General features: G+C 35.2%; 3 protein-coding genes across 5 annotated transcripts; 1 reads left to right on the forward strand and 2 right to left on the reverse strand.

Annotated features, from left to right (window-relative positions):
* Positions 1-257: 257 nt before the first annotated feature.
* Positions 258-61,512, reverse strand: LOC138305064 (cadherin-23-like). The gene is made up of 70 exons (XM_069245468.1): positions 61,146-61,512; positions 41,380-41,605; positions 40,614-40,741; positions 39,870-40,180; positions 38,392-38,488; positions 36,542-36,783; positions 36,307-36,427; positions 35,803-36,048; positions 35,214-35,347; positions 34,723-34,833; positions 34,351-34,471; positions 33,953-34,198; positions 33,623-33,756; positions 32,521-32,625; positions 32,262-32,391; positions 31,620-31,865; positions 31,191-31,324; positions 30,915-31,025; positions 30,491-30,611; positions 30,086-30,331; positions 29,756-29,889; positions 28,650-28,754; positions 28,391-28,520; positions 27,722-27,967; positions 27,293-27,426; positions 27,017-27,127; positions 26,593-26,713; positions 26,189-26,434; positions 25,859-25,992; positions 24,759-24,863; positions 24,500-24,629; positions 23,832-24,077; positions 23,403-23,536; positions 23,127-23,237; positions 22,702-22,822; positions 22,298-22,543; positions 21,968-22,101; positions 20,868-20,972; positions 20,608-20,737; positions 19,940-20,185; positions 19,511-19,644; positions 19,235-19,345; positions 18,811-18,931; positions 18,407-18,652; positions 18,077-18,210; positions 17,383-17,487; positions 17,123-17,252; positions 16,455-16,700; positions 15,984-16,117; positions 15,624-15,734; positions 15,063-15,183; positions 14,517-14,762; positions 13,931-14,064; positions 13,474-13,588; positions 13,266-13,382; positions 12,832-13,077; positions 12,514-12,647; positions 11,476-11,572; positions 11,084-11,224; positions 10,822-10,965; positions 10,126-10,429; positions 9,422-9,922; positions 7,966-9,191; positions 7,417-7,699; positions 6,835-6,983; positions 5,804-5,987; positions 5,206-5,336; positions 4,589-4,629; positions 4,242-4,374; positions 258-4,074 (listed from the first exon to the last, which is right to left on the reverse strand). Exons 1-70 carry the CDS (start codon positions 61,225-61,227, stop codon positions 3,956-3,958), a joined length of 12,399 nt encoding a protein of 4,132 aa, XP_069101569.1. The 5' UTR covers positions 61,228-61,512; the 3' UTR covers positions 258-3,955.
* Positions 61,513-79,231: 17,719 nt separating this feature from the next.
* LOC138304632 (protocadherin Fat 4-like) lies at positions 79,232-109,978 on the forward strand. Of its 2 annotated transcripts, none has more exons than XM_069244803.1 (26): positions 79,232-79,460; positions 89,564-89,792; positions 90,361-90,491; positions 91,414-91,733; positions 92,054-92,150; positions 92,537-92,778; positions 92,945-93,065; positions 93,449-93,694; positions 94,667-94,800; positions 95,464-95,574; positions 95,783-95,903; positions 96,081-96,326; positions 96,893-97,026; positions 97,389-97,485; positions 97,874-98,014; positions 98,275-98,418; positions 98,926-99,229; positions 99,563-100,063; positions 100,516-101,744; positions 102,204-102,483; positions 102,835-102,983; positions 103,582-103,765; positions 104,448-104,539; positions 105,089-105,132; positions 106,400-106,543; positions 106,892-109,978. In XM_069244803.1, the coding sequence occupies exons 1-26, from the start codon at positions 79,370-79,372 to the stop codon at positions 106,979-106,981; spliced, it is 5,622 nt and encodes a 1,873-aa protein (XP_069100904.1). In that variant the 5' UTR covers positions 79,232-79,369; the 3' UTR covers positions 106,982-109,978. The 2 variants fall into 2 exon arrangements, with proteins under 2 accessions (XP_069100904.1, XP_069100903.1); XM_069244802.1 differs by having other exon boundaries at positions 106,400-106,529.
* A 329-nt stretch (positions 109,979-110,307) lies between these two features.
* Positions 110,308-128,443, reverse strand: LOC138304633 (1-aminocyclopropane-1-carboxylate synthase-like protein 1). 2 transcript variants are annotated; one of them, XR_011205612.1, is made up of 14 exons: positions 128,182-128,443; positions 124,845-124,904; positions 124,035-124,105; positions 120,971-121,040; positions 120,137-120,203; positions 119,622-119,716; positions 119,179-119,253; positions 118,748-118,848; positions 118,299-118,428; positions 115,747-115,888; positions 115,207-115,349; positions 112,540-112,693; positions 111,564-112,121; positions 110,308-111,510 (listed from the first exon to the last, which is right to left on the reverse strand). XR_011205612.1 is itself a non-coding variant. In XM_069244804.1 (13 exons), the coding sequence occupies exons 1-13, from the start codon at positions 128,293-128,295 to the stop codon at positions 112,069-112,071; spliced, it is 1,275 nt and encodes a 424-aa protein (XP_069100905.1). In that variant the 5' UTR covers positions 128,296-128,443; the 3' UTR covers positions 110,308-112,068. The 2 variants fall into 2 exon arrangements, 1 of the variants encoding a protein (XP_069100905.1); XM_069244804.1 differs by having other exon boundaries at positions 110,308-112,121.
* Between the last annotated feature and the right edge of the window lie 6,648 nt (positions 128,444-135,091).

Here is a 135,091-nt window from a genome sequence, read left to right on the forward strand (position 1 = left end):
AAATGTTTTCCTGGTCAGGATTCCTGGCACAGCAACCGTTTTGAATATCAAATTTCCTTTCCAAACTCGAAGAATGTCCAAAATGAGTCCTAATTAATTAATACATTGTTCATAAACAGATATCGCCATTAGGAAATTAATTCATTTAGTATGAGCAAAACTATTTGGTATTTTTTTACAATAGGAATATTCACAAAAACATAACGCGGTTTTAATATGAACAAATAACATAATGATAAAAAACCCAAAACATCAAACGAAAATATTTTGTTGAGTTTATTTGTCACACACAAGTTATTATCACAGAAACATGATGAAAGACATCCGGTCAGGGTAGAAACAGAGAATCAACAATAAATAGAACAAAAATAACAAAGAAACATATAAACAAAGTTATATAACACTAATTCTCAGTCTCCGACTTCGCCGATCTATTTCAGCACATACTTGCATCGTTTAAGAAATATCTGACTCGCTGATGTCTACAGAGGATTTAATTATCTTTATCTAATCCATAGAAATTCCCTAATTCCTAGAGAAAATGTGTAAGAATATTAACATGGGTGTTAACGTGGTGTTAAAATGGATGAAAGTTAGAACATCTAAAGCTTTACATGGAGATGTGGATGTGGCGCAGTGGTAGAAGGCGCAGGTATGTTTGGCTAGGCGATTGGGTGCCATATATTGTGAGTTCGAGGCCCGGATAGGGCACGAGTCAATAAATTGTCATGCTTTGTTAAATTGTGTTTCTTTGATATTTAAAGCTTTACATCTATATCACTATTAAATACAATAGGCATGGGTACATAATTTATAAAAAAACAAATAAAAAATAATCAGTAATATTTTAAAGAAAACATTACATTTGCACCAAATCCTGATAGAGAACATACAATAAATGAAATAGTTTTTATACTTGACAAGTACATAAAAAGATCTTAAACGAAGTTGTACGGTTTACGCATTAAAATGTTTGGTTTTAAGTGCTTTGTCAATTTTAGTTGTTTGGACTAAAGGAATTATTTTCCCTTAAATGTCTATAATCTTTTTATTATAAATAAATTATCTATCATAAGTTCAATACATGAAAACAATGAAAGACGGTTAAGTAATGAATGGTTTAGTAAAATAGTTATTGCTTTTGTAGATAAGTGAAAACTATGGCACTTACGTTTTAGTTATATTTACAGTATAACTACAGAGAAGGCATAAAGTGGGACATACATATGGATATGACATACTATGTATTCTTCTAAGGTTTCAGTCCCGTTGAAGTCTCGTTTCGACAAAGATAAAAGAAGTTATGAGATTTTCAAATACAATCTATCAATATCTGTAGCAAGTTGCCAGTTGCAAATATTGTCAAAAATTGCATTTCTAAATTTAGTAGATTTTTTATACAGGGATTTTAAGAAATGGCCATTTAGGAATTGTGTCTATTTTCGCTTTGAGTAGAGCCACAGTTTTACCATATTTTTTTTTAAATTGTTTTTACTTAAATCATCACTGCGCCAGCATTTTTAGCTGTATCGAGCTTATTTTTGCTGCAAATCTTTACTAGGTTCGTGGTAATTAAAATATTGAGCATCGATGTGTGAAATGATACATTTTTGTAACTTTATTTTTACATTTAATTGTAATTTGAGCACTTTTATTTTTTACTCTAAAATATTGAAAAATAACAAATATCAAATGGGGCAAAAAAGTAAAAAGTAAGCACACGGACCCCCCTTTTTTGCCTGATTTAGAAAGACCAACCCTTTCCCTGTTGATATGCAAAATATTAACAAAAGTTTAATACCAGAACTTTTTCTGTAAAGGGTTTAATTTGGCAAAAATGGCTGAAAATGGTGTATTTTGTAGCTCAAAATTAAGGGGCAGGGGTAGCATATGTTGTTATTCTGAGAGAAAATATGAGTCTTATTAATCAAAACTGGTATATATTTAAAGAAGACCACTAGGAAGTAAATTCTACAAACATGCATACATATATCAAACACCTCATTAGGAAAATATGTCTTTGGTCTCTTGTGTATATGGCCAAAACGGCAAAATTCCAACATAGAATAATTTGTCAACTGGGTATCGTTGAGTGACAACAGCTCAAAAACGAGCACACGGACATATGCTTTTTCTTCCATTTTCTTTTATGGTATGAACTCCTATTTCCAAAAATCTATATGTTTAATATAAGAAAATTTTGACTTCTCAGAGGAGTACATCATTAATCCAATAAAATGCAGAATTTCAGAGAAGTTATATCTTCTAGCTTTATAAAGAGATTCATAAATTATTTTTCACAAATAATTCGACACCCAAATATAATTATTTCCATCTGTAAAACAACAGTGTATCATATCTAACATTTCTTAAAGTTAAATGAAAAGTTTTCACCATCACAAATACCAAAAAACCCATATATATTGAATGCATTGTTAAGTCATACCAAACGATTTGTCGGAAATATGTTAGTGTAAGAGTGTACTTTTTTAAATGGACATCTTGATAGAAAAATAAAAATATTTTAAGTGGACCTCTTATACAGGAAACTATATAAAGGCAACGTTTTAAGTCATCACCCGAAACGAAACGTGAGTAATTTAAAAAGAAACCTTGATCCGTATTCCTGAAACGATACTCATGCTCGGAAATAAAACTATCCTGGTAATCATCAGGGCAGATCGACGACATCCACAAAATGAAATTGATTTAGGGTAGTGCTTTTAAGACAATCCATTTTTTAGAGAAAATAACCGTTTAATAGTTCAAAGTGTTAGTCTCGGACAAAAGTCAATTTGTTTATATTAAAAAAAAACTAAAAAAACCCAAAACTAATATCTAGGTCTGATTGCCATGATGATTTTCATCGAATGTCAGTTGTAGAGGATCTTTATCAAAAATCATAAGTAAAGCGAACGTAACTATTACCCAATGCATGCAGAGTTAAATACCATGTCATGTACTACGAACATAAATACAATTTTGTATCATTAAAGCTTCAAATAGAATTGTAAATACTTAATATTTCAATACAATTAGATATAGTTCTAACATCAGTAATATATATTGAATTTTTAAATGTTTAATAAGGTAAAACAAACAATCCTGAGTTATTCAAGTTGAGCATCATCAGTCAAATACTTAAGGCCATTTTACATATAGTTGAAACTCTCTGTGATGAAATGAAATAATAACAATCATAAACATTATCAACCTTGATGAAACATACAGTATTTCATCTACAACAATCAATATAAAAAATAAACATTTACCCGCAAAGTGTATTGTAACTCTGAAACACTACACTGCCTTATTGCGTCATTTTACGTTTTAAGATTTATTTTACTATATCACATTTACTTCTCTGCCTAAAATGTATGATTTCAAACCTGAATAAAAAGATCGATATATTTTTAAATCTAGAATTAAGAAATAAAAAAAATCTTGAATACTGATTAGTATTAATATTATGCCATATATCGAAAAATGGATATGGATATGTTATTAGATAAAATATACATGTGTATGCTTCATAGTCCCCATTAATGCTCCTAGATCCCAAAGTATAAAGTGTATCATACATATATTGAAGTACCGTTTTACTAGCATTATAAATATTAATTTCCAATGGAATGGGAAGACGTTTAACTGAGGGTATAACCCTGGAAATGTTAGAACAAAATGAATATTATTATGAAGACACAGGGAAAATATGGAATATCACATAAAGATCAACATTATATAAATACAATTTATTGAAATATAATATATATTTAAGGTATTACAACTAAGATGAATATAATAATAACTAACAATTAATTGATAAATGGGAGGCAATGTAAAAATAAAAATTGAAAAATGTAAAATTATAACTGGATGCAAAAGTCGATTCCGTAAGATATATGTCCGTTCAATATAGATTAGTAGAACTACATATATTTCTACCACTAATGCTTTAGATGTCTAGTCCGTCTGGGCTTTTCCCGATGTCGATTTTCACCGGAGTTCCACCTCGTGTCTTAATCCATTGTCTTTCATTTGTCTTTGTATTGTACTCGTAAACTTGACCGGAAGCTGAAAAAAGGAACAATTGGTATTTTATGATATTTATCATCAAACTTTTGAGATAATGACAACAACACTAATCTAGTGTCGATTATAATTCCGTAGATTTTGTGTGACAGAAACTTTTCTGTGTTAACACTTATCTGTATGTATACAATGCATGTTTATATACATACCCTGATCTACCGCCCTTCCATCAAACTCCCTATTGGTCACTATGAAGTCACTAGATTTCTGCCATGAGTTGATGTCTCCGCCAGGTTCACTCACGAAAGCAGACTTGTTTGGATTTTTGCTTGTTAGTGCCGACTGTAACATAAATTTGTAACATATCTCGTCATCAATGAACTTCAGAAAATCATGTTTATAAATTTACCATTTATCGCCATTTTAATTGTAAGTTATGCTAAATACTAAACTCTTACAACGTTTCTTACACATGATAGTTGATATTAATTCTATGGCTTATTCAGAATTAACATTTGGATATAAGGCCCACGTTTGAACACAAATATCAACTTACGGCTGCGGCAGCTGCCTTTGCTTGCTCCCTCCGTCCTTCACCTTAAATGAAAAGGTTGAAATGAAGAACATGTATCCAAATATCATTACTTTTTTGTTAAAGGCCCACTACCTTTCCGGAGCAAAACATAAAGGTTTCTTAAAGACATAAATAAAATCTGAAAAATATAAACCCATTGCCTGAGATGAGATTACAACACCAAACATATGCAAGATTTCTTGTGAGGTTTTTTTCAGTGAGGAGTCATTTCGCTGTTTTGCCGTCTGGCGCAGTGATAGTCAACTACCGGAGACGGTATTTAGGACGACGACGGAAAACATAAGACGACCCGCGTTATGAAAATTATAATTTATCTTTTTATTTTTTTATTTTAATCAGATTTTCAGAAGGTGATGATATGTATTGTACTAAAGGTAAGTACCTTGTAAGTACTTTACAAAATTTATATTCCCATTTTAAAAATTAAAAGCCGTTTCGGTAGAGTAGTGGGCCTACAAGTATATTTAAACCGAAATAAAACCATCGATTGCAATTTGCCTGAAAGCAGCTTTCGCGAGAAATGTATGGAATGTATGTAAGAATATGATATAAGGAAGAATAATTAAATGTTTACTTACGTGAATACGGAGGTGGACGTGGTTTTTCGGACCAGCTTTTGTTGCTGTTTTTGCTATTGGTATCTTTACTACCGTTGCTGTTGTTAGGTTCCAGTATTTCCGCTCTGGGTGCCTCAGCATTCGTAGCGGTCCTGACAATGTCAAAATATTTTTGTTTTGATATTACTGCTTTATGTTTTAAAAAAAAATCCGTTAACTTCCAAGGCTGAATGTTTTTGGCTTCTTAGAAAGCATGTCATATATTATATGTAGAAAATTTCCTAAAAGTTTCACTAAATTATCATACTGATTAAAAATTTCATTTTCCTGTATCTAAGGTAATTATACAATAAAATCTATATTTCAAGCAACGTTCGCATGCATGATTTTTTCTCCTATTTATGTCATTTTATTCAAATTAGATATATACTAGTTTGAAAACAAAAAGTTAATTTGTATTGGCCTTCAAATCTATACACAAATAACACCAGACTTGCGTAATTTTGGTTTTTCTAATTCTATTCAATTTTGTCTATATTATGCGTAAGTGGTTTATGCAATATAATTTCTAAATCAAAAGTAAAAATCTACATTGTAAATCTTCTCATAAAATATTTACGGTTTTCCTCTGCAGTATTTGACAATCATAATGACGGTCAAGGTGATACAAGCCACTCCTATAACAGCACAGACAGTTGTGACGGCAATTCCTGTGGCTGTCTCTATCCAGGGCGTACTCGATTCAGCCGTGGTCGTCTCGTAAAGCACGATCTTCTCGATAGCATAGGGGTCCCACGAGGTTCCTAAATATACAAAATCATAAGTATTTTGTGTTTGCATATTACAGAGTTATCTGCTCTTGTTGGTAGGTAGCATACAATTGTTTCATGCCTTTTCAGTCAACAGTCAAAACTTTTTCCCGAGGTGTTCGGACCAACCCGACCTACCTGACTGTAGATTGAAAAGACATGAAACAACTGTTTTGTTGCATGAACTGCAATCTTAAACTTATCACTAAGCTTCTGGTGAGAAAGACTTTCGTCAAAAGAATACCGGTATTTGGGTCGATTCGGCCCTGGTGTTTATGACGTCAACAAGTAGTAAACGCATGCAAACGTTCCGCCCGGTCAACAGTCAAACTATTGACCGGTCAATAGGCGAAATTACCACATTTACATATATATAGAGAGTCGGGTGAAAATGATTATTATGTCATTAGTATATGTTGATAACGCCATTTTTTTCAATGAAAGCGACGTAATTTTCCCAAACTAACTTATTGCCGTAACAACAATGCCTATCAGATATTCCCCAAAGCATATAGCTAGGTAGTCAGGCAAGGTGTTACTTTCATGTACAAGAAAGTGAGATAAGTTACTGCTTTAATATTGGTAGATTGTCACGCTGCTCTCGCTCTCCAGAACAACAGAAGGTGACAGTTCATAAATTTCAATTAATCGAAAAGAAGAATCATTTTTAGGAGTTGTTTCTGGAACAATGCTGCAATGAATAGTTCATGTCACAAGTAAATAATTAACAGTAATGATACGTTGAACTGAACGCTAAGTGGTTATTTAAATCAATTTCAGAACTTATTTGATGAAACAAATTCTTAAAAATAAAGTGTAAGAGAAAAATTAAACTCTTTACCAATAACGCTTGATGATGGGGTTCCCGCTGTGTCCGTAGCTACAAATCCCTGTGCTGAAGATGCACTTAGGAATAGTTTTTGTGAGGCAATGTTACTAATTGAATCTGTCGTATTGTCTTGTAGCACATACATATGGACAATAATCGAACTGAAATTAAAAAAATGAATGTGTACTTTAGCATGCATTACATAAGGAAAAAATAAATGTTTTGATAGATAAACATACCTTTTGACGATCTAAAATAAGATAAACAAGTTTTCACAATTTCACGAGACATCTTTGGTCGGCAAATTTGATCGCAGAAATATGAAAAAATGAAATATATTTATGATTATACCCAAATCTCGAAATTGTCAAACCGTTGCAATTCAATTTTCCCGCTTTTAGTCGAAATCGTGAAAACAATTGACGTGCAAAATAACTTGCTATATGGAATAAATGTTCGAGATAACAGAGGTTTGTAAAATATTCATGATAAAAGTACATTTGTGATACGTTAATCAAAACCTTGTCAACGATGATATACGCCGAAAATGTTGGTGACCAAATATGAGACTGGAGAGTTTCATTGCTAACATACCTTCCAGTTGACTCGACAATGCACCACCGTTTCACCGAGGCGGACGAGTACGTAACTTGGTATACAGCGTCAAGTTGGCTGATAAATGTACTCTCTGTAGCCTCATACGTGCTTTTACTGATACCCAGGTAGTACGAAATAACAACAAGAGACGGTGTATAGGCATCGATTCTCATGGTAGCACTCGTACTGGTCTGTAACTGTGGGCTTCCACCGTCGTGAGAATATCCATAGGTTGTGTAGATTTTACCACTGGACAGCGTCGTTGCTCGGGTTACTGCTCCTGATGATTCAAAATGATTTCAAAATGTATAATGGTCTCATACATAATACATATATCAATCAATATACAAATGAGAGGAACCAGTGACGAGATGTAGACGAAACTACAATTAGGTTTCCAACTACATGTATTTAAAATGTTGAACCATTAAAATATCAGAAAGAACATTAGAACAATTTAAAAGCTTTAACTCGATTATTGAAACCATTGAAATAACTATATTGTACATCAACAAAACCATCTGAAACATATTTTACAATGCGTACCCGTGCTGGCATCCATGGTGAAGTCAGAGTTAGAAGTTGTAAAGTAATAATACAACTGGGCGTTGGCACCCTCATCCGCATCTGTGGCAGTCAGCGTTAGTATGGTAGGATTACATGAACCTGTATATGGAACTTCACTGTTGTAATAAGTGGGCGAAAATATCGGTGAGTTGTCGTTTTCGTCTCCAACATTAACGGTGAGAGTTGTAGATCCAGTCCTAGGCGTTGTACCAGTGTCAACAGCAAGTACAACCACAGTAAATGAGGCATCGGTTTCCCGATCAATCGAGGATCTCACTTCCACTAGACCAGTAGATGAGCCAATCGTCAGGTAAATATCCGCTCTAGCTCCGGCTGTTGTAGAGGTGTCAAACGAATAAACAATTACTGCGTTAACACCTGTGTCCGCGTCAGTGGCAGCCATAGTGGTTATAGATGTACCAACAGATGTATTTTCCGTCACTGTGGCTGTGTAGGTGGTACTGGCGAATGTAGGGTCATTATCGTTCAAATCATTTATTGTAATGGTTACATTAGTGTCAGAAGATAACACCGGCGTCCCTGAATCCTGGACACGGCACCAAATAACGTACGTGTCGACACTCTCTCTGTCTAGACTGGCACTTGTCGTTATCACACCTGTTGATGTGTCTATAGTCACAGGATTCGAACCACCAGACCAGTATCCTATAATGCTGTAACTTATCGCCGAGTTCACTCCTGTATCCGCATCCGTTGCTGCTATCGTACCAACATTTGTACCGGTAGCGACATTCTCGTCCACAGCAAACGTGTAAGGTGCTGCAGTCCATGCTGGAGTGTTATCGTTTAAGTCACCAATGGTTACTGTACAGGTTACACTAGCTGTTCTCGGAGTCGCACCATTGTCAACAACATATACCTCTAATGTATAGGACGCTGTTGTTTCTCTGTCGAGGGCATTTGCCGTTTGGATAATACCTGTTCCCACCTCTATCGAAAAGTCTGTATTGGTATTGCCAGAATTAAAGCTATAGCTTAATTGGCTGTTTTCTTGGTAATCTAGATCAGTGGCAGTGATAGTGAAGACGACTGTGTTGACGGTGGTGTCCTCGTCTATCGTCGTATCGTATGTACCAGATATACTCGGGTCGTTGTCGTTTACATCTATCAAGGAGATGGTTACAGTCGATGTCCCGGTGAGAGGAGTGGGGCCTTTGTCAGTCGCAAGAATCACCATTTCATAACTGCAAATCGCAAATAAAAATAAAGGTTAATATATTTTCATATATACAAGTTTCTTTGGCTTTATTAGTCAAAGCCAATGTCATTTCAGGACGTGCCAGGATTGTTGGTGGAGGCCAGCGGTCAGTACCTGACAACTGCCCCACATGGGATTCGAACCCGCAACCAAGAGGTGGAGGGGTTATGGAAAGATTTCGGGACAAAAGGATAATATGATGGCAAATCAACATACCTCGCAGTTGTTTCTCGATCTAGGACAGCATTTGTTGTTATTTCTCCTGTTGTTGTACCGACAGTAAACGGTACTGATGAAGTAGTGGTGTACTCAAACACATTATTGTTGGTGTTCACAGAATCAGCATCAGTTGCAGAAACAGTTGTCACCGTTGTGGTTACTGCTGAATCCTCCGACAGAGTGACGGAGTATGTTGTTGGGTTAAAGGTGGGCGTATTATCATTTTCATCTGTCATGGTGATCTGGACAAGACATTGAGCTGTTAAAGCAGGGACGCCGTCCACAGCTTGAACAATCAGTGAAAAGTACTGATTTGCTTCGTAGTCTATGACGACTGAGGCAGTGATCGCACCTGTGGAAGAGTCAATTGTGAAGTAGGATGCTCCGTCGCCGGAGCTGATTGAGTAAGTGATTGTACCAAATGTACTAGCATCTCCATCGGTGGCTGCTACTTGAACCAATGTAGTACCAATTGCTTGATTTTCGGCAAATGTCGGTCTAAATGACAAACAAAAGAATAGCAAATGTTACAGCTACGCCTGATTATAAATAGAAATGGTTAAAATTATAATTTCCCACACAGTATACTGATAAAGATATCGTGGAACGGAGCAAGGAAAGGGGATGTAACATGTTCATTCTTCATGTTATATATAGTGAACACTGCATGTTGGTATTATACTATTCTCTTTTATACATACGTGTATGTAGAAGATCCAAAAACCGCAACTTCGTTGACATCATTCACAGTAATAGTGACTGTGGCAGTGACGTAATTAGTACCGTCATACGCCGTCACGAGGAGCTGGTGATTGGTCGCCGTCTCGTAGTCCATACTCGTCACGAGTAATATGGTTCCAGCATTTGTATCCAATTCAAACATGGAGTACGTAGCAACGAAAGCGTACGAAATGGGATCTCCGGTATCTACAGAGTCAGTAGCCGTGACGGTCACTAGTGTGGATCCTACAGCCGTATCTTCCGCGGCTGATAAGGCATATGTCCCTATACAACGAAATCAGTAGTCAAACTTTGAAAAGTGAGTCTGTGCTATAAAATATCCCTGTGTACTTTCTTTTGTGGTACTATACTTTTTTATTGCGAATTAAAATCTAAATCTTCGTGACATTAAAATACTTACAGTATTTTATTTCTCCTGACATTAAAATACTTACAGTATTTTAAGTATTTCAATACATCTTAACACCTGTTCTTTAAATGGCATTCAATGGCGTCAAAGTAATAAATGTATAAAAGAATGACTTTTTGAAGTTGCTTTCACTTCATAGAACGTCCCTTAATCCATTATAGTATCTCGATTAAAATACTGTATAATTTATATTGTTTTCCACAACAAAGATGCATTTTTAAACACTTTAGGTTATTTAATGCCGTACCAGAACTTGTAAAAACGGGAGCCCCTTCGTCGACAGCCCCAACGTTAACATCTACAGTTACTGTTGCTGTCAGTTCCGGAGCGCCGCCATCTTTGACTGTCACTTGTAAGTTATAAAATGTCGTCGTTTCGTAGTCTAGAGCAGCTGTAATCAAAGTAGAATAATAATTTTTTACAATAGAGGACAATATATTTGTTTTAAAATAAATTCGTACGGTTTTATGGAAACTGTAAATATTAGACAATAAATGAGGTTAAATTACCATTGACGATAAGGGAAGCTGTAGATCCGGAGACGGACACGGCAAATTTATTATCCGGATTTTGGGTCATGGTGTACGTTAGTGTTGTTCCAGCATCTCCATCGGAACACGACAAGTCGGATATCACAGCTGTGCTAGTAGCTGTTGAAACAAAATAATCGGCGATTTAAACATTTGTTTATACAATTAATATTAGTAATACACAATAGTCAGTAAAATAACAGAATAAAATATTAAAAATAACAAAAACAGTGTATAAAAAGAGAGTACAGACAATCAAGGGAACTAATGTAAAAAAATACACACATGGACAAACATACTGTATTTGATTGCAAATACGACCCCATCATTTTACATTTATCATGAAAATTATATTATGTGTAAATAATTACCTGTACTTTCCGGGACTGTAAGGACATGAGCAAATGGAGTACAGATAGGAGTGTTATCATTAACATTTGTAACGGCGACAGTGACCGTTCCGGTACCCTGTGTGTAGAAAAGGATAAAAGTTTAAATGCACTATGCTTTGATTGTATTTCTAATAATGTGAAATATCATCGTGATTTATATGTACTTTGAATTTGAACTTTTTCAACAATTGTAAACAAGTCACACGATTTACATTGCATTAAACACCAGGTTAAATATTCAACTGAACAATCAAATCGTCTTTTTATGAGTCGTCTGCGAAGTTTTGTGTTAAAAGTATTACATAAAGCTAAATAGAAAGGCAATATATCACACAAAATGGTATATTTACATTCTGAGTGTTTGGTCACTATATGAATCAACCAACTGACGAAAACAAACATTTGCCTATGAAAACACTATGAATACACTATGAATACAACGATTCTCGTGCATCGATCAGCTGATTTCAAGCATTACGCCACTTTCATATCAATAGAAAATAGTTCCCCACAATATTTTAATGTATAATCTTTAATGTGTTATTCCTTGATGTATAATCAACTAAGGTTCACTGTTATAAGTCAATCAAATATGACGTCAACTATATTTCTTGTTTATCGTTTGTCATTTGCAAAAAAATGTCGTCCGGAAGGCGGAACCTTGAAAACGCGACGTTGTGGAACGATGTTGTAATCCAGCTGTTCCATTAATCTCGTTTCTCGTCGTAAATGGGTGTCATAATTTTAAATACAATATAATAAACTTTCAATTTTTTATTTTCATAAATTATATTATAATTCTAATGTAAATATATGGATTGAATGTATTTTTCTAATTTTCATAGCGGCTATGAATAGCAGAAGCTATCTACATATCTTCCGATGAGCGCTAATGCGTTTCACGGGATATGTAGATAGCTTCTGCTATTCAAAGCCGCTGTGAAAATTAGAAAAATACATTAAATCCCTATATGAATGGGGTGACCTTGACATTATAATACGTTCCTTAGAACCTACCGTTGAACCACCTCCATCGGTGGCAACTACAGTCAATTCGTAACTTGTCGTACTTTCGTAGTCAAGAGACTGGGCGAGTTGAATATTTCCTGAAGTTTCGTCAATGGTAAAGTAGTTTGTACCGCCATTTGTAACTGAAATTCAGTATATTGATATACATATTAAAAGTAATTGATGTATGTTTTATTCAAAAACAGAAATATCTCTATTGAGACTAGTGTTAACGATACTCATTAAACAGGAAGCATAATGATATATATTTTTCTTTCTTGAAATGTGCCAAACATTATGATCCTGCATCTATTATTGTGAACCCACCTGCAGTGATGTCGTAATTGACGATATTGTGAGGTGACGCGTCCGCATCTGCAGCGGTATACGTCATCACAGCAGTTCCGGTTCCGGTGTCTTCTGCAAGCGTCGTCGATGGATTTGACGCAAAAGTAGGCGTGGCTTCGTTAGCGGCACCAACAGTCACAGCCACGGTCGCCGTGGAGATCGTGGTGCCGTCAGAAACACCAAATAATATGGTGTATTCCTGAGTTCCAGCGTCATAGTCGAGAGCTGAAATAAAAGAATACTTCTATCAAAATACAACGTACAACTACAGATAAAAACCACATTTTCCTCTTTGATTTGGGAGATCCCAGGTACAGGATACAATAATATTGACGAGCCATTATTGCGACAAAATGCTGTCTTTGAGTTGAGACCCTTTAACGTGTATGAAGAACGATATCAAACAGACATACCATTGGCGAGAGTAACATCTCCTGCAGCAGAAATTGCGAAATCACTCCCGACATTTCCGCTGACAACAGAGTACGTGATAGTATCACCAGTGTCACCGTCACTGCAGGCCAATGTGGCTACCTGAAACGAAGGATACAAATATGAATTACTGGTTCATCTCTGACATTTTTTTTCCTTTCCACATACTAAGATATCCCTAGATAATACCTACCGTCACACCTGTGGCAGATGATTCTGATACGGTTGAACTGTATGCTGATGGACTACATACTGGGATGTTATCATTGACATCGGTGACTGAAACTGTCACAGTCCCAGTTACCTGTAATAAGCATCATATAAAGAGGTTTTAAGTGAACATTGACAAATTAAACATTCATGACATATAGTAGATATCTATTTGATAAAATTTGATGTTAAAATTGGAAATGAAAGATTTCCATAATAGGCATGATTTAAAAATTCATTTTTTTTTTTAATTTTACAACTTAACTGATATTCTATACTCTCAGCTGTTATACAACATCATCTTTAATTTAGTCATATCTTGACTATCTGCTTCTTCCTATATTGTTTCTACGAAGTCAAATTGTCATATTTTGGCAATCATTTTGTCTACGTTTTTAAACTTTTAAACTCAAAAAAACGGAAGGTAAGAATTTACCACAAGTCCTCCTCCGTCAGTGGCGGTCACTGTAATCTCGTAACTCGTTGTGGTTTCGTAGTCAAGGGCTTGTGCAAGAGTAATACTACCAGTACTGGTATCGATGTTGAAATAGGGGCTTCCTGTGTTGGTTACTGAAAGCGATTACCATTGTTAGGATCAGAATGGTTCTCTGCTTCGCATATATAAATTACATTGTATCAAAATATTACATCACATAACGTTTCCCAAAAATGTACGTGCATAAATAAATAAAATATAAACTATAAGAAATCTCATACAGTATTTTCTATTAAGAAAAATATCGATTCGCGTAATTAGATCATACTCATTCACAGATTTTTCCTTTATTTTTCCTTCTTTTTTGCGTTCGTTTTCTTATAACCTCTTTTCATTTTATTACCATAATTCCTCCATTTCTTTAGAGAGTTCGCATCCCACGTGGTACACTTGTTAGGTAATGTCATTTGGTGGTTTTTTTCTACAGACAATCTGGATTACGTACACCTCTACTTAATATTGCATGTTCTTGAATAATATTTGGTGTTAAAACCGTACCATATAATTATGTATTTGATAAACGCACCTGTCGTGATGGCGTAGGTGGTGATGTCGTGTGGAGAGGCGTCCGTATCTGTGGCGGCGTACGTCGTTACTGCGGTACTAACACTGGAACTCTCCGCCAGGGAAACAGTCGGGTTAGAGGCGAAGACTGGCGTCCCCTCGTTTGTACCAGTCACTGTGATCTTAACTGTAGCGGTGGCCGTGTTGGTGGTGTCGTCGGCTTCTACTGTCAGTGTGTAAAACGTCGTCTCCGTGTCGTAGTCAATAGCTGGAATATGTAAAAGTTTATTATCGCAAATGAATAGCTGATAAAAGAAAACACTGTTCGTTTTGTCGAGTCTGAGTGAGCATTTAAAGGCAAAGTCTAAATTATCAAAATAATTAAGGATCAATTCTAAACATACATGTCCATATCATATCACATTTGACACTAAGCTTTTGATACATATGATATATGAAAAATATCAGCGAATAAAGCCAATATATGAGTTGAGTTAAATATACAGAGAACAAAAACGAACGTTCTTATGTTTTGAAACATCACAGCTTAGTATAATGAACAACTCACTTGCAGCAAGGGTTATCTCTCCTGCCGCGGTTACAGAAAATTTCCCACTCGCGTCCCCACTCACAATTGCGTAGGAAATGGTGTCACCCGTATCGGCATCCGAGCATGTCATGGTAACAACCTATCGAAGAAGAGAAACATTGTTTATAAAAGGATAAAAGTTGATTTTATTAGACTGCCAATTAAACAACTTGATGTTAAAAATAATACAATGTCTATATGATAAAATATTACTATGTCTTTATGATAAAATAATACATGTTTTTATGATAAAATAATACTATGTTTTTATGATAAAATAATACTATGTCCTTTTGATAAAATAATACCATGTCTTTATGATAAAATAATGATATGTCTTTATGATAAAATAATACATGTTTTTATGATAAAATAAATAGTAGGTTTTATGATACCATAGTGATAAAATGTAAAGTTAAAGATGGATACTCGCGTATTTGCGCTCAATTTTTGTTCCTTTTTTTAGCATTTTAAACGTTACTTAGCATTGAATTTAGATAGCCTTATAGATAAGTCAAATCATTTTTGAAAACAATTAACCGTTGCCGCAGCTGCTGTGCTTTCCGCCATTTCAACATCGTATGCTGATGGTGAAAATATTGGGGAGTTATCGTTGACATCTGTGACGGAAACTGTGACCGACCCAGTAACCTGAAAGGTAAATACGCATGAAATGATTCGGTGTGTAGTATAGTATGAAAGAGATCATATCTCCATACATTATATCTATATCAAATACATACCATTCTGCTAATATTTATACTGATGACAGCGCTCGTAGATGTTTGAGAAAATCCATGGTATGTACCTTACATTATGTTTACGTAATGTTTTATGTATCAAATTTAACAAATATAGCAATGCGTATGCTTATCCATATTTAATAAGTGTTACTCGTACCGTTGTTCCACCGCCGTCGGTAGCCACCACAGTGATGACGTAATCGGTGGTAGTCTCGTAGTCTAAAGAACTGGACAACGTTATACTGCCCGACGTCGAGTCAATGGAGAATACTGTGCTACCGCTGTTAGTGACTGCAAATAGCATATAGCATATCATGTTCTAATTAATATCTTTTTCACCTCAAATTTCAACTATTGTTATGTCTATCATTTGCCAAAAACCCATGGCAACAAAAAAAACGTTCAACAAGCAATAAAATGTAAATTATGAAGACTATTACATAGCCACATACAAGATCTTAAATATCCGACGAATAAAAAATCGCCAGCAGACAAAGGGTAATTTCATTTCATAAACGTAAAATACCGAAATCAATCCAATTTACAACTGTTTTGATATACTACTGAAGACACGAGAACTGGCTAGTTGTTACAAAGAAATGGAATTCATTGGTAGCAGCACACATACCTGTTGTGATTGAGTAAGATACAATCTCATGAGGTGATAAGTCGCTATCTGAGGCAGCGTACGTCGTGACGGCTGTTCCAATACTAGTACTTTCCGCCAGACTCACGGTAGGATTAGACGCGAACGTTGGATTGTTGTCGTTTTCAGCCGTCAAGACGACGTCAACGGTAGCTGTACTGGACAGAGTCCCATCACTGACCTCCACCGCCAGACTATAGGACTGACTTCCGGTGTCGTAATCCAAGGCTGTAACATGTTTATATGTAGACTAATGCACGGTTCATTACGTATTTTGTACCGCAAGTTGTTTCAAAAACTTAAAAAGAGCCTTTATCAATGAAAGGAATCCTCTTTGATTATTTGCGCGCATCACTTTATTTTCAATGTGATAATTGCAATACGTCAATAAAACATAAAACCTTTGTATGGAGATCATTGATAATAAAAATGTTTCATACATTTTTAATAGTGCCCTATTTATCAAATTAATGAGAAATTTATTATTTCAAATCTGAATGTCTTTTAATTGCCATATAAAATCTTACACTATGATATTTAAATTTAACATTTCATAAGAAATATCATAACAATCTTCCTCTTTTTCACCGAATACTACCAAATCTGTATATGTTAGTTATATAAATGATTACATAACACATAAAACTTACTGCATGCTGTTGTAAGGATCCCTGATGCACTGGCTAGGGCAAAGCATCCGTCACCATTACCGGAAGTGATGGTGTAAGCTAAAGTATCTCCCGTGTCACCATCGGTACAAGCTAGTGTTGTCACGGTGGTCTGGAAAGAACCATATATACATTAGTATCCATCTAATATACCAGTTTTTATTTGTTGTTACATATATAAACAACATAGTTATTAAATCAAACATATAGCTTGTTCACCAATGAGATTATATACTACTTACACCTGATGCCGATGTTTCCGCCAGTGTAAACGTGTAGGAAGATGAAGGACAAGCCGGAGTGTTATCGTTGACGTTTGTTACGGATAAAGTCACTGTTCCAGTGCCCTGCAGAAAAATATCCAACTTTTAGTACGTGTCACGTTCATTTGAGTAGGATTGTTATAATTTTTATATGTACATGTACTTACAGTGGTAATGTAGGCTACCTTTAAGTGGTTAACATCTCGGAATTTAACAATACGTGTATATAATTTCAGTAGTCTGCCTTGTGGTAGAAAATGTTGGAATATTGAGAAATCACTGCAGTATTAAATTTTAACCCACGGGTTGAATAGAAATAAAACAAAAGGGACATGGAATCACAATTGTCATCTCGGAATAATTTGAAATGTTTGAAGCTAAAATTATGTAGATCTATTATAATGAAAAATTCATTTGATTTTTCAAACTCTAATGACCATGGCCATTGAAATTAGCAGGCCGTACGCGACATTGATATAGCGGATGAGACAAATACATTTTTTAGTCTAATCATAGCTTTTGTATGTATCGGTATATTCAAACAGTTAAAGTATTTGGTTGAGTGATATATCATTTTTCTGGTTTCCCTCGAACTTGCCTATTTCCCTCGCCTCCGCCTCGGGAAATATGCTGTATCCCTCAACCCCATACTTTAACTGTATAATATACTTACCACAAGTCCTCCTCCATCGGTAGCCGTCACTGTGATCTCGTAAATCGTTGTGGTATCGTAGTCCAGAGTTTTGGCCAAAGTTATACTGCCAGTAGTTGCATCAATGGTAAAATAGGAACTACCAGAATTGGTTACTGTAACGATAAATACAATATATAGTGTCATTGGATAAATCAAAACTACCCAAGTTTGTCAAGATACAAAACGCTTTTAGTAAACCCGAGGACATCTGTATCATGTATTATAGCGATAAATGATATGGGCAAATATTGAGCCAATAATACGACAGAATACTTGAGAAGTTATTTTCAATTATGTATATCCTCGCACCTGTCGTGATGGCGTAGGTGGTGATGTCGTGTGGAGAGGCGTCCGTATCTGTGGCGGCGTACGTCGTTACTGCGGTACTAACACTGGAACTCTCCGCCAGGGAAACAGTCGGGTTGGAGGCGAAGGCTGGCGTCCCCTCGTTTGTACCAGTCACTGTGATCTTAACTGTAGCGGTGGCCGTGTTGGTGGTGTCGTCGGCTTCTACTGTCAGTGTGTAAAACGTCGTCTCCGTGTCGTAGTCGATAGCTGGGATATATTAAATGGAAACTACTGAAAGATCTTTCGAAAAATTGTTGATATTGGTTATCACAAATCTTTTATTATTTTTTTGCGAATGCTTCTTGGAAGCTGCATGCGCTTATAATGTAAAATCACATAAATAGAAATAAAAAAAGGAATCTTACTTGCAGCAAGACTTATCACTCCTGTTCCAGAAATTGAAAATTTGCTGCCAGAATTCCCGCTTGCTATAGCATAAGAGATCGTATCTCCGGTGTCTGCGTCTGCGCATGTCATTGTTGCGATCTAAAATTAATCAATATAATGTTTAATTACACTGATAAATATCAATTTGGTTTAAACAGTTGTTGATAAGCTATATAATTTGTTGTCATTTGAAATGGTTGGACATTTGTTTTGAAAATTAATGCGATGAATGAAATCATAATTAAAAGCTATCAACAATGAAATACAAATATTGGTAAAACAAAGATTTATTATGAAATACAAATATTAGGAAACAAAGACCTTTTATTAAAAATGACGATGTTCCATTGATAAGATTTAACAAAAGGCTCGGGATTTAGTATTTGAGGAAAACAATATTACCACAGTTGAAGCCGATGTGCTCTCCGCTATTTCCACGGTGTAGGCTGATGGAGAGAATATTGGGGAGTTGTCGTTGACATCGGTAACTGATACTGTGACTGAACCCGTAACCTGCGATGAAAAATAAACACAATTACTTTGAGAACATTAAAGTCTATTGCTAAATGTTTGATGTAAATCCATTCAACTTCATAATTATTGCTGTTGTAAGTTGGAAATCGCTTTATGCAAATAATGGATGTCAAATCAATTAATCTGTTCATTAAGCACTTGTACCGTTGTTCCACCGCCGTCGGTAGCCACCACAGTGATGACGTAATCGGTGGTAGTCTCGTAGTCTAAAGAACTGGACAACGTTATACTGCCGGACGTCGAGTCAATGGAGAATACGCTGGTTCCACTGTTGGTTACTAGAGGTAGAGATTCTTATTTTAAATCGAGTAATCACTTTTATAAATGTTTATTTCGAATTATTTACAAAGTGTATGACGCGAATGGATAACTATTATTTCCAAATTAAACTCGACTTATATGTTAGCATTACAAAGAGATAGTGAAAACCTAAATGCTTCATTTGCTGTTGGTAGTTTTCATACATTTTAGTCAATTTTTCAGCATTTCAATAAAATAAATGAAATAGAAATGTTAATGGTTGATGTTAATTTTAATATTTCTCATTGAATGAAACAATGTTTAATAATATACCTGCTGAAATGGCATAGGATACGACGTCGTGGGGCGATAGATCACTATCCGATGCAGCGTACGTCGTGACGGCTGTTCCAATACTCGTACTTTCCGCCAGACTCACGGTAGGATTAGACGCGAACGTTGGATTGTTGTCGTTTTCAGCCGTCAAGACGACGTCAACGGTAGCTGTACTGGAAAGAGATCCATCACTGACCTCCACCGCCAGACTGTAGGACTGACTTCCGGTGTCGTAATCCAAGGCTGTAACATGTTTATATGTAGACTAATGCACTGTTCATTACGTATTTTGTACCGCAAGTTGTTTCAAAAACTTAAAAAGAGCCTTTATCAATGAAAGGAATCCTCTTTGATTATTTGCGCGCATCACTTTATTTCCAATGTGATAATTGCAATACGTCAATAAAACATAAAACCTTTGTATGGAGATCATTGATAATAAAAATGTTTCATACATTTTTAATAGTGCCCTATTTATCAAATTAATGAGAAATTTATTATTTCAAATCTGAATGTCTTTTAATTGCCATATAAAATCTTACACTATGATATTTAAATTTATCATTTCATAAGAAATATCATAACAATCTTCCTCTTTTTCACCGAATACTACCAAATCTGTATATGTTAGTTATATAAATGATTACATAACACATAAAACTTACTGCATGCTGTTGTAAGGATCCCTGATGCACTGGCTAGGGCAAAGCATCCGTCACCATTACCGGAAGTGATGGTGTAAGCTAAAGTATCTCCCGTGTCACCATCGGTACAAGCTAGTGTTGTCACAGTGGTCTGGAAAGAACCATATATACATAAGTATCCATCTAATATACCAGTTTTTATTTGTTGTTACATATATAAACAACATAGTTATTAAATCAAACATATAGCTTGTTCACCAATGAGATTATATACTACTTACACCTGATGCCGATGTTTCCGCCAGTGTAAACGTGTAGGAAGATGAAGGACAAGCCGGAGTGTTATCGTTGACGTTTGTTACGGATAAAGTCACTGTTCCAGTGCCCTGCAGAAAAATATCCAACTTTTAGTACGTGTCACGTTCATTTGAATGGTTTGATAAGTAGGACTGTTATGGGTTATCATAATCAACTATGATGTGGCAGTCACTTTACAGTATTCCCTGAATCAAACTCCGTCCGACAACAAAATATAAAAGTTACTTGGTTAAAATGACTAGCTCCCTTCTTTTTCCCAAAACCTTGCTCAGCTGTGTGTTAGTCTTTCGAACTAACACACCCCTGGAAGCTAGCCCACACCCGGACTCCGCTATGTCCGTCGAACCAATCAGATTCGAGATGGGCGGGACTTGTTTCCGATAACACCATCAGTTGCCAGGTGACATGGAAACTGGGCGGAGCTATTTGCCGATCACGACATCTCTGTCGACGATTTCAAACGACGTTAGCATCGGTCGGAAACTGTTACCGAATACGTCGTCATGTTTATCTTAAAAGAGTCAGAGGAAAATACTTTTTATATGTTCATGTACTTATAGTTGTAATGTAGGCTACCTGTAAGTGGTTAACGTCTCTGAATTTAACAATACGTGTATATAATTTCAGTAGTGTGCCTTGTGGTAGAAAATGTTGGAATATTGAGAAATCACTGCAGTATCAAATTTTAATCCACGGGTTGAATAGAAATAAAACAAAAGGGACATGAAATCACAATTGTAATCTCGGAATAATTTGAAATGTTTGAAGCTAAAATTACGTACATCTATTATAATGAAAAATTCATTTGATTTTTCAAACTCTAATGACCATGGCCATTTAAATTAGCAGGCCGTACGCGACATTGATATAGCGGATGAGACAAATACATTTTTAGTCTAATCATAGCTTTTGTATGTATCGGTATATTCAAACAGTTAAAGTATTTGGTTGAGTGATATATCATTTTTCTGGTTTCCCTCGAACTTGCCTATTTCCCTCACCTCCGCCTCGGGAAATATGCTGTATCCCTCAACCCCATACTTTAACTGTATAATATACTTACCACAAGTCCTCCTCCATCGGTAGCCGTCACTGTGATCTCGTAAATCGTTGTGGTATCGTAGTCCAGAGTTTTGGCCAAAGTTATACTGCCAGTAGTTGCATCAATGGTAAAATAGGAACTACCAGAATTGGTTACTGTAACGATAAATACAATATATAGTGTCATTGGATAAATCAAAATTACCCAAGTTTGTCAAGATACAAAACGCTTTTAGTAAACCCGAGGACATCTGTATCATGTATTATAGCGATAAATGATATGGGCAAATATTGAGCCAATAATACGACAGAATACTTGAGAAGTTATTTTCAATTATGTATATCCTCGCACCTGTCGTGATGGCGTAGGTGGTGATGTCGTGTGGAGAGGCGTCCGTATCTGTGGCGGCGTACGTCGTTACTGCGGTACTAACACTGGAACTCTCCGCCAGGGAAACAGTCGGGTTGGAGGCGAAGGCTGGCGTCCCCTCGTTTGTACCAGTCACTGTGATCTTAACTGTAGCGGTGGCCGTGTTGGTGGTGTCGTCGGCTTCTACTGTCAGTGTGTAAAACGTCGTCTCCGTGTCGTAGTCGATAGCTGGGATATATTAAATGGAAACTACTGAAAGATCTTTCGAAAAATTGTTGATATTGGTTATCACAAATCTTATATTATTTTTTTGCGAATGCTTCTTGGAAGCTGCATGCGCTTATAATGTAAAATCACATAAATAGAAATAAAAAAAGGAATCTTACTTGCAGCAAGACTTATCACTCCTGTTCCAGAAATTGAAAATTTGCTGCCAGAATTCCCGCTTGCTATAGCATAAGAGATCGTATCTCCGGTGTCTGCGTCTGCGCATGTCATTGTTGCGATCTAAAATTAATCAATATAATGTTTAATTACACTGATAAATATCAATTTGGTTTAAACAGTTGTTGATAAGCTATATAATTTGTTGTCATTTGAAATGGTTGGACATTTGTTTTGTAAATTAATGCGATGAATGAAATCATAATTAAAAGCTATCAAAAATGAAATACAAATATTGGTAAAACAAAGATTTATTTATGAAATACAAATATTAGGAAACAAAGACCTTTTATTAAAAATGACGATGTTCCATTGATAAGATTTAACAAAAGGCTCGGGATTTAGTATTTGAGGAAAACAATATTACCACAGTTGAAGCCGATGTGCTCTCCGCTATTTCCACGGTGTAGGCTGATGGAGAGAATATTGGGGAGTTGTCGTTGACATCGGTAACTGATACTGTGACTGAACCCGTAACCTGCGATGAAAAATAAACACAATTACTTTGAGAACATTAAAGTCTATTGCTAAATGTTTGATGTAAATCCATTCAACTTCATAATTATTGCTGTTGTAAGTTGGAAATCGCTTTATGCAAATAATGGATGTCAAATCAATTAATCTGTTCATAAAGCACTTGTACCGTTGTTCCACCGCCGTCGGTAGCCACCACAGTGATGACGTAATCGGTGGTAGTCTCGTAGTCTAAAGAACTGGACAACGTTATACTGCCCGACGTCGAGTCAATGGAGAATACGCTGGTTCCACTGTTGGTTACTAGAGGTAGAGATTCACATTTTAAATCGAGTAATCACTTTTATAAATGTTTATTTCGAATTATTTACAAAGTGTATGACGCGAATGGATAACTATTATTTCCAAATTAAACTCGACTTATATGTTAGCATTACAAAGAGATAGTGAAAACCTAAATGCTTCATTTGCTGTTGGTAGTTTTCATACATTTTAGTCAATTTTTCAGCATTTCAATAAAATAAATGAAATAGAAATGTTAATGGTTGATGTTAATTTTACTATTTCTCGTTGAATGAAACAATGTTTAATAATATACCTGCTGAAATGGCATAGGATACGACGTCGTGGGGCGATAGATCACTATCCGAGGCAGCGTACGTCGTGACGGCTGTTCCAATACTCGTACTTTCCGCCAGACTCACGGTAGGATTAGACGCGAACGTTGGATTGTTGTCGTTTTCAGCCGTCAAGACGACGTCAACGGTAGCTGTACTGGAAAGAGATCCATCACTGACCTCCACCGCCAGACTGTAGGACTGACTTCCGGTGTCGTAATCCAAGGCTGTAACATGTTTATATGTAGACTAATGCACAGTTCATTACGTATTTTGTACCGCAAGTTGTTTCAAAAACTTAAAAAGAGCCTTTATCAATGAAAGGAATCCTCTTTGATTATTTGCGCGCATCACTTTATTTCCAATGTGATAATTGCAATACGTCAATAAAACATAAAACCTTTGTATGGAGATCATTGATAATAAAAATGTTTCATACATTTTTAATAGTGCCCTATTTATCAAATTAATGAGAAATTTATTATTTCAAATCTGAATGTCTTTTAATTGCCATATAAAATCTTACACTATGATATTTAAATTTAACATTTCATAAGAAATATCATAACAATCTTCCTCTTTTTCACCGAATACTACCAAATCTGTATATGTTAGTTATATAAATGATTACATAACACATAAAACTTACTGCATGCTGTTGTAAGGATCCCTGATGCACTGGCTAGGGCAAAGCATCCGTCACCATTACCGGAAGTGATGGTGTAAGCTAAAGTATCTCCCGTGTCACCATCGGTACAAGCTAGTGTTGTCACAGTGGTCTGGAAAGAACCATATATACATAAGTATCCATCTAATATACCAGTTTTTATTTGTTGTTACATATATAAACAACATAGTTATTAAATCAAACATATAGCTTGTTCACAATGAGATTATATACTACTTACACCTGATGCCGATGTTTCCGCCAGTGTAAACGTGTAGGAAGATGAAGGACAAGCCGGAGTGTTATCGTTGACGTTTGTTACGGATAAAGTCACTGTTCCAGTGCCCTGCAGAAAAATATCCAACTTTTAGTACGTGTCACGTTCATTTGAATGGTTTGATAAGTAGGACTGTTATGGGTTATCATAATCAACTATGATGTGGCAGTCACTTTACAGTATTCCCTGAATCAAACTCCGTCCGACAACAAAATATAAAAGTTACTTGGTTAAAATGACTAGCTCCCTTCTTTTTCCCAAAACCTTGCTCAGCTGTGTGTTAGTCTTTCGAACTAACACACCCCTGGAAGCTAGCCCACACCCGGACTCCGCTATGTCCGTCGAACCAATCAGATTCGAGATGGGCGGGACTTGTTTCCCATAACACCATCAGTTGCCAGGTGTCATGGAAACTGGGCGGAGCTATTTGCCGATCACGACATCTCTGTCGACGATTTTAAACGACGTTAGCATCGGTCGGAAACTGTTACCGAATACGTCGTAATGTTTATCTTAAAAGGGTCAGAGGAAAATACTTTTTATATGTTCATGTACTTATAGTTGTAATGTAGGCTACCTGTAAGTGGTTAACGTCTCTGAATTTAACAATACGTGTATATAATTTCAGTAGTGTGCCTTGTGGTAGAAAATGTTGGAATATTGAGAAATCACTGCAGTATCAAATTTTAATCCACGGGTTCAATAGAAATAAAACAAAAGGGACATGAAATCACAATTGTAATCTCGGAATAATTTGAAATGTTTTAAGCTAAAATTACGTACATCTATTATAATGAAAAATTCATTTGATTTTTCAAACTCTAATGACCATGGCCATTTAAATTAGCAGGCCGTACGCGACATTGATATAGCGGATGAGACAAATACATTTTTAGTCTAATCATAGCTTTTGTATGTATCGGTATATTCAAACAGTTAAAGTATTTGGTTGAGTGATATATCATTTTTCTGGTTTCCCTCGAACTTGCCTATTTCCCTCGCCTCCGCCTCGGGAAATATGCTGTATCCCTCAACCCCATACTTTAACTGTATAATATACTTACCACAAGTCCTCCTCCATCGGTAGCCGTCACTGTGATCTCGTAAATCGTTGTGGTATCGTAGTCCAGAGTTTTGGCCAAAGTTATACTGCCAGTAGTTGCATCAATGGTAAAATAGGAACTACCAGAATTGGTTACTGTAACGATAAATACAATATATAGTGTCATTGGATAAATCAAAATTACCCAAGTTTGTCAAGATACAAAACGCTTTTAGTAAACCCGAGGACATCTGTATCATGTATTATAGCGATAAATGATATGGGCAAATATTGAGCCAATAATACGACAGAATACTTGAGAAGTTATTTTCAATTATGTATATCCTCGCACCTGTCGTGATGGCGTAGGTGGTGATGTCGTGTGGAGAGGCGTCCGTATCTGTGGCGGCGTACGTCGTTACTGCGGTACTAACACTGGAACTCTCCGCCAGGGAAACAGTCGGGTTGGAGGCGAAGGCTGGCGTCCCCTCGTTTGTACCAGTCACTGTGATCTTAACTGTAGCGGTGGCCGTGTTGGTGGTGTCGTCGGCTTCTACTGTCAGTGTGTAAAACGTCGTCTCCGTGTCGTAGTCGATAGCTGGGATATATTAAATGGAAACTACTGAAAGATCTTTCGAAAAATTGTTGATATTGGTTATCACAAATCTTATATTATTTTTTTGCGAATGCTTCTTGGAAGCTGCATGCGCTTATAATGTAAAATCACATAAATAGAAATAAAAAAAGGAATCTTACTTGCAGCAAGACTTATCACTCCTGTTCCAGAAATTGAAAATTTGCTGCCAGAATTCCCGCTTGCTATAGCATAAGAGATCGTATCTCCGGTGTCTGCGTCTGCGCATGTCATTGTTGCGATCTAAAATTAATCAATATAATGTTTAATTACACTGATAAATATCAATTTGGTTTAAACAGTTGTTGATAAGCTATATAATTTGTTGTCATTTGAAATGGTTGGACATTTGTTTTGAAAATTAATGCGATGAATGAAATCATAATTAAAAGCTATCAACAATGAAATACAAATATTGGTAAAACAAAGATTTATTATGAAATACAAATATTAGGAAACAAAGACCTTTTATTAAAAATGACGATGTTCCATTGATAAGATTTAACAAAAGGCTCGGGATTTAGTATTTGAGGAAAACAATATTACCACAGTTGAAGCCGATGTGCTCTCCGCTATTTCCACGGTGTAGGCTGATGGAGAGAATATTGGGGAGTTGTCGTTGACATCGGTAACTGATACTGTGACTGAACCCGTAACCTGCGATGAAAAATAAACACAATTACTTTGAGAACATTAAAGCCTATTGCTAAATGTTTGATGTAAATCCATTCAACTTCATAATTATTGCTGTTGTAAGTTGGAAATCGCTTTATGCAAATAATGGATGTCAAATCAATTAATCTGTTCATAAAGCACTTGTACCGTTGTTCCACCGCCGTCGGTAGCCACCACAGTGATGACGTAATCGGTGGTAGTCTCGTAGTCTAAAGAACTGGACAACGTTATACTGCCCGACGTCGAGTCAATGGAGAATACGCTGGTTCCACTGTTGGTTACTAGAGGTAGAGATTCACATTTTAAATCGAGTAATCACTTTTATAAATGTTTATTTCGAATTATTTACAAAGTGTATGACGCGAATGGATAACTATTATTTCCAAATTAAACTCGACTTATATGTTAGCATTACAAAGAGATAGTGAAAACCTAAATGCTTCATTTGCTGTTGGTAGTTTTCATACATTTTAGTCAATTTTTCAGCATTTCAATAAAATAAATGAAATAGAAATGTTAATGGTTGATGTTAATTTTACTATTTCTCGTTGAATGAAACAATGTTTAATAATATACCTGCTGAAATGGCATAGGATACGACGTCGTGGGGCGATAAATCACTATCCGAGGCAGCGTACGTCGTGACGGCTGTTCCAATACTCGTACTTTCCGCCAGACTCACGGTAGGATTAGACGCGAACGTTGGATTGTTGTCGTTTTCAGCCGTCAAGACGACGTCGACGGTAGCTGTACTGGACAGAGACCCATCACTAACCTCCACCGCCAGACTGTAGGACTGACTTCCGGTGTCGTAATCCAAGGCTGTAACATGTTTATATGTAGACTAATGCACAGTTCATTACGTATTTTGTACCGCAAGTTGTTTCAAAAACTTAAAAAGAGCCTTTATCAATGAAAGGAATCCTCTTTGAATTATTTGCGCGCATCACTTTATTTTCAATGTGATAATTGCAATACGTCAATAAAACATAAAACCTTTGTATGGAGATCATTGATAATAAAAATGTTTCATACATTTTTAAAAGTGCCATATTTATCAAATTAATGAGAAATTTATTATTTCAAATCTGAATGTCTTTTAATTGCCATAAAAAATCTTACACTATGATATTTAAATTTAACATTTCATAAGAAATATCATAACAATCTTCCTCTTTTTCACCGAATACTTCCAAACCTGTATATGTTAGTTATATAAATGATTAAATAACACATAAAACTTACTGCATGCTGTTGTAAGGATCCCTGATGCACTGGCTAGGGCAAAGCATCCGTCACCATTACCGGAAGTGATGGTGTAAGCTAAAGTATCTCCCGTGTCACCATCGGTACAAGCTAGTGTTGTCACGGTGGTCTGGAAAGAACCATATCTACATTAATACCTCTTTAATATATCAGTTTTTATTTGTTGTTACATATATAAACAACATAGTTATTAAATCAAACATATAGCTTGTTCACAATGAGATTATATACTACTTACACCTGATGCCGATGTTTCCGCCAGTGTAAACGTGTAGGAAGATGAAGGACAAGCCGGAGTGTTATCGTTGACGTTTGTTACGGATAAAGTCACTGTTCCAGTGCCCTGCAGAAAAAAAAAAATCCAACTTTTAGTACGTGTCACGTTCATTTGAATGGTTTGATAAGTAGGACTGTTATGGGTTATCATAATCAACTATGATGTGGCAGTCACTTTACAGTATTCCCTGAATCAAACTCCGTCCGACAACAAAATATAAAAGTTACTTGGTTAAAATGACTAGCTCCCTTCTTTTTCCCAAAACCTTGCTCAGCTGTGTGTTAGTCTTTCGAACTAACACACCCCTGGAAGCTAGCCCACACCCGGACTCCGCTATGTCCGTCGAACCAATCAGATTCGAGATGGGCGGGACTTGTTTCCGATCACACCATCAGTTGCCAGGTGACATGGAAACTGGGTGGAGCTATTTGCCGATCACGACATCTCTGTTGACGATTTCAAACGACGTTAGCATCGGTCGGAAACTGTTACCGAATACGTCGTCATGTTTATCTTAAAAGAGTCAGAGGAAAATACTTTTTATAGATACATGTACTTACAGTTGTAATGTAGGCTACCTGTAAGTGGTTAACGTCTCTGAATTTAACAATACGTGTATATAATTTCAGTAGTGTGCCTTGTGGTAGAAAATGTTGGAATATTGAGAAATCACTGCAGTATCAAATTTTAATCCACGGGTTGAATAGAAATAAAACAAAAGGGACATGAAATCACAATTGTAATCTCGGAATAATTTGAAATGTTTGAAGCTAAAATTATGTAGATCTATTATAATGAAAAATTCATTCTGATTTTCCAATCTCTAAAGACCATGGCCATTTAAATTAGCAGGCCGTACGCGACATTGATATAGCGGATGAGACAAATACATTTTTAGTCTAATCATAGCTTTTGTATGTATCGGTATATTCAAACAGTTAAAGTATTTGGTTGAGTGATATATTCATTTTTCTGGTTTCCCTCGAACTTGCCTATTTCCCTCGCCTCCGCCTCGGGAAATATGCTGTATCCCTCAACCCCATACTTTAACTGTATAATATACTTACCACAAGTCCTCCTCCATCGGTAGCCGTCACTGTGATCTCGTAAATCGTTGTGGTATCGTAGTCCAGAGTTTTGGCCAAAGTTATACTGCCAGTAGTTGCATCAATGGTAAAATAGGAACTACCAGAATTGGTTACTGTAACGATAAATACAATATATAGTGTCATTGGATAAATCAAAATTACCCAAGTTTGTCAAGATACAAAACGCTTTTAGTAAACCCGAGGACATCTGTATCATGTATTATAGCGATAAATGATATGGGCAAATATTGAGCCAATAATACGACAGAATACTTGAGAAGTTATTTTCAATTATGTATATCCTCGCACCTGTCGTGATGGCGTAGGTGGTGATGTCGTGTGGAGAGGCGTCCGTATCTGTGGCGGCGTACGTCGTTACTGCGGTACTAACACTGGAACTCTCCGCCAGGGAAACAGTCGGGTTGGAGGCGAAGGCTGGCGTCCCCTCGTTTGTACCAGTCACTGTGATCTTAACTGTAGCGGTGGCCGTGTTGGTGGTGTCGTCGGCTTCTACTGTCAGTGTGTAAAACGTCGTCTCCGTGTCGTAGTCGATAGCTGGGATATATTAAATGGAAACTACTGAAAGATCTTTCGAAAAATTGTTGATATTGGTTATCACAAATCTTTTATTATTTTTTTTGCGAATGCTTCTTGGAAGCTGCATGCGCTTATAATGTAAAATCACAAATCACATAAATAAAAACATAATCTTACTTGCAGCAAGACTTATCACTCCTGTTCCAGAAATTGAAAACTTGCTGCCAGAATTCCCGCTTGCTATAGCATAAGAGATCGTATCTCCGGTGTCTGCGTCTGCGCATGTCATTGTTGCGATCTAAAATTAATCAATATAATGTTTAATTACACTGATAAATATCAATTTGGTTTAAACAGTTGTTGATAAGCTATATAATTTGTTGTCATTTGAAATGGTTGGACATTTGTTTTGAAAATTAATGCGATGAATGAAATCATAATTAAAAGCTATCAACAATGAAATACAAATATTGGTAAAACAAATATTTATTATGAAATACAAATATTAGGAAACAAAGACCTTTTATTAAAAATGACGATGTTCCATTGATAAGATTTAACAAAAGGCTCGGGATTTAGTATTTGAGGAAAACAATATTACCACAGTTGAAGCCGATGTGCTCTCCGCTATTTCCACGGTGTAGGCTGATGGAGAGAATATTGGGGAGTTGTCGTTGACATCGGTAACTGATACTGTGACTGAACCCGTAACCTGCGATGAAAAATAAACACAATTACTTTGAGAACATTAAAGTCTATTGCTAAATGTTTGATGTAAATCCATTCAACTTCATAATTATTGCTGTTGTAAGTTGGAAATCGCTTTATGCAAATAATGGATGTCAAATCAATTAATCTGTTCATAAAGCACTTGTACCGTTGTTCCACCGCCGTCGGTAGCCACCACAGTGATGACGTAATCGGTGGTAGTCTCGTAGTCTAAAGAACTGGACAACGTTATACTGCCCGACGTCGAGTCAATGGAGAATACGCTGGTTCCACTGTTGGTTACTAGAGGTAGAGATTCACATTTTAAATCGAGTAATCACTTTTATAAATGTTTATTTCGAATTATTTACAAAGTGTATGACGCGAATGGATAACTATTATTTCCAAATTAAACTCGACTTATATGTTAGCATTACAAAGAGATAGTGAAAACCTAAATGCTTCATTTGCTGTTGGTAGTTTTCATACATTTTAGTCAATTTTTCAGCATTTCAATAAAATAAATGAAATAGAAATGTTAATGGTTGATGTTAATTTTACTATTTCTCGTTGAATGAAACAATGTTTAATAATATACCTGCTGAAATGGCATAGGATACGACGTCGTGGGGCGATAAATCACTATCCGAGGCAGCGTACGTCGTGACGGCTGTTCCAATACTCGTACTTTCCGCCAGACTCACGGTAGGATTAGATGCGAACGTTGGATTGTTGTCGTTTTCAGCCGTCAAGACGACGTCAACGGTAGCTGTACTGGACAGAGACCCATCACTAACCTCCACCGCCAGACTGTAGGACTGACTTCCGGTGTCGTAATCCAAGGCTGTAACATGTTTATATGTAGACTAATGCACAGTTCATTACGTATTTTGTACCGCAAGTTGTTTCAAAAACTTAAAAAGAGCCTTTATCAATGAAAGGAATCCTCTTTGATTATTTGCGCGCATCACTTTATTTTCAATGTGATGATTGCAATACGTCAATAAAACATAATACCTTTGTATGAAGATCATTGATAATAAAAATATTTCATACATTTTTAAAAGTGCCATATTTATCAAATTAATGGGATATTTATTGCCATAAAAAATCTTACACTATGATATTTAAATTTAATATTTCATAAGAAATATCATAACAATCTTCCTCTTTTTCACCGAATACTTCCAAATCTGTATATGTTAGTTATATAAATGATTAAATAACACATAAAACTTACTGCATGCTGTTGTAAGGATCCCTGATGCACTGGCTAGGGCAAAGCATCCGTCACCATTACCGGAAGTGATGGTGTAAGCTAAAGTATCTCCCGTGTCACCATCGGTACAAGCTAGTGTTGTCACAGTGGTCTGGAAAGAACCATATCTACATTAATACCCCTTTAATATATCAGTTTTTATTTGTTGTTACATATATAAACAACATAGTTATTAAATCAAACATATAGCTTGTTCACAATGAGATTATATACTACTTACACCTGATGCCGATGTTTCCGCCAGTGTAAACGTGTAGGAAGATGAAGGACAAGCCGGAGTGTTATCGTTAACGTTTGTTACGGATAAAGTCACTGTTCCAGTGCCCTGCAGAAAAATATCCAACTTTTAGTACGTGTCACGTTCATTTGAATGGTTTGATAAGTAGGACTGTTATGGGTTATCATAATCAACTATGATGTGGCAGTCACTTTACAGTATTCTCTGAATCAAACTCCGTCCGACAACAAAATATAAAAGTTACTTGGTTAAAATGACTAGCTCCCTTCTTTTTCCCGAAACCTTGCTTAGCTGTGTGTTAGTCTTTCGAACTAACACACCCCTGGAAGCTAGCCCACACCCGGACTCCGCTATGTCCGTCGAACCAATCAGATTCGAGATGGGCGGGACTTGTTTCCGATCACACCATCAGTTGCCAGGTGACATGGAAACTGGTCGGAGCTATTTGTCGATCACGACATCTCTGTCGAAGATTTCAAACGACGTTAGCATCGGTCGGAAACTGTTACCGAATACGTCGTCATGTTTATCTTATAAGAGTCAGAGGAAAATACTTTTTATATGTACATGTACTTATAGTTGTAATGTAGGCTACCTGTAAGTGGTTAACGTCTCTGAATTTAACAATACGTGTATATAATTTCAGTAGTCTGCCTTGTGGTAGAAAATGTTGGAAAATTGAGAAATCACTGCAGTATCAAATTTTAATCCACGGGTTGAATAGAAATAAAACAAAAGGGACATGAAATCACAATTGTAATCTCGGAATAATTTGAAATGTTTGAAGCTAAAATTATGTAGATCTATTATAATGTAAAATGCATTCTGATTTTCCAATCTCTAAAGACCATGGCCATTTAAATTAGCAAGCCGTACGCGACATTGATATAGCGGATGAGACAAATACATTTTTTAGTCTAATCATAGCTTTTATATGTATCGGTATATTACAACAGTTAAAGTATTGGATTGAGTGATATATCGTGTTTCTGGTGTCCCTCGAACTTGCCTATATTCCTCGCCTCCGCCTCGGAAAATATGCTGTATCCCTCAACCCCATACTTTAATTGTATAATATACTTACCACAAGTCCTCCTCCATCGGTAGCCGTCACTGTGATCTCGTAACTCGTTGTGGTATCGTAGTCCAGAGTTTTGGCCAAAGTTATACTGCCAGTAGTTGCATCAATGGTAAAATAGGAACTACCAGCATTGGTTACTGTAACGATAAATACAATATATAGTGTCATTGGATAAATCAAAACTACCCAAGTTTGTCAAGATACAAAACGATTTTAGTAAACCCGAGGACACCTGTATCATGTATTATAGCGATAAATGATATGGGCATATATCGAGCCAATAATACGACAGAATACTTGAGAAGTTATTTTCAATTATGTATATCCTCGCACCTGTCGTGATGGCGTAGGTGGTGATGTCGTGTGGAGAGGCGTCCGTATCTGTGGCGGCGTACGTCGTTACTGCGGTACTAACACTAGAACTCTCCGCCAGGTTAACAGTCGGGTTGGAGGCGAAGGCTGGCGTCCCCTCGTTTGTACCAGTCACTGTGATCTTAACTGTAGCGGTGGCTGTGTTGGTGGTGTCGTCGGCTTCTACTGTCAGTGTGTAAAACGTCGTCTCCGTGTCGTAGTCGATAGCTGGAATAAATATTAAATGGAAACTACTGAAATATCTTTCCAAAGTGTGTTGATATTGGTTATCACAAATCTGATATTTAATTTCGAATGCTACTTAGTGGCTGCGCTTAATATGTAAGTCTCAAATCACATAAATAAAAACATAATCTTACTTGCAGCAAGACTTATCACTCCTGTTCCAGAAATTGAAAACTTGCTGCCAGAATTCCCGCTTGCTATAGCATAAGAGATCGTATCTCCGGTGTCTGCGTCTGCGCATGTCATTGTTGCGATCTAAAATGTTTAATTACACTGATAAATATCAATTTGGTTTAAACAGTTGTGTTGATAAACTATATAATTTGAAATAATTGGACAATGTTTTTGAAAATTAATACGATAAATGAAATCATAATTAAAAGCTATCGACAATGAAACACAAATATTGGAAAGCAAAGACATTTTTTTAACAAAAATGACGATGTTCCATTGATAAGATTTAACAAAAGGCTCGAGATTTAGTATTTGAGAAAAAACAATATTACCACAGTTGAAGCCGATGTGCTCTCCGCTATTTCCACGGTGTAGGCCGATGGAGAGAATATTGGTGAGTTATCGTTGACATCGGTCACCGAAACTGTGACAGAACCTGTCGCCTGTACATAATATAAATACATGTACTTTAAATATATAATATCAATAAATATATGGAATTGTAATGAATCTGGTTTGAATTAGCAATAATTATAAATTTAGTGAAGCCATTGCAATATATGAACAAAATTTGGATGGAGACAGAAGTATAGAAAAAGCAATAGAAACCGTTATTCTGAAAGATAAATAGTCAACATACAAAAGTAGGTAAATCCAGAATAAAAAGTTTACATCTCCACAAACATTCTGGTTGTGGCAATACAGTTATTCTTCCGTCTATAGTAACCTTTCCATCGTGCTGATAATTGAATTAGATAGGCTACACAGTGTGCAGCCTAGCGGAGAGTGGAGAACTAAGGGAGGGACCCAGACTATGCCTTACCGTTGTGCCTCCTCCGTCTACGCCTTCTACAGTGATGACGTAGCTGGTAGTAGCCTCGTAGTCTAACGAACTGGATAACGTTATACTTCCCGACGTCGAGTCAATGGCAAATACAGTGGACCCACTGTTGGTTACTAAATCGTAAGTAAACCAATATCATCAACAGTAATAATACATTAATTGCGGTGATACAGGTGTATCTAATTTGTTTAGCCTTTAATGGATAATTAAATTTTATATTTGTAATGAATGTCCTACAGTAATGGTTTATAATTATGTTTGTACAAAAACAAGATTTGTTTTAACACATAACATTTTATACCCATTTACAAGCTGTACTAAATTCATTTGCAATTTAAGGACATATTTTGCAAAGGAATCTATTTTCAATTTGCAATATCAATACAATACTGTAGGCAACACCGACATTATTTTGTTCTAATCATCTACGTTTTAAAAGAAAAGTACTATAACCTGTATGTCTTATCTGGTATCATTTCTTGATATTGATGGTATCTGAATGAAGCAAAATAAGGTATTATGATTCAACATCAAAGAAAAAGTGCTTAGTTTCTTATCTCAGTGTTACCTCCAGTTATAGAGTACGACACCATATCATGTGGTGAAGCATCGCTATCGGCAGCAGTGTAGGTTGTGACGGCTGTTCCAATACTTGTACTCTCCGCGAGAGTGACGGTAGGGTTGGAGGCAAACGCCGGAGTGTTGTCGTTTTCGGCAGTGAGGCTGATGTACACAGTTATTGATGACGAGGTGGTCCCGTCACTGGCATCAATACCAAGGGTATATGACTGACTTCCGGTGTCGTAATCCAGAGCTGAAATAGTAAGATATCATTAAGGTCTTGTTTTATTGCAAAGATGAAGCGAAGTATCAAGGGTTTTATTCGAGAATAAGTGTTTGGTTGATAGTTTACACTTAATCGACATAAAGTCATAAAGCTAACGAAAACATATACAATGTAGAATTTTATATAACTCACTCTATATCCCGCAATATTCGATTACAGAAGATTTTTAATACACTTGAAGAAATTGAAAATTTTAGAAATATACACTTTAGTGGCTTTACTTACTACAAGCAGTAACCAAATCGGCTGTTGAAATGCTGAAGCAGCTTTCAGAGTTACCGGAGGAGATCGAGTAGGTTATCGTGTCTCCATCAGCGTCAGTACAGGCTAGAGTCGTCACGGTGGTCTGTTGGGTGACAGGATAAAAGTATGTGACGAAAAATATCAAACATTGCAATAATGTATGAATAAATTAATTCAGAAAGTATGGCTATTAAATTGCTGTTATGGTGGTACTAACCCCGGACGCGCTTGTCTCAGCCAAACTGAAGGTATAGGTCGAGGAGGGACATGCGGGTGTATTGTCGTTGACGCCAGTGACGGTAACAGTGACGGCCGCCGTGGCGCTGTCGGTAGGTGTACCGCCGTCGGTCGCCTGTACAGTGAGACTGTACGACGTCGTCGTCTCGTAGTCGAGGGCCTGTGTTAGATATATCTCTCCTGTTGTCGTTCCCACGCCAAACTTTGCCTCAGAATTACCTCCTGGTAAATACATATGGTTATTTGTAATATATGTTCAAGTCTCATTTATCAAAGAAAAAACCCACATACTTCACATGTTCCAATAAAAATATTCTTAATATCTTTAAAATGGGATAAAAACTCAAAACATTAATTTCAAATTAATTTACCATACATAACAATACGTTCTACTATCTATATATATATACATTATACCGTCGGTAACAACGCCCAAACAATGTATTCACTCAGTACCTACCTATGATGCTGTATGTGAGGACGCCGTAGTTACGTATTCACTTAGTACCTACCTATGATGCTGTATGTAAGGACGCCGTAGGTACTATTCACTTAGTACCTACCTATGATGCTGTATGTAAGGACGCCGTAGTTACGTATTCATTTAGTACCTATATACCTATGATGCTGTATGTGAGGACGCCGTAGTTACGTATTCACTTAGTACCTACCTATGATGCTGTATGTGAGGACGCCGTAATGACGTATTCACTTAGTACCTACCTATGATGCTTATGTGAGGACGCCGTAATTACGTATTCACTTAGTACCTACCTATGATGCTGTATGTGAGGACGCCGTTACGTATTCACTTAGTACCTACCTATGATGCTGTATGTGAGGACGCCGTAGTTACGTATTCACTTAGTACCTACCTATGATGCTGTATGTGAGGACGCCGTAGTTACGTATTCACTTAGTACCTACCTATGATGCTGTATGTGAGGACGCCGTAGTTACGTATTCACTTAGTACCTACCTATGATGCTGTATGTGAGGACGCCGTAGTTACGTATTCACTTAGTACCTACCTATGATGCTGTATGTGAGGACGCCGTAATTACGTATTCACTCAGTACCTACCTATGATGCTGTATGTGAGGACGCCGTAATTACGTATTCACTTAGTACTGTACCTACCTATGATGCTGTATGTAAGGACGCCGTAATTACGTATTCACTTAGTACCTACCTATGATGCTGTATGTGAGGACGCCGTAATTACGTATTCACTTAGTACCTACCTATGATGCTGTATGTGAGGACGCCGTAGTTACGTATTCACTGAGTACCTACATGTACCTATGACGCTGTATGTAAGGACGCCGTAGTTACGTATTCACTTAGTACCTACCAATGATGCTGTATGTGAGGACGCCGTAATTACGTATTCACTTAGTACCTACCTATGATGCTGTATGTGAGGACGCCGTAATTACGTATTCACTTAGTACCTACCTATGATGCTGTATGTGAGGACGCCGTAATTACGTATTCACTCAGTACCTACCTATGATGCTGTAAGTGAAGACGCCGTAGTTACGTATTCATTTAGTACCTATATACCTATGATGCTGTATGTGAGGACGCCGTAGTTACGTATTTACTTACTATCTACCTATGATGCTGTATGTGAGGACGCCGTAATTACGTATTCACTTAGTACCTACCTATGATGCTGTATGTGAGGACGCCGTAGTTACGTATTCACTTAGTACCTATATACCTATGATGCTGTATGTGAGGACGCCGTAGTTACGTATTCACTTAGTACCTACCTATGATGCTGTATGTGAGGACGCCGTAATTACGTATTCACTTAGTACCTACCTATAATACTGTATGTGAGGACGCCGTCGTCACCATCATCAGCGTCTGACGCCTGAATAGTAGCGACAGTAGTACCGACCGCACTGTTCTCGACCACCTGGTAAGTATGGTATAGGTTGAATGAGATAATTTATACTGAATACATGTGCTTCTTGTCGTTTTTAAGCGTTAGAAAATTAAATGTAAACCAGACTATTTGGAAAATAGTAATAATGAGAAGTAATAATTGTATTATATAGGTCGATATGGAGGATTATGAAATGTTTTATGCGATAATGGCAAATACAGCATCTGTTTGATTCACACATAATACCAGACTTGTGTCGTTGAAGTCCCAGTTATATTTTTGTTAATGTCCATTGAAATCCATATACTAAAAATAAAGTAACATTTTGGCTCTCGTCATTTATATAGAGGTTACACAATGAGTAGTTGTTGAATATTGAATTTATTCCACACGAGTGAGTTAGTTTTTAAAAGTTACAAGAGAAACGAGCTTTAGCGAGTGTCTTTCGTAACTTTAAAAAAATAACTTACGAGTGTTGAATGAATATTCAACAACCACGAGAAGTGTGACCTGTTTTAGCCGATAGAAATACGCCAGGGATACGGTAACGTGTATTTACCGAAATACGCAAATAAGGTGTAGTACATGTGTAATATTTTCATCAGCAAAATGACACTAATAAGTATTCAAAAGTTTGATAAGAAATCCATCGATATCAAATTCTTCTCATTGGGAACATCTTTTAGGGTTAGATAATACCCATTTAACGTCTTATTGAGTTCAAATCTTCATTGTTGCTCTCAGAAAATAAAACCCAATGTCGGACTACATGTATACATGTAAAAACATTGGCACGACACGGCATCGTCTATTTCCCGCCAGATAATCATCAAGCCAATACCATCAAGATCAAGTTCGTTCATACACGTTAAATCTACGAAACTCATAAACAAAATTCTTGTACGTCAAGATGTATTATTTGTACTTAGGTCAATTTAACATGTATGAAAACGTCACGTATTTTGACACCGCTTTCCAACAGCAGTTTTGGACGTCAAGCCGCGATCACAACATAGAATGACGTCATTTGATTATTGATGACGTTGGCAATGATGACGTGACACTGGGAAATAAGTAGTTCGGCCAAAGTTCACCGTGTCAGCCAATCAGAATGCGTACAGAGTTTATACCACGTCTGATATAAACATATTGTTAATCAACAGCTGTGCAGTGTTTATTCAATGTCCTGAGAGTTGAATAACACCGCTTATTGTGGTAGAAAATACATTTTCGTCTGTCTGTTAGGACAATTTATGACTGAATTTATGAATATATGACAGATTTTAATTTAATGATTTTAACATAGTAACAGTTAATAGACCTTTCTGTTCTAGGTTAAGACAAAAAAGAGTTGCAATACTATGGATAAATGGAAGTATGCACAATTTTGGTGACAGATCAATACACATACCGAGATAGAGGAAGGGGTAGTACCCGATATCGACGGTGTGTTGTCATTTATACCCGTAATGGTGACGTAAACATAGGCAGTTCCGGTTAGATCTGAGCCGGCTGTAGCTGTGTCTGTTGCTATAACGACGAGGCTATAGATGTAATTCTGTGCTGACAAGGATTCGTAGTCAGTGGCGGTTCCGGTTGTCTGTAAAATTGTACCAGAAATAGTAAACATCCCCGAGGTGTCGCCACTCTGGATACTGAGACCACAGTTTCCATTGGTACCGCTATCGGCATCTGTACAGGTCAAGGCCGCGATGGAGGTTCCTGAAATCGAAAGTTATATATTAATAATATAATAAATTGGACACAACCATATCTGCGGTCACAGTTAATTTTCCTTCGTTTTGGCAAACAATGTAATGGCTGCAATAGAATTGTATATTCAGTCAAACCCATCCTTTGTTACCTTCTAAGGAAGACAATAAAATTATCACACATGACAGCTGGTATCTTAATTCAGGTTTGAGTAACCATTATCATTGGTGACTCACGCTTTATATACGATTTCAAATGTTCATATTTTCAAACTACAAATATTCCATGTTTTGTATGTACAAATATCAAAAGATGAATAAAATACTGTTTAAACTAATAAGGATTTCATGTTGTCTTTCATACAGGTTTGACTGTTACTGAAAAATAGATTAAAGGTTTTTAATCAAGTAATTAGAATCAGAACTATTGATAACTAACGTACCTGAAGCCGACCCCTCCGGTATCGAGTTGGAGTAGATGGCGGGACTAAATGTAGGTGTGTTGTCGTTGTAGTCTGTTATCGTCACAGTCAAGGTAGGACTAGTTACGGTATTGACGCCATCGGTAGCACTGGAAAAATAAAGTCATCTTTTTAGATAAAGAAATTTCTGTAACAGTTTCATTAATTATATCTCAAAAATAATAATTACATATATCAACAACGTTATATAAATTTTATGATTCCATGTTCATTTCCTTGAACAACCAATAAAAAATAAGACTTATATATGAAAGAAACAAATATAGAAATGGTCTAAAAGAAAATAAAAGTTCTAAAGTCCTAAAACAGAGTAAAGTGTTAAAAAATGAATTACATAAAAGGAAACAACCAATGCTAATCACTTATGATAACGATATGAAATGGGTATCTTCCGAATTTTATAATTTTTCACCAACGGTAAGACGTCTTGTGCTTTTCGCACTTTTTTTAACCCAAATCAGTTGATTTATTGAAATTCAAGAATTTCGATGAAATTCTAATACGACTAATTGTATAACTTATTTAAGTTGATATTCGTGACATACTGTGTACCACTATAAATTCGCGGGACGCATATTTCGCGGTTTCGTCGACGGGGTTTTAATTTCGCGACACACCGATTCCGCTATATGCAGCACATTTGAAAAAAAAAATTGTGGAATTTAAAATGTTTCCATGGTGTTTTAGATTTGCGAAGTTTACTCGCTGTTCAGTTCATCCTACTCACCTGAACTGTAATGCATATGACTGTGTTGTCTCGTAATCAAACGCTGTATTGGTGTAGACTACGTCACCAATGACAGTGAAACCCGAACCAGTCGACAATGAGTATGTAATGGAGTCCCCGTCAGCATCAGTAGCCGTGAGTTGATAGACAGAGGTAGAAACAGCCTCATTCTCGCTGATCGAGATGGAGGTCGCGGTGGACGGCGTCGTCCAAACCGGGGATGCACCTTGAAGGAATAAACCAGTGACAGGATTTTAAGGTGATATTTGATAATTCACCACAATAATTTCAACACGAGAAGAAGGTAATATAAAGTATAGGTAATATAGAACACCTTTACAATTATCCATTAAAAACGAGTAGGATATGACTCATTCTTACTCTATATTTAACAGAGAATATCAGAATCGCTCAATTAATTTACCACAAAACATAACCTGTTGACACATTGTAGTACAAATTATTTGAACACAGAGGAAACGTAATATACAATCATTCATGGTGGTGAAAATAGAATATATATCTACTCTTAATATCAAGTTATGATATTCGATGAAATAAGATTCAACAAAAATAACCTAATAGTAAAAATAATTTTGAGACGGGAGAAATGTAATACGAAATATGGGCGTTTAGAACCCCTTTACAATAATTCATTAAAACAATTACATTCTAACTCTACTTGTCATGAAGAATAAGTTCTCACAATCGCTAAAATAATTACACACAAAACATAACCACTTGAACGTAAAATACTTTCACCACGAGTAGAAAAGTAATACAAGTAGACTACACTGACACGTTTATAACAGTTCATAAGGGAAAAAAAAAAACAATTAAATTAATAGGTCTGTTTAGGGTTACCCGACCGATTCTATTTTTTTACCTACCGACCCTATTTTTTGCCAATGTAATCCTAAACAAACATATTTTTTAGCCTAATAGATAGAAAATATACTCTTAAGTTTACAAAATCGCTAAAATAGTTCACCACAACAATTTCAACACTATGGAAATATAATAAAAAGTACAGGTCGCAATAACACATTTACAACAGACCGTTTGTACTCGTGTTGACACAGACGGATTAAGTAGTCATATCTGGCCACCATAGCACCGTCACACGGACTGTGTACAATACCCTTAAGGGTACACATCATGGAGTGGGTCAGGTGGGATATATTGTCTACCGTGTCTACAGCAGGTCTCCCGCTGACAAATAACATCTTTCTGTTTTAGATTCCCGTCAGAATTAAAAGTCCTGAGTCTGTAGAAGTTATTTGTAAATCCGATTGAACATGAGTCAGGTCAAGTGTTTACAGAACGAAATACGATCCACACATAACGAGACAGGTTACTGTGGGGAACTGTTTCAAACAATCACATATTTTCAAGTATTCTTTTTTCTTCTTTTTATTTCTTTAAACAATGTTGCTAACTTAGTTTCTTTTGAATTCATTACTATTCGGAATCAATGTAAAGGCCTTAAATGTTTTAAGGATTTTGATACTCGAATTTGATATGTCTGTTCATTGAGAACATCATCAGAGAAATTTCGACGATTTGTTGCCCATTGTAAATATAGAGAGTAATTAAAACTCTTGGCATTGTGGATATATTTTCTATTTCATCTATTTCAAGATTAAATTTCGCAAGGTTTTCAAATGTGCTATTTGATGTCTATTAATAGATTTTTAAGTAAGTTTGATGCATCACCTACAATATAACAATATTTAGCCACCGACATTCCTCATTGTTAGACCTCGAGTGTCCCGACACATAACCACAAATCCTCCACCTCTGGGTTGCGAGTTCGATTCTCATGTTGGACAGTTACCAGGTACTGATCGCTGGTCGAATATTCCGCCTGGGTACTCTCATCTTTTTACTCCTTCCCTTATAAATATGACATGTCCTTAATAACGTTTAACCTTGCTTGTTAAACTAATCAAACCAAACGAATCGTTGATAGTTTATAATGATATTGTATTTTCCATTTTTTTTACAAATTGCCGGTTTTGGGGGATTAGAAAAAACTCTTCAAACTTTGTGTCATTTTTATTATTAAATTAATTTTGAAGACATCAAGGCGTGTAATTTTAGTGTATCAGAAAGGTAAAAATACACAAGTACATCGTCAGTAATGTTATACGACCTAAGGCCTGGCTGTTGTTGAGTAAAGAAATGTATTTGATTTACTTATTCGCCTCTAACCAGTCTAACGTCAACCTTTTGTGAGTTTTATTGGATTTTTAATTGAATATTTATTTACTTTAAACTTGTAATACGAAATGCTAATCCTGAGAGTTTGTCCTATTGAAGTTTATAACTAAATGAACTGAGCCAATATAATAGGACCACTTTCTTTCAACGACAGTCCATTTACGGATGAAAAGAAAAAGCAATAATTTTTAATAATAACCTAATAACATTCGGTTCACATTTTGTGTTTCTAACAAGACTACCACTTTCATTAATCCGATTACAGAAACACATCTACATAAATCTCAATAAAGGGAATTTCTTTCGTTGGTGGCACGACGATAAAACATTTTATATTCCATTTTATATTTTACTTTTCGATAATACATAATCTTTCATTTAGTTCAAATATTGAAATATTTAATCGATATGTCACCGTTATACATTGTACCCAAATTGATACTGTACCCAAATTGATACCCTAATTGAAAAAATACCTACAACATTTGTGTTGTTAAAGTTTACCTCATTTCTCAGTGGTGATACCAAAGATGCATCATTTATTGATAATTACGCTTCGTTTTATGTAACTATTTCTGTTATTTTCTCTGAAAGATAACTTTGAAATTGATAACTCTGTCTGAAACGTGTTAATCCCTAGAAATGTGGCTGTGCGACAATTACTATTTGTACTATAATCATGTTTTTTTCAAAGCGTAAGGCCTCCTCAAAGAAAATATTCTTAAATTATGAAATTTAAGATATAAACACTAAACAGAAATAGAAAAAATATAGTTGCCACACATTATTTTTTTATTTAGTCACGTTCAAATTGCTCTTTATATAGCGTTATTTCTCCATCTTAATTTTTTCTAAAACTGTTACTATTACATTGAATTTTTTTACAATCATTAAAAATAATTGATAGTGGTCCTTTGACATATACACCACATTGGAACTATATAAGCTTAGGTGAATGCCACAGAAAACTGATTTTAAATCATTGAAATATCACACAAGTCATTATGTGGTGTTACGGGAACCAAATTAGCACAGGTACTGTTGTGAAAACACTTGTACAATTTTTAAAGTAAAATGTATAACTGTATTCAGTATAACTTGTTATAATAAACGCAAATACGTCCCCTTTATAAAGTAAAATAACAAAAATCTATATAAATTGATTTTCCTTAATTGTATACATTTTTTCTTGCTGGGTATCAATTTGGGTACACATCATGTGACAAAACTACAAATTTCGAGACATGATATAAATCATTCTAACAATAAAAATAAGCACTGTAATAAGAAAAACAAAGCATCAAAATAAAGTTAGTATGCTCTTTTTTGAAAACAAAACAGAAAAAAGTGAAGCATACAAAACAACAAATGTCATATAAGAGAAATATACGTGTATTGGTATCAATTTGGGTACAGTTATACATGTATATGCTACTTATGGATTTATGGATAACGTTAAAGTGTAAATTTTCGCGAGGGGGGAATTTCCGTTAATTATGCGAGGGTCGCTTGATCGCGATAATTACCCCCGAGCGTAATATTTTATGAAGTTATGAATTGTTTAGCTCTTAGTATAAATTTATTGCGAAAATGTCGCCAATGCGAAATGTTCTTATTTGACTTTATTCCTCCATAAATGAAGTGTTAATACAAAACTTTAAGACAAAGAATTACAAAAAGAAATATGGAAGCGATTACATAAATAACACATCTTTGACGTCCTAAATCAGGACATTATTATAAGTAAATTGAGAGGAATATATAATAAAGGGGAAAAGGATTCACCAATAAGGAAAAAAATATTTAATACAATCTAACATCCTCAAAGACATAATGATGTAAATGTAAAAATGTACACATTTTTACTCAAAAGTTAATTCAGCAGCTTTCACAGAAAAGCAGGCAAATCTTACAGAATACCCATCATCCGGTAGTAGTTCCTTTATATAATCAGGGATGTACCCTAATAGGACACAGATAAGTTCGTGTCTTTCTAAATGATCGTATAACTCAAGTGGATAATTGTTGACAATATCTGTGAAGAATTCATCAAATAGATCTTGATGTTTACATTCATGTAAGCAATGGGCTAAAGTATCATGAGATATCACATTACATTTCGCGCATAACAATTCACAACGTGGGCTTAACAACAACAGTTTTGCTACTCTACTGCAAATATTAGCTTGGAAAGAAGAGAAGTGTTTCCAAAGAAACCAAAGAGACGACGGACGAAATGGTCCATGCAAGCATTTAAATCGACAAAAATCATCACAATTAATGACACCTTTAGTACTTTTATAAACACCAAGGTATTTCTGGTATAACCTTAACAAAAATAGTTGTTTTAAAGAAGCTGAAGATCTCAGACGACATAAGGAACCAAAAAATGAAGTTTAGACTGTTTGATTTTTTCCTTCAAAGAAATAAGGCCAACATACCAAGTGCCATGTCCGATATAGCTCTTAAAGGAAACCCCTGAATGACTTTGGCACAAAAATGTTGAATTCAAGCCGCGACCAATCTTTCGAACTTCATGAAAACCATAACTCCGAGCCAAATAAACTGCACGGAAATGTGATAGAGCGAAATAGCTTTAAACTATGAGAGAGTTTACCGAATTCCCGATTAAGTCTCCATTTAAAAACGAGAAGCAAAAGCTTTTAAATGTGAAGTACATTTTCAATATCAGGACAACCAAGTTTATATTTATTTCGAAATATTCCAACATGTGTCGTATGTTCAGACTCATTCACAGTTTTACAACCCAAACTCCAGTTGCATGCGGATTTTGCAAAACATGTTTTTGATTCATTAAAACCTACAATGCATGTTTTGGGAACATTATACGTAAACCTCAATTTACAACTATATCTATAACATATATTCATCAAAACATCTAGATTACATTTAGTAAACGATAAAAGTACAATATCGTCAGCCTGAGTGGGACAGGTAACGTTAACATTTTCTAGCATTAGTGAAGCCTTTGACAATAATTCATTCTTCCAAAAGATCATTGATAAACAGTGTAATACAGCCAGGGTGATAAAATACTACCTTGCCTAGTACCTTGTTCTATAGAGAACGTGTTAGGGAAAAAAAACCTTTAAAAACAACTGCACTTTGCATATCACAATACATTGAAGCTAAAATTTTGATAACTTTTATATCAAATCCAAAATCATACATTTTCATATATTATCCGTAGTGCCAAACACAATCAAATGCTTTAGCGGCATCAAGAAAACATGTAAATAACTTATTACTTTGCTCATTTCATTTGCATTTGTAACCGCTTCATGTACCAAAAATGAGTTAATCGTGCTGCTAACATGAGGCTGAAAGCCATTTTGTAGCAGATTTACGACAAACAATTTAGTGGACTCAAGTCTCTTCAGAAGAAGTTTTTTCAAAGACATTTCCAGTGACAGGAAGTAGAGATATCGGACGATAACTGTTTGGATCATTTTTAGGTTTATCGCTGCTCTTATACAGCGTACTTATGATACCTTTTTTCAAACTCACAGGGAAAACTCCCGAAATACACAAGCATTAAATAACCTTGTTAAGCAATAATACAAACAATCATCTCCATATATAAAGTGTTCATAGACTAATGAATTATGACACGGTGCTTTACCTAAACGTAATTCCTTACAAATGTTAAAGATTTCAAGCATTATAAAATCATTAAAGTTAAAATTAGACACTGAAGAAGGCTGATCAAGTAGATCTTTCACTTTAGAGTCAACAAATTCTTTAAAATCATTATCGTAATCTGTACATTCATATTGTTCATACAAAACTGAGAAATGAGAATGCGAAATTTTGATATTTGGAAATTGCTAAAATAAGCACTCGCGAAAATATCCACTTTTACAGTCATTTGTATTTTTGTGTTTTTATAAGTTGAACTCCTTAACTTGATTTATGTTTTTTGTGGTTTTGTTAATGGACATGTCTCTGTTATTTTTCAATACCTAAATGTTTTAGTTTTCAGTGTACTTCTAAACTGTTACAATGTAAATTGCCGTTCAGACTCGGGTATCGGGTGGCGTGTGTAATAACCAGAGGTTTATAAAAACCATGTTCAGATTCACGATGAGTATAATGCAGCAATTACACAATTATCTTACTCAAAGGATAGAATTACAAACATTATCTGTAGATGTCAAAAATATTTAATTACTCAATTTTAAAAATAATTCGTATGAAATAACATTGATGGACGTTGTTAGCGCGGTAGTCAAAATCAATTTATTGAATTACATGAATTAAAAAACGGTGTCAATTTTCTTACCAACTGGTCGTTTAAAAACCGAAACTAACCATTTTATAAATTCTTAATTCTTTCTAATTTATTGAGTAATAGAATTAATGGACATTGTTAAACTTTAAATCAGACAGATATATTTCCGTGAAAGTAATTACTGTATTGCATTACATAGTGTATACTAAAAGATCGTTTCATAGATCTAAGGCAGACCAATACTTCATCTTGTTTAGCCGGCTTTAAAAGTTGTACTTTTGGTCTACTCAACGTTTAGCCCCGAAAAACTCAACATACTTGATATGTGTGTGACACCAAAAGATTGGAGTCAAAGGAGAGTCATTAAACAAGAAAATTAAAGATTAACAACTCAAGCAGAGTCATAAGCTTCATCGGTGATAGTATGTAGGTAAAACAACTGTGCACAGCGGGATTGGGCTGGTATATTTGCTCAAAATCCACCAGACTAGTTCTAATCCACTTGTTTGATTTAAACATTTTCTATTGTGTAATTTTATATACAATGGGATTGGGCACAAGTTTTCCAACTTATATGAAGCCCTCTCCCTACAGAATTATGATTAATTATATAACAAAGAATACAAAAATGGCAAAAATATACATATTTACAATATTTTAGAAAGAGAGAGAGAGAGAGAGAGAGAGAGAGAGAGAGAGAGAGAGAGAGAGAGAGAGAGAGAGAGAGAGAGAGAGAGAGAGAGAGTTTATTTTAATAAATGTATGTAATTACTTAATTTATTGAAGTGTATGTAATTTGTGATCACTCCCGATGCTGTATTACATATAGTTCATATTATAAATAGGAAACGTAAGAGGAGGAGGGAGGGGGTTACTGTATAATCCACTTGTAGATAACAGTTTTCTTCTGTTTAACTGAATATACTGATAATGTTTATTGTCTATACAATATTTTGAAATGAAAATGAAAAACAATAAATAATCTACAGATCGTTTCAAATTATTCAATAATTGTTATAGGTTTAGGGAAACTAGCGGTAAAGTTTATTGTTCATTTCTGTTAAGGCGTCAGTAAAAAGGAAATATGGTTTCATAAGTGTTACTGGAGAAGTAACCATAAATTGTGACATCGAGAAGCATTTGAAAATATACACATTTACAGTACATACGTACTTTCACAAAACATTAATGGACGAATGTACTACATAACGGAGATATTCACAATAAATCTGAGTAAAGTGTGGCTGAAAGTTTATGAGGAGGTCAAGATCGTTATTCAAATTCACTTTTCTTGAGGTGACTATATAATGGACAATGCGCCAAAGCTAATACCATCCGCATGGTGCCTTGTTTTTACAAGCTGGTGTATAGGGTTCCAAGTCAATCTTCAAATCAAAGTCAAACATTTATCATAAAACCCGGATTATAGATGTGGATTTAAATAAAATCAAGAGAGCAAAGTAAAGATATCATGGACGTCATTTGATTGTGGAGTTAAGGAGAATTGTCACCTGAAGCTGCTTCTGATTAGACGTTAGATATTATATCTCTTCTAAATCTCTATAAGTAGTGCTGCTTCTTATCACACGTGCAATTACACTATCAACTATCCTTGCAATTGTAAATGTGAATAGCCAAAATATTTGACTTGGATGACGTTTCGAGAATAACAGTTCTTATTCCTTGCATAAATATCAATAATAACTTGTGTTCAAACACTTCTGAACAAAGTTTTTCTTTATGAATTATTGTTTACGTATTTAAGTAAACTTTTGTTATTTGGGGTTTAAAATTTTCGAAAATATTTGGTTTTCTTTCGTTACCTAAGTTAAACAACGTGATCCGGTGGGTTTATTAAGGTGGCTATAGGATCCAGGTGTATATATGACTTTCTAATGTTGTTATAACATCAACCACAATTCCACAATAATTGACATTAGCTCTCAAAACTATTTAGATATCATAAATCAAGCCTGTATGTAAAGAAATTATACCAAGACATTATGCATAAATATAACTTTTATCCCATTTGATTACATTACCCCCAGTGATGTCTACAAAAATGTGGGTCAAGTGGCAAATAAATGCACATTGACTGATTGATATGTGTTATCAGTTCAGGAAAAATGTACATCGTTATAATATCAAATAGACACGAAAATACATTTTGGCAATTTCATCGAACACAAATAATACCTTTTTGGAGTATACGTGTAGTTTATTACATAGAACAATTGTAATAGGACAATAGAAATAACTGAAGTTAATCAAGGTTTGACAAAATATCATTTATCTACACATGACGTGTTAGATTAAGGCAATATTCAAAAGGAACCTCTGTACATACGCATTTTGTGACTGCTCCCATAGTTCCCACTGACAACCAAGAAGACCCTATCAATAAAATCTGCGTCTGTTGTTAGATGTACATGCATATTTAATTATTACGTCATAATATGATTATGTTACATGGGAGGTTGTGGTCTTTAGTTCTGCGGAATCAGTACTTTGTTTATTTGATTAAATGTCCTATTAACAGATAAGTCATGTAAGGACGGTCACCCATGTATGCGGTTTGCTGCGTGTATGTAGTGCGAGGTGCATGTTGATATGAACTACAAAATCACGTAATTAAATTGCCGTGGAATATTCATTAGGCATGGAAGAGCGTGAATGGGTCACCACGGAAATAGGTTTTACAGTAGTTTTACAGTATCATCAGATGGCACGAATTACGTGCGTAATTAGGTATATAAATAATGTCCATCCTGTACTTGCGGCTAGATATTGTTTGTTTCATCAATTGTTTACTTTATGAGTGTAACATAAATTTTGCAGAGGAAATGATTTTATCTTTCTAGAATAAATAAATAACAATAATAACTGACACTTAAGAGAAGAAGACTTTAAAGACGAATTGACTGTCGATTTCACTTCTTCTAAAGACACAGCTATGACGTCACCAATGAAGCAGAGTGAGCATATTTAGGACGTTTTATCTTATGTTAGTGATAGTTTTCAAATGTCTGTGTATAAGATAAAACTTCAAATCAGTTTTTCTTATTTAAACGGTATCAAAACAATTTGCAATCTGTACACATAAGTAATCCTGTCGTTTTTTATTTATCACGATCTTGTGTTTGTTTGAGAGCCAAATATTTAAAAGCACATATAAATCAATTAGAACGAAAAATACACGAACCGACTACAGATTCATATCTTAGAAAGGTTATGATTAAAAGGAATTACTAAACAACTCCCAGGCTTAGTAACAACCACTCAACAATCACCAAACATAGCACACCATTGCATGGTATAATTGGTTTGTTGAACCATCCTTTATTAAATAAATAAAACGAAAACTTTAAATAGACAGAGATCCCACTCGACAGTCAAGTGTTAAATAACATAAAGATATTTAAGGAATAGTTCACAAAAGAAACCAGAACATTTTTTTTATCAGATTCTGCATTCCCAGATTTTAGCCTTCACTACTTGAGCAGAACGAGGGCATCTGCAGTTGTATTTGACCTTGAACAAATCCCGATAAACTGTATAAACTGCAAACTAGTTATGATAACATCTTTTTGGAGCCACATTATAAAGAAAGTGAAAACTGTTTAAACGGAATTATAGCTTTTTTCTACTTTTCTTTCAACTTTTAAATGCCAAAATAATCGATTTACTTGTTTTACAGTGTTTAACATTTTAAATATTTGTTTTGATTTTAAATTGAAAATAAAATAATTATCTTTTATGATATCAGCTTTCATGGTGGGTGGCAGATTATCTATTGTCGACGAGAAGTCATTGCGATCACCTAATAAACATTTACCTACATGCGATGGACAGTAAAGCACTTTTACTGCTGTAAATTACCGCAAAAGAAGTAAACAGCTTCATGCGTATTATGTAGAACAAAATCCAAAATCAGTTTACCTCAAATTACATGTTAATTTTGGAAATTTAATGCTATAATTTTTCTCTCTGTTATTAAGAAAATAATTCAATAGTTAAAGTAAAAAACCAATAGTATTTAAAAATGCATTCACTCAAATTTATTTTGTCATAGACCTATACATTTTGATTTGTGTTCTTTTTGTTGTAAAAAATAAACACATTTCGGGATCGTAAAATAAGCTTAGAGCTTATATAAATTCCTTTCCCTGAAATGTCAAGCCAGAGGAATGTTCGGCACTGGAAACACCTTTTTATATGTATAAAGAAAGTTTAACGCAAAAAATATTAAAATTAGAAAAATACGTTTACATAGAAGCATGTGGTGAATACAAGATAAATACATACAATGAACATACATGTGGTGATTACAATATAAGAAAATGGATTTATATTTCTATTAAAATTTGGTATAAAGTGTTATTAATAAACAGCCAGTATTTACAACACTGATGAAATTATACTTCAACAAAATCGTTTGCTTAATTTGATATAGTGTATGTACTGCTAGAAATATTTCTTTGTTTTTTTTTGTATTGAATAGCTATCATCTCCCCTAAGTAAAGTTTTTTTGGTAAGAATTATATCTAATTGATGTAGTGTATTTTGTCTAGTTATAGTATAGTTAGAACATAATAATAAAAAATGATGATTAGTTTCGACTAAACCACAGGTACAAAGTGGACTATCTTTTAAGTTTCTTATATATAAATGTTGTTTGAGATTACAACATTTTAGTCTTAAGCGAGTGTGTAAAATTTGAAGATTTCTAACTCCTGAGTTACAATGTAAGGGGGGAGGGGGGTTTATTTATACTTTTTTTGCAAAAGGCGTTTAATTATGCCAATAGACGGATTTTCACGAATTTCTACTGGTAATGAGTTCCATAACTTAATTGAAGAATTTAAAAAAGAATCTTTATAAAATTGTTTTGCAATTTAGTAGCTGTAAATTGTCTGAATGTCTAGTAATATACATATGACCTTCTGATACCTTATTTGGAATTATACGTGATAGATAATCTGGAGTTTTCCCATGATACATTTTGTAGAACTGCAAAAGATTATGATTTTCTCTTCTTTTAGATAAATTTTCCCAGTCTAAATCTTTATACAATAGACTTATACTTGATAATTTGGTAGCACCTGTTACTATTCTTGCTGCCTCCAATTGTACATTTTCTAAATTTTGGCATATATAATTTGGTAGGTTGTCCCATACAAAATCAGAATATTCTAGAATCGGTCTTATAAATGAAAAGTAGATAGTTTGAAGAGAGTTCCTATCTAGAGTATATCTTAAACTTCTTAAGACACCTATCACACCTATCCTTGGAGAAACTTTTTTAAAAATAAAAATTTGCCATGTACCATCTTCATTTAATACAACTCCCATATGTTTGTGGGATTTCACATTTGATACATTAGTATTATTCATCATTATGGGGTCGTTGTGTCTATGTGTTGTTTTCCTAGTTATCAATAATGATTCTGGTTTTTTTTTCTGAATTAAAACGTACTAACCATTCGTTTGCCCATGCGTGTATCTTTAAAAGGTCATAATTACGATATGCTTATTTCGTGAACCGACCTGCTGTACCTTTGACGAAGACATGCGAAGTTAGAGAAGAATCAAGGACCGTGTAATGGTCTGTGTGTTTGATAAGTGTATCCATCACCATAGTAGTACCCAGAGTCATTAAAGAGAGGATGTGTATATTGGTACCCACGGCCGCAAGAACCAGTGCGTTCAACTGTTTTTTTTTTATTTTCGGGTAGACGACCAGTAACGAGAAGGGAGTGTCAAACTAAAGTGGACGTAATGAAAAATTCCAATCACATATTTATATATGTACATTGTAATAACATCACGACTTTCTCGCCAGTTTCTTACCAAAAAAGTACAATCATATAGGGAAACCACTGATCTTTGACGCTCATTCTATTAGTTCATATACTACGCGTAATCCGTCAACTCAAAAGACATTTCGCTTTAGTCTATAAACTTTACAAATACATTAATTCTGAACTACTTAACGGAACACATGGACATTCATATGATATAACTAAACGTAAATTTGTTTATAAATAGGTTAATTTGATACGTTAGTATTTATTATTCGTGAACGAATAGGGTAGGAGCATATTATGTTTATAACAAAACTTACAGGTATTAAGAATTTTTTCTCACGACATCAAAAGAGCGTTGCTGAAAGAGCCAGCATAAACTGCGACATGCTCCGGATTAAGATTTCTTTGGACAAAGACAAATTTCTGTATTGCACTCGCGATATTTTACTATTTATAGTCGCCTGGTGAATATGTCGTGTAGTAAACAGAGCACAAAACCGTTTCACCGTCAAACAAAAATAACAATATAGGACATTCCACGTAATCCTCGGGGTAATGCGTCTTTTCATGGCGGCTATTATTTTCTACGCGTCAAACATTTTATGATCAAGTTTTCGCCTTTCTCTTTAAATTTTAGTCAAGTCAACTAGTGGTTAGAAAACATAATTCTTACTCTACCTTATTTAGGAGTGTTGAACATCAATACATGCAAGGGTTTGATGGGAAAATATCGTTTCATAAAGTTATTAAGTAATTTGTCGTTATGTGTACGATACTGTTTATAGAGAGCAAGCTTAGATGCAATGTTTAAATTGTATGTACAATGTAGGTCTTCATATTCCGTTATTCAGTTATAACGGAGAGTTCACGGGGGCAATGATTGACAATTGTATTGATTGTATGATCAAAACCAAAAGGAATAACATTGTTGAATAGTAATGTTTATTTCTTGACATTTCACACGACAAAAATGTGCATCCCTTTATGGACATCCTATATAATGATCTCTATTACGAACAATTAAAAGTTTAAAAAGTTTGTTGCGCTTCAAAAGTTGAGAATAGAAAACAGGTTTACTTAAATGAAGAATGCTAATACATTTCATTATATTCTACTGCCAGATCACTACATGTATACTATTTAAACTATTGACGTCATTACGTGCGCTAAAATTTTACAATTAAAAATTCGTGTCGTTAAATACTTAAACACACACACGATGTTTCATTGATATGTCACTCACATTGAATAGTGTTTCATAGCGTAACATCTCATTTGATTTTTTTTCGGTAAGTTGTTGGGCTGATCGGTCTATTAGTAGGTGTGGCTTGCTGTCATACTGACAGGCGCACATTCACAACTGAATAGATGTGTTGTGTAGATGACGGGGAAGCATGCACACACACAAAGCAAACATTATTGTGCAACATTCATATGCCTATCCCTCTTTAAAGTGACTTAACTTCTTCATATATCGTACAATGCGACTATATACAGAATATATCAATGGATAACAATGGAAAAAAAACTTCACACTTAATACTGATCCCTTTGAATTACGATAAACACACTTGCTTCACAGATAATTAAAAAAATTGAATATGATATTTTGTATACAAAAATGGATGTGTTTGAGAAAAATAAATGTTGTTTCGTTTAGTTTGGTTAAAGTGAATAGTCGGGCAAAGAAAACCAGTCTAAATGCGTTCATTGGCCTTCCAAAAGTTCTCACTTATAATACGACGGTCAAGTTATGCTTAGTTTCCCAGTTCTGACCATTGAAATAAAGAAAAGTCGAAAGCATTGAAAACGGGGCTGCGTGGAAATGTAACCACGGACATAGTGAGCCGGGAGGACGTTTTAGAATTCCCATACTTTAAATTAATTTCTTCGTACGCAGACAGATTTTGGAGAGAGATTTTATTTTTCTATTTCATAAGAAATTATACTGGATACATTCACACCATTTTTACCGACTTTAGCCATCCTTGCCCGACTGTTCACTTTAATTAGACTAACGTCCTATTAATAATCAGGTTCATTCATGGACTGCGGTATATTCGTGCTATATATATATTTTCTTTTTAAAGAAACACTTGCCCTTCGTATCATGCTGACTATGCCCATCCGGTCACATTATACTGACAGCGGGCAACCCAGTCGTCCCACTCATTTTATGTTGACCACTAAGCAGTAGCAGAAACTATCAATTCATATAGTCTATGGCGTGTCTCGGCAAGGGCACTTAAATTTGATTCGAAGCCTTCATCACATGAGCGAACGCTTACATCGAGGCTGAAGTGAGGCGGTTTTAATTAAGAAATTAGGAAGAGATATTCAGTAAGAAAGAATAGTAACCAAATTTTAATCGCCTTTCAAGATTCGAGTAATAGGTAGAGCATGTACAATTCTAACACCCTATACGGGTGTAGGTATGCTAGGTTTTGAAATCAAAGTCAATATTCCAATAACATATTTCAATTTTAAAAAGCAAGTGATAATGAGCATGATGATTTTGACAAATGGAATACATTTACCGATTTAAACTAAAAGTATCATAATCTGTTAATGCATTAAAATTAGCATACAATGCTTTGTATTCCTATGCTGATCGTTGTTACACCACATTGCGTGTTATGTACAGAATATTCATTCATTCTAATTAGCAGGTTAATGTCACTATCCAATAGTTTATTGCTTGCTATCGGGTATTGTAGTGTAAATTGTCAGTAAATGAATGCATGCCGTAGGTATAAATCCAACCAATTGATTTTTCTGCTTCTTTTTATAGCTTGTGCTCACTACAGTAAAACCTGTCTAAGCGATCACCTCTATATAAAGATCACTCCTTAATCAGACCACTTTCGGGTTCCCAAATAACCAATTTGAACAAACTTTGACCTTTGTAGATAGACCACAATAGCTATTGAAACATTTTTCTTTGTTCCAATAGTGGTGATTACAGACAGGTTTGATTCTATATGAATTATATCGAAATCAGTGTGCCGAAACTAGACATTAAATGATTATACAAACTTTACGTAAGATTAACGCACACTTAAACTCTAGAACCAGGTTTTCTTCCTAACGTCTCCCTTAACACCGCCTCTCTTTTGGTAACGAGTTGAGCTTTCTCCCTGTGTCCTCTGGCCGAGACGCATCATATGGAAATTTGGTAGCTTCAGCACCACCTGAACGCTCAGCATAAATGGAGTGGGACGACTGGTTTACCGTTTGTCAGTATAATGTCACCGGTGGGGTGTACTTGTTCAGTGTCTTTTGTGACATGCTCCCGTGAGACAGCACTATAGAACGGGTTGAGAGTTTCACAATTACTATGGAAATAGGATGTTTATCTGATCAACCAACCAACACCGTTTGTAATGCCTTCATTCTGGGACATTCCAGTATAACGATATGGAAATCAAAATTGTCAAAGAGAAGCCAGTGATGATATTAATAATGTTTGGTCCAACTATGTTACGCCAGTGATGTGAGGAGCCTCATAATAATGTTTGGTCAAACTATGTTAGGCCAGTGATGTGAGGAGCCTCATACTAAAGTTTGGTCCAACTATGTTAGGCCAGTGATGTGAGGAGCCTCATAAGAATGTTTGGTCCAACTATGTTAGTCCAGTGATGATAATAATAATGTTTGGTCCAACTATGTTAGGCCAGTGATGTGAGGAGCCTCATACTAATGTTTGGTCCAACCATGTTAGGCCAGTGATGATATTTATAATGTTTGGTCCAACTATGTTAGGCCAGTGATGTGAGGAGCCTCATACTAATGTTTGGTCCAACCATGTTAGGCCAGTGATGATATTAATAATGTTTGGTCCAACTATGTTAGGTCAGTGATGTAAGGAGCCTCATAAGAATGTTTAGTCCGACTAGGACAGTGGTACATGTATTAGGGTAGCTATACTAATGTTTCATCTAAAGACAGGACAGTGATAGTAGGAACCTTGTAACTGTATTCCTCCTTTCTAGGACAGCCTGGTAACGCTAAGGTATGCCACAGGAATACATCATTCCAGGCGACTAAATCCTGATATTTGAAGAAAAAAAATATTACAAAAAGAAAACGTATGAATGGGGAAGATTCAAAATTCAATGATTATAGGGTTTGGTAACATAGAAAATCTGACCGTTAGGATAGTAAGTACAATTACAGTTACCAGTTAACACAGTCTCCTAAAACGCGCATTAATCTCGCGCTGGTATGTCGTATAACAGAGGGACCTCTTTTTAAAACAGGTAATGATTTTAGTGACGTCTTCAGCTGTATGCAATACGTTGTGCGTGGTGAATGCGTGTTTTTTAGGTAAATGGAATACGTTCGTATTGTTTCTCCTTGCATTAGAGGAACTCTTGCCTTTTTGATAGTGACATATTGCCAAATGCATCAAACAACTTCAGTTGTTGGTTTAGTTTGATTGTTGTAATGTTCTTTTAACAGAAAGTTCCACTTAAGGACGAGTCAGATTTAGATGGTGGAGGAAAGTTGGAGTACCCTGAGAAAAACTACCTACAGACGGTCAATACCTGTCAACTTTCCCACATGCTGATGGATTGCAAATTCGCCAAATTCGCGACCCACAAACAAGTAACGTTCCATATTAGTTGCAACTGTTGAAATATGTCGCGATATGAAGGTAGAAGGTGTTGTTGGTATTGTTTCGAAATTATGTGATTAATTATATTTTCGATCGCCATAAGTGTATGATATATTACAGTTATTAGATGCTTTAAAACACTTCAGTCTAGCCTCCCACGGCACTCGGGGGGAAAAAGGTCGGACTCAACGACACTTGTAACTAAAGCTAAATATTTAAATGTCCCGATAGTAGACGGGGTTTAGGACGAGGGTCCACGGATCGCATGTGATACAAGCCGTGCGAGTTTTCACCGGTTTATTTCACAATTTGTTATTTCCCATATTACTATTGAAATTATCGCCTAAATAAAGGCAGTCGGACTTGTTTTGACAAAAGTATGGTAAAAATAAATACACTTAACAGAAAACAGTCGGAAGGGTACAATTTAGCAGGATTTGACAAGAATTATAAGATCGATGAATTAATATCGCCATGTAAAACATGTGTATCGCTTTTTATTTGGACTAATCAAATTATCTTTTTCATTAAAGTTATTTTAAAAATCTCTGAATATATATGTAAATCAATGCAGTTGCCCAAATTTTTAAATTCTAAAAAGAACTTTAAAAAGAAAATTTAGAAAGTATTATCAGAAGCTAAAGATCGAAGGACAGATTTTATGTCAATTAACGTACATATCATTAGTTATGTTTTTGTATTAATTACATTACGCTTAGCATGAGAAAAACGAAGGAGATAAATTAAGTATGAGCGGATGCCTTTGTCCTTGATGTTTTTATATCATTTATCATATGTATTCAAAATAAAATTGCTTTTGACTGAATTGAATTGGTGAGAGAAGAAATTTTGAAAAAAATAATGTAAAAAAATAATAATAATAGAAATGGCAGTATTTTAAACGGCGAATATACATGTACATTCGTGATATGTAATGCAATATGGGTACAAATGACTGTAAGTTTCGCTGCTTCCTGGTATCACATTATAACTTAATTAGAGACATGTCATTATAATCTATTGTGATATTTCGGAAATCTATTAGTCGATTTTTGACACTTATGTAATCATTCAATAAGAGAATGCCGCGGACGTGCATCATGTAATTCAGACTACAGTTTAACTGAGGAATGTTTGATAATATTTTCTGATGACATTTTCCATATCAACCCACCTACACATATAAATGCACATAACGGTAACATATTCCCCCTCCCCCACCTTCAATAAAAATATTATATGATTGCTAAATCTTTTGGGGGTAGTGCCGTAAATGTCAAGCGTACATGTATTTCATAACAGTCTAGCTGTTGGTGACAATCTTTAATCATCGGAACATATTTTTTATATTGTGTCGTATTGGTATACATTGTATCAATATAGAGATAGACACCGAAAACTTTAACGTTAGTTGTTTTACAAACTTATGTATTAGCTACGTATTAACTAAATGGTGTTTTGTAACTTGAGATCACGTGGTGCCTAACATTACGTCATACCAAGTTCGCTACCACGAGTAGATTATCCGGGATTAATATCCACCCGTTACTTCGCATTGATTACCTAATATTGGATAGAATATCCCAATATGACCACATTGTCACGAGGGATCAATTTCACGTGACATGTTTGACCTTTAAACTCTTCGTGAACCCTTCTCCCTCCTAGTAACAGTGCCATAGGTTAATTATAATTAACGACGCGGTTTATCTGTTTAGTCCGGAATCTTAAAAATACCGTTAGCACTAATGATAAGAAGCGCGTTCCGTGTAACCAAGTTACAAAATACACATACATGAAAGTGAAACTATGTAATCAAACGGAACAAAAAGTCCGTATTGTGTTAACAAAATGAGGACCGGCCATATATGAAATTTGATAGTGGCATGCATACGGCTTCGAATTCTTATACGGAGTAAATTTCAACTCCTATGTCGACAGTTAATTAAGTTGTTTTCTTATTACCAGTAACGAAAAAAAAAGAAAAAAAAAAGTTTAAAATCGACAACCAGAAAACATCTCTTTCTTGCTAACAACGACAAACTTTTTTACATTGCCCAAAACACAAAAGTTTCTTCCCAATAACAATGAAAGGAGTTGCCCCTCTCAAAAGCGGCCTTATATGAAAAGTCTCCTTTCTATATACGAAAAACTTATCATACAGACAAAACATTGTTTTCACCAAACACCAAACAACATCACCAAACACCAAACAACACAATGTAATTCTCACATTTTCAAAATCTATATGTTTATGTCTAATAATGACAAAAAGTTTAGTATTTTCTTGAAAAAGATTATTAGAGTTTAGCGTCAAACCAACAAAGACGAAAAAGTTTTGATCAAAACGTCTTTCCTAATATTTCCACATTATTACCTGCCTAGAGTACATTATATAATGATCAAAAGTAAATTGCAGGACGGATTAGTATAAAACTCTGATATCTGCTGTAAAAATGATTTACTGCCATTTATGGCGTCTACTTTATATTAAAATCTATATTGACTATTTCAAACCTAAAATTGAAAAAAAATCTTTCAAAAATGGGAAAAAAAACACCGCACAATATGCTTAAACAAATGTTTCATATAATGGAACTCTTGCGTTGCGTTAAGTTTGGTTGTGTAACAAGATATATAGATAATTGTTAATAATTTCTGTTAGGGTTTTTGTAAAGAATTTGTACATGTATATGGCATTTCAATCACCAACTCTATATAGATAACAGAAAAAACAATAATAAAAATGTTATCAAAATAAGAGAATCTGCGTTAAAAGTCATATAAGTTACTAAATATATATGGCTTACACAAAAAAAGAAAAGAAAAAAGTCCATTGTAAAACATAATTTAAAAAAACCCTTACCTTCACATGTTGTCAGACAGAACAATACAACCAGGATAGAAACAAGAAAACCGCTGCATCCCTTCACATCGCCACGATACATATCACTGTTTACAACAATGAAAAACTCCGTACAGATCCACAGAATCCAGTATTTCACGTTTACCGAAAGTATTAAATCCTCGTGTTAACACACCTACATGCAATAACGCCCAATCGTAACGTATCCGTATTGTAGGTTTAAATATTTCCTCGCTGTTTGATGTAGAGAGATTTAGCATCACGTGACCACAATTCCGGCGCTTACGTCTTAAATCATCGTTGCGGGGAATCAAAACACATTTATATGGTTTGTAAGCAAAGAGTTTGTGTGTCCAGTAAATCCGAGCCCACACATCAAATATTTAACTTAAATGTTCATAGTGTGGTTAACATCACTGCTACCGCACCCTTAAGGGTATATACTACACACGCTAATTAACTTTAATTCATGGACGAACAATATACGCGTGGCTAGTCTAATCACCATATTAACATTTCCATAAAACAATAAATATACCGCTTTGTTCGATACAATGCGTTTTTGGAATTACAGAGAAATGACAAGCAAAATTACGAATACTAAATATCAATTTAATTAAAATTAGACTTGTAATTCCGCTCCACTATAATACTATTGGAGCGTAACGTAGAGTATCCTAGCGGAGCGGAATTACAAGTCAAATTTTAATTAGATTGAATAAATATGTCAATGCCTGAAATAGGTTTGATAATTTATTACGATGTGTTAAAGATTCACTAAAAAATGAATACTCATAAGAATGAGCTACAATGTAACTCAATCACACCATTACATATACAAAACACCGGTTACCGTGGTAATAGAGAAAGGATTGATAGTCAATGTTGTAACACATGGTTTTACCTTGACCATCTAGGAGAAAAGACAGGCTGAGCATCACTTTCGTCTCAGTAAGGAAGATAAAATAATGCATACACATCGTCGATATTGCAGAGGTTACTATTACTGACGTTATACTAACGACAGTGATACTAACCCATTAAGTATTGAGAATGAGGCAAATACGGTGTAGATATATATATATGACGTTACTATGGTAGCATAAATGAACAAACTGTATATAGCTGTACTGCAGTAGACAATTTAGGGTATACCGTTATAATGAGGATAGGATTATAGGAAGTTAATAATATAACCTAACAATGGTAATAGTATGTCGATACTTGAATGTAAAGGTATAAGCCAATGGCATCATTTGATATTATGTACGTTAAAATAACATTGGGTTTTGGACAGCACCCTGAAGAACTCATCATTTGGGCATATGAGTTCTTCAGAAATATCAATCTGGTTGTAACGTTACAACAGTAAAAAAAAATTTAAACGGGAAATTTTTTTATTGTATGCAAACATCACGTGACCATTATTATCCAACGAGGATAATGGAACTTAACATTAAATGTGATATCATAGTGTGTAACAAAACTAGCATCACCATGGTAATAAGAGAGTTGACTATCATTGTTATTGAAGCAGACATGTAAGACAGACAGACAGACAGACAGGCAGATTCTTTATTTCCTCAATATTGAGATTACATGTCTTAGAGTGTGGAGAATGTAGATTTGCTTTTGGAGAATGCGATGTTATTTTAGATATTATAGATATTCCTTTTGTGGTAGCGAGATCCGCAAGTTTTCTTTATACAGCAACCGCTCTGAAACATATTGACAAATAAAAAAAACCAGCATAACACTTCAACTCATATTATCATCACGAATGTCAAACAATTCGTTTATTCTCTTTAATGACTGTGCGCAAAGAATATGCCAAAACACAATTGCTTACGACCGGGTATGTTCCTACAACAGAGTAACAGTGGCAAACGTTCTACTTAAGGCAAAAGGGAAGAATGATAACAAGATTGAAGGATGTAATGAAATGGTATTGGTTTTATTTTATGCTTCTTAATGCATTATCAACGACGAACATCGCTCCAGGACTGACTCAGCTGGCTGCATGGCGACTAAATATGGGATATATTATCCCTTCTTCATAACTAACTTTCTTCTTCCTACCGTCTCCTTTGCGCTTTTTTTTTTGGCTTTTAGTTGTGCGTTAGCCGATGTAAGGAAGACTCTGGATTCTGTCTCCTTACCCAGACACACGAAAATCTTTTAAAGTGGTAATTTATGTTCCTGCTATCGCTTGGTATACAGTGGGACGACTGGTTCTCCCGTTTTCAAGAATGACAAAGAAAGGTGCACATCTTAGTGTCTTTTGCACTACGGCTCTGTGATAAAATACTAGGGACTGGACAAGAGTTTCCATTGTTAAAAGGAGACTTAACAGACATATCGTTGCCTTCCAAAACACATGCTCCATAATTGCATTAAACGGCTGGCCGTCCTTAAATGGTTCTAGTTATTAAGAGGACGTTTAGTATAATCAACTAACCAGCCACTCATGTGATGTGTTGCATAGCTGTGGTGAATGTTTTGGAGGACTGCGGTATTGTCGTGTTGAGTAGAGGTTGTACTAATCGTATGGTGTTATCAATGAATCATGCTACCAAAGATCCCAAACTACACACGGTCACATCTTACTGGCTAACACACACGGTCACATCTTACTGGCTAACACAAACGGTCACATCTTACTGGCTAACACACACGGTCACATCTTACTCGCTAACACCCACGGTCACATCTTACTGGCTAACACACACGGTCACATCTTACTGGCTAACACCCACGGTCACATCTTACTGGCTAACACACACGGTCACATCTTACTGGCTAACACCCACGGTCACATCTTACTGGCTAACACACACGGTCACATCTTACTGGTTAACACACACGGTCACATCTTACTGGCTAACACACACGGTCACATCTTACTGGCAACACACACGGTCACATCTTACTGGCTAACACACACGGTCACATCTTACTGGCTAAACACACACGGTCACATCTTACTGGCTAACACACACGGTCACATCTTACTGGCTAACACACACGGTCACATCTTACTGGCTAACACACACGGTCACATCTTACTGGCTAACACACACGGTCACATCTTACTGGCAACACACACGGTCACATCTTACTGGCTAACACACACGGTCACATCTTACTGGCTAACACACACGGTCACATCTTACTGGCTCACATCTTACATCTACGGCTAACACACACGGTCACATCTTACTGGCTAACACACACGGTCACATCTTACTGGCTAACACACACGGTCACATCTTACTGGCTAACACCCACGGTCACATCTTACTGGCTAACACACACGGTCACATCTTACTGGTTAACACACACGGTCACATCTTACTGGCTAACACACACGGTCACATCTTACTGGCTAACACACACGGTCACATCTTACTGGCTAACACACACGGTCACATTGTACTGGCTAACACTCATCCTGCTTGGTGTCTTCTGGTGGTTTATCTGGCACAGAAACTAATGGATGTGTTGAATACATAAACTAACAAAGGTAGTAGAAACACTGGAAATCATATGTTAAATATCAGAATAAGAAAGTTATCCTCCGAACTTTTACACCATTTAAATGATACGGATCGGCAGTTATACAGCAATTATATTTGTTGAACTTTTCCTGGAGAAACATTTTATTTAAAAGTGTGTCTATTCTAAAAGTAAGGTTAATGGCCAATCAGTGTGACTCAACACCTTAGGCAGCTCAAGGAGGCATTGGTCCTGGATAGATATCAGATTCCCTAATACTATTGATCAAGTCCTATGTACAAGGTATAGGGATAAGTTTTATATGTATATCTACAATCTACAAATTTCTGTATTATGAAATATTTCATTATAAACTCCATTGCAAAAAAGGATGCAAATGAATCTTTAGAATTGCCGTTTATTTGTTGAAATATATTTCGATTTTTTTATCAATTTGATACATATAATATATATATTGTAAAAAAACGTTACAAGTTTGAAAGTGTTGACATAGATTACAATTAAAGAGAAATATATTTAACAATTAATACTGGTACAATAAAAAGTACTAGATAACCCCAAACATAACCATAATCACAATAAAAACATCAACAACAGCAAATGAGAGAGAAAATTAAAAAGACCAAAGGCACGTGCACACACTAGTTTTTTCACATTTAAATTTCATTTTTCTTTTCAGTTCAATACACGAAATAGTACATAGTATATAATATCTTGATTTATATAATATAGTTGAACATGCCCTCTTATATACTTTTGGAAACATCAGTTTAATTGTAAAATAATATTGCTACATTAGTCTTCAGTTTTTGAAATTAAAAAAAAAGTTATATATTTACATGTACATTACATTATGGATATTAAGAATTTACGTTCCAGGGATAACGTAACTAACAAAAAGTAAGTTTTTTAGTAATTAGGAAAAGCATAATAAAATAGTGCATCTGAAACGGTGAGCTTTGTAACTATATCTAGAGGAGAATTGTGACCATACTAATGCTTACGACTATATGGTTTCAAATAACATGATTATATTGAGAACAGAAATTTAGTAGGACACAACAAACATTGTGGACCATAGTTGTTATTGGTTGTGGTAGCGATGACATAGTCAAATTTAAAGACGTCCGTTGGCGTTGTTTAAATTTGTTTGCTTGACTCAATGGTAACGTCCAATTATAACTTGAAAATAGATTGAACTTAAATGCCGCATTAACCAGTTATCGAGAAGGCAAAAAATAACGAATTTCGTGTTTTATTGTGAAAGTTCATTAGTCTGACACAGACTTCATCCTACAAAATGACATTTCTCCTGTACACAATCCTGATATGAAATACACTGTATAATGTCGATTAATGCTTTGTAATTATATTTTTTACACACAATAAATGTATATGTAAATAGAAATTTAAAAAAATAACCCAGAAAACAGCAAAATTTAGGTAATGCAAATGTTTTATAATTAACACACTAAATAAAAAAAATATTGAAATACTAGTTTCTTTTTCAATCCAGTGTTTATACAATGTCTTTTTAATTCATAAGGGTTCTTATTATTTATGTAGGTAACGTTATATCAAAACTGGTATATCGAGGATGGCTGTTGAAGCACGTAACGTATAGATGTATACCTAGGTAGAATTTGGTTACAGTCTCATTAGGGGTATACCCCACTTGACAAGCTGTCTTTAATGGGCACGAACTGAAATTTGAACCAACTGAATATTTACTAATGTTAGTCAAACTAATTATACAATATACGAGAATTTATTCCAACACTGTCATTAACGACTTAACGCCAGACATTTAAAAGATAAAAATCTTTTGAATGTTTATTTATGTCGCGCTATGACAATAGTTCTAATGTTTCACGCCACCGGGGTATTGGTGGGGGCGTGAGGAGATGGCGAGGACGGTGCTTGTATATAATAGACTTTATAGCGGTAGTCGGTTGTTTAAACATTATGTTTAGATTTATTCTGTGTAGATGTTAAATACATAATCTAGTTTAAACATAAGTTTTAAATGACAATACAAAAGACAAATTTATTTATCAGTACCGTTACCTTAAAGTTATTTAAAAGAATCTGCGTTTTTCAAATTCTTTTTTTTATTTTATTGGAACATGTCATTGGTGTGTTGAACCAAGGGCGGTGGTAATGATAGACAAATGATACAACGTAACGAAGGAACATTTCGTTAGATAAAGCAAGTTGAATCATTGAAAAAAAGTTTAGTGTCTATGGCAAATACAACGGTTAATCAAGCATCACCTACATTATATCACTATCACGTCGTGTACAAGGATTTGAAATCATACTTTGCCATGATAGGATGGTTCTAAATGCAGGAAAACGTTTGTTCATATTCAATGGATAATGCCTATTTTCTTCAATTCTATATACTTCATCATATGTTCAAAATTTTACATCGAAATTTATTGCGTTATGTTAATTATAGAGGTGCCAACTATTATTTAATTTGCACAAATGTTTAATAGATACATACCGCTGATAAGTAAAACAAAAGTTTTATATCATTAACAAGAAAACAATATTAAATGTTTAAATAACTGAACAGTGGTAAGTCAAAATGCCATTTAATGGGTATACTTCTATCAACTTCTATAGTAATTTGTACCCTAATCCAATTAAAATAAGACTAGTTATTACGCTTCTATACAATGCTCTACGATACCCTCTTTTTATGGGGCTTATGGTATTAGAGCGGAATTGCAAGTCTAATTTTAATTATTGTGATCTGTACTCGTGATTGTAACTTCTCAAAATACTGGTATACTCAACGACAATCACATATGAAATGAATTATTCGGGATTTAGTATAATTATGTTAATTAATGATAATGAGGCGGTAGACGTTGGGTACAAATGGTTTATACTAATTTTAAGAAAACTAATTGAATTTGATAATATCTAGGTATCAAATTAGGTACACGATTTCTACCCGAATAGTTTGTCAATTCCATTACCGTTTTGCTCCACGGTGGCAATTATTAGTTAGATATTTTGCTATTGTTGCCAGATGAGCTATATATTCACAGATCATGTTGTTCAAATGAAAAAAATGTCTTTTTGCTCCATATAAAATTCGTTACATATTTGAATAATTATCATGATTATATGAAATCAGAACCTTAATTACAGGTAAAAATACATCAAACATATTTCATAACATTAGGCTCTATGAATAGTTATATACATTGACAATAGGATATCAAAACTAAATTATAAGTTAAAAAAAACCAACATCACACATATTTCACAACATTAGGCTATGCGAATAGTTCTATATAATGCCAATATGAAATCAAAACTTCAACTACAGGTGACAATACATCAAATAGATTTCAAAAACACTAGGCGACATACATTATCAATGCGTATGGTGATATAATCATTTTCAACTGTCTTTTGTACGTTAACTTTGCAGACCTATCCTCCGATGACATATGTTACACCTGCATGAAATAAATTATCTTGGTGGTTCGAAGTGGACTCTGATCGATTATTTCTGTCATGATACTAAAGACTTCATTGATTTTAATAATAATAAACGGGCTTTTTCTCACGATTCCTAACATCAATTACAAAATCCGTCAGCAAAAAAAAAAAAATATGTAACAAAAAATTGAAGAAATCATTGATCCGCCGGCAGAAGCAAAGAGATGAAAATATTTTCTGTTTTATACGTTTTATTGAATTTTACAAGTCATCATCAAAATTTAAAATAGATTTAAAAAATATGCAAATTATGGCTTATTCGAGGAATGAGTGAAATATGATCATTGAATCAACAACTTGTTTATTATTCTTTTCATAGTTTAGTTCTGTTAGCCCCTCAACAAATAACAACGATTACGTAAAATTAAAATACATTGTCGACACTATTTATAGATGTAAATAATATTTAAATATAATAATAGCAATGATAATGCAAACAGTTCAAGTACAAAGTATGGTAAAGTAAAAAGAACTACCAGACATGTTAAACTAAGGAAATATGATCACGCATAGTATGTATTTCTTTTGTACATTATTTTCCAAATTTCCACACGCATTGCTTTTTATAGCTTGCATATTTATGAACATGTCACAGGTTGTACAGGCACTTGTTATATGTTAAATAGGATTTTATAATTGTGTATCTGCAAAGCCATGACATTAAGAAGAAAATATGTCATGCCAGATAAACTCCTAATTCAGACAATGCCTTCACAGTAGGAGCGACAGTGCGAATAAAAGAAACTAAAACTCAATTCACACAAAAGTTGAGATAGCAGGTTTGTCTCCCTTCGCCCGTAGAGATAATGAAAATGGAATCATATTACGATTTGATTGTCATCTGCATTGTGAGTGAGCATTTCAAATTAGCGAAAAATAACTTTCTATTGATGATATTTGTTATGATTCATACACACCTGTGTAAACTTATATTGTAGGTAATCAATGGGCACAATTAAAACATTTATAATCACACACCTTCTCCTTTTTATATCTGCTAGGGGATATAACTCTTACTGTCGCCTTTTAATGCTATTTACTAATCAAATATGATATTTGTGATCAGTTCAGTGAGCTTGGGTTCTCAATCATTTTGTATATATGCATTGATCACTTTCTATTGTGTTATAATACACCGACTTTCTGCATTATATTGAAAGAAACAGTAAAGCTAGCGGAAAACAAATTTTATGTAAAATCATGGAAAAAAATCTCGTATTAGTAAATCTGCAGATAACATTGCTTGTGGTAATATGTCGGGATATCTTAACCTCTCAACCACATCAGCTCCACTATTTCGTTATAGATGGTATGTTGCTCCTATATAACTTTATAATTTTGAAGGCAGAAAACTAAATTGTCGGGATTTATAAGCCTTACTAGCCGTGGGAAACACACTATCGTCACACGAACACATCCAAGTCTATCACAACCATATTAAAACAATTAACAGTCGAGTTTTAACAAGAGATAGGACAAATTTACAACGAGAACTGTGATACAGGTTTCTTCCCAAGGTTTCGGACAAGGTTGGTTATAATTGCATGTTATCACTTTCATCAAGCATACACTTCATTCAAATGACGTAGTAATTACACACATCACGTCCTCTGATTACATGGTATCATTATCTTAGATGCGTGCTGTTTTGGCAGATTGGTTGAATAGCTCAAGGTCATATTTTTTTGTCGTAAAATACACATTTAACGATTTTGTCGAAAATTGAGGATTGATGTTAATATGTTCAAATGTACAATTTTACGAAATGTTTGTTTATCTTTTTTTTTAAACTATTGTTTTACTTATCCTTCAGGACAAACCAATTGTTTCTGTATTTTTGTGCCTGCTACTAAATGATATATGATATAAAACTGCTACTTTGTAACTATTTTTTTCAATAATTAATTCTCTTAATATAAACACATAAATATTTCCATTGGATGGTATATAGCGCAACAAATCACGCTCTTAAAAGGTAGGCAGAACACCAAGGTCTTAATCAATAACCGTTCAGTATTGTTATTGAAAGATAATGTTTTTTAATCATAGTTGTCAATTTCGATTTTTATCACCTATACTAAGAAAAAAGGACTATACCTATACCTCATTCATGATCAGTCTAAATGTCATTTTAGTAAGTAGAAGACGCTCAGTAAGTAAAACGCATGGCACGATTCTCCCGTTTTTGTTCTTATTTCACCTCTATTGATTAATTCTGAGTTTCAGTATTTTTGTTTCAGTAGCTTATGATTACAGCTTTTATTAGCTTATAGATTTATAGAGACTTGTAGAAGATGGTACTAAAACCTGAGTTATACATTTCTCTCAATTTATTACTTCACTGATGCATATCTGATAAAACTTTGGAATACTTTTTGAACGTTGGAGTGTGCTAGACGGTAGTAAAATAAACAAATAAATATAATAAATATAAATAACTACAATGAGTCCGCGTTGGTCCTGTAGGAGAGAACGTGGGAGTGGACCTGTTTGTGCTCAATACGTGCACAGTGTCATTATACAAGTCATGCAGGGCTGTCACTAACCAGATTCCTACTGATGATGGATGTGTCTTTTGATCTGTTATCAAACCATTTATCAGACAATCTCCAAAGAAAATCAACAGCCGTGATGATGTTACATGAAATAAGTAGACATGTTTAGTGAAATAAATTTAACCCTTTGGCATTACTGGTAAGAGCGATTGGTCTCTGATGGAACGACTTTTGTTTTTGATGTTAAAACGCTTTCACGTTATATTCAAGACCTACTACTACCTTTCGGAAACATGATAGAATGGTTGTTTTAAAAAACAAAAATAACATTAGAAAATTGATATGATGGTCTAAAATAAGGTTACAACACCAAACAAATGCAAGTTCATCAGTGTTAATAGTGAAGGCTCATTTCGCCGGTTTGCCACAGTGATGATCAACTAACGCGCGGTAGTTAGGACGACGACAGAAAAGATAATACGACCCGATTTACGAAATAAATAAAATAAACCTTCAATTAATTTTAATCAAATTGCTCAGAATGTGATTATAAGTGTAGTATTAAAATTAATCTAATAACATTTGGGACTGTAAAATTACTTCTAAAATACATTCAAAAGATGTAAAGCATTTTCATTGGAAAAGTAGTAGGCCTTGAAGTAAACGCATTCATTTTGATTATAATTGCTCTGAAAATTGCGTGCGTGTGTTGTTTACTTTTTTTGAAAAAGGGACATTTTTATCTAAAATCCAGAAACATAACACCTTTCAGCAGATAGACTAGAAAGAGATATTGACAAGTCTAGAGATCGCAATCAAGTGATGTATGCAGTTGTCTCACCTATCACAAAGGTGGGTGACGTGTCATTGAAATAGTGGTGAATAGACCTGTTCGTTTTTTCTCTGTTATTCTATAAGCGTGATTCACGGATTCTCCCACTCCCACCCCGTGATGAGCACGTGTCCATTTCGCATACATTATGCAATAAATGATTATTCAATTCATATCAGGTAAGCATAACTCACGTGGGCGTGGGAAACAGAAAGTGATGAAGTTAAAGAAAGTTTTCATTATCAAAAAAAAAATGTTTAAACGTTGAAGTCAATTATATTGTATATATATACTTATCTATTATCACTGTTTAAATGTCGCTCTAACTTATATTGATAGATCAATATAATATACACACCTGTCAACTAACATCTAATCGCCCTATATCAATAGTTAAAAGTATCCTCAAATACCTGACTCGGTAGCACTATAAACAATATATACAAATGTAGTCTAGTTTTAGGCCAGAATGGACACGACACTGAATTGTAAGCCAATTATATGTCCTGCCTTTCATGATGTTTGTTCACGATTCATTTAAACCCATAATCTAGGGGAAGAAAGTGTTGAAGAGGGTGGGAATATCCACAAGGTCATATCGGTGTTGTAAAATTGTAACATTTGATAACTACCCCGGTAGTTTAGAAATAGAAATGTTTCAAATTGGTCCGGTGCTGTAATACACGCACCATATGGAAACACCATTTATGATTAGATGTTTTGATGTAATACATTGTACTCTTAAGCACGAGGGCTTTACAAATGGCAATTCAGATATTCGCACAGTTAGATTAACTAAACTACTTAACGATTTTCATTAATTTTAGTTATCATATTAAGCCCTCTTCGAACAGGGGACTCTTTAGTGTTAGAATGACAAAGCGGTTTTTTAATTTAAAGAAAATTTTCTATTAATAAATACAAATAAATCAAACAAGCTCTTACACGTACAGTATTAATCTCCGTCCGTCTGTCTGTCTGTCTGGCTGATTGGCTGTCTTTCTGTCCGTCCGTATAACCAATGTTAGGTTCCAGATGAGAACTTGAGATTGGGTTGGTGAAGCTTATGAGAAACACAGTTAGGGATTGATTTGATGTCGATAGGTCTAATACAATTGATTGAATTTTGATGATCGATTTCGGTGTCAAAGGTCGCTGTTACTAAACCTTGGCTAAAATCAAAGTGATTGCATGTTGGGATCGGCAGGGGACATTTATTGCTTATGCAAAATTCTCAGAATGCTTATTTAATTACGCATTTTCAAAATATGCATACAGCGTCAGTGTTTCTTTGTAAGTTTCTATTTTTTAAGATAAAATAAAGTAAAATAACGGAACAATTGTAATGTTGCTACAGTCTAGTCATAACTTCCACAACAATAATATATTTAATTCATTATGCATGATAAAATACATGTATTTATGTAAGACGTACCCTGTGTTGAGTTATATCTCTGTTTTTTATCATGTGCTTTTGGGTTAAGGTGTTATCAGCGAGATGACAATATCTGTACCCCGACCTTGCTGCTTCTTCTCATTTATAATTGATGTACTTGTAGGACACCTACATTTTGGACATTATCATTTTGTCATACACAGACATTTTTTCATGTGAATTTTGCGTGAATTTTTTTTCATGTGGAAATTATCACATGCATTTGTTGTCCCGGTTCACGTGATATTCACTTGAAGATACATTACCTGTGTATATAAATGACCAATTCTCCTACAACAATAATTTGATTATGTTGTCTTTGATTGCAGTAAGTTAAAATCATCAATCGAGCTGCAGGTCCTGATTAGGGACAGACTAACATAAACATTTTGTAAAGATAGTCCGCAAGGATATTGTTGACCAATGAGGCATTTCTACGGTATTATATGTAACTGGGTCTTTAATACATAAATAATTTTAAATAACATGTGAATCAAATGCCACTATTTCAAATATTAAGTATATTCACGTGCCTATCAAACCCTTTGACCCGATTTAACGAGATCACTTAGATGTAATTGGTCATTGACATGAACCCCTGTCTATATTTTATTTAACTTTAACACAACGAAAAATGATTAAACCGTATTAGATTTGATTTATGTCCAATACTTGGTCAAAATACAGAACACATATGTTAGGCATTCTAAATTATGAACTTTAGATTTAATTATATGCAAACACTAACCCATCAATCTGTCGGTATATTGTAGTATATAAATCATAAGTCTGTGTAAAGAAAGTGTTTCCGCACAAAACGTCATAAAAATAATTGAGAAGTCACATGATTTAATTGGAAAAGTACATACTACCACAAATTGTATTCACTAAAACATTTATAATTACAAATCTTTAATTTATTTGCTCATGATTTAATTGCCACAAGTAAACCCACAAGTTATAAAATCTTAATGACGTCACATAAGTCATTGAGAGAATAAATTACCCATTTTTACCATATTATCATCACATACACAAAGAGATTACAGAATAAAAGAAAACATTATTTCTCATCGCGTATTAAAGGGTACTCTAGGGGTCTATGACGTGTGTACCACGATATGTCCACGCAAAGATTTAGCAGATATTTTCAGTCTTTGGTCGATACCTGTATGACATTAATATCTGGACTGCAATAAAATAGTTAATACATTACTATTTAATGATGTATTATTGAATGAGCTGAAGAAGAAGTTATGTTTTCGTATATATATACTTTTATTGTTGGAACTATTCACAACGAACTATGAAATGGACTCAGTTTAAAACAGAAATTATACGAGCATTTGTCACAGAAGAAAAGATAAATATTTTATAAACAGTATTATTTTTTCATTACATACTTTCAGCGCTTGATCGATTCAAATCATTTCATAATTACTGGTCTTACAATCAAACAGTTGTTAGTGAACAGTTTGTAAACTATGCAATATCAGTCATGGGTTAATCAAAACTTTATCTTCACGTTATTCAGTGATATATAAAAGCAAAAGTTAAAATGAAAATGAGAAATTCAAGTCTACTTTAATTCTGGATTTAATTGATACCTTAACTACTGAAGACACATTTAGACTATTTCAAATCAAAGGCTACACCAGTCCATTATTGATTACGGGTGAATAAGCATCCATTGCATGTAGATACAAGTATGTATATTAGGTATGATGTTGAAACGGAATTTACCTCTGAGGTATATTGATCAATATATTTGCATGTATCTTGTTTTCAGGTAATGAATGGTGAGATCTCTCCACGCTAAACCTCACATATTATCACAATAACTGTAAACATTGGGGACTGGTTTTCACTAAAGCGATAAGAGCTACACTTAATACCCTAATATGGGTGGATATATATTGAAACAAACCTGATATGATAGTTATGTTATTTACCTTTCGATTTAAAATTTACAAACGTGAACATCGTGAAGTTATCTCGAATGTGAAAGCCAATGAAATCCTAGATATGGGCGTAGAGGTTACGCTACAAATGACTTTGCGACATTATAATGTTAAAAATGTTTTAATTGCGTCTAAGCCGATTCAAATGTGTCTTATGGAATGAGAACGTTACTTTCTTATTTGTGTATTTTGATCTTTATTGCAATAAATATGCTATTTTCATCGTGATTATTTCCGGTCCATATATTGGTTTGGTTTTAATATTATCGTTGTCAATATACGACGATCGGTAATATGTGTCAATATTTACTCAATTTTCTCCACACTTAGCTAGCATTTAACATTCAGAAGATAAAATTGGTGAGTAGGTGGGATGGATAGCCCTGAATTGTACCCAATTCTTTCTGCTAAACAGGTGACACCTCATCCATCTCCAATATTGATTCTGCTGACACATCTTGCCACAACTACCACGCCTGTTTTGAAACCAAAGTAAGGGAGTTAAATATACTTTAAGCGTATAATTTTTTTAATGAAATGGTAATAATTGATAACTTATCGTAATCATAATAAAATAAATTGAAAAGTAGAGAATTTCCAAAACCCAATGAATATAGCAAAAGAACTGTTCACCCATAACTAGTACTTTTCCGAAACAAAATAATTTTTTTTAAACTAATACATGTATTGCCATGAGGACAAATTGTATCGATTTTCTAAGGTGAGTTTACAACAAAATCCTAGCTACATTTCCCGCGTTATCTATGTTTTAAAGATTAATTTTGTTGTTTGGCTGTGTAAGGCGCAGTGACAGGCAAATTACGGGCGGTAATTAGGACGACGTCGGGAAATCTAATATGACTAGCGCAAATGAAAATTATGTTTACTTTAAATCATTATAATGATCTCCGACAACACAAAGGAATATCATTTTTGCAAGGGCAACCTAATCTTAACAGCATTAAAAATAATACTTAAAATATGCAACAGTTTTGGTACATAGGAATGCCGTCATATGTCATATACATTTCTGTACTTGTATCGATATATGACGTCTTTTACAGATGTAAGTTATTCTACCGCATGTGCCTTGTGTCATTAGATTATTAACCACAGTGTTTACGAAGATTATAATGTATATAATCTATTTGTTTTAATAGTTTCATTGCAGCATAATTACAGATAAACATACTCATAGATTCATCAACAACACTCTCATGTGATATAGGTCATTACCTAGTCGAAGGACAATCCTGAATACACTCAGATATCGTATTCAATTATGATAGATATAACGCGCTGAATAAGTCTAAACTTCATATATTTCCGACGACAAAAGAAAATAATATCGACACTAAAACTTTTACACAGTCTTCATATTCCTACATTAGGTGGTTTTTTTTTGTTTCAGTTAAGAAAGCACAAAGAACAAAATGAATCTACGGAATTTGTGTCAAAGGGAATACAATGTTAAATCATTGGAGATGCTGGTGTGATGGTTATCTAAGAATACAAAATCAAATTCATCATACATATCGTGCTTTGTTGATGATTTTGTTGGTTTTAATATCGACAGGCCTTATCTAATTTGCAATGTGTTTTAAAATAATCAATTAATACATTCGTAAAACAAGTATTTACTGCAAATTAATTGACATAACAATATCAGTTTGTGCCCTTGTTATGTTTCATCGAAACAACTGGAAAATACTTTTGAATATATTGTTTATCAGCGTCAATCCGTTTGACGTAGTCGACCATCCATGGCCAAAAAAGGCAAATCTTTCTCGAATTTGAAAGAATGTTGGGTCACGCTCATATTTCTGAGAATTGAAGATTCTTACTTTACGCATGCAAAGCAAATAAAGGATATATTTTTGTGCAGACACAATTTGTTCATCATGAGGCACCAATCGAAATTGCACTCACTAATCATTCGCTCAAATGTATTCTGGCATTGAAATTCATGAATTAATATTATCGTTGAATAGTTTAGTAAATATTCTCTAAATAGACAATTTAATAACATACCACGTAATATTTTATTACTAAAAGAGATATTCTTGAGTATCATCAAGCTCTCGTGGCATTCTGTTTGTCCTCTTGACGGTAACACGGCAGTATGTTTTTATTGAAGAAGTCTTAAGTAATGGTGTCTTTAAAAAGCTTGACTCAAAAGCCTTTCGTTACGTAAGACTGAATGGTCATACGACAAGACAAACAATGGCTACTTGAAAACTGGGCTAGAACTTTATGAACCTATTCCAGGACTCTTTAGACATACGTGTAGATAATAAGAAGACTCAATAAGGTTTGAGAGACCAACCATCGAAATGATGTTCCGTAGACGACCATGTTAAATGTTTTGGATTTTTATATTAAAACTGCTGAATCAAATTCAAATATCGTATTTGATAACTAAGTCTAGGTTCATATATAACTCTAGAGAGAAATAACAAGTGAGATGGTCATTTTAAGTAAGGTTCATTCTGCACTGAAAATTACTGAAATTCTAATATTTTACCTATTCATTATCAAAATTAATAAATATAGTGTTACTAAATTATAATGACCTTTCAGAAAAATATTTTTATTTTTCAAATTCTTTAATAACGAATTAATCAGATTTATGTCTGGACTCAATCTACTATACATAGGGGCCATTTCGAAGGCCTATATTTTACTGAAGTGGTTATTCCCTTTTAAGAAGTACCAAATAACACGGATCATGAAACACATAAAGTCATTCATCGTATCACATATAAACATGCAGTGAATGAACTATTCTACAAATGATTTCAAACTGGTCGATAATAAAACCACATAGGAAAACATATCAACATGTTTAATCGTTCCTATCTGATCTATCTAACACCTAATTGGTAATCAATACACGAATTACAAACTTCTGAAACTGATTCTATTCATTAAACTCACTATACCTTATTTCAAGGTCGACATACACAATAGCTAGAAGGTTTAATGGTTCCATTACTTCCTGATAGAGAAAGAAAGATTGAAAGAAAGAAAATAGAATTTGATGAACTCCAAAATGTCCCCATTTAGACACTATTAGGCATGGAGAACGGCAATATATACTATTTAAAATTACAGTTCAATCTAGGCATGTTTTTGAAAACTATAAAATATTACAGTCAAAAGAGTGAAACAATACGATCATAAAGTATGACATTGCTATTTAAAACATATGAAATGGGCATCGCATTTCGGAAATCTGGAAATAATTAAATGCCTTCAACGTCATGTAATAAATGACAGTTATATCATTTATTAAAGACGGGAACCAGTTTCCGATATATTAAAGTCCCAATATTCGTATCTGTCTTATTTTTTTCATGATTAAGAAGAATGTTGAAAGAAAAATACCGTTGTAAATCATGCAGAGACAGGACTGAATCGAAGCCAAGATGAGCAATAATGATTCGGAAACTTTTGATATAAATCAAATAAATATTGACCACCGCTAGGTGGGTCCCATTTAGTCAAACAAACCGAAGGTAGCCGACATTGTAACGCCATTGCCGAGAACGTCATGTGACTACCGTAACTACGTAACGTCTGTCGGAACTCTTCCGAGAACGGGTCATGAACTTTCCGACTTCCGTTCGGCAATAATAGTAACTTCTATGGCGACCAGTATCAACTTTCAACAACTGCTGTGCCAAAGTTATTAAGAAATCATTATTGATATTCTTTGATATAATTTAATTTCAATTACATCTTCCAATACTAACGATATTGGGGTCGAATATAACTTGACCTTTTGTTGATAGATACGTATAGTGTGGCTTTAACAAAATGGTTTGACTGATGAAATCAACTCTGATTTAACTCTGTTTAATACTGGAAATTGCTGAACTTGTATTTCAGGCATTTCCGCCATTTGACAGTATAATTACCTGTGGTTAACTTACCCGAGGCTCTAACAATTACCGTCATTACGCATAGTAAACGTGTCAACATTAAATCACATTGAGCTAAATGTTGTTATATTGATTTCTATGGACAATAGAAAAGTAAACAAAAATGCCTTCATTACAGAAGGAAAATTGCTCAATGCCTACCCTATTGTGGTATTGTATTCAATAATTTAAGGAAACGTTATTTAAATTGCATAATTTTGGTCTGTTAATCGGGTTAAATACTGAGATATTTACATGTAGCTATCACTATATTTGTCGTTGTCTAGCGATCGCCGGTAGTTTTAATATATATTTATCGCACCTGTTCAAGTGTGATCGCTTTGTGGTCACGTGATTTTAAATGTCTAAGTATGGCAATAGAATGTATATCAGCTGATGGAGTGATGTCCGTTGTCAATTTTCGGGTATAATCCAGCGGAAACAGTTTGAACGGCCAATCGTGTGGTGTTACTGCAGACACTCAGTGTTTAACAGCCGATTTTACGGTGTTACCGCTGGATTACCAGATATATTTGTATCATGCTGTGGAGTTACAGCGGAGGCATAAAAAGACAGAAAATAAATCTTATTTCATTTCTTCTTTTGGGATTCATCATCCAAACATGTAAAGGTAAGAATATTAATTTTGTAAATTATTTGATGTTTTCTTTGATATATCAATATTTCAATAATTTTAATGAAAACTATTCTGTGACTTGTATAATTAGGTATTGCGAGCGTTATAGCTTCATGTGTGTGCATTTAAACCATGCAATTCTAATTTTGCTCGTCAACGTGTGTGCATTTTTTTTCTTCTGTTCAGTGATGATTTTTTACGAAAAACGTAATGCAATGTAGTTATCCAAGTGTTAAGAGCACAATAGCTTAATCAGGTTTTGTTGAACCACACTAATTACATTCATGAATTAATTCTAGTTGCAACTTCTCAAAAGCATTTTGATCTTTAAAATCATTTGTGCATGAGGCAAATTTAACATTTGGAGTCCATTGGCAAGTGGTTCAGAAACATACATCACGGTAACTCATTTCCTTATATTTTAATCAAATATAGCTACCCATTCGTTAGTTAAATACACACTTTAGGTTAGGAATTCATGAGGAAGCGTCTCGTGTAAACTAAATCGATAATACCAATGATTTAATCTCTTATTACCATCTTAATTGTCATTTTATTCATTTTGACCCGTTTAGATTTCAAATCATAAGATATTTTAAAGAATTAATAAAATGAAATAAAGATAATAACAAATAAACAACAAAACTGGCACTAATGCATCTCTGAATTAAAATGCATCAACCATCTAAAAATAACAGAAATTAAAGGATAATAAACGAAACGCTATGATCACGCTTCGTAAGCGGCTTTTTTGAACCCTGCAGGTAGGGCGGTAGAATTGTACCTGCTGCCCCTATTGCATGATCGTAAAAGGCGACTAAATTTAGGATATTATCTTTTCTCTTCTGCCTAACTAACTTTATCTTTCCTAATGCCTCCCTTGGCACCACCTCATTTTTGGCCTTGAGTTGAGCGTTCGCCCCTGTGAGGAAGACTCTCGGTTCTGTCCCCTGGCCGAGACACACCAAAGTCTGTAAAAGTGGAAGTTTTTGCTCCTGCTTAGCGTTCAGCATATAGGGAGTGGGACAACCGGTTGGCCCCTTGTCAGTATAATGCGACCGGGTGTGGCGTGTTGCTTGGTGTCTTCGGGGGCATGCTTCAGTGATATAACTCTATAAATAGGGCAACAGTTCCGCTATATAAGAAGACACAACACGAACATACCGCAATCTCCTAAAACACGCACCTCGCACTTCACACACACTACACACTGCATACATGGGAGGCCGTCCTTACATGACCCTGGCTGTTAATAGCACAGGGACCTGGCATTTTTAACCAACAGTATACATATATATATGTTATAGTATCAAGGGTATGAACTCGGCGGTCGAGAAAAACGGACCTAATTTTTAAAACCATGATTATTTTGATAAATGGGTTCTATACAACATTGACGGATATCTTACCTTAAAGAGAAATAATTTATCTTTCCATTGAGTGCTTGATGAACAAAATTGGCCAAGTATTGACGAAGTTATGGCTTGATGAATCAGGAAATTTACGAAAAATATGCTAGGTAGACATTTCCCTGTCCGGTCGAAATGACGTCTCGCCTCTAATGGGTAAAAACCAAGCCAAAATCACAAAATCTACGCTTGTGGTGGTAAACAGTACCCATAACTGTGTTCATCCACAATCCCCTTTGGAGGTGTCATGACCTGTACTTTGTAGAAACTCCATTTAAACATCGTGTAGCTCATTTACTTTAACCGTCACCGCCATGTTCATTTTTCTCTCGGAATGCTTCTCGACTTTACATATCGTGACTACATTATGCAAATTATGTAATGTTGTGCTTGTGGGTAAACTCGAGAAGCGTTCCGAAGAACAAATGGATCAAGCACTCAGTGGAAAGATAAATTATTTCTCTTTAAGGTAAGATATCCGTCAATGTTGTATATAACCGATTTATTAAAATAATCACGATTTTAAAAAAATAGGTCCGTTTTCCTCGACCGCCGAGTTCATACCCTTGATACTGTAATATGTATATATGTATACTGTTAGTTTAAAAAAAATCGTGCCAGGTCCCTGTGGTTAATAGGACGTTAAAATAATCAAACAAACAAACAAAATTGTAAACGGCTGAAAATATATACATTTAGTGCTGTGAAAACATAAACATTAGTTTTAACACTTTTGCATTGTAAAAGTCTTATATCGATACGTTGTGTAGATATAGATGAAAACATATTTTCCCAAGTCGCTTTACAATTACTAAAAGCACCGTGAAAATGGACAATGAAATTGAAGACCAGAATTTAGCTTCATGGTCTTATCATATGTACTAATTTTATTGCTCTTAAAACTTAAATTGAATGAATTTTGGCAATATTGCTAAAATTAATTTTGAGCTTTTATTTGACTTTGTAAAATTAAAACCTGTGCATTATACATATGTAAGTGATGTAAATCCCAAACTGTTAATAGCGTTTTGTGACAGATAACATATTAAAAAATATTATGATAATAGCTAAATTCTTTCGACGTCACAAAGCGAATCTCTGATCCGTTAACATGTACGTGTACGTAAGCAAAAGTACATTTAAGCATTGGACGTCTTTCAGTTGGCATTCATAGCCAATATGAACATATGGACAGAGGCAAATTCCATGTTCATGTTGAATTTGCCTCTTTTCAGTTGGCATTCATTTAGGCTATGAATGCCAACTGAAAGACGTTCAATGCTTATATGATAGCCAACTACGCTTGGTAAGGTTACATAGTGGGACTGCAGTGAAAATGTAGATATATTAAGATCAATGACCTGCATGCATGGATGGTTAAAAAAATTCGTACTTCCGGTTTAACCTGTTCCGGTTTTACCACATTAAGTATATCTAACTAATGCAAATGCATTAACAGGAGTAATTACACTTTTAAAAAAATATTAATAATACCGCTTTTGAAAATTAAAAGCTATGAAATAAACAGTAAAAACATCCACCAAGCGAAAGATGAGCACAAAGAATCATGACGTCACATCACGTCAACAAATGGCGCGAAATCATATTATTCGCATACACAGCATCCCGGGTTTTTGACACTGCATGGACACAGAAAATCAAAGTCCAAATCCGAATCCTTGATTTCTGTTTAAATCAAAAGTTTTATTACGCTTCACAATCATTATATCAAATACTACTATTCCAAATTTGCATATTACAGAGTTATCTGCACTTGCGGGTAGGTTTTGATTGTGACGTCATACGTTTCGGAGAAAACGACGTGATTTTTTCTCACAAAATAATGACGTAACAATCGATACCTACCCGCAAGGGAGCTAACTCTGTAATATGCAAAGACGGAATAAGTCTACTTGAAAGTACGTCCTTTTAAACTATGTCTTCTTTAAATGTAAAATGGAAAAGAGAATAAACAAGGAGAGCTTCGCTCTTCTCATGCCGTGCATATTATTGACTCGTCAGTTATCACCGCTCATATCACTTTAACTTAAATGTTCCTAATCTTCATATACAATGGATTTTAGTCTAAAACATCTCGAAGTCATAAATTCAGTGAATGAAAATGACGAATCTACACCCTGAATTTGACCATATTATAATTCTTATAAGATTTCATCTGGAAATTCCTATCAATATTTTTCGTTCTAATGATAAATCAAATCATGTTATATGTTATGTGTTGATAATGAGTAATTTCAGGGATTCATATATGTTTGTGTGGTATTAGTCATATCTTTTTTTTCTGTTGTTGTCGTCGTTGTTGTTACGTTGTTGTTGTTGTTCTTCTACTTCTTCTTCTATCGCATAAATGTGCTTCTAAAGTCTACCTATGTCCCCTACCTTCGCCATTTATAGTAATATAAAGCCCAGTCATCTATATAGATCATAGATTCCTTCAAAAGACACTTTAATGCTTATATTATTAACTCATTTTTGGGGCATCTATATTGTACAATAAAAGCGTTTTTAGGTTAGATCGAGAAAACCGTTTATTAACAACGATATACTTCATACTTATAGATGGAACAGCAAGTCCGACGGAGATCAGTTGGAGTTACCATCGTATGACAACAATATTGACGTCATAAGTCATAATAGCTGCAAAAGGCTTTTAGAAGATAATGGTGTCGTCTTTAGAGCTATAATTAGTGCATATTACTGCTAATGGAGCAAAGTATTGATTTTGCAAACCATTATCAAACGTTTGTATGTTTACATGTTTTTTATCGCTTACCTACTAAGCAATGAAACTGCAAGGTATAAAATATCAAATTAAAAGCGATATATTTTTTCACATATAAATATGAAGGTCTTTCCGTTGGAAAATGATACAATAAGTCTACAAATTGTGAACTTAACATCTTGTGAGCGATATGGTTCATATGTTTTGGACAAAAATAATATATAAATGCATGTATATACCTAAACTAATTGGAAACCTGCAAAAAGATTGTGTCGGAATGATTTCTAAGGTAGCGCTCCACTAGGACGCATTGGCACCATTTCGTACCCGGCCGAAAGGTATAGTAGGCCGGGTACGTATATTCGTTCTAACGTCATAATGATCACGTTTTGGGTGTCATTTATATCCACATTAATTTCACTTTGGCTGAGTTAATAGAAGTGACAAGTGAATGTAAATATATCATACGATATAAGTTATTTTGTTTTCATTCAAAAGATTGTGGATGAAAACGCAAGAGGGTTCTTAACACAAAAAGAAAAGTACCCAGGAAAAAATCGAAGAATCGAACTCCGGTCGCCTTAGTGAAAGGCGAGTGCCTTGATTACCAATCCATCGCCCGACCACCCTAACTAACTATTTTATTAACATACCAATAAAAAATATTTTCTTATCATAATTAATCCTAATACACATCTTATACTTTTGTTGTGTTGATTGTGTTTAAAGTCCTGGTGCTAGGTGAGTTTCTATGTTTGACAAAAATAAACACATAAAGATGCCCCCTACCGCCGGAGAGCCGATAACGATAGCTGAAGTACCCTTCAGGTTTGTTGTTAAGTCAGCGGAAGTGTTTGTATGTCGAACTTGACATCTGAAATGTAAATCGTCAACGTGCTTATCTTTATATCAGAGCACTGCGCAACAGAGCAATAGAGTTTACTTTTGGTATCCTTTAATCCGCATTACGTTTGTTGACAACGAGTGAAATCTATGATTGAACTAGCGATGGGAGAATTGAGATTGTTGAAATGTAAAATGAACTGTCTTGTAAAACATACATGTCCCTATGATATCATTGCTTAAAAGATAAAACTATAGATAGAGACTCAACCCTAATGTACACGTATAGTGTCACCTACTATCCTCTTAGATTGAGTGAAAGGATTACAACTTAAGGAGAAAGTTCTTCAAGTTTGCAGATGGAAGTAACTAGCTAAAGAATCCACATTATTGCGGATTCAGATTCCTCTATCTTACCATATATGGAGAGAATGAATCATTAAGCTCTAACCATGTTTATATAAATATTACGCAATAGCATTAATCACAATTGTTCGAGGCTGCGATGGCCGAGTGGTTAAGGTGCTCTTCTTTGGCACGCGAGTTCCAATCCCATGTGGGGCAGTTACCAGGTACTGGCTGTTGATTGGACGTAAAACTATAATCTAAAATGTACCCAACCATCATTGTTCATTGTTTCATGTCTACCTTATTTAACTTGACGTTTGATCATTATCCCGTTCAGATGATATGCATTCTATTTCAGCAAATCTATTAAAACTATACATCTTAGCGCGTCTACTATGCTTTTTCGATATGTTTATCCGTCAGACTGACTGAATTGCTGTTAAAGTATAGTTTACGCAGAGAAGACATTTTTATTTAGTGAAGTTCGCTTTTTGAAAACAATATCCGCGGATATTTTCACACGGGCACATATTACCGGGTAGGCATTTTACACGTGAATAATTCTACAATTGATGATCACAGCGAAATATGACAACATGTAAAACTACACACTAAAATAACAACTACAGAACAATATATGTTAATCATGCATGATATTAAACCAATATTGTGCAAAATATATTTTGTATCACCATCTTTCAACATAGGTTTAACAATTCTGTATCTTACCTAACGTTAAAGTGAATGAAAATGTTCTAGAATAATAAACCCGGCCGCAAAGATTACAACAAGACGCATGTGATAGTCAATATTATTCAATTATAGCATTTTGATGAGGTCTATGTCCTCGGTCGATAATTTTTCTTTGGTCAATAAAAACACGCATCGACCGAATTCAAAATGCTACAATTGTTTTATTATTTGAATTGGTTTTTCTTTACAAGTAATAAATAAAAAGACATACAACAATCTAGTGTATACATCTGCATTTGTATTTCAGGATATATTACCAGGAATTGAATGAGTAAATATCAAATTATCATACCAATGATACAAGGATTAAGATATAGTTTTAATCCTAATAATCCTATTAATCCTGATTTCCAGATACATGTACAGTAGAAGATGGCGAAAGCATAAATATACTGTAGTTTCCATAGTTCTCAATGTTTGAAAAACAACATGTATAGCTTATATTACTTCTAAATAAAAGCACTGCCCTTACGTGTATCATAATTACATCTTTGTATTTGTAGCTCCGACGTTGTTTAAAATGTTGCATTTCTCATCAAGACTACCGGCAGAGAGGCAAACCCGTCTGTCTATCATTCGCTGTGTTTGACGAAAATGTGTTACCAACAAAATCGGCATCCTAAAAACGCTTAATTTAACAACGTTATAATGCATGTCGCATTCAAACGCTTAAATGACTTCGACGATTTGATGCACTGAATCGGGAAATCCCTATCTATTTATAGACAGATCGGTCAATCAACTTTTTTTTCAATCAACTTTTATCAGTCGAACATTGTTTGTAGGGAATCACTTGGGGTACAGACGTCCAATGAGATTGGCGGAAAAACCAAGAAAAATAATAATAAAATTTAGACTGTAACATTGAACTATTTTGCCTTGGTAATTGACGGCGCTACAAACTTTCAATATCCGTCGTGGGAGGGGACTCATAACTTTAAGTTAATAAAGCAAGTTCGCTAGCTGATGTTGTTTATATAAAAGATAAGGTTCAAGAGAATAGTCAGCTAGGAAAAAATAATATGCTAATACCGTTGGTGTTTCATTTTTTATATATTCACATCGCCTGCACAGAACAAATCGGTTAATATCACAATACAACAACGCGATTAATATCACAATACACCATATAATATCAGTAGATAATGTCACGTTCATACTTACACTTTTTAGGTTTTTAGCACTAGGTTGTATCCAGTTTTAAATGCTAACGTGGAACACATCGATGTAGGAATAAATTTGAAAAGGAAGAAAAAAATAATACTGTTCGTATGTTAATGTTTACGAATTTGTTAGGCAGCACTATAACAACATGATTTAGTGAATAAAACTTGTAACAAAGACAGATAGAGAGATTTATGATCAGATAAAGCAGCAGAAAAGTGTTCGATCAAACTTTAAAGTATGTGTATGTGATGTCACTATTGGAAAAGGCAGACAGTAAATAAACTTCATAGTGAAATATGAGGTAGTATAATAGTACTTATAATACAACAGGACGCCATACTCGGTGTTACTGTGGTGTAACTCAATCTTGTCAATATCGACAGGTTTAACGTCAATCCCTTCGTTTATGATGCGTTTTACACTACCTAAACAATAATATCAGAAACTTACGAGGATACATACAATACAAAATAGTCAAATCGATTTATTTGTCATTTCAGATTTTTTATTGTAAAATGTTAATACAAAAAGAATTGGGCATATTAACCCAAATCTGCTCAAATGGATTCTGCACTGGGCCACCCTCTGCATGTCTTGCACTTAACAATATACGGTTATAGTATATATCCTTAACTAAATTTTATTTGATGGGCGGCCATACATCATGTATATCATTGCTCATATTAGGATCATAGGTCCTTCTAGCCAAACATTTTGTTTGTGCAACGGCCGTAAATAAGGAAAGATAATTCTGAGGTCTACAGCATTGTTTTAAATAACATTACATATTTATATGTTAGCGACATTGATATATAAGATTTTTTGTATTATTGAAATAGAGAAAATTTAACGTCGTTCATTTTTTATACTGATGCAGATAACACCTTTTATTTCTGGTCTTAAGATAAATTCGACGTATAATGTGCAAAATACTTTGTTGTAAAAATAAAATAAAATCGTTTGGCTAAATTATTGTTATAGAAGAGGTTACTATATATACTTTCATCGGAGCCGAAGAGAGTTTTTTCATCACGATGCTTACTTAAAGACATTTATATCTTTTCTTTTTCATAAACCCTCCTGGTACAGCAGTAAAGATTTTTACCATAACTTCTTTTCAATCATCCTCCACATTTTCAGATGTTATTATACAAATTGATTTGTCATTGTACATTGTGTACTGTATGGAAACTCTAGCTCTGCAATTCTTTTAAGTAACACATGTTTATAAAAAAACCACGATGTCATATTCTAATCGTTAAGATAAGCGATACTTTTATTACCAGTATAGATAGCCATATTTGTTTACATACTTATGACTGTACAGTCATTTTATGTTTTATTTCATTTTGTCTGTGTGTATTTCTTATATAGGGTCTTACTGTAAATGTGTAAACTTAAAACATCCCTTTCAGAATTGTCATTGAGCTGGTTAAAGTTTAATAATGGGGGAATTTAAAATTAAAAACTATATTTTACTTAGTATGATTTACAAACCATTTTTATGTTGTGTCAGGTAGTAAACATATGTTATCGTTTTTATTGCGGTTATGATTATGTCAGAACTTACATGGTCTACATCATACATTTATGCCATTAAATGCTGCTACATTGGGGCTATATTTGTAATCTTATTGGTTATAATGATGTGATTGACGTCAGAAAATAATGTAGACTGTGGAATATTATTTCCAGATGAGAAATCCCAATACACTTTGTCCATCAGAGTGACATGTTTACCGACACTACACTTACTAACACAGCCATGGTATTTGTTGTCTTTCAATGGCGTAGCAACAGTATAAAACAGAAACCAAATGCCCCACATGAACCTCCGTATTTCGGTTTTTCTCTGGGGTCGCATTTATTCAAACACTCCAAATACGTTTTTGAAAATGAACACCCCTATAGGGAGACAAAGTACAAGTGCTTATCAATCATCGGACAAGGACCTGCGCACAACACAAATACGACATACATGATATTTGCAGGTTGACAAGTATGTGATAGTCATACCTGGGTCCTATGGCTTAGTGATATCATAGTATTGGGTATGTCGTTAGGTATTGATTAATGGATATATATATACCGTTAGAAAATATACTAATCTTGAAAGGGCACATGTATTGCTGTTTATGTTTTCTACATTTATTAATAAAAAATGTGTTTCTGGTACTTATAAAATTAATGACTATAGTTAAGGCGGGAAGATTTCACTGATTAAAACAGTGGTTGTTTGATATACCCATATTTGTTCCATTCTTTGAATGACGATATCAATGATATCTTTGATAAAATGTGAAAGGAAAAGACACTTTACATACCTTTTATAATTTTATCTCTTATCCCTTGAATCACATTACTGTACCATTATTTTATATTCACAATATAATTTACTGGCAATAATGTACAACACATTACAAAACATGATCGTTATTTATTTATTTTAGCTTAAGGATATGTCAATATGTAACTGAATATTACCATTGTCCTCTAGACGTTAACACAATTAGTTCGTAAATTACTCATTCTCGATATTCCAAGTAATACTATCACTTTCGTTATAAACAACTAACGGAATTCCGGGAGAAAAATTGATAAATTACTGGCATGTTGACACTTCCTTTAAATATTTTCATAGAGCAATGGATTCGTTTGAGGTACATCAAAGGTGCACACATTAGCCTTCAGGTTTACTTTGAGATTGTCCAGGGTAGGATATTACGATAGTGCTAGTACCCCATGGAATATCACTGTGCCCTGTTTTATACTTATCACACAATTTCTAACCTGTAACATCTTGTATTATGACGATGATTATGATGTTACAACAGGTGCTTCCCCGGTTTGGGCGACGCCGTCCACCACGACCTCCATCCCGATTAGTGAGAACGAGGCTGTCGGAACCTCTGTCTACCAACTCACAGCTACTGATGCTGATACCGGGGACGTCGTGACATACTCTTTATTGACAGGTTCCGGTTTCACCGTCACTGGTGACGTAGTCTACACCAACACAGCGTTTGATTTCGAGACAACACAGTCATATGCATTACAGTTTAGGTGAGTAGTTCTACGCTTTGTAGTCCAAGAAAGTAAACAAATAACCTACAAAATTAACATTTGAGGTAAGTGATCAAACACACTGCATGCGAAGATGGTAGTTATCATCTAAAATGTATGCACTGTTAGGACAAATATACGTCAAGCAGTTTGTGTATCCACATGCATTGCAGCGCAGGAAAGTAGCCAGTCCTCATCCAGGTGCCAGTTTCATGAACACACCTTACCTTTATAATATTCTTTATTTTTTTCCATAAGAAATGATCACAAAAGTTTATTAACAAATCTGTGATTAAGGAGTTTATGTAATGCTTTCCTATACGGTATTCTGCACTAAGGATTTCCTTAAAGTAAATGAAGGTTCATAAAACTAATAATGATATGTAATAAGATAAGATTTACAGTCCAAAACATTATTACAATGTATAGGCGATATAGACTAGATAAATAGTCATGCATAATGTGGAAAATATTGTTCTATAATAGATATATTTAATTTTGAATTGACAAAATGATTATTTTGAAAGCTGAGAAGAGCTCATTAAACGCCTTGTATGATATTTTCCAGTGCGACTGACACAACCAGAAATACAGTAACAAGTCCTACCTTGACCGTGACGATAACAGACTACAACGACAACACACCTACATTTAGTCCCGCCATCTACTCCAAAATCATCCCAGAGAACTCAGCTTCTGGTACGTAGTGAATACTTCATACATTCAGTGATAACTCAAATGAAAGTCGTTTTCATGAAAGGATTTTTATAGCTAGTAAAATTTCAAGCATGGCATACAAAAATCACTGTAAAACAAACGTCGTGGCCAATGTTCTCTGATTTTGACAGATTGATTTGATTGCCATTACCAGGCCTCGACTTCGTAAGTCTTCCATAGCCTAGCTGATGATTCTATCAAGACAAGGTCAAACTTAACGCAACTAGAACTAGACCATCTCTATATAACTACCGCCTCAATAAAAAACCTACACTTTTTGTTTCAATTCATAGACAGTTTTGACTAGAGTTTGAACCCTTGCTTTTCTTGTTATTGGGTGTTACTTGTTTTTTTTGTTTAATGTGCCATAAGCGGCCAAACAAATTAATATGCTAGTGTTTCTTCAGTAATTTGTTGCAAACCATTGCAAACAATAAGATTTGATGAATAAAGCTATGGAAATCATTCAAAGGCAAAAGCACGCAGGTATGATGCCTTATAAATATTAGTTACAACACAGATTTCATTTCCATGGTAAACGTTCTTGTTTTATGTGTTTTTGATTAGATGAAAATGTATCTGCATACGTATTTTTTTTTCATTTACGAACATCACCGCAACATCAGTGCAAAATGTGAAATGAAATTATAGGCCTTCATGGTCTGACCATGGAGTACTCAATTCACTTATGTGACGTATGTGAACATAAAATCATATTGACAGTACTGCTTAACTTTATATTGAACTCTAATGTTCTGCCGGTGTAAAATTAATTTGATGCATTGAAAGCATTAAAATTATGAAAATGTTGAGGAATTTCGGTGGTGAAAAACATATGACAAGATCGTCTTGATTCGTTAATGCAAGTTAAGCCACTTACCTTTAAGTTAAATTTGATTTGTAGGAACCTCCATCGCGGCTTTGACCTGTACTGATGCTGACAATGGCACTAATGCAGACTGTAACCTCAGTATACAAAGTGGTGACGACACTGCCGCTAAATTTACTATTTCCGGTACAACTATAGAGACAACCGGAACTCCTACTGACTACGAATCCTTATCAGCACAGAACTACATTTATAGCCTCGTCGTCATAGCAACCGACAATCCCGCTGCTAGTGCTGGGACAGCCCTAACTGGAACTGCCTATGTTTACGTCACCATTACGGGTACAAATGACAACACACCATCGATATCGGGTACTACTCCCTCCTCCATCTCGGTATGTACATACGCAAATGTTTCTCATGTTATGCATTATGAAAGAAGCAACTATATATGTACAATCCTAAGACAACATCACAATATAGTCTCAATTAAACTTCCATCCGTGTAAATGCACTTTGAAGACTAAGATATCTTTGCGATGTTTTCTCTAGATTGACCTATGCTAACGTCCTGTTTATCGATTTGATAAATTAAGGACTTACAAAGAAATGTCAGTACTTCATAAAGGCTACAAAAGATGCAGTTTTGTTTATTTTATATCGTATCCTTTTTGGTGCTCTCATGCATTTCTTGCTTTACACCAACCCTAAACAGGTGGCGGAGAACAGTGCGGTCGGTACCACTGTCGCTGCTATTCAGGCGTCAGACGCTGATGATGGTGACGACGGCATCCTCACATACAGCATTATAGGTATGTCATGAATCTTTATGAAACAAAAAGAGAAATAAATAACATTAAATGACATTCGCATTTTATTATGACCAACATATACCATACTCCCTTTTCACTGCCATTGTCATTAACACTCCAAAATTTCCCAAACCTGAAAAAGGAGTAATAATCTTTTAACCACTTATAATAGGAATTTGGATATGACAGGGGTCGGGTCTGTTTCAATACCTTCCGCACTATGGTTAACAATTCTTCCGTAGAGTGCGACAGAATATTACCAAAACTGAAAAATGGTTAAACCTTAACTTTCATATATCCTTAAATTATCAATTTATTGTTCAGCATCATGAAGTCGAAATAAATTTTCTTTGGCAAAATCACTTAAATAAATTTACAATATGTAGGTGGGAATTCCGGTGCAATGTTCGGCGTTGGAACCACAACAGGAGAGATATATCTAACACAGGCCCTCGACTACGAGACGACGACGTCGTACAGTCTCACTGTACAGGCGACCGACGGTGGTACACCTACCGACAGCGCCACGGCGGTCGTCACAGTTACCGTCACTGACGTCAACGACAATACACCTGTGTGCCCGTCACTAACCTACACCTACAGTGTGCTAGAGACAACAACGTCTGGGGTGAGTACACAGACACCACAAAACTCTCTAGCAATATCAATTACATAGGTTATGTATTTCAGTTTATTAACTTTTTATTGATGGTATACATCCATTAAGTGATTCTTAGGATAATCATATATGCTAAGACTGTAAAATCAAATTCTCTACTTATTTCCTCCATCAGACCACCGTGGCTACCCTGGCCTGTTCTGACGCCGATGGACCCTCTGTTATCTACTCGATTACGTCCGGTAACTCTGAAAGCTGTTTCACTATTTCAACTGCCGATTTGAATACTGCCTGTAGTAAGTACAAACATAAACACACGTACATGGGTTACTCAATGAGAAGTGTAAAAGGTTACATTATTCTAAAAAATAGTGCTTAACTTTGTTGACGCTCTGGCATTCATAGTACAGATATTCATTGAAATCGTTTGGAAAAGGTAAACTATAAAAAATTGTCTTGTTTTTTGCGTGTTTTTTCAGTTTTATTTATTTCGTTAAATTTTTTGTTGCCTCAAATAATACGAAGTTCCTTTCCTTTTTGATTTTCATTTTCCAATTTTGATATCAAACGTGAAAACAAGTTTACATTTTAAATAAATTATTGTACCGTTTGTCGAATTGATATTTTTGTGTGATATGTAATACCTTACATGATCCCTGAAACGTCGACTCTATTTCAGCTTTGGACTACGACACCGGAAGTCAGTCCTATACCCTTGGTATTGATGCCAGTGACGGGACCACCTCGTCATCAATAACCGTGTATATCAGCCTCACTGCCGAAAACGACAACACTCCATCTTTTGCCGCCGGTCCTACCATCCCTCTCGCGGAGAGTACGAGTATTGGAACAGTCGTCACCACATATACTGCTACCGATGATGATGCCTCGCCTCATGACATTGTGTCTTACGCTATTACTGCAGGTACTAGCTTACTGATTTGCAACAATATACTGTTGACGTTTTTTATTTTACGCTCAGATTTTAAATTGATCAGTTAAGCAACATTTTGCTTGTTAGGCGTAAGATTTCGATATCAGAAATGGTATAACGTAGTCACATGGTAAAATAGTAGGTTAATTCATTCGAACCACTAGTTAATTATGTAAGGATATAGATAACGCTTTCATCATTTGTTAAAGTTTCGTTATAAGACTGACCTCACAATTTTTGCAGCGTTTTCATGAGATAAGAAAACAAATAAACGATTTTTTGCAACAAAGTCATGTGCTATAGAGTCATTAGTGCTTTTTACTATTTTCAAAGATGTAAAAGCAAAACTCTACTCTATATTTGATCAATTGCAGTTTTTGGAAGAACAGGTATGGTTTTGAATGCATCCAAAGCTTTATGTTCTTCATGAAAACGTAGCACTTATTTCCATGTGTGATATTTCGCTTTGCTAACTGGTAGATTTCAGAAAAGCAAAATGGCACAGAACAAAAGAAAAAAGAAAAAAGAAAAAAAAGAGAAAAAAACAAAGAAAAAAAAAAAAAGAGACACACACAACCATGCTCTAATTAACAAATTGCTCTTAAATTATTTAAACATTTATCATAACGCCACTATGAATATGGCGTATATTTGGATAATCCTTAGTGTGCATCAGTTCAAAAAGAAACATAGAAATATAAAATGGCCATTTTCTATACACTAACAAATGCAGCGTGTGTATTTGATATAATATTTAGGGAGTATGATTATATCGCAATGTTGAACATTCTAGGGTTGACAATCCTGCGGCAGGAGGAGTGGGCCTATTACAGGGAATTTTGAGTAATTGCCTTAAGCAAATAAACACTGAATCTCATATTCAGAACATTTTTTGCTTAACATACCAGTAGAGCGATACAGGCGCTCTGGGTATCTTGTTTAGACAATGATATCTGCTTTCAGTCACCAACTCAGGGAGTTCTTTATTTGCCATTGACACTACTTCTGGGAGTATCACACTAGTTCAGCTACTGGATTACGAAACAGCTACGAGTTATGACATAGAAGTCACAGCGACAGATGGAGGCAGTAGTACGGTAAGGGAAGCAACTCGCACGTGTTACAAAATTACAATAAAAGCCAAAATAACTCTTAATTTTATTAAAGTAGGACAATTCATATAGGTGTATATTTTAGATATATGAAATAAAATGATAGAGATCTATATCGACATTATACTTTTATGAATACAGTGTTTTATATGATATCACGATCAGGTGAACTAGTACTGGTATATTAACCTCAGTGGTGCCAGCTGCGGTCGAACTCTTTTTCCTGATCATGTCCTATCATATTCACCAGCACAACAAGTCAAATGAAATAAATTTAATTATTCCATTTTGATGATACAATTTCATTATTCAAGAGAAGAAATTTGACCAAACATTTGAATAATGTTGTTTTGACATAAGACATTCTGCGGCATTCATTTATAATATTTAGACATAAAAGAGCTGAAAGTTGATCTTTATTTAATCATATCCCATGTATTATTTCCTAATAATGTTTATTGTCGATTGTCATTTTTTTAATTAACTATATCTCAGTTGTTTAGAAACAATTGATTTCTTGCTAGGCCAAGTATAGTAGATGGACCGTTTGCCGCCAGCCATCGTTTGTGTAGTGGCGCCCGAAATATCGGGCTCTGATTTATGACGTCATGACGTTTCCTACCCATTTTACTGTTGTTATGTTAACAGGCAACAGGGACGGTGACAGTGTCAGTCACAGATGTCAATGAGAACTCGCCTGTGTGTAGTCCTTCGTCATACACAGCCACACAATCAGAGACGTCTTCAATTGGAGCAACGGTAACCAACAACGCGGGGAAACACTAACGGCTAATTACTAAAGATGTTTTGATATCAATATTGCAACTTAACGTCTATTTAGGAAAGAAATATGATATAGAGAAGAAGTAAAATTGAAATTTGATTGATTTATGTGATTGATACATTGCATGGCATTGATATTTATTGCATCTGGTTTGTTACATTTATATGCATGTTGTCATCACAGGTGGCGACACTTGTATGTACGGACGCCGACACGGCCGACACGGTATCGTATGCCTTTATCAGTGGTAACACCGGGAATGACTTCAGCGTATCCGCAGCAGGGGTCATAACTCTGTCCAACGGTAAGTATAGGTATAATTATCATTAGCTTCTAGTTTCTATACATTGCTATGTGCTTCATTTGTTTACCAACGTACATGTACGTCATTTTTTCAAAGAATACAAATACTTCTTTACATGCAATGCTACGTTCCTATATAATAAAAATAATTACTACTATTTTTTTCCTATGGAAACAGCCCTGGATTATGACGCTGGTACCCAAACCTACACACTTCTCCTTACTGCGTCTGACGGTACAAATTCAGCGACAGCAACTGTAGCCGTCACAGTCGGAGCCGAAAACGAGGCAACACCAACTTTTGCCTCGCCTATTACTACGACGCTACAGGAGGATGATGGGATAGGAACCTCAGTGACGACGTATACAGCATCGGATAACGACGCGTCGCCGCACAACATCGTTAGCTATGCTATATCGGCAGGTAATATCTTAAGTAGTTACATAATCGTACAATGAAATCAGGATTAGGGTGCTTTCAAATTATATGAGAGATAGTTATGAGATACGAGAAAGTTTATTAGCTCAAGACGATTTTACTTTCAACTCAAATGTGTTTCATGAAGTTAAATTAAAGTTTTAACATGTTTTTGACCCGATTTAATTTTTTTGATTTTCCATCTAAATCTCAATGGTTACTGACATGGGTTCCTAACTCCTTATAGAGAAATAGGCCAAAACAACCCAGTACTCCGGAAAAAATAACGTATTTGATTCATCGTTGACACTCGTTATACAAATTTAGTTTGTATCAGTTCATGCCATAAATGTTATCAAACACGACGTATTTGAAAATATATAATCAAACAACTATTCTGACTTTACATCACAAAGAGAGACATCATGTGACAGAATAATAATCATGACGATTAGACCTTTAAACAAAGTCTTCACAGTGTAAAGTCTTTATGTTCGTATTCTTTTAACGTTTTTTGAAAGAATTGTGTTGGTTACTTTATTTGTAATTAATAAATGGTGTTATTGTTTCAGCAACGAACGGTGGAACGTCTTATTTCTCTATTGATCAAACTTCTGGATATATTCAACTTGCACAAAGTTTGGATTATGAGAGTACCACAGACTATGTGTTAACAGTAGTAGCGACGGATGGGGGCGGGCTAACGGTAGGATATCCCAAATACATGTATATGATTTTTGAGTTGCATTGTACGAAATACAACAAATACACAATTCTCGAATATGTTTTAGATATAGAAAATTGCTGATAGAGCTGATATGTTTAGATTGATCTGATTTGGTTAAAGACTTTTGAAAAAGTTCTAACTTTAGTACATTGTTATCTGCCCTTGCTAGTGGTATCGATTATTACATCATCATTTGTTGAGCAAAAGCTACGTTGTCTTCCCTGGCAAATATGATGGTACACTCACAAAATCATAAAGTAACAATAAAAATCTATCCACAAGAGCAGATATCTCTGTAATATAAAAATGCAAAATTACATAATATCTACCTATTTAACCAGGGGACCGGTACAGTGACAGTTTCAGTAGTCGATGTGAATGACAACACACCGATTTGCAGCCCGACATCTCATGTTGAGACAGTATTGGAAAGTGCAGGTATAGATAGCTTTGTGTAGATATATTTTAAAACACAATTAGATTTGTTTTTTATCAATTTTGAATTGCCCTTGGAACATTCCTTTAATAATTAGTGCACATTTTGCGTAAACATCTTTATAAATTCCTTTCATGGTTTCATATGTTGTAAAGGAAATTCAGGAGAGCTTTCTTAAGGTGCTGTTATAATTTCATAACCATTATAATCGTGACCCAATTTATGTTCTAAATCAGACCTTTGAAATATAATCATATATAATCCTGCGCATATGGCTTTTGACTGTACGAACCTAATATGGACACTAGATCTGTTTTTAACACCGAGAGGTTTAGTTCGTTTCGGGAATTCGAGTCTGGTGATGTATTCGATATGTTTTTTCATCTTCAGCTGTTAGTTCGACAGTGATATCCGACTTGTCCTGTTCTGATGGAGACGCTGGAACTACACTGACCTACACTATGACACAAAATCCGGGTAATAAATTCGCCGTGTCCGTCTCCGGATCTACAGCTTCCCTTATCGTCAATGGTAATTTCAATTTTATTTTCTCTAGGCATTATATCTTTATTTCATTAGACCGAGCGGTTAGTCATCATCTAAGTCATTAACAAGTGCACAGTTGAAATATAGCGGCCAGACCGGTGCTCTAATACCAGACCTCTAAACACTAGCTGGATACTCCACCGATTGATCTACCTTGTCACCAATAATCGACCCATTCTAGACCCGGTTCAAATGAGAAATATACAATAAGGGAGTAGCATTATTTTTGTTTTGTTGTATTACAGCTGTCCTTGACTACGAGACGACGACATTTTATAATTTACAAGTGACAGCCAAAGATGGCGGATCTCCGGAACTGTCCGCTACAGTGACTATAGACGTCAACGTCGCAGATGTAGACGAGGGGGCTCCAGTGTTTACAAATTCTGGTAAATGTTCTAGATTTTATCTCTCACGAACTATTGCCGTAGTTAAAACATTGTTTCCGCATCGATATTCTAGGAAAATTAATTTCTATTGAAGTATTTTCATTTAAACTTATAAATAATCTTACTATAGAAGCAACATTTAAATGCAAAAAAAATGCATATTGCAATGGAAATATTGCCAATGTTTAAGTTTTATTTCACTCTATTACATTTTTCGCAGTGAAATATAAGGTTTGACGGTGAACATAAAAGCCATTTCACTCAAGTGATAATATCAATTTCGATATTTTCACCCGCTTTTGACCAATCGAAATACAGCATTGACAGTGAAAATATAATTTTGATTGTTACGTCATATTTCACTATACACGATATAAACTTTATTATTACGATGGCATGCATTCCATTATCACAATATGCGTCTCTTAGCAATTGACACTCTTATACTTAATAATCAATAAATAATAAACAATAACTAAATTGCAGTTTTATTAACACTATTTGCAGGAACATATGCAGTTACATTAAGCGAGGACACATCTGTAGGATCCACAATAGTCACCGTTACGGCCACAGACTCGGTAGATACAGGAGATTCCATTTCGTACGCCTTTGTTGCTACGAACTCCATGTTTCAGTTGGATACAACGGCGGGAACCATATTACTCGTGACGAGTATGGACTACGAAACGGCAACGAATCACCAGCTCCTCGTGACGGCGTATGACGATACCAATTACGTCACTGCCACAGTCACTATTACTGTGAATGATGTCAACGAAGTTGCGGTGTTTGGTAGTACAACATACACGTAAGCATGTTTTCTGCTATTTTCATATGCCAGTGCATTCTTGTTTTTGTGTCATAAAAATTGTTTAAAATCAATACGGATATAAATATTACTTTAGGATATTTATTACATGCAACCAAATGTAACAGGAGAAGAGAAAATGTAGCGGCCAGACCGGGATTCGAACAGGGACCTCCGAACACTAGCCGAATGATCGACCCAGTCCAATTCGCTACATAAGAAATGTTCACTAGGTGTGCATCAAATATTCTTACATAAAATGTTTGGGAAAAAATAAACAAATCCCGGCCCTTTTGTCAACGTTCGACTTACTAGAATTCTTTGTAATTGCAGACCTACCTTTGCCGAAGACCAAGCTGTAGGAAATACATTGGTGCAGGTTGCTGCTACCGACGGTGATTCTGGTACATTTGGTACAATCACTTACTCAATCAGCTCGGGCGACGGAGCATCCTACTTCACAATTGACTCTTCCACAGGCATTATCACATCTACGGCCGTTATCGACTATGAAGTCAACACGATTTTCTCAATGATTGTCCAGGCCGTGGACGGTGTCCCCGCTCTTACAGCTCAATGTCTTGTCCAGGTGTCCATCACGGATGTAAATGATAATGCGCCCACCTTTAATCCTACAACGTATACCGTGACGCTATCAGAAGACGCGGCAGTATCAACAAGTGTGACCACTGTTTCTGCAACTGATGCTGATTCTGTGAGCAACAACAATAATGTGTTTGAGTACAGCACTACGTCTTCAGTACCATTCACTGTCGATACAACAACAGGGGAGATAATAACAAATGCTGTGCTGGACAGGGAAACAACAGCCAGGTAAGCAAGAAATTGGGATATTTTCGACATATTGTTTTTTTTTCAAAATTGAAACACGCGTCATGTATAGCAAAATGATGGTAAGAGAACACAAATTATGTATCATTATCATTAAAACATATAATTATGCAAGTAAGCACATTTTAAAATTCATCAATATTGCTCTGACGTAGATTGAATATATTTCATGCACATCATTATTGACGGTTGGAAATACCGTTTCACTGTAGCATGATTAAAGAAGGAAGTCACGCAAAAGCTATAATTGAAACATACAACACAGTTAAAGAGACAAGTCAGTTAGCGATTGTCAACCAAATTTTATCTATACATCTCGATATTTATGATAAGTCATGGTGTGTTCCAAATTATTACTGTAAGCACACCAAAGTCATTTCATTTTTGTATGTTTTCATTTTAATCTTCAGCCTTGAAATACTTTTTCATTTCAGTTACGACATGGTAATCCTAGCTACTGATAAAGGTACCATCCCACTCACCGGGACATCGACTGTAACCATCTCATTGATAGATGTAAACGACAACGACCCGAGTATATCTGGTACATACGATACGACGATAGACGAAGACATCGCCGTCAACACAGTTGTCTTCACTATCACTGCTACCGACCCCGACGACGGACAAAACAGTCAGTTGTCATACTCTATAAATTCTGGTAATACCAATACAGACTTTAAGATAGAGGTGGGTACGGGTATAATACAAACGGCTAATGCCCTCGACAGAGAAATAACAGCGTCCTATACGTTGGAGGTATACGTTGTTGACAATGGTGCGACTCCGAGAACAGCTAGTGTAACCTGTACAGTAACAATTGCTGACTTAAACGATAACACGCCAGCGTGGACTGCAGCACCTTACATGTTTGCTGTGGACGAGAATGTCGCTACCGGTACAAATGTTGGTACGATAGCAGCTACGGATGCGGATACAGGAGTAAACTCGGCGATAAGCTACAACATTATTGGGTACTGGTCTGGTGGTTCGATTCCTGTGACTATAGACACATCAACAGGTGTGGTAACGACAAGTGCCAGTCTAGACAGAGAGAATGTCGACATGTACGTTATTTGGTGCCGTGTCCAGGATTCAGGAACGCCAGTGCTATCTTCCGACACTAATGTAACCATAACAGTAAATGATCTGAACGATAATGACCCAACATTTGCCAGTACCACATACACAGCCACAGTGACGGAAAATGCATCTGTTGGTACATCTATAACCACGATGGCTGCCACGGACGCGGACACAGGTGTTAATGCAGTCATTGTATATTCGTTTGACACCTCTACAACAGCCGGAGCCAGGGCAGATTTTTACCTGACGATTGACTCGTCTTCTGGACTAGTTGAAGTGAAAACATTCCCGATCGATCGGGAAACTGATGCCTCATTTACCGTAGTTGTTCTAGCTATTGACACCGGTACAACGCCTAGAACTGGATCTACAACTCTCACCGTTACAGTGGATGATGAAAACGACAACGACCCGATATTTTCTCCAACTTATTACAATAGTGAAGTTCCATATACAGGTTCATGTAATCCTACCATACTAACGCTGACTGCCACAGATGCAGATGAGGGTGCTAACGCCCAGTTGTATTATTACTTCACTACCGCTAATAATGACTTCACAATGGACTCAAGTACAGGTAAGACTGCTTCAATTTATGATAACATTTACATGATTTTGTAAATATGCTAAAAATTGATCATATCTACATCATAATGACAACAACATATTTAGATTTTCTTATCTTTCTAACGAACATAAAGTGAGCACTCTTTTTCTTTTGAGCAAATTACATTCACAAATTTATAACAAGTTAATTATCTTGATATCCATAAAGCTTCCGTCTAAACAAGCACAGCAACGATCTACGAAATACCGCCTAAATCATTATTTTTGCAAGGATAATATCATCGCGATGTTGTGAGATATTGCAAAGATCTCGAAAATTTGATTTGCGAAATACTTAGAATTAGTTGACACCTACATAGCGGTTCAAATTAAAAAATAATAATCTGTAAAAATAACCATCGATGCGATATAATCGCCTCGAAAATTCACAGTTTTACGGTACATTTGTATGTTGTTTGTATGATCACAGGTGAAATCACTCGGACTTCGACATTGTCCAGTGGTAAGCGATACATTTCTTACGGCTATGCACACGACGGAGGAGCAACACAGCGGACCAGCACCAGTACCACCATCAGGATAGATGCCTATACCCCTTCACTTGTTGTAATCTCATTCTACCTCGGCATCAACAAGACATATTACGAGACGGTAGAAAGTGCCTTCATCAGTCAATTAGACAGCGTATACCAGGTGACATACTCGACTGCGTCTGTCAAACGATGGTGTATAGTCGAGTCGTCCAGCAGGTAAGAAAGACATAATCATCAAATTGAAGATAAACAATGTTATTGGAAAGCGTTTTCCGTTTGCTCTGTTAACTCACGGTGTCAAGACACCTTTCATGCTGGATGCAAATTAATTTGTAAAGTGTACATTTTGGTAACATTATAAGCATCCGTCTTCATATGGTTACTTAATCCCTCTTTCTTCTCAAAAATCTAAAAATCAAAATGTCTTACCTTTTCTGTTTTCCGGTAGTTATACCTATCTTTAACGCATGATATCATTATAATCGTAGTCTTAATATTGTGGTACACATTTGTATTTCGTATGTTTCAGTAAATGATACATAAAGATTATCTGGTTTACTTTTTCAGTCTGATCATTGTCCACATGTATGTCTTACAAGACACTACCACAGATTCCATAAGTAACGTAAATTCAGACAAACTGTTCCTGAGTGCGGCCGCTGCCCAAGGATTCGTTGCTTCCGACACGGCCGGGACACCATCAGCAAGTGTGACAGGTAATACTGAACTTGCTGTATTTTGTATTAGCATATTACAGAGTTATATACATTTGAGGATATGTATTGATTGTGACGTCGAGTGTTTACGAGCGTAACGTAATACCTTTCAGCGAAGATTGATATCTACACATAAGGGAGGTAACTTTGGAGTATACAAAAACGGAATAATATCATGTATTTCGCGTTTGAGTAGAAATCGGAAAAAAATTATATCGCCATGAAAAGTTGGTGAGGCATAAAAACAAAAACAAAAAAATAAGTCGGCACTAAAATGATTATGTTTATAGTAACACATTTCAGCCATATTGAAATGTGGAAGGTAAATTTCAAGTGACGTTGTATATAAGCCATTAATTTGAACTCAACTCTCCGGAATTTTTATTCCATTTAAATTGCAAAAAAAATTTACGACCACAAATATTCAGCATCCTTAGTTTTTCGGCGCCTTTAACACCTCCTGTTCTTGCGCTTTTTTGTTTGTTTTTTTTTTTGTTTATCTTTTTTCCCTGTTGTTTATTAAGGGCCAATTGCATCAATTATGCACGAAAGTTTTCATCTTTCAGACTTTTGCATATATTGCGTGGCAATTTTACAGGGGCTTCGTGGGACCCGTATGTAATACAGCAGATACCACTCTACGATACCGGAACCTCCGACAGTAGCACCCCCTGGATAGAAACAGCGACCGGAATCGCTGTAACTACCATTTGTGTTCTCGTCGGCGTCGTTTGTATCACCATGGCTACCATACTGATCGTGAAATACTGCAGAGAAAGAAGGTAATTTTTGTGACTTTTTATGAAAGCACTTTAATGTATGTGTCATGTTATCATTGTACATGTATGTAGTAGTAACTCAGAACTAGATTGATAGGAAAATCATTATGACATCGACGTTTTGTATTCACATTTACTGTTGCTGTATATCGATGCTATCAGAGCACAGGTCAGAATGGGTTATTTAGTTGTGCTACGCAGATTTGAAATTTTGGCAACTGTTAAACGTATTCCCTTGTACAATGTAACACATGGAATCTATTCTAAAATGGTATTGCAAGGTTTTTATCCTGCATCCAGCATTGGTATTGTCGGAATACACCTACCACAAATATTTTTGCTGTATTCAGCACTGACGGAAAACAGCTATATATTCTTTCACGTGCGCCGATTCCATCAATCTTCTATTGGTTGATCCATTGTTTGAAAGTCGGACATGTTTGTTAAACATTTAAATACATTAATGCTAATAAATGCAATACTATTAAATATGAAAAATCATATTATGCACTTTTGTAATATAAAGTACACATGGCCAGTGTCTTAAAATATAAGCTGTATTTTGGCTCGTCACATAAAGACAAAAGTTTTTTTTTCTTAACCGTGGTCGAAATACAGTTTACAAATTAAGACGTTGACCATGTATTCTCTATATATGAATCAAATATATATATATTTTCGCCAGTAAAACGGCTGATACGACTACCAGTGGCAAACCACGAGCCGAGATCGTAGAATCCACAGATCCATCAAACAAAGAACCACCACCATATTCACGTAAGATCAGTTACTGACATATAAGCGGTAATTTCGTTTGTGAAAATGATTATCTGTCAAAAGATAATAGTAACGGACAAATTTCTAATAGCAGAAGACTTTTTCATTGCTGTTCTTCTGTACATCACATGCGTGTTATCGACAAAAAAATCGTTTTTAACCTTGGGAATAAGACTGAATGTGTATCTCATTTTTGGTTTTAATTCCTCATATCTTATCGCTTCTCCTGTAAATACTTATTTAGGAATACAATTATATTTCATAAATGATTTGATGTAAGCCATTATATTGATGCCGTGATATTTTAAAAACGTTGATGATAACATTTTATATTAACTATATGTGTCTGGGCGAGTATTTCTACATTGTAAGTACCGGATAGTATTGTAACTCTTGGTATGTTAGTACCTATTGGTGATGAATAAAATATTAAAAAAACACTTTCGTTCATTCTTCTGTATGAAGATAACGTCACATATAACTATCAGCATATACAATCAATGGCAAAGATATACAGAAATTATTGATGTACCATTTTAATCTATTTAGGCCAAGGAAGGCGAGCTGGACTGCAGGCTGTGGCAGCGGCATCGGTAGGTTATTAGACTAGTGTCCAATATTGCAGCTGACATTCACATATATCTGAATGAAGAACAAGCCACATTGAACGATGAAAATTTAAATTTCTAACCAGTATTTGTTTTTATTAAAAAATCTGCGGGATTATTCTAACATAAGATATTCATTTTGCTCGAATACTCCTCCTCTCCTTCTCCTCCTCCTCCCCTCCCCTTCCTCTTACTCTCCTTCTCCCCTTCCTCCACCTCCTCCTCCACTTCCCCTCCTCCTCCTCCACCTCCTTTCCTTCTCCTCATCCACCTCCTTTTTTCCTCCTCCTCCACTCCTCTCCTCCTCCTCCTCCACCTCCTCTTCTCCTCCTCCTCCTCTCCTCCTCCTCCTCCTCCTCCTCTCCTCCTCCTCCTCCTCTCCTTCTCCTCCTCCACCTCCTCTTTTCCTCCTCCTCCTCCTCTCCTCCTCCTCCTCCTCCTCCCTCCTCCTCCTCCTCCTCCTCCTCCCTCCTCCTCCTCCTCCTCCTCCTCTCCTCCTCCTCCTCCTCTCCTCCTCCTCCTCCTCCACCTCATCTCCTCCTCCTCTCCTCTCTCCTCCTCCTCCTCTCCTCTCCTCCTCCTCTCTTCCTCCTCCTCCTTCTCCTCTCCTCCTCCTATCTTCCTCCTCCTCTCCTCCACCTCCTCCTCCTCTTCCTCCTCCTCCACCTCTCCCTTCTCCTCTCCTCTCCTCTCCCTCTCATCCTCCTCCTCCACCTCCTTCTCCTCCTCCTCTCCTCTTCCTTTCCTTCTCCCTCCTCCTCCTCCTCCCTCCTCTTCTCATCCTTCTCCTCTCCTCCACCTCCTCCTCCCCTCCTCCTCCTCCTTCTACTTCTTCTACTTCTCCTCCTCCTTCTTCTCCTCCACCTCCTTCTCCACCTCCTATTCCTCCTTCACCTCTTCCTCGGTGAATATATTATACTAACTGTCTCAAATCATAATGCTTTTACACAGTGTACAAATATACTCTTTTCGAGAGTAAAAAGACTATTTTACTCACATGAAAGGCCTACTATATATTCAGAAGCAAAAAATAAATTTTTTCAAAAAAGTTATAATACAAGAAAATTAAGGTTACACCACCAAGAAAAAAAGAAGATGATCAGTGTAGTATTTGTGCTAGGCTAATAATTTTTGCTACACTTCTTGCGATATTAATCAATATCCTTTAAATTATCATTTAAAAAAATCAAAATCAGCTTCGGAAAGGTACACTGCAGTGGGCTATAAAATCAACTCAAAATGTATTTTACAGGCATTCAAAAGTAAACCACCTACAAACACAGCCTTCGTAGTGGAACCAGGAGGGGATATCAATGCCTGGCAAAAGAAGAGTGACTTTGTCGTCACCAATCGAGAATTTGACGGAAGGGCGGTTGACCAAGGTAACAAATTAATGGTAATTTTCCTAATTTTAAGTAGAAATGCGTAGAATATATTGATAAATTATCATCTCTTCTGAGCAGTATAGTTAGTAACACTGGTAATCCAGAGAGTACAACTTATTTCGATTATTAAGACCAATTTCTATAAGTATTAGAAAAAAATAAAAGGACATAAATTTTGCAAAAAATCGTACTTACATGTGATCTTACATGTGAAAGTGTTAAATAATGTGTACAATTTTCGGATGATTTTATTTGATAATTTGAAACATCAGCCGTTATTTTCTCTCCATTTCACCTTTTCATACGAATGAAATTCTTGCGTTTTTACATGAAATGATATTTCGACTTTTAATTTACAGCTACTGGCCAGGTATATGAGTATTCCACAAAAACAAATGAAAGACAATGGATCAAAACGCCAGAAGGAGATCCGTTTAAAGTCAATATAGGAACAAATAGTGGTTCATTCGATGCATAATTTCAGTATTATATTAATATCGCTTTACTTCAGGGATTATCAGTAAACCAACACAAAGGTATAGATTTAGCTCATTGATATGTTAAAAACTGACAAAGCAAGTTTGATGTTATTTCGGAACAGCTAGGCATTAAACTAAAGGTATTGCACTCGCGTGTTCTTTATAATGATTGGCGAGCACGTTGGAATGCAGGCAGATAGATAATTAAAACGGCTACCTTTTAACTTTGATACGACTGGGGAATCACTCATAAACGATTCGTGAAACTTAATACTTCATATTTTTTATTATGCATTTAAACTTGCATCGTCAGTTTTTACGATTTTCTTACTAGTCACATTTAAAAACTATCAAATAATGCTATATTTAAGTAAAATTATCAATGGACGTTGTACTTCTTTATTCCATATTCATTGTCACTGTTCTGGACTACAAATGTAAAATATTGCCTAGTTATAAACGCATAGAGTATATTTAATTTACCAAATTCTTGTCAAGTACCAATTCTCGCCGTTGCATATTTAGTTGTATGACTTTCGTAACTATTATGTCCTGTGTAAATCTGCATGGTTTGCATCTGCTATGAGAAGAAAGCTATATCAAAGGGAGCCAGCATTGGTACTTCGTGATAATTTGTGTCAGTAATCAGCTTATCGCAAGACATAGTTGTAGAAAACGACGCATTTCAGTGCAGAATACATATATTATTTCAATCTCGTATGGAAGATAATTATTTTGAGAAACCAGTATTATAATTGAAATGAATTTCTATTTGTTCATTTATTAAGTATTTAGTATTTAACGATTGCAAAAGAGTAATGCGATGTCTATACGAAGAAAGATTGAAACCTTGTGTACTATTAAGTTTGAGTTAATCATCCCGAACATCTTGAAAGACGATTATGGGGTCGACTAAAACAAAGCTCGATCGCAGTATAAAACTAATTGTAAAGTGCCAGATTTTTTATTTTGAAGAAATTTATGTATTTTTCTTATTTTCACATGTGATATATTTTCAAAACCGTTTCTGTGTTGCATTGACTGGTTCTTCGTGCAATTTAAACGTCTTGTTTTATTTATTTTACTATTTTGATTATGTTATCAGCAAGGACGTGCTTTCTATTCTTTTATTACATCTTATTGTCTTGTTTTCTATATGTGTTTTGAAAACGGGTAGAGAAATATCTATTTATTCTGTATATGTAACATATGTATATGATGTATACAGGTCTCAATTTCTCATAACGTATGATACGAAGTCACTCCCTCTTAATGGTTGTTTGGCAATTGAACAATGGCATATATAAAAAAACGTTGTTGTATGCATGAGTACAATAGTCTTAAATCCTGTAAAATGTAATACAAACAAAAGAAAATGGATGGTCGGTTTTGGTTAAGGAGCTATTATCAGTTAGAGTTATTCATGTTTTGTAAGGCTTGGTATATTCGTGTTGTGTTTTCTTGTAATAGACAAGAATACAGCATACCACACAGGTCAAATTATATAAACTCATAGGAAATAAACTAAATATGTGGATATATGATATACATGTATAGGGCAAAGTTATTCTGTTTTCAAAGATCATATTGATCTATTTTCCCATTTGTACATATGTACTAGATTTCACAACTTTCTGCCATTTCTTAAGCATTAAACCATCTTCCTATGACATTTATGGCCTATATAGATGCCAGAGCTTTGCAGACAAAGCTCGAGTTATGAGTTGATTGTCTGCAAAGCTCTGGCATCTATATAGACCATAGATGCCATAGTAAGATAGTTTTATGTTTATATTTACATTATCGACTCATTTTTGGGTCTCTGTATTAACATTGTTTCAGCTAGATCAGGGGAAACCGTTTATTAACGACGATTTAATCCACGAGATAGAACAACCATTTTGACGGTGATCAGTTGACGTCACCACATCAACAGAAGTGACGTCATAATAGTCACGTTTTGGGTGTCAGTTACATATACTTCACTTTGCCTTGGTTTATATAGTAGAAGTGACAAGTTTATGTATTTTTATAAACATGAGTTTTACCTTGTCAAATCAAGTTGGATTTATTTGAATTATAACGGTGATAGCATTGATACCTTTATAGTAACTAAGCAATTATAACATTCAATTTTAAAATGTCCCTTTGATAAATCAGAAAAAAATCACAATTTAAATATGTAATAACTCTTAACGTAAATGTTTGCTCAATTATTACAATTCGTGTATTAATATTAAGTTTACTCTGTTCGGTTGAGATCGTATTGTATTTTTGTTTGTTGAAGCACATTATAGCACTCCTGATCCTATACGCATACATTTCTACATGACAATTGTGTGTCGTTTCTCCATCACTCAATCTGTTAAACCCCTATAATTCGAACCGGTAAATAGCCTGAGTAATACGGGGTATTTGAGTCGTCAGAGTATAGCTCAGAACTTTTGTGCTTAATTGTATTTTCATTATTTATAAAAGGGATATTAACCTTTACAATGGTAATATTGGATCGAGATAGATGAAAAGGTACATTTTGAAATGCTGTAGATTACAAAAATCAAAAGTACTAAACACCGGTTCGATGAATAAAGGAATAGCGGTTCGAGCAATCCGGAGTGTTGGTGCATGACATATACAGGAGAACGACGGTCGGAACCATGCGACCAGTTTGACGAGTAGGGTGTGTCCTACGAGTTAGAGGGGTTATACTATATATATGTGTTATTATCTGCACGATACGACTCCAAAGTCAGTTTTATTATCGTTACACTTTTTGTGTTAGTGTTGTTTTCCTCAGTGATTGTTTTGTTATGTTTCTTTATTAGTGATACCTATTATCTACATGATTTATACTTGTTTTATATTATACATGGTCTAAACCACAAATGTCTTTCAGTGGAAAGCAATGCTGTGATATTTGCAACATTTAAAAATTCGGCGGAAGTAATAAATATTCATATGCTGTCATTTGTTTGTAATTTTATTTATACGTGCATTTGCTTAAAAATCAATCTAGTATTTTATTAAAACAAGAACTCCACTTAAAATTAGTTAATGATCATTTTATCATATATGAAAAATTATTGTGAAAATATCTTAAAGCAACAGCTAAGGTTAAATCGCATATGTAAAACACCAAGATATTTGGTACAAAAAAACCCCACCGGTAACAGGATTACGAACATATAATCAGTAAATTATAATGGCTGTATTAATGACTATAACGAGATGGCATAGATTTATAAAACGATAAATGGAAATAAAAGGAATTTGACACATAACACAATGAGGCAAGATTATTTAGTTTACTATTTTATTACCCCTAAAACATCCATCTAATTCAAAACCAATTAAATCCTACCGTGATATGTACAAATTAAACCCTACAACCTACACTATGAGTAAATAACCTAACATGTGGCTTCTTGGGAGTTACTCGTAGGACTACAAACATACTGGTTATATAGGTAGACTTCTACCCTTAATTAAATCTGTTATTTAACCTTATTTACCATGAATGACCCATCTGGTATCAGGTTACACTTTATAAATATTGCAGGTAGTCTTCTATCATGCATTTAGGGGTGACCTTATTTACCAGGGGCGGACCCATCTGGTATCTAGTCTATTTTCCTACTGGGGACCTTATTTACCGGGGGCGTCCTCACCGGTATCGGGTTAAAAAAATTCTACAAGGGACAACCTTATTTACCAGGGATAGCACCTTAGCCAGTTTCAAGTTAAATCCTCTGGTTTGATTGATAGATCTTATAATCAGGTATAACTTTTATTTCAGGGGCAACCATATTTACCAGAGGTACAACCTCAACCGGTATCAAGTTTAAATCCTCTGAGTACCCATCAATTTCAGAAAATTACTTAATTAATCTATCAATTATCTGAATTGGGGGTAAAATTGTTGTTTGCAACCATTTGATTGCCTTATAACCAGTTGTTTGCAATACTTGAGTAACTCCAAACATATTAACATATGTTAATTAGTATCTTCAGAAAACATATAGTACAATAAAATATAATCAAAGGTATGTAATCAACAAAACAACATATACATTTGGAGCAGACACTAAGGGTTGGTAAATTCTGGGTCAATAACAACCAACTCACTCTGTTCTAAAGAATTATTAAACTGACCAGAGCCGAGCTACCTAGTACCTGGTATTCCCATCTCCTAAAGTCTTGCCTAATCCTAATAGACTGCCTGGTCATATGACTAAACAGCTCTAAGACTACATAAGAAAACTGTTAAGCAAATGTCCTCTACTGATTTGTTCAAGGCTAGATCCCATAAACTCTTAATAATCTAAACCATGCACACGCCCCACACTCCACGTGCACGACCCCTCTGCCCTTCCTTGTCCAGACCCTATAGAAATTAATTACAGCCCCAGGCTGAATAACACCCTCCTGTCAACTCCCCTGCCTTAGATGTTCAGAACATACTAATGACGCCATATGACATCATCCCTGACTGTTTTGACCTCCTGCTAACTAAACCTCCCCTAACTAAACAAAGCTAGGCCTCACTTTAAACCTCCTGCTAACTAAACCTCCCCTAACTAAACAAAGCTAGGCCTTATCTGACACCCTCACCCAATTCTATTTTAAGTAGAAATGCGTGGAACATTGCTCATGTGTCTGCATTAATGTCCAGATTACAACATAAGGCCAACACAGTACAACCTGTAAGTCACAAAAGCAGAAAGCTTGTTACAGAACAAAATTAATATTAATATTGGTAAAAATGTATATGTATTGTGTATAAACAAAAATTAAACAAATTTACATTAAAAAATTACTTCACAACGCATACACTATATCAAGCTCTCGTTGCTTTGCAAGGTAAGCATCGTTGTTGAACGTAATAATTGGTATCTGATCATTTTGTTTCCTTAGTAATGTTTGTCCGTTTATAATGATAATGGTGACAGCCGATTGCTCTCTCAACAATGCCACAATTTGGGAATACTATGGCCAGGATATATATATAGTATTCTGTGTTCTAGTTCTTCACGAGTACATGGATAACTTTCAAATCATCACTTTGCAGTGAACGAACAGTTGGCCAGGACATTTTCCATTCTCTTCAAACCTAAAATTATATATTTTGCAAGCAGATGAAATTAAACATGCTATCAAACAACCAATGTAATTCATATCTTAATACTGATGTTATCTGAATTATTATTTTTGTTATCGAAATACATTTTATACTGTTGATTTCCTTCTTCATCACTTGATTTTCAATTGCAGACACACACTTTCTTAGAACAAACTTCATACAACTGCATTGGAGAAGTGATATACTTACATCTAACTTTAAAATATGTAGAGATGAGTTACTAAATGAATTTGGTATTAACGCAAAACTTGAACAATCAATAAAATTTGAACAACAAAAAAATGTTTATGGTGAATGAAAGTTGAGGACAATTATGCAAGGTCTTATCTTTAATATATTTATTTTCATATTTAGGATTCTAAAATAATAAGCTCTCGTTGTAACTAACCTTCAATCACATGGTCTTTGTACGTATTAAATGTCATACGAAACCAGCCAGGGAATGGGGAGAACATTTCTTTTCCAGGGCACAGATACACACCGCCATTGAGTAATTTATGGAACAACGCTAGTTCTTCTTCATCAGTCTTCTTTGGCAGAAACTACAAAAAGTGATATTTTCAATATCTATCGTCAATGTAGCATGCGCTGAAATGTACTGTAACGTGAGCGGGAGTAAACGTAGTGTGGATCCAATTGGGATCGAACCAGTGATCTCAAGGTTAAAAACAAAGTTTTGTTGTAGCAAAGCTCAGCAGTACAGTAGGGATATAAGGTATGGACAAACATACTAGTCCGCCCTCTACAGATAAAACTAAACGGAAATGTTTTCTCAGGTACGATGCTAGTTAAGGGCTATTGGACTTGACTATGTCAGTTATATACGGGTATATGCAGAATACCTGAAATCAGACTTTTAACTCAAGAATTTCAAATATGTCTTAAATCAAGTAAAGAACAGAATGGTGTTGTCAAAAAATAAATGTATATTCCAATCTAATTTTTAACTTATTTAGAAGTTTTAAGAAAAATTCCAGAAAAGAACGAAATTCTAAGATACCACTATATGTTATGGTCTAAAATATCAATTGTTATCCTATCGTATCTTCAATCTATACGTATTTACTTTTAGAATTGAATGATAACACCATATACTAAAATAACAGACCTAAACTTGAGCCGAATATCTGTCAAAAATGGTATCACGAGGCAGACATGTTTCCAGAAGAATAGTTCGTATGAGGCCATTTAGGGTAAATTGCGTGAAGAAATTTTAACAAATATCAATAATCCTAATTTCTAAATTAGTAGCGATGATAGTGTTGATATATTTATTGGGTTATTATATTGCAAAACACGAAAATACCGCTCCTTACATTTTCAACCCACAATCATAACCTGTGGTACACCCTTGGAAATGTCAACAACGCACCTGTCACATTTCTGTCACATTTCTGTCATTTTCACGATGACATTTTCTGCTGAATGTTTGGAAATATGGCATGTGATTGTTTGCTTAATCTATGCATGACAAACATAAACTTATAAGTCAATTGTCATATTACATTTTGTCTCCTCATTAAAATCCGTTAGACAAAAAAAAATACAATTTGTAAATCGGCAATGGCTGCCCAATATGTCATCGCAAAAATAAGATCATGTGTTATTGATAAACACATATCGGATTGACATTTGACGCTAAAATAATGTTAAGAATAAATAAATAAAACATGACAAATAAAACATGTTGCTGTGATTAGTCTTTTCACTGGATATTCCCTTCGAAAACTCCGTCATAGCTTAGTATTTTTAATGACATAAACGGCAAGATGGCGAGAATAAAGTGAAAGTAAAAAGCATGCCGACGACAGACACGTAATGGTGGATGCCGGCATGTGTTCATTGCAATAATTTTACGTTATTTTTATCGGGAAAATGTCATGCTTTGATATGTCAAAGGATTTGTTCGAGATTGGCATAGTTTCTGTTGTATTAGGTTTTTACTTCCAGCCACGTGTTCCGTCCCAAATTGCTTGTGTGTACGGCAAATGTGTCCAAAAGTCAAACTAGTTTGTAGCTTGCATAGGCGAAAAAAAAGTAAAAACAAAACTCGATAAATACATGTAACCTCAATAACGCTGAACATGTATGGAAGAGTTTTTGTTTACAAATATGCATTATTATGATGAGTTTCAAACAGGTTTTAGAGCATTCCGTGCAGTTAATAGCTTGTTTGACTAATTACGTTTCACAACCTCCAAAATGGCGATAGTGTCGTCCAATAGCCCTTAAGGCAGTACTATTGCTATATACAATTTAAAGGCCCGATATACGTAACTTTTCATTATCTATTTGTAATCACAAACATTTACAATGATAGAACATTGTATCAATGACCTAGTATAAAGATGAAAGACGTGTATTATATGACATTATTCCTTTCAGATAAACCAATGATATTGAACGGTTAAAAAAAGTAAACATACCGGCCATCTTAAAACAGTCGCAATTGCAAAACCGACAATTACCGAAGCGTTTCGTATATAGGTCCACAGGGACCTGGCTCTACATATCAGTGACGCATATCTTACCTTAGAGAGAAATAATTGCTATAAGCCTATAAAACATATATATATTGTTGGCTAAAAATTCGTGCCAGGGCCCTGTGTATAGGCCTAAACATTTTGTACAGTCATCATTGTTTGTTTCTGTTTTCCCGTGCGAGCCTATCGGATCACAACAATAGGCCTATAGCATATATTGATAGCGTCACTTGATGTTTTCCGGAAATCGAGTTTCCGTGAACTTCTTCGTATCGTTTCGGTTTGTATTTAATTGTGGGTCACACTATTTTTTTAATATTTTAGTATTTATTTTGGAAACGTTACAGTTGGTCTCAGTAAGATCTTTCCTGGCTTTAGTCAACATTTTATGCAGAGAAACCATGGTAATGGTCTTGTAATCGTTTTTGATTACACAAAAAACTTAAAACTTACTATATTGGGCCTTTAAACCCTTAAATGCTACCTACCATTGGTTAATGAAACAAAGATCGTATTTTAAAACACATCGTTTACAGCAAGCATCATTAATTTGTCAAGCAGCTTTTACAAACCTTCGTTAAATTCATCCAGATATAGCTTCCAGCGGTTCCCCGATAGAATGGTATCCCCAGCTTGTCTAATCCAGCGCATGCGATTTCGAAGTTTTCTCGCTGATGCAGGTGATATGCCGGGAAGTACACGTTGTCCAGCCATTCTGGATATGGAATCGTTTCATTAAGTAATAGAATTTATCGTATACATTTGCATGCATGTTGTCCAATTATAGGTAGGTCAGAATGTAATTGACAACTCTCTGAAAGATGCTTTCTAACCATTTTTATTCATTCTTCCGTTAAAATATCTAAATTATTTTGCTTCTTGTTGTTGTATGAAGCAATACACGCATATACATTTGCGTGCATGTTGTCCCATTGAATGTAGGACAGAATGTCATTGACAACTCTCTGACAGATGCTTTCTAATAAGTTTTATTCATTCTTCCATTAAAATATCTTAAGTATTTTGCTTCTTGTTGTTGTATTAAGCTACACACATGTGGACAATAGTGGAAGGTCATAGTTATTATAAAGATGCTTGAAAAGTGTGCCTACCTGTATCTGAAATAATGGCGTTTAAGATAATTTGAACGGGGGCAGGAACTGAGCAGAAGTAGGACACTTTTTTAATGTAATCGATAAGGTTAGTGTTTCTACTGTAAATCATCCCACACCGGAAGCCTGCCAGTGATATATCCTGTAGGTGATAAACAATAACGAAAGACAATATGACAAACGACGAAACTCTGCTAGAAAAGCAGAATACATAACGTCAAATTAATCATACAATGTTAATCATTGATTGCATACAATTACATATTCTGATGAAATATATATTAATGATCAAATATTAACCTTTGATTACATAGCCTACCTACTACCACAAATACATTTCTTGATAACAATATATATACAACACAATGAGGTTTACTCCTTGATTACCGATGACAAAGCGCCAACATATATTATAAGAGCGGGAAAAGCAATCACGAGATCAGAGAGATTATTAATGAAGTCCCAAAGAAAGTTGAATGACAGCTACATTATTTGATATAACCGAAGCCCTATGAGGAAGTGAAAGAAATAATCACGTGATCTTATTGAAACCACACAATACGCGACAAGTTCATTTCGCGATTTCTTTTTCATGAAGTTCGTGGGGATATTTTTTTTGCGAATTCAAGTACCGTTAATTACTTTAAAGCAAATAAAAACTCACGGAGAAAAACTTTCACAAACTTATCATTATCGGGATTAACAGGACGTGTTTTCAAAATTTTGCTGAGACAATATGTAAGACAGTAACGTAGTCACAGGGTCACAAATAGGAAGTGGAAATTATGTCAATATGGCTATCTTACCTTACTGAATCTCCACAGGAGTGGGTATGGTGTCCATGTGGCTATCTCACATGACTTAATCCCCACAGGAAGTGAATATGATGCCAATATGGCTATCTTACCTTACTGAATCCCTTCAGGAAGTGGATATGATGCCAATATTGATATCTTACCTTACTGAATCTTCACAGGAGTGGATATGATGCCAATATGGCTATCTTACATTACTTAATCCCCACAGAAAGTGGATATGATGCCAATATGGCTATCTTACCTTACTGAATCCCCTCAGGAAGTGGATAGGATGCCAATATGGCTATCTTACCTTACTGCATCTCCACAGGAGTGGATATGATGCCAATATGGCTATCTTACCTTACTGAATCCCCTCAGGAAGTGGATAGGATGCCAATATGGCTATCTTACCTTATTGCATCTCCAAAGGAGTGGATATGATGCCAATATGGCCATCTTAGCTTACTGAATCTCCACTTGAAGTAGATAGGATGCCAATATGGCTAGCTTACATTACTTAATCCCCACAAAAAGTGGATATGATGCCAATATGGCTATCTTACCTTACTGAATCCCCTCAGGAAGTGGATAGGATGCCAATATGGTTATCTTACCTTACTGCATCTCCACAGGAGTGGATATGATGCCAATATGGCCATCCTACCTTACTGCATCTCCACAGGAGTGATATGATGCCAATATGACGATCTTACCTTACTGAATCCCCTCAGGAAGTGGATAGGATGCCAATATGGCTATCTTACCTTATTGCATAATATGGCTATCTTACCTTACTGAATCTCCACAGGAAGTGGATTTGATGCCAATATAACTTTCTTACCTTACTGAATCCCCTCAGGAAGTGGATAGGATGCCAATATGGCTATCTTACCTTATTGCATCTCCAAAGGAGTGGATATGATGCCAATATGGCCATCTTAGCTTACTGAATCTCCACTTGAAGTAGATAGGATGCCAATATGGCTAGCTTACATTACTTAATCCCCACAAAAAGTGGATATGATGCCAATATGGCTATCTTACCTTACTGAATCCCCTCAGGAAGTGTATAGGATGCCAATATGGTTATCTTACCTTACTGCATCTCCACAGGAGTGGATATGATGCCAATATGGCCATCCTACCTTACTGCATCTCCACAGGAGTGATATGATGCCAATATGACGATCTTACCTTACTGAATCCCCTCAGGAAGTGGATAGGATGCCAATATGGCTATTTTACATTACTAAATCCCCACAGGAAGTGGATATGATGCCAATATGGCTATCTTACCTTACTGAATCCCCACAGAAAGTGGATATGGTGCCAATATGGCTATCTTACCTTACTGAATCCCTTCAGGAAGTGGATATGATGCCAATATTGATATCTTACCTTACTGAATCTTCACAGGAGTGGATATGATGCCAATATGGCTATCTTACCTTACTGAATCCCCACAGGAAGTGGATATGATGCCAATATTGATATCTTACCTTACTGAATCCCACAGGAAGTGGATATGATGCCAATATTGATATCTTACCTTGCCGAATCTCCACAGGAATGGATTTAGTGTCCATATGGCTATCTTACCTTACCGGATCCCTTCAGGAAGTGGATATGATGCCAATATGGCTATCTTACCTTACTGAATCCCCACAGGAAGTGGATATGATGCCAATATGGCTATCTCACCTTACTGAATCCCCACAGGAAGTGGATATGATGCCAATATGGTTATCTTACCTTACTGAATCCCCACAGGAAGTGGGTGCGACTTGGGTCAGGAATATCACACTGCAGTACACTGGTAAAAGTCGGTTTATCGTAACAAGACAAAGCATAGATCTCATCTATAACAGCGTGGATCTTTTTTCTTAAACAAAACATTTATATGGATTATCTTTAAGGGACATGTGGGGTATAGAGCATTTGTATGAACTTCATAATTAATTTCTTAAACATGACTGAGTTCATTACTTGTTTTTGATGATACAGCAGCAATTGTAAATGCGCAATTTCATCATTTTACTAACTTAATCAAAAAAAGGTTTTGTTCAAATTTTTGTTTTATCAAAATTACTTGTAGTAGGTACAATGTATACACTATATTACACTATATATGAAATCAAAGCAAAATTATCGATCTATTAATTTTCCACGTTTAACATAAAAGGAAATAACTCAAACAATACCTTGCACAAAAGTCCAGTAGATTGCATATATCTTCTTTGCTGTATACTTTCCCTAATGGATTTTGAGGATTACAAAGTATTACACCTTTCACAGTACGGCCCTGCACCAGAAAGAAAGCATGACTCTGTTCATAAATACTATTGGTGCAATTTATGGTTACATATCATTTTACAATAATTTCACATTTCGATTTACACAAACAAAAATTGTGTTTTTTGTAATCATTTTGGTCACGGATCTTACTGGTAATAAAACACATTGCTTTAATTCGCATGGCAGGATGGCATGGAAACATAATTTTTAAATAAAGCATGTGTTTTGATTTATCATTTTTATCCATAATTATTAAGAAAATAGTAACGTTCACAAGCATTTGAATGCATCAATGACTGAACGTAAGTAAATATGACATGTAAACATATATAATTACCTCGTCAACGGCTTTATTATAATACTCCTCAATGACACTAAGCTGGAAGTCAGCTGCGCCTCCATTCTCACATTCCTGGGACAAGTACGGTAATATTGAAAAAAAGGTAAGAATATTGCAAAATATATATTGAGAGATACCTGTATCAGTATAAATCACATAAAAACACTGATGATACGTGTTAGATTATTGACGATCGCGAATAAAAAGATAAGTCTTAAATTAGTCAAAAGTGGCTACATAAAATCTTTGCAAAGAATGACATATCGAAAGCGTTAAATAAAGCGCTGCGGAAAAGGCTGCTTTACATTATATGATTACAGAGAAACACTTGGCCTTGGCATAAGCGTGAAATAAATATTACAGATTTTATTTGCAGTAAACTGTTTGATTGTGATGGGATTAAGTTGGCCGGCATTTACTGTTACATATTAAACGAGTACCTCAAACATTGGTATTTGATAGAAACGTGCCCCAGCAACTTCTTCTATATCGTTCATGAATCGCCCATATGTCGGTATTGGACAGAGTATTGTATCTGGCGAACGAAAAACTTATCATTAAATACCATATGGAAGTCATTACTTACACTGTTGTCAAAATAATTAATAAAGATTAAGAATTAGAGAGTAAGATTATATTTTGAGAAACATTTGAACTATTATACTATTTACAAAACAAAAATCTTTAACTATCTTTAACTTAATTAAATCTGCAATTGTTTTTAATCGACTTCATTTTTTAATAGTAATTTATAATAAAGGAGGAAAACGCCATTCTTGCGTGATGGATTTTGTTTGCATCTTGGAAGACCACACGTGCATCGGTTAATATCCATTATTTATAAATTTTAGAATAACATACTTCTTTTACCCGTATTGAAGATAAACTTCGAAATGATATTGTCACAGTATAATCCTCCGGATGTTATGTCTTTTTTAGGGTATTCATTACCTACCACCTTCATCCGCGATTGCTAGAGCCACTGCATTTAGAACAGCTGTCACACCGTCGAGGAGGACTATCTGTCACACAAATATGATAAAGTGAAAGGCAGCGACATAATAATATTATTATCCTTATAACTCCCGAACAGCAAAAAGAAATCTTGTTACCGGAAAAATAAAAGGAGACAAAGGTATATGTTTTTGTAGCTGTAACATCAATCTAACCTTGTATAACAACATATTGTGAAAAGTAGAAAAACAAAAACTAAAAAAGTATTACTAATGAATTTTTGATGTTGTTTATGTTTATATCGCACCAATATATATGCTTTTGGAAAGGTGCTCTGGTGGTGTAGTTGTTAAGCCGCTCGCTTTTCACCTAGCCGGCTGGGGTTCGATCCCCGGCACGGACGTGAAAAGGTTAGGGGTCACCTAACCAATCACGTGGGTTTTTTCTTGGCACTCCGGTGTCCTCCCACACTAAGACCCTTCGCGCGCTTACATCCGGGCCATTGAGAGTGCTTTACATAAGTTGTATAACTTGTTTCTCAATCGATGTAAAATAAATAATGTTTATATTTATATTTAAAGATTGTAACAGTAAATCATACTCTGTGTCCTCTTTTTCGAATATTGGGTAAGGTCGTTCGGTTTAGAAAATCCGACATAGCCGTTAACAAACAACATATTTTACACATGTCAAGTGTCCCCTTGTTGTAAATTGATATCAAGTTTGTGACCAACTTATTAATGGATGGTTACTTATAGACTGAGGACAGGTAATCACCCGGACAAAACAGTAAGCTATATAAAACGTAGATAACAATGGTAGAAACATAAATTACCTTTTCTGGATCCAGAGGCTCCGGTAGGTTTAACTTGGTTCCCAAAAACTTGCCAATGTTTAGACGGAGGCTGCATCACCAAAACAAATTAAACGCTAGAATAATAATTTATTTAAGGATTGATTGTCAATTTTGTTGCTTGCATTGACTGATGAAGAAAGTTAATCTCGTGCAAATGAAGTGAACTGCGAAGCAGTTCATGTAACATTTGCACGAGATTAACTTTCTTCATCAGTCAATGCAAGCAACAAAATTGATAATCAATCCTTATATTTACATTAACCAATTTAAAATTTCCGCTGTTGAAAAAAAAATCAAATTATATGTGTTAGGTATAAGATTATTATACAATTTTGCAACATTGTACCAGTTATCGTACATGTATGTACAGCTACGGAACAGCCGCCAGTCAGTTCTTCTCGTCACCAAGGCAACACAAAATGTAGTTCCGAAAATAACTTCATTCTTTGTGCGTTGTTACGATAAAAAACGGCGATTTTGAAATATTGTTTTTATATTCAAGAATTAATGGCTTAAATTTTATCATAAAACATTATTATGTAGCTTCAAATACAAAAATTGCTGCGCAATACTAGCAGTGCAGTCAATGTGTAATCCGGTCGCTCGATTGAGCAGGGGTCCGGTTTCGAAGAAAATGACGATTGTGGTGAAAATGCTGAATAGTTGGTATCTAAACATAATCAAACCTTTTAAAACTCAATTATAATTGTTATGGAATTAACAGAATGCTGTATTCCCGTCTGATAATTATTTGTAGCTGACATTTAAATATGTATTAACTATATCTGTCGTGAAATCCAACCCCTGTGTCTATGGTATGTGATGCAGTCCAATAACCATGCTTCCGGGGCTGAATAAAACGTGTTAAAATGTGGGACTTAGTCGCAGATCACTGGAAGACTTCTGTGTTATTCTTGAAATGTGATAACTTCTCTGTCTACTGGAGTTTGGGGATTAAAATTCGGTATAAAGTAAGTAGAGAAACATCGATTTGAAATGTTGGCGGTTTCCAACGACCCTCCAATGCCGTGGATTTTGACACTCACAGAATCGTTTCGTTAGGCTTAATGTCACTGAAATTAGCCTGTTTGCTGTTTGAGCGTATTTTCATGGAATCTATCGTTTCTAAGCTTTCGTGTATGACACCGTTTCACATATATTGTACACATTAAACTATTTGCGTTCGATTATGCCTACTAGGCTATGCGATGAGTGGTGAACCTCACTGCGTTCGGTCCTAACGTGACGCTAACCCAAATTACACTTTTTGAAGATAACATTGTTAAAATTTTCTTACGTGTGCTTGAATTAAGATATTTCTCTAAACATTAAACAAATAGATGCTTTTAGTTTTAATTTCATGCTTTGTTTACTTGTCAGCAGTGCATATATTTAGGCCTAATAAATAGAGAGCTTTGAAGCATCCCCGGTTCAGGCTATGCTCAGCATTTTTTTTACCTGGGCTTGAGCCTAATTCAGTGTTTCATCAAAATACGTGTAAAATATCTCTAGGCGGCTATAATATTATATTACTGACAATTTCTAATATCACTTTATCAAGCATTCCTGTCTGTGTTTCTAAATGTACAACGATAGGCCACATCGCAGAAAGTTCAAAACTGAAGCGGCGTAAAACTACAATGTAGGTCAAAATGTAAACAATGTCAAAATGTATTCTCACGCCGGTCAGAGGTCAGCGCGTGACCAAGCATCTCCATTGGGAAATGAAGTGATCGGAGTTTACTAGTTACATTGAGGCGGAGCGAAGTGAAAATGTAAATATTTCATAATGAAGGTTACACAACGAGTGTTTGTTGGATTTGGAATTTATTCCACACGAGTGAATTGTCTTTATCAGTTAAAAAAGACCCGAACATTTGATAGCTTTTCATTCTATAATGAAAACCACTAACACCAATTAAAATATAAATTTATCACATAATTCGCCTGATATCCAGTGATTTTGCCCGTGTAATATTTTTGCATATGTCACTAGGCCTAGTGTAATATAACCTGGGGCGATTTTCATTGGCTGGAAATTCATTGTGATGTCAGACAGAAACAATAAAATGACGTCAGGAAAAAATGACGTGACGTCAAGATTACGAAGATGGCGGGATAAATTGGCGGCCTTTGCTTGATTTTTGGAATACACTTTGACGTTAATTGTGTTATGTAGATATTTGTAGTTATGTGATAAAAAGTATCTTAAATTTGTGTTCATTTCATATGAGATTTTTTGTCTCGGCAAGGCTCTCAAAATAATAACTTCTTAGACTCATTTCATAAGATTTAATATGAAATGATCCTAAATATACATAGCACCTGTAACAAGATAAGGTATATTATGTAATTGTTGTGTAATGATATGAAGTTAAAATGTAATTTTATGAAGCACTTATATATATGTAAAAGTATTAACTAAAATGGCTGACCGATGTGAGACAAACCTATCTTAGGGGATAGAATAATACAGGTAAATATTTGGCCGGAATAACTGACCACAATAACATAAAAGGTCAATAAATAACTATAGGATTGGTTGTATATTCTCCCGGAAAAGGTGACCGACAGGCACCATGATAACGAGGAACCTCATCAATAACTATAAAAGTGTCGATGAGAAGTTTACACAAATTGTCTATATACTAAAATAATGGGACACGACTCCTCGGTCAGGCCGTCACGACCTTTGACCAAACAATATTTGGGCATGGGTATAAAGATAGGGTTATTCTCTCAGTCAGCCAGATTTGAACTAGGGCGACGGTTCGATTCTCCAAGGCTTTGTAACCTTGTACAGAGATGTTAGAGGCGCCGGTCCGGCAGAGACCGAACAAAATAACACTGAACGCAAACTGATTACCAACTAGTTTGTTTTTGATTAGCCTATTGGTGGTGTCACACATCATTAGATAGATGCCTTTCTAACTTTACTACAAACGGCTATTTCGGAAAGCTAAAATAGATTAATCGACGAGAAAAAATATTGTCATTATTCTGATATGTGTTTAAATGTTATATATATTTAGTGTATACTCACGTGGCAAATCCTGTTAAGTTGTAATAATACAGTGAAGATTTGTCCGCAATCAAAGGAGTCAACTCTTCAACCTTCAATAATGACGATACACATTGATATGTATTTTAATTAACGATTTTCTTCATTTCTATATCATTATTAGATGTGCATGTAAAACGGTACAATATTGACCATTAGGATACATTATCGTTATTTAATGATGTCTTAATAGTGAATATTCAGCAAGACCGTCTATAAAGACCACCTGAGAGACAAATGGTCCTAGCCGTCACTTATAGGCTGGATTGTGTTAAGTTCGTCATTATCGACCCTATAAATGTGGTCTTTTTAAGTATGTGGTCTCTATACGGAGGTTGTTATTAAGAGGAAGGAGTTACTGAGTACCGTGATTAGAATGGTTACAATTACACGTCACGTGTTTTATGACACAAAATATCGGCAATACAGTGAAAGTATGATACTAATTTATACCACTATATTTATACCGCGATACTCTAGGAATTATTATCACTGTTGTTATATCTACCCATGGAATATTTCAGGCGTTGTGTGAGACAACAGTTGGGCATATAGTTGATCCTTTGATATACAACAAAAAAATCGAATAACAGTGCACTGTTTTAAGTTGAACATCACTTTCTGAAAATCTTCAAAGGAAGTCTCTGCAGGCCTGTGATTTTTCTCTTGAACTACCTTCAGTTTGATATGACATATTCTAGAAGTGGATGTTACGATAGTGATAGTAACCTCTGGATCATCAAGGTTGATGGAACTAGTATAAAAATCCATGTCATACAAGATTACACTCACCTTCTTCAGCCAAATGTCTTCACATGTCTTGTTTTCTATTGTACCGAGGTTGATTTTGCCCTTAAATCAAAATTGTGAATTAAGCAATTCTTACTAAGACATGCATCATTTACATGGAATGTACCGACTGGGTGGTCAGGTTGTGTAGTGGTTCGATACCCGGCACGGACTTGAAAAGGTTAGGGGGAACCTGCCCGATCATGTGGGCTTTCTCCGGGTACTCCGGTTTCTTCCCACAATTCCGAATTTGCAAATTACAGAGTTATCTGGACTTACGGGTAGGTATTGATTGTCACGTCATGTGTTTGCGATCATAAATATATATATATATATGTATATCACATGGAATAATAACATCTATAATTCAAATCAGCTAATGGGAAGTGCAAAGTTGATATTCTTGAAATGGAGATATCTATTGTGTGCTTCTACAAGATGATATAAGGTACATTATGATATTATTTAGAAAAAACTTTCAACTTAATTTCTTTTTACTAAGGTTCAATTTTTACTATGCGCCTTGCAATTGACATGCAATGATTTATGTTAGAAATGCACATTAACTTTGACAAATTATGCAAAACTGTACGTTTTAAGTTTTTATTTAAATAATTCGAGCAGAATACGTTTATTGTACCACTATTATCTATAACAGAAACCATACGATATGCTTGACCTTACGACATATAGTAGATACGAGGGATGTTCCGAAATTAATGTTACTTGCGCAATATCTCGTGGAAATCGTGCTAAATGGGCTTAAAACTACCTCGTGGCGATAGCGTGATATTTGAAGCGTAATATAGGTAAATATCTCGCTCACAATTACACTGACCTTGGTGCTGTGTACATTGTTTTGTAGCGCACTGGTTACACTCTATACAAATATGGATGGCAAGAGAGTTGAAAACGTAACTGAAATAATGGCCTATATCAAAGTTAGGCCTCTACTTGGCTAGAGCCGGTGGATATTCATCGTGAGTTGTGTGATATATATGGGAAGGGTCAAATGTCATATATGACTATTTGTAGGTGGGTTGCTCGATTTAAGTCGGGACACCAGCAGCTTAAAGATGCTGCCCACACAGGTCGCCCTGCAACAACAACATCAAAGCATAACATTGAACTAATTCGGTAAATCCTTGAAAAAGATGCAAGGTACACTGTCCGGCAGTTAGCTAAAATGACAGGCTTGTCTTTAGCACGTATCCATTACATTTTAAAGAAACATCTTAAGCTGGGCAAGATCAATGCCAGGTGGATACCCCATTTACTAACTGACAACCAAAAGAGGTCCCGGGTTGACAAGGCCAAATCCTTATTGAAGAAATACCCAAAATACAGCAAAAAGGCTTTTGATAATTTGGTCACAGGTGATGAAACATGGGTGTATTTTTTCGAACCCAAAAGAAAATGCTCTAATCGAATCTGGGCAAGCAAAAACGCCAGGCGCCCAAGCATTGCTAAAAGAATACGCGCCGTGAGGAAGGTTTTGTATGTTATATTCTTTGATAACAAGAGTCCAATCATTCAAATCCCTGTTCCAAAAGGCAAAACTGTCACAGTGAAGTATTATAGAGACGTTGTACTTCGAAAACTTAAGAAAGTCTACAAACGCCGCCGCCCACAGACAGGTTTGAAGTACATCAGGCTCTTACATGATAATGCGCCAGCACACAAGGCGCGCATTGTAACGGAGTTTTTGAAGGCAACTAAGGTCACTGTCCTCCCCACCCTGCATATTCACCAGACTTGGCCCCCTGTGACTTTTTCTTGTTCCCCAAACTAAAATTTCACCTGTCTGGAACAAAATAGAAATCAAGAAATGCCCTTGGCTCTGCCATTTACCAGTATCTTATGAGTATACTAATTCAAGAGTACGAAAACTGTTTCCAAAAGTGGAGCGATCGGTTGAAACGATGCATAAATTCAGAGGGGGGAAGTACTTCGAGGGACAGGGCAAAGTAAAATGATCAGAATTACTGCTATCAAAGAGATATCACCAAAGTAACAATAATTTTGGAACACCCCTCGTATTACTGATATTAACCTTCCAACCTCAGATAAGCTTGCAGATTTGTTATATTAATGCACTTTAAGATTTTGTTTTTAAAATTATTGCTACCATCCTGGTTGCTACCATTCTGGGATGGTAGTCCCAGGATGGTAGCTATTATAATTGGTCGCTTTGCCTGCCATGTTGTTTGGATAAATAGTCTGTTCACTTTGATTGGCTGGCCAAAACGTGTGTTGATTGGTAACTTCTTGTTGAAGATTACATGTTTGTAAAGGGCACCAGTGGGGAAATTATCGCAAGCAAAGTATTATTAGATAAACCCAGAGAAGTCCGAATGTTTTTTCTGGTTGTCGGACATTATTCTCAGAAATCCCACAAGGCGGCGCTACACGTACCGAATACAATATAAGTTCGGTGATTTGCCTTATAACTCGGAAACGAATTATACTATCTACGTTGCAGTACTTTAAACCCCGAGTTTTGTTTACATTGTACATGGGAGATTCTGAAACAAAGTTGGGCTTTACTGCGCTACTAATGTAAAGTACAGTGTTAACCGAAATTATGTATTTCACCAACTTGCCCAAGTACATGTACATGTATATCAGTATGTTATACGGAAAACTTGTTAGCATTAGGAAAAGGCCCATCACATATTCTGAACAACTTTATTAAAATAAACAAAACGTTATAATAAATTTTCTTATTACACAGGTCGTAGCGGACTCTCAAAATAGGTTACAAACAAAATTTATTTCATAACCCTATAAAGTTAAAAAAAAAAGTTACATCAATGCATATAATTATTTTTTCAGACTACTTGATCACATAAAATACGTTTAAATACATACGCTTCTATTGATTTTCCAATGAATTATTTTTTTCTAAATCAATACGCAACGTCGACATCTCTATTGTGACGTAATGATTATTTTTCATATGTTAAACTCATTTCTATTGGTTAAATATTTGAGGTTGTTTTTCCATAGACCGAAAGAATAGACTGGATTACTACCAATTCTCTCCGCTAGGCTGCGCTCATAAATGCTAAGACGTTGTGTTGTCGGAGCGAAGCCTAGCGGAGAGTAGAAAAACTACGGCAGGCAATCCAGTCTAACCGAAAGGATTATACGTCAAGTATTATGACGTCATATATACAAATTATTATTCTTCAAAAATGAATTGTCATAAGAACTATGGCAGCTAACTGTTAATGTTCAGAACAATTCGCCAAGCTTTCCTATAATTGCTTCCTAATAAATAATGTTGTATGGTCGCCTTCTTAGCTTTTTGGGAAGCTAATACTTGTTATATACTTACATTTGGATTATCTGTAGGATGATATGCATTAGCAGATACCTCCAGGAGATAGTGGACTAAAAACTCGGGTATATTCAATGCTCTGATAGCACGCTTGGACAACGAGTCCGCCATGTTGGTTTGGTGAGGAGTATTTGTCCAGCTACATGTATATTATATGTACATGTCTGTGACCCTGATCTGACCCGCATGTCAATTTAGCCGCACATTCCCCGGGCTACTCGAGACATACAAATCATGTTGACACTAAACACACGTCCGATATCACTCCATATAATTTACGAACGATCTATTTGTTGTCAGTAAAACTTCAATGGCACCATCCACATATCTGTAGTGTTATATTATTTTTGCTTTTATTTGTTTTATTTTTTTCTTAGTTGGTTCCCATTTTTTTAATATTCATATTTATATTTTTAACATTACTTTTCCTTGCGTAGGAGGCTTGTCATATCACCGATTTCTTTCACTCAATCACCAGATGTACAAATAAATAATTTCGTGCTAAAATACAGAACTGTATTCATACAGCATTGGGATGGGGAAAATTTGATCGAAACATTAAAAAACCCAGAATAACTGATTTTGTAAGTTGTGATTGAAAATACATTGCCTGTCCAAATACGTATTTTAAACTAGTACAACAATACACTTGATATTAATATTGTGCTATTTATAACAATTATATAATTCAATTCTAAAATTTTCCCTTAAAATGAAATATTTGTGTGTACATTCTTGCACGAATGTGGGTGTGTGTAAGGGTGAGTGTGTGGGTGGGAGTGTGTGGGTGTGAGGATGTGTGGGTGTGTGTATGTGTGCTCGCGAGTGATATGTGATTGTGAATACATATATATGTGTACCTGTATATTGTTTTATGTGACTGTGTACATTGTGTTGTAATGTAATTATGCAAAAATAAAAAAAAATTAAAAAAAAAATAAAAAAAAACCACCAGAATATAATAGATAAAACAAATACTGTGAACGTACATATTTTTAGTGATAATCATATTTAAGCGCATTTTGTCGTAGAAACTTTCCGTTATAATATGATAGCGCTTTATTGTAGTAATAGAACAACTACTGTGATTGGGGGAACTCACTATGGCGCTATTTTATTCAAAATCAGCGTTGCGCTAAAATTTGATTACGCCAGAATAAGTTAGTTTAACGTATATCAAACATAGAAGGAATTCTCTTAGTTGGATAATAGACAATCCGACCATGCAAGCCATTTGATAATAAATTATCCGTCTAAGGGCCCCGGGTCTGACGGTAACAATTACCCCAGTGTGACATAAATACAGGGCTTCGGTTAGCTGCGATGACGTAGCTCTGAACGACGGACGGAAGATTTCTGACGGATGGTCATCGTCAGAGCTACGATTCCGTCCCATTGCTCGTAGTGTTGCAAAACATCCAGCGGTGAAAATATTGCATTTCATGTGAGTCATGTAATTTTGTTATTAAATTCAACAATTTCAAACATTTTAAACATGAAATAATTATTCAGTTTCACCATGTTTATTCTTATTTTGTTGGCTTTTTAAAACTTTTAAACATATTTTATCCGTTGAGTAAATCAAACATGGCGGCGTATTTGAACAGAATTATACATGTGTTGTGTTTGCCTTGGATTTTACCACTAATAGTTGATGAAACCACAGGGACTTGTAACGTAGGTTGTGAGAAAGTCTGCTGTGTATACATGTGTACTATATACTTTTACACACAGCAGACTTTCTCACAACCTACGTTACAAGTCCCTGTGGATGAAACATTATAATCGAAAGGTTTGTGAATTGAATATTGATCATAGTTGTCAGAACAATACAGTTACATAAGGATATTACTCGAAAAATATATTTTTATCAGTTTCAAAATGCCCGATGTGGATTACATTGGGGCTTGCAACACTAGTAGGCCATGGGCTAGGAGGGTCCCACATGCACCCCCCCCAAACCTCCGAACCAATATTTTTCTTAACCCTTATGACCCACTGATCACAAATCAAAATGTTAACATTGCATAAGTTGGGATGAACTTCCTGTTATGACGTCATCAAGATGGCCGCCATCTCAAATTTCACTAAAAAATGAAAAATAGTCATAACATTGACATTTTTCAACCGAAGTAGACAAATGAGGTATCAAAATGACCACAATAGAACACTAAAAACATATCAGGACCAAATAACCAAATATATGTAGTGATTTTTACGCAGGAAGTGAAAAAATAGGATTTCAAGCTCAAAAATGGTAATTTTTTAGTAAATTTTTCATATTGTGCTTGACGCAACAAAAACGTTTTCCAACCGCAAACTATTATTTCTAATTATTTTTTGTCCACTTATAAATCAGTTTAAACAAAAACAAGAAAAAAAACAATGTTAACATTGTATAAGTTCCGTTATGACGTCATCAAGATGGCCGCCATCACGAATTTCACTAAAAAATGAAAAATATTCATAACATTGACATTTTTCAACTGAAGTAGACAAATGAGGTATCAAAATGACCACAATAGAACAACAAATACATATCAGGACCAAATCATCCAATATATGTAGCGATTTGTACGTAGGAAATGAAAAAATAAGATTTTAAGCTCAAAAATGGTAATTTTTCAGCAAATTTTTCATATTTGTCTTCATGCAGCAAAAATGTTTCCCAACAATTATTATTGATCGTAATCAGTTATTTGATCTCTTGTCAATCAGTAAGAACAACAACAAAATATAAAGAAATGCAAAAGAGAATTATTGTTATACCATCATTTGGTTTACAAAGCATCACCTTTTACGTATACAGGTCATATGATAGTCTATTTTTCCCAAACCGCCGAGACTACAGTTTCCTGGTGTCTTAGTGTTTCCTGAATATAATAGTGGCTATTGAAAATTTAAATCTTAACAAAGTATTTTAGGTTGGCTAAATATCTAAGTGAGACTTCAAAATAATTCACTTTCATGTTCGAAATGTTGTACACTAGTATCGTCTCAAACTGAATTATTACAGCAAAATGACAACTAATAGCTATATGGTATCAAATTAAAACTGAGGTAATTCTGTCATACCGTAAATACCATGACACTTTCCGAAACGTTTTGTACCTTTTAGAATGAACACATCCAGTGTTATTTCCTGTGTATAACGTCAGGAAATGTCAGATGGTTACTTAACAGTGTCACATATTTCTTTCACTAGTTCTTTGTCTTCGATAGCGATGAGCTGATGTGACATTACATTACCGGGTTGCCATCGTGGTTGTAGCTTGTCAACCGTCCATGGCCAGAGTTAACATAAGAAACATCAGTGTCAGGGATGTAGGAGCTCTTCCTATTTCCAACCTAGTGATTTAAATATCGTATATGATGTTCCAGACTATCAGATCCACATTCTGCGAAGGTTTGAGCTGGTTCTCCTTATTTCGTATGAAGCACAATTCCTCATTCTTGTTTACCTTCAGTGACCATAGATGGCACAGGTGGATTCTTTGAGGTCATAAATAAGGTCTGCGGTGAAGTTCCACTATTTGCCAAGTCTGAAAAGCACTGTAGAAATTTTATTTCTGGAGAGTCTTCAATGGTCTCTACGAATACACCAGATGTGACACAACTAGCACCTTAAAGGGACAATTCACTCAGGCTAATTCTTTTACATAACCAAGAAGCAAAATATGGCATAAATGTATTGTTCTACATTTCTTATGAAACATTTTACTTAATATATTGACAAAATCCACGTTATTTTTAAGTATATTAATTGATACCGTCGTAACTACAAATCGTTGATCAATACGATTAAGCAGGTACAGTACGTACTCTGTACCCATTCCCGAGCCAAAGTCACGCACGTTAAACATATGAACTACATAACCACTGAGGAGGTAATAAAATGATTCTTAGGCAAGACAATTCATCTAATAAGGTAAACCACTACTGTCAGAGCGATTTGAGCAGCTCTAGACAAAAGTTGCATTACTCTACGAGCAAGGGACAGGGTTCGGCATACAAGATATTCGACCACAATGTGTAATGGTGGACAGCGAGCGAGTTTGAAAGTTTCACACACATTTCACCACCATGGGCTTTTCGAGCATATCACGGTAAAACCGACTGATCTAATTTCCATTAGAACCCCGATATATGTACAAATTTTAATGTTGTCTTAGATTGAATTGTCCCTTTAAGGGAGTGGGAAAAGTCAGACCAATGAAAAACATTTAACATTAATGGCCTCATTAATGACCTCGATGATATCACCCGTGCCATTTATGGGCGCACGAGGGTCCACTAGATTAATGAATGGTACTTCATAAAAATTATGGAGCTATGTGCTAAGGAGAACCAATTCCACCATTCGAATAATGTGGATCTGGTGTAATTTCCATTATGCCGAAGAAGTCTGGAACAGTATATACGATATGTGAGTACGAATACGAGGGAGATCCCACATCTCTGAACCTATTGTTCCTGATATGAACTCTGACCAAGGATGGGTTATGAAAGATGACAGGCTAGAACAACACTGGTAATGTACTGTCACATCAGCTCATCGACATTGAAGACAACGCTATGGCTTTCGACGAATTTGATACCGATATCTCGAATATTCTGATAATTTGGACTACCAGCTACCAGACATGCCGAGTCTCTTCAGTGGATGGAGCAGTGAGGCGAGAAAGCACGTGCAATGATAATGGTTATCATTAAGAACCAGTGAAAGAAATATGTGACACTAGTAACCATCTAACATTTTGCCTATGCTATGCATAGGAAATAAACAATGAATGTTCTCATTTTCAAAGACACAAACGTTCTGAAAAATGATATAAACAGAAACACAGGCTTAGGTTACATTTGTTACTCTATCAGTAGGTGTTGTGCTGTAATAATTATTTTTGAGACGCTGGTCAGCGTCAGCGATTTCGAGTTCGAAAAATAGCATATGCCCATTATACGCACCTGGTGATGTTTTGTAAACTTAATGAGGGTATAACAATAATTATCTTTTGCATTTCTATATATTTTAATTTTTGTTGGTGTTTTCATTGATTTATTGATTGATAAGAGATCAAATAACTGATTACGAGTAATGATTTGTTCTTGGGAAACATTTTTGCTGCATGAAGACAAATATGAAAAATTTGCTGAAAAATTACCATTTTTGAGTTTAAAATCTTATTTTTTCATTTCCTACGAACAAATTGCTACATATATTGGATGTTTTGGTCCTGATATGTACTTGTTGTACTATTGTGGTCATTTTGCTACCTCATTCGTCTACTTCAGTTGAAAAATGTCAATGTTATGAATATTTTTCATTTTTCATTTTTTTAGAAATAATAGTTTGCTGTTGGAAAACGTTTTTGCTGCGTCAAGCAAAATATGAAAAATTTACTAAAAAAAAATTACCATTTTTGAGCTTAAAATCCTATTTTTTTCATTTCCTGCGTAAAAATCACTACATATATTTGGTTATTTAGTCCTGATATGTTTTAAGTGTTCTATCGTGGTCATTTTGATGCCTCATTTGTCTACTTCGGTTGAAAAATGTCAATGTTATGACTATTTTTCATTTTTTAGTGAAATTTGAGATGACGGCCATCTTGATGACGTCATAACCGGAAGTTCATCTTAACTTATGCAATGTTAACATTTTGATTTGTGATCAGTGGGTCATAAGGGTTAAGAAAAATATTGGTTCGGAGGTTTGGGGGGGGGGTGCATGTGGGACCCTCCTAGCCCATGGCCTATAGCGGCAACGGGGTGGAATTCATACCCTGCCGGGCACGGAGTGGAATTCAGGACGTACCAAACAAGCTCAGGATCAAAGGAAATACAATTAATACCAAGACAAAGATTTAACGGTCCATTCGGTTTTATCTTAAACTATCCAAACTAGATTCGTCACCTGGCAAACTTGGTTATGTAGAAAATTCCCAGGATGTCTATCATTGTATCCAATAAAGTTCCCGAACTGATTATAGTAATGGGGGTGAGATAGGACTGGCTGCCATGTGGAATATCTGGGTATGACACAACTAACAGATGTATAGTAATAAACCGACTCATCGGAATATAGACAAATTTACAGTCTCCATCCGTGCAGTCTCAGACCATCAACACACCCCGAAATCGACATGATATGACGTAACGGTGCGTGCATCTCCCTACAAACTCGCGCGCGACCCTCCCGCCTGCTATGGTGTTTATTGTCCTATTCAAATCAATGACACGTTTTGAGGAGACCATACCGATGTCGTTGGAGGGGTGTCATTGGACCTCCGTGTATAAACTAAACAAAAACTAAAAAAAAAAAACTCTTGACAATGTATGATCGAACAGAAATGACGCCTTCTGTCAGCTTCCGTGTTTTAACGGTACAAACATCAATGGAGAACGTGTTTGTAACAAGACATAACTTTATTTCGTCTTAAAGTTTCAAATATGGAGTGTTGCATCACGATAATCTCCTCATATCGATCCAGGTATTGTTTACTATCTCCATGCATGTATATAAAAACTCCGAGACTTCCATACACACCCCATTTACTCCCAGTAATTGAATTGTCTCCGAATCCTAATCAAGGTATCGAATTAATATCAGTCCTTGGACTGCGATTTTGTTTGCTATATTACATTGCATTTGATTTTGCCGAGTATGGTTATTTTCGTTTCCAGGGGCCAGATTACACATGTATCCTTCATCCCTTCCTGAAAATCTCTGACGTTTCTTAACAGTCATACTTGCCATTTATTTATAATAATTTCTCCCATCCGTACTCTTAACCACAGGATAAGATAGGTAACGTATCGCGTCATTTCAACATGCCGTAATATAACAGACCTAGATAGTGGACAGCTCATACGACAGTTGCTAGAGGAGATATCTCACAACATCGAC

Source organism: Argopecten irradians, chromosome 12 (assembly GCF_041381155.1).
Source record: "Argopecten irradians isolate NY chromosome 12, Ai_NY, whole genome shotgun sequence".
Taxonomy (NCBI): domain Eukaryota; kingdom Metazoa; phylum Mollusca; class Bivalvia; order Pectinida; family Pectinidae; genus Argopecten; species Argopecten irradians.

Excerpts from the sequence above, each read along its gene's own strand:
- LOC138304632 (XM_069244802.1), top strand. The coding sequence starts at position 79,370 with ATGCTGTGGAGTTACAGCGGAGGCATAAAAAGACAGAAAATAAATCTT. Across the intron at positions 93,695-94,666 it reads GTCTTACGCTATTACTGCAG|TCACCAACTCAGGGAGTTCT; the intron begins GTACTAGCTTAC and ends ATCTGCTTTCAG. Across the intron at positions 99,230-99,562 it reads TTTGGTAGTACAACATACAC|ACCTACCTTTGCCGAAGACC; the intron begins GTAAGCATGTTT and ends TTGTAATTGCAG.
- LOC138304633 (XM_069244804.1), bottom strand. The coding sequence starts at position 128,295 with ATGGCGGACTCGTTGTCCAAGCGTGCTATCAGAGCATTGAATATACCC. Across the intron at positions 112,694-115,206 it reads TCTGGATGAATTTAACGAAG|TTTCTGCCAAAGAAGACTGA; the intron begins GTTTGTAAAAGC and ends CACTTTTTGTAG. Across the intron at positions 112,122-112,539 it reads CAAAGACCATGTGATTGAAG|GTTTGAAGAGAATGGAAAAT; the intron begins GTTAGTTACAAC and ends ATATAATTTTAG.
- LOC138305064 (XM_069245468.1), bottom strand. The coding sequence starts at position 61,227 with ATGTATCGTGGCGATGTGAAGGGATGCAGCGGTTTTCTTGTTTCTATC. Across the intron at positions 31,866-32,261 it reads GATCCTTACAACAGCATGCA|CCTTGGATTACGACACCGGA; the intron begins GTAAGTTTTATG and ends AACATGTTACAG. Across the intron at positions 20,186-20,607 it reads GATCCTTACAACAGCATGCA|CCTTGGATTACGACACCGGA; the intron begins GTAAGTTTTATG and ends AACATGTTACAG.